The sequence below is a fragment of the Phascolarctos cinereus genome, unplaced genomic scaffold (assembly GCF_003287225.1).
Source record: "Phascolarctos cinereus isolate Bilbo 61053 unplaced genomic scaffold, phaCin_HiC Scaffold_5;HRSCAF=322, whole genome shotgun sequence".
NCBI classification, from domain to species: Eukaryota; Metazoa; Chordata; class Mammalia; order Diprotodontia; family Phascolarctidae; genus Phascolarctos; species Phascolarctos cinereus.
Window position 1 is genome coordinate 124031481 of NW_027555958.1, and position 144179 is coordinate 124175659.

At 36.7% G+C, this 144179-nt stretch overlaps 1 protein-coding gene and 1 pseudogene across 2 annotated transcripts; both read left to right on the forward strand.

The window, feature by feature from the left end:
* Window positions 1-3498: 3498 nt before the first annotated feature.
* MOXD1 (monooxygenase DBH like 1) lies at window positions 3499-118744 on the forward strand. 2 transcript variants are annotated; one of them, XM_020987076.2, is made up of 13 exons: window positions 3499-3836; window positions 4220-4509; window positions 32164-32310; window positions 35666-35833; window positions 35971-36054; window positions 72429-72608; window positions 73157-73259; window positions 84549-84715; window positions 86035-86226; window positions 87813-87872; window positions 91460-91602; window positions 113630-113798; window positions 117051-118744. In XM_020987076.2, exons 2-13 carry the CDS (start codon window positions 4246-4248, stop codon window positions 117270-117272), a joined length of 1899 nt encoding a protein of 632 aa, XP_020842735.1. In that variant the 5' UTR covers window positions 3499-3836; window positions 4220-4245; the 3' UTR covers window positions 117273-118744. The 2 variants fall into 2 exon arrangements, with proteins under 2 accessions (XP_020842735.1, XP_078011254.1); XM_078155128.1 differs by lacking the exon at window positions 3499-3836 and adding an exon at window positions 4713-5483 and having other exon boundaries at window positions 4420-4509.
* LOC110208936 (glutamyl-tRNA(Gln) amidotransferase subunit C, mitochondrial pseudogene) lies at window positions 79014-80487 on the forward strand (annotated as a pseudogene).
* Window positions 118745-144179: the final 25435 nt, after the last annotated feature.

Sequence of the window (144179 nt, forward strand, 5' to 3'; positions counted from 1 at the left end):
AATGTGGAAATATAAATAAACCTTTACAGCAGAGGGTTTGTGGGTGAGAAAGCTTGGCATGGGTGCAGGCACACTGGCTGATCTCAAGCTGTGCTTCTGAAGGGGGTGAAGGCTAAAAACTGTTTAGAGGGTGATTTTAAATTCCCCATTGAAAAACACAAGATGATTCATTGTAAAAATGAGAGATTTTGTAAGGTTTCTAGGACTTAAATTAGATAGGACTTCATTGAATCTCTGATCTTTTATGCCCACTATGTTTTTTTTTTTTAGATACACATGGAAAGAAGGGGTTGGGGCAGTACACCCTTACTGACATGGCTAGAAAACAGTAAGATTAATTTGACACATTTCAAATGAGGTATTGAAAAAGATTTCAAAATCAATTCATCTGTTTCCTTCCTATTTATTCTTCAATGAAAGCTCCATGGCCTTAGGACCTTCAGATTTTATTTTTTTCTGATATTTAGAGGTATTAATTTGACCAAGTCAGTAGCAGATAGCATTCATAAAGTTCTTTGAGGTTTTCAAAGTGCTTTAGAAATATCTCATTTTGTCCTTACAACAATCATGGGAGGCAGGTACTATTATCATCTTTACTTTACAGTAAATTGAGGTGGAGCGGTAGTGATTTGTCCATAGTCATATTTAATAAGTTTCTGAGGCAGGATTTGAGCTCAGGTCTTCTTGACTCTAGGTTCTGCTCTCTGTCCACAGGACTATCTTCCTTGATACCACCCTGCACCCTTTATTTTTTACATGACTTCAGTGCCTTCCCTCACAATTTTTGAAAATGTTAATAATTTACCTGGTAATTATCATATTAGGAAAAATTCAAGCTAGAATCAAATAAAAAAGAGAACCAGTAATTATCCCATGAATCCCAATAGTTTACCCACAGCTTTGTCATAGGATCACAGATTTAGAGATGAGAGAGACCTTAGGAGTCACTGAATTTTATATTCATTTTATATCTGAGTTACAGGTAACTGAAGTAACTGTCCTGGGGTCACACAGGTAGTGCGAGAAGTGGGATTTGAACCCAGGTATTCCTGACTCCAAGCGGAGAACTCTATGTACTATGCCAAACTGCATCTCTACAAACCTTTATTGAACACTTATGTCCTTCTGTAAATAGAGGCAGCATGGTTAGAGTGGACAGAGCACTGGCCTTGAAGGTAGGAAGACTTTAGTTCAAGTGCTGCTTTTGACCATACTGTCTACATGACATTAGGCAAATTCCTTTAACCTCTTAATGAACCAGGAAACTCTCTAAGAACAAGTGCCAATACATATTGGTTGAAGACATTTCCTCACCTAAAGTTCCTTATTACCATGAGATTCATTTCTGTTTTTTCCCACAAGAAAAATACTCAAGTCCAGAGGAATTCTGGTAGGCCTGAATAGTTTTAGAACAATTTCTTCATCTTTTTTTCTCAAATTCTGGGTCAACTCAGACCAAAACATGAAGGGCTTTTGGGCACAAATTAAGCTCATAACTGTGTCCATATGGAGTTAGTTTCAGATTGGTTTTTTATTAATTTTAATATTTGTTAAACTCTTAAATTGGATGAAATTCTGGACATGAAAAATGCAAAATCCTTATTTACTAAAAGATTTTACATTAATGGAAAAATAAGATGAAAAATTTATGACTTTCTTTTCTATTTACGCAAATATAGGCTTCAGCAAAAACTAGGTAGGGATTCAGTTATGTTATGGGTCCTAAAGATCATTCTAGTTAGGGAAGCTTTTTTGAAGATTAGGGCATCAAAATGAGTTTGGAAAGAAAAATAAAGCAAAAAAATATATAAGTTGAAGTTTGTTTAAAACACACAAATAAACAGGAATGCAAATTGGAGAAGAAAACAGGTTAGAGCAACAGGCTTCAGGTGGAAAACTTAAGACTCATGAAGCTTAAATCTTGTGGGACACTGGTATCACACATAGGGTGTTCAAATACAGAGTGAATAATTCTTATTTGATATAGTGGGTAAGTCAAGGTTATTGTGGCTTTTTTAATTTTTGAAAATGAGTGATGTGGTCAAAACAACAAACATGAAAGGTTTGATGACGTGGCTATAATAAGAGCTCAAAATAACCGAAGAGAAACGATGTGGGCTTAGAATCTTATGACAAAGTCAGGTTGTCATTCTGCTGTCAAGTTTAACTATTCAGTTCAATAAACTAAACATTTAAGTGCCTAGTATGTGAGATGCAAAGACAAAATCCCTAAACAAAAAAAGGTAAAATTCTTTCCTTCAAGGATCTTACTTTTTTTCCCTTCTGGGGTGGAGGGGAACATAAGATATATACAGACGTGTAAATAGAAAGCAATATTAGGAAGCAGAGAACACTGAGTGGAGGGGGGTAGCTCATCTTGAAAGGCTTCCTATTGAGTAGATAAGTGGTACAGTGTGGGGCCTGGAGTCAGAAAACTCATCTTCCTGAGTTCAAATCTGGCCTCAGACACTTACTAGCTATGTGATCCCGAGCAAGTCATTTAACCCCTATTTGCCTCAGTTCCTCATCTGTAAAATGAGCTGGAGAAGGAAATGACAAACCACTGCAGTATCTTTGCCAAGAAAATCCCACATGGAGTTATGAAGAGTCAGACACACTGAAAGGACTGAACAACAAGACTTGGCATCTGAGCTGAACCTTGAAGAAATTCGAGGATTCTAAAAGGTGGAGATGAAAAGGGAATACATTGGAGGGATGGTGAGGGGAGACAGCCTTTAAAGACAATGACATCAGAGATGACTTGCTAAATTAGGGGAACAACTACTAGTGTAGTTTGGCTGGAATATTGAATGCCTGAAAGAGTGAAACACGAAAATATGAATTGGCTGGAATGGAAACTGGAAGCCAGACTAATGGTTTATACATGCAAGTAGAAAGCTGAGGAAATAACAGCTTCCTTGCTTAATAAGAATGACAACTTCTCCTCAAGAGGAGCACCAACCTTTTAGCTTTCTTGGTATTCCCAGTGCTTAAAGGCACGATGCCTGGCACATAAGAAGAACTTAACAAATGTTGTCTGATCGTCAAGCTCAGGAGTTGAAAATAGGAACACATAAAAAAGGACTGACTAATCTCCAAGGATAGAGAATTAAGGGTGTTACCCCCCGATGTACAGGACCCTCCCTGAACAGAAGGACAAAGGTACTCTCTTCTGTACAGTGGGAAGACAACTGTATTTTGAGTCAGAGGACTTGGTTTGAAATGTTGGTTTTGCCACTCATAGCCTATTCCATTTTAGCTAAGTTACTTAACATCTTTGCAACCTTCTATTCAAAATGAGGGGTTTGCCTCTATGGAAGTGAGGAAGAAAAAAGTAAACAGCAAATGAAGAAAAAAGGCGAAAAACTTTCCCTGTCTTTCTTTTTCCATGTGATAATCGTTGTATTCAGCACAAGCTCCTCCCTTTGCCCCCACTTTCCCTCTTAAACTTATTCTGACCACTCATCAAATCACTAGTTCCTCCTCTTTGTGACATTCCTCAAATGCTGCTTCTTTCCTCCCAAGAGAACCTCTACCTCTTTCTCCCCTCCTCCCGAAGTCCTCTTCTCTCCTCTCACCCCCATTTCCTTTTCCGCTATCTTGCTATCTTTACACCCATCGCTTTTGCTCTCACTTCTTTTTATCTTTCCTTCTTCTTCCGGGACCCTTCTGTCCCTTTCTGAGTCACCTGCCTCTCCAGATTCTAGGACCCTGGTAAACAGCTGAAAGATCCCAAGTGGACCTCCGATTTGGTGCAGAAGGGGAAGCTGGAGGTCATCTAATTCATTTTACAAATGAGGAAACTGAGACTCCAGAAGTGATCATAAAGTTGTAAAGTAAGTAGCAGCGTCAGAATCTGAACCCAGATCCTGGAATACTAAAGCCAGCACATTTCCCACTGCACCATAAGGATGTGGCAGTACACGACTAGACGGGACTAGACGGGACGGGAGCAGACTGGTTACTGAGTCTGGGGCCGCCTAGGGCGCAGCAGCGGGGCGGGCGGGCGGGCTGAGGCAGGCCGGCCCCCTCCTGGGCGCGGCGGGCGGCAGAGTGGAGCAGCTACCATCTGCTGGTGCGGGGGTAGGGCTGGGGAGGGGGAGGAAGGTTGGGCAGGGGAGGGAGCAGGGACCGATGGGGGGAGGTCCCAGCCAGCCACCCTCCCAAGTGGCTCTTTTTCTCCCGCTCCGTTTCTCTTTCCTCTCTCGCATTTGCTCAGGTGCCCAAAGTAGGAGGAGAACCACAATGTGCCGCTGGTCCTTGCTGTTCCTCTGGGGTCTTCTCCCCAGCAGCGCACCGGGGGTAACCGGTCGCAGCTACCCACACCGCGCTCTCCTGGATTGGGAGGGCAAGTACTGGCTGCATTGGGGCCACGAGGGCAACACCCTTGCCTTTCGCCTGGAGGTGCAGACCCCTGGCTACGTAGGCTTGGGCTTCTCGCCCACCGGAGCGATGACTTCGGCGGACATCGTCTTGGGTGGGGTAGAGAACGGCAGTCCCTATCTGCAGGTAAGCACCCCTGTCCCCACGGGACTGAATGGCCCCTGCCTCACTGCTTCCCTACCTCGTGCCCTGCAGCGAGGACCAGATGCTGTGTTTGTGTATTTGTGTGGAGGTTGGGGGTCTTCAGAGATTGATGTTCAGAGCCACCCCATCAGCCTTTCCGCTGTTAGAGTGTTAGCTCTTTAAGAATAGGGATTATTTCTTTGTAGCATCTCCAGCCTGGCATATAGCGGGCAACTGCTTGCTGATGGATTGATTGGAACCCCCACTTTCCGTAAACCTCATCCGTCCCCCAAACTCCCACCGAGCTAAGAACAAATACTAAGACTGCCACAGCAGTCTCAGTCTCGTCTGGGACAATGCTCTGACTCTGTCGGAAAGCGCGAGTCCAGGACATAAATGAGGCTCTCGCGGATTCCAGACTACAGCTGCTTGCATTTCCAAGGGGCAGGCTGCGGACTACTGTAGTCAAAAGACTTCCCTTCTCTCAGTTCATTCTCCTTGATGGCTTTCTGATTGCTGTCACCTCATGCTTTCCATTACTCTCCAGCCCTCGAATTCGGGACACCACCAGCGCTCTGTGCTGGAGAATCTCGCGTCTCCTTTCTTTTAGTACCTTACTAACAATGTGCCAGAGTTTGGTACCCTGGTGCAGAAGTTCTCTGTCCTTGTCACCAAAGAGCTACTACAGCAGAAGGATCCTTTCAGAGCATTTCCTGTCTTGTGGGTCACGTTGGTCGGTACTAGCATTTACAAAGTTATCACACCTACCAATGGAGGCGGAAGATCGCATTCAAACGCGCTTTACCCACTTGACAGCTGCTGTCTTGCCACATGGCTGGTATTTCTCTTTGTGAACAGGAAAAAAAAAAGAAAAAAAAGAATGGATTCATCAGATGATTAGAGTGAATCGGGAGCCTTTTACCGTCTTCATCATCAGCAACATTACAAAAAATACTTTTACATTCCCTAATCAAAAGGTACTTTAAATTTGTTCTCTTAGTTTCTTAAGATGGTTCATTAAATTAGTCTGCTGATGGTCCATAGGACATCAGTTCAGAGCATTATCTGAATGATCTGTAAATAAGGTCAGTGAATATAAAACATAATTTACATTCACCTAAAAGATATTTCCAAGATGCTTTTGCCAGTATGGGCTTCTCAGCTCCTATCCCCACCAACACATTTAGTTTGAGATAAGAGGAGATTATGATTCAAGAACACCTGTTTTAGCAAGAAACAACAAAGTTAATAGCAAAAATTATTAACTGTTGTCCTAGGTTTAGTTTCCTGCCATTTCACAGGAGACTATTTTTTTTTCAGAATTTAATCACTCTTGAAACCTAAAATGTAGTCTTTGGAAATAAAATGATACTTGAGAATTTCATTCTGTGAAAAAGTCATTGATGACAACTTCCTCTTGCTGCTTAGATGCTAACTTTCTGAGCCACATTTTTGACCTAAAGGCATGCCTCAGCAAGGGAGATGACTTACTATCTCTTGACAAGAAGTAGATTATGTCTTATTAAAATGAAGGTTTTCATTTTGCCTTTGGTAATCTGCCTTTTAGCTATCCTCGCATCTTCCATTGGAAAGGGCAAAGCTTAGTATTTTTTCTCCAAGAAAGAAACGTTTTAAAGAATCCACACAATTTGATAGAAGAAAAGCTAATTTAGAATCTTGTTTCAACATGCATAACTGCTTTAGTACACATACAAACATAATGAATTTATATTACAATCCCATTAAACATTTATTAAACATCCCATTAAACTTTATTAAGCTAAAATGCATTTTTCACACTGCTGGTGTTAAATAAATCTTCCCTGTAGATGAATTAGTATCTTTAATTCATAATTTAATTTAATTTTGTAATTCAAACAATCCATTTACATGTAATATGAAGAGACACAACTAGAGATCCTCTTTTGAAATAGGTTTTAATTAGAAAGGAAGAGGAATTTGTTACCATCTTTTTTTCATTTCTAATATGTTCAGTTCAAATATTAGACTGCAAAAGATCATTTCTCTCCCAAGCTATAATGTCACCACTTTTCCTTCATTTCATAACATAGAGAAATACAATGAAATTACTTTAATCAGGTTTATAGGGAGATGGAGAAGCTTCTTTTAGATGGAAAAGAAACTAAAGAGCATAAACAGAAACATCTTCCATTTACGATAATGCACAGAAAATAGAATTTATGCATTTCACCTTGTTATACCAGGTTGAATTCAGTTTTCAACATATAAAACTGAATATTCTCACCAGAGTCCCTTCATCTCTAGTTTCTTACTTACTGGTTTGAACAATTATTTCAAGGCAGTATGGTGAAGTAGAAAGAGCATGGAATTTGGAATTAGCTTTCCTGAATACTACCCTATGACCTCACTTTTGTGGGCCTCAAACTACTTACATATAAAATAATAGGGTGATATAGATTATCCTTAATTCTTCTTTCAGCTCTAAATCTCATGTTAGCAAGCACCTAATGCTTGAAAGTTTGGGGCATGGTTCTATTAGCAATTTGCTTCTGGGATTAATGCTACACAGTTGTTTGCCTTAACAAACTTTCCAAAGCCTGCTGGAAGAATATCATCAAGCAGGTTAAGGAGACAAATGGAGAAAAATGTAAAACTGAAAATGATCATGAGTGTTCAGAGAGTGGAATTCAGCAACAGTTTTTAAAGATGTCAAAAACTCAAATTGACATGCCTACTTCCTTCATTGGCATGCCTTTAAAATTTTGTCTTCCCGGTATATTTCATTTAGTTCTCAAGCTTAAGTTTAACCTTAGAGTTTTAATTTCTCCCCTCCCCTTTTCATCTTTAGGAATCGTTGTTTTCTTCTAATAGGGTCCCCTCTGGCCATGGATGGTAGAACATTAGGTTGTCAGAATAAAAGAGGCAGATTTTTTTTCCCCCCTCAGGATTTAGAGCATTGTAAAAGAGGGTAGAAGACAAGTATATTTTAGATCATTTATATTAACAAATTTAGGCCCTTGAAAGAAAGACAAAGATAGCAGTTGAAACCAAAGATAAGATAGAGATAAACTTTCTAGAATTATGAAAATCAGAAAACATGTTACAGAAATGTTTTCCAAGCCAGACACTAATAACAGCTGATATTGTTACAGTTACAAAGTGCTTTCAGGGTCATTATTAATCTCCAAAACAACCCTGTGAGATAAGTATCAATTAACTAGCATTAATTAAGTGCCTACTCTGTGCCAGGAATTATCCTGGGCACTAAGAATGTAAGGACAAAATTAAGGCAGTTAAAAGTAACAAATATTTATCAAACACTTACTATGTGCCTCCTGTAGTGCTAAGAACTAGGAATACAAGGACAAAAGTCAAATAAGCTTTGCCCTCAAGGAACTTGCATTCTAGCCCAGGAGATGACAGGTTTATATATATATATATATATATATATATATATATATGCATATACAAAGGAATTTTGGGGAGGCATTTGCAGGGAGGATGTGGGGCATGGAGGGAGAGGGTAAGGTTTAAAGTGTTCATAGGGAAGATGGTGTTTGAGTTAAACTGGAAGCAAACTAAGGATTCTAAGATACATAGGTAAGGAGGATGTTCATTCTAGGTATGGGACAAGGGGCAATGAACATTTATTAAATGCTTTTTATGTGCCAGGAACTATTTTAAAGCAAAGAGGAGAGACAGTCTCTGCCTTCAAGAAGCTTGTATTTTGATGGAGGAGGATAACACAGAAAAGAGATCTGAAAAAGGAGACAGTCAGTAAAGAGTCACACAGATATATAGTCAATATCGTTTCTGCTTTAAACATAAGGAAATCAAGGTTTACAGATCAAATAAGTTACCCAGGGCCACACTATGGGGATTTAAACTCAGTTCTTCTGATTTCAAGTTCAGAGCCATTCTTCCCATACCTCACAGTCTCTGAGGCCTGGGTTCAAATCCTTGGTCTGGGGCTTTGAACAAGTCACAATTTTCTTTGGACTTTACCCACCTCATCTCTAAAATAGGCCATTTGGTTAAATGATGTCTATTGTCCCTTTTTGTTGTGAAGCGATATGGACATCCATGGCCTTCCATTTGGGCTGCTCTTCCTTAGTCTTCAGATTGCTGCTATGGTGTCATTACCCATTCACCACTTGCTACCACCTTCATGTCCTACCCTCATATTGCTCAGCAATTGCTCATTCATCTACCATCTAAATCCTCCCCTCCCCTCTACTTCTTGGGAATCAGTGGGTGGTCAACACCATGTTGGACCCTCCCCTACAGGAAAGATGTCTGAACTTTGCTTGGCCCATCACTTTTCAATGGTTGCTGACCACTCTTCTGGACAGCATGAGGCCCCCTCAAGTGTGTCATTTGCCTGACAGTTTGTTAAGTGACTTTGTGTTTTGTATTTTCACACAGTTATAGGGTTGGGAGGGGGAGCACTAAGATTTGCCATTTTATTCATTTGTCCTCATTTTGTGAAATTAGTCTGACCTAACAATTTAGAATTGTTTTTGAGTGTTGTATATTGGGCCACACAAGATGCATATGTTAAGATAAAAAAAAAACCAAAACATGAAATGAGGAAATGTTCAGTTTATATAGTGAAGAATATCTCCATCTAACATCTCAATTCTAATGTTCAATACACTGTCTTAGAGTGATTTACCTTTATTACCTACTATATGGCTGGGGTTGGTTTCTATACTGCTTAAAACCTAAGTGCCTAGAGGCAACCTTTACTTGACTTTTGTAGTTGCCCTCTAGATCTTTGGTGTCAATGAATGGGTTTAACGTGCTTCCCCAATTGATTCATGTCCTGTCCTCGTTCCCCACCCTTATGTGACACGGTGCAACCCCACCCACCCCCCAACCACATAGCAGCTGAGGAGCCCCATTTTGAAGCAAGTAATCCATGCTGATGAATGCCTGTTTTGTGTGAGTTAGAGAAGAGAGTAGCATTGTGAGGTTTGTCTGTTGCAGTTACACAAAAATTGATTCATCCTTACCGTGGGGGCCATAAATCGTTAGTGAATGGGGAATGAAACATGTATTATCATTTGTTACAGCCTGGCTTGTTAGCTGTCACTAAAACCAAAGCGTTTCTATTATCAGAAGTTGTCTTCAGTGGCAGCTTAATTGCTCCTAGGCTGCTCATTGGGAAGTGCTTGGAATGGGATTTTAAATAACAGAAAACAGGGAGCATTCTTTGTGGTTAACGATGTGCTGCTTTTAAGCGCATCCCTGCCAACGGCAACAAAGAAATGTTTGGAAAGCAAATTGGAAGGCCTGCAAAACGTGAAGATGAAAAGTGTGTGCCACATTGACCGAGCTCAGCTGGTGCTTTGTTAAGAGATATTTATAAGTCTTTGAGTAAAGCCAAAAAATTTTCAGATGACAAAAGGATCTATCCAAGCTTCATGATTTGGTATTATTAGTAATAAGTAGACACGCTATGGTGTAACACAATGCACCCTCCAGCAGTATTGTTCTCTCTGGCTCAAAGAATGACTTCAAAGAACCTGACAGAAAAAAGGCAATTTAGGGAACAATGTATCTGAATTGATACAAGTAATTAAAATCTTTTGGAAACCAGTAATTTCACCATTGAAAGTTGGAAAGACGAAATCCATATGCACTTCGGGAAATTAGAAACTGATTTTTTCCTTAGGCTAATTATCGGTAATATGGTAGGATGCCATCAGCATTTTGTTGTTCGGGAAAAGGATATAGTTTTCCATGGAATTATACAGTATTAGAGCTGGAAGAAACCTCAGAAGGGGAAAAAGTGTCAGCAGTGTAGGGCTTTAGAATGATAATAAGCATTTATGTAGCACCTACTATGTGCCAGGCACTGTGAACTAAGCCTTTTACAATATTGTCTCATTCGATCCTTACAATAACCCCATGTACTATTATTATGTTGTTATTATGACCTTGAAGGTCATCTAGTCATCTAGTCCAATCCCCTTATTTTCCAGATGAAAAAACTGAAGACAGAGAGAATAAGTGACTTATTCAAAGTCACTTAGATAATTAGTGGCAGTCCCAACTAGAATCTGGGTCTTCTGAATTACAATACTTGGCCTTTTTGTGAGATGTGCTATATATTATAAGAGCCTAAGATTTAGAGAGGGAAAAGATTTACATCTCAAAGGGACCTTAGAGATCATTGAGTCTAGTGATTCTCAAACTCTTTGGTCTTACAAACTTAAAATTATTGAGAACCCTAAAGTACTTCTGTTTATGTGAATTATATCTATCAATATTTACAGTATTAGAAATTAATCCTAATAATTTTAAAATATTTATTAATTCATTAAAATATTGACAAACACATTACATGTTGACATAAGTTAACATATGAAAAAATCTATATTTTTTAAGAAACAAGATACTGAGTGAGAAGAGTGGTGTTGCTTTATATGTTTTTGTAAATCTATTTAATGGCTGGTTTAATAGAAGACAGCTGGATTCTCATATCTGTTTCTGCATTTGTTGCATTATGTTATTTTGGATGAAATATTTTAAGAAAATCTGACCTCACACATATATGTAGTTGGAAAAGGGAGAAGTATTTTACTAGGCAAATAACTCCTTACTCTTATTGTAAAAATAGTTTTGACCTCACAGACTCTTGAAAAGGTCTCAGGGATGCTCAAGGTTTCATGTACTGTACTTTGAGGGCTGCTGATCTAGTCCAACACCCTAATTTTAGAGATGAAGAAACTGAGGCCTAGAGAATTTAAGCCACTTCCCTAAAGGGCGTACAGGTATCAGGAAAACCAAATTCAGACCAAATCCTGTGCTCTTTCTACTATAGCATGTTACCCTTACCAGACATGAATGTTTTAGAGTTGCAAATGGCTATACAAATGTGAGTTATTATAAACATTAATATGAATATAAATTAGTTATAATGAATATCTAAATGCTACACAGTAACTTGTCATCAATGGAAGAACTTTTAAACGAGAACATGTAAAGAAGAGAGCTAATAAGAGGATTTCACTCGATGACCTTTCTGTAACATCGAATATTAAATTTAGGGTTACATATCTGTAACCCTAAAGTTTATCTCCATCTTATCTTTGGTTTCAACTGCTATCTTTGTCTTTCTTTCAAGGGCCTACATTTGTTAATACAAATGATCTAAAATATACTTGTCTTCTACCCTCTTTTACAATGCTCTAAATCCTAAGGGGAAAAAAAAATCTGCCTCTTTTACTCTGACAACCTAATGTTCTACCATCAGTGACATATTCTACAAAGGAGTTAGCCAGTTTTGTATTATACCAATATATTTTAATAACAGATGATAGTTAATCTCTTCTACTATTTGGCAGTTAATTGCAATTTTCTGAAGATACCAATTCCAAGATGATTCTAATTATATTATTAACAAGAGTTATGTGGGTTCTTAGTGACTGTCTAGTTTATTCTTACCTCATTTTACAATGCCATAAGCTCCAAAAGAGCCAGGATAGTGTCTTTTCAAAATTTTGTATTTTCCCATTTTCAGGCACAAAATTTTATAGACAGCAGGTGATAAATAAATATTTGTTCAATAAATGAATGAATCTAACAGATAAGGAAACCCAGAGCAGGTGAAGTAATTTGCTCAGCAGTAAGCACATGACTAACCATAGAGTTAAGGGAAATCCTAACTCCTCAGTGCAGCCTTTCTTAAATTGTACTTGTGAGCTATAGTTTAAAGACAGACCCTCGGTTTTTCATAAATGTTCAAAGCTCAACCAACTTCTTAAGGGCTTTTTTGAAAAGTGGTAAATTTTTTTTGATGAAAATGTAAATCTTTTCCCTTATTATCATTCATCCCAAAAAAGTAGCATATATTCCTTGCTCTTCTCTTACCATTTGCCAAATATGTATTTTAGGAAAATATTTACCTGTAGACGGGGACTAAGTCAGAAAATAATAACCAGCATCGATTACAAGTTTCTGAAAGTTGTTTTTGCCAGGTTCACTACTGTATACATACTATGAAACATCAGCTGGCATGAGCTTCAAAGAATTCAAGAGATGTTGAGCATAACAAGCTGTCTGCCTTCAAGAAATATAATTAAGGCCTTCTTAAATCTATGTGTAAACTACATGTTCTTTCCTTTCTCTTACTATGTTATTGTTTACATGTATGTTTAGTAAACTACAAGAGTCTCTAACTTTGATCTAGCTTGCCAATGACTTTTATAAAAGTTTGTTTTTTATTGGTGGCTAAACTTTTTCTTTTGCCTTGTCTCATCTTCTCATCTATGATGGCAATAGGTACATAGGATTATAAGATTAGAGCTGGAAAGGATGTTAAATATCATCTAATCTGTCTTCCTCATTTTACAGATGAGAAATTAGTCTCAGAAAGGTTGTGTTTACCTATGGTCATGAGAGAAGTAAGTAGTAGAGCCAATGTGATGGACTCACTCGTGTATTCACCAGTAATCATGCCACTGTCAGTGATTTCAAGCATTCCCTGAACTCTGGGTTCACTTGTACTGGCATCCTCTTCCTCTGCTCTTTCATTCCTTCACCCTTGTGCAGGTACCTTCTATACTCCCCGTTTTCCAACACCACTATATGTCTATCTGTCTGTCTGTCTGTCTATCTATCTTTCTATTTACATATATATCTATGTTTATCTGTCTACCCTACCATTTCATATTGTTGGTGTGATAGTTCCAATGCACATTGTAACACACAACTTTTTAGTACAGACAGTTCTCATTTTTATTATATAAGTGGACCCTTCCATGGACCTCTATGTAAAGGTAATGCAAATTTGCCAGAGGATGCGGGGAAGGAAGGGAGGAAGGCAGGAAGGCAGGAAGGAACTATGAGAACAGGAGGAAGAACACTTCGGGGTAAGCCATGTGGGGCCTTGGTCAGAATTGAGAACATGAAGCAGATGTTTGGGGGGCTGGACACAGAGACAAGAGAGGACAGGCAGGCAGGCAGGGTCTAGGGACAGACACACAGTACCTGAGCACAGACAAAAGATAGACCTTCAGGGGGTGACAGGCGTCTGGTGGGCAGAGTGGGGTCAAGGTCTCCTCTTTCAGTACATGAGGTCTCAAACCAAGCTTGGTGGCCTCAGTGGCAGTCTCTCTATGCATTCCTTCTGTTTTCACTTGGAGAAGTTTATTAAGTTTTTTTGGGGGGGAGGGCGGAGGTGGTGGTGGGGGCACTGAACACAGAGCCAAGGGGGCAGAAGTACAGAGAGAAAGAAGAGCACAGTAAAATTAACATAGGTGTGTGTGGTTTTTTAAGAATGCAGATTTCTTTCAGAATTCTTTATGATTTGCATAATGCAAATTTGCATAAAGCCATAAAGAGAGAACAGTCTGTAAATGTCTTCATTATTCTTTGTGTCTGAAGAAATTTGTCCTTCGGTAAATGACTGCTAAGAAAAAGAGTCAAATATGATATCTCTTTCAGCTTAACTTCAAAACTTCTACATCTTAGTGGGAGAAATAAAGTGCTACCTCTTCATTCAGAGCTAGAGTTTCACTGTAATGGCAGCCCGAATGACCACATTATAGGTGAGACTATGTAACAAAACTCACTTCCCAAGAAGGAAGTAAGCCATCCTCAGTTGCATAGTGGTTCCCATTATAGTGAAAGTCAGGTGTTGCTAACATAGATTTCAAAACAAGAACAGTAAACGACTTTGCCTCAAAAATTACATTTGTGAGCAAGTCCTCTTTCCTCTGACCCTCTGCCAGGAATCTCTGCCTATTACCTTTATTGATTGGCACATCCTGAGAATTCTGGAATCCCAAAGTGGCAGGCATAGCTCCTAGCGTTTTGTCAATTCTCATAGTAACCAGGCACTAGGATACATTTCTCTTCCTTCAAAATTTTCACTAGATCTAAAATTTGGTAAAATAGATTCATTTCACATTTGGAAAATCCTAAAGCTTCAGATCATCCATAAAAACACATCTCTCCTTCCCCTGGAGGTGCTAATGAGCATTGAAATGACCAAAAGCCACAGAAGCATAGGAAAGCAGCAGTGGCTGGGGATTATCAGCCTGTAGATGTTGGAGTATTGACTGTCCAGGCAAGAAATGAGTCAGCACTGCCCCAGTTTCCCCCACTTTCTATTTATTTTTATGTGGCAGTGACAGAATAACTTCAGTTTAAAATGAATACATTTAGTATCAGATTTAGATCTCTGATAGATTCAGAGATAGTCTGAAATAGAGGGAAAGAATGTCTTTGTTTAGTTTATATTTGTGTTCATCTTAATGGCTAAAGTCCTTAGAGAAAACTTAGTACATGTAATACGATTCAAAACTATGATGCTTTTGACAAACTCTTCTATGATATCCATACGGGCAACATGGAAAGTTGTTGTGTAACAGTACAAGTAGACGCTGTGATCTTTGTCTGAACAATCAAATTTAAAAGGGGTTGATTCATGGATCAGTGTCAACCCCAAAAGAAGATCTTTGGTGTTAATGCCAAAGGGTTCTGACCCTTGGTCCTGTCTCGGTGTCTCAGCTAACACTTGTTATCAGTGACTTGAATAAAGACATAGAGAATATGTCAATTTTTTTTCTTGAAAAAAAGGTGAGAGGTATAACTACTGTTGGCTGCAAAAACAAGATTTGATAGGTTTAAATGGTAAGCTTATAATAAAATGATTAAATTTAATGGGAAAACATATAAATTAGTTTTAAAAAATAAACTATTCAAGTATACAGGTAAGGCCAAACCAAATGTTACTAGGGGATATTTAGCATGGGGAAAACTTGGAGGGGGAGGGGAGTAGATAATCAATCAAGTAAACATTTATTAAGTACCTAGTAGGTATGACAGTTATCTTCAAATATTTGAAAGAAAATCAATAAGGACAGTTCACGTTTACATAATACTTTAAGCTTGCAAAAGGGAGTTACAATTATTTACTCTGCGCCAGAAGAAGGGAACCTGTGGCCTCAAGCCCTCTAGGTTCTAAAGTGCAGCACTTTGACTGAATCCTAATGACACAGAACAGTGAAGTTCAGATTCAGTCAAAGGGCCACACTTGAGGACCTAGAGGGCCACATGTGGACTCAAGGCTGCAGGTTCCCTATTCCTGCTCGATGCCCCAAATGTAGAATGAGTACAAATGGGTGGAAGTTATATGGAGGTAGATTTCTACTCAGTCTAAGGCAGACTTCTCTAACAATTTGAACTATTTAGAATTCTTGCATTCTTATGACAGAGTAATCTCCTAGTCACTAAAAATCATCAAACAGAGGCTAAATATATCACCTTTCAGTGAGGTTTTAAAAAGAATTCCTGAAAGTACTGGGAAGTTGATCTAAAGTAGACTCTAGACACCCTCTAATGTCTCCTCTAACTGAAGATTTTATGATTCTGTGAATATGGAAATCAGTCTCATTATACTTTTTCCACATCTGTAGTTGTTAAGGAAATACATGATAGGGGACACTGGGATCTACTAGTAAGCTGTAGATAAGCCTATTTGAAATAAATCTTAAATATGTTACCATGGTCAGATCTTTTTAAAAATTAATCTTTTCAAACCCAAAATATAATATATGTTATATAGATATTGGGGAAGCAGGTGTATCATGTAATTAATTAGCTAAGGATAAATTGTGGTAATGAATCATGGAGAACTCACAGAAGTATACCATTTTGACAAATTATGTAAGTTTACATTCCTCTTATCTTTTACTAGTCGAAATTCCTTCCAATTGATGATTATTGGTAGATTCTGAGGAACAGATTTAAGTGGAAAAAAGTGAAAATGGAAAACATGTAAGGTTAGAAGAGAATCCATCATATGAGACAGATAAAAACTCTTGAAGCATTTTTCTTGAAAGTTTGTTATTAGAAAGGACAATATTCCAGGCTAATCCCATTTATTAATCCCATATATTAAATATCTGTGTATTACATGTATATTAAATATGTGAGCAAAATCTAATGAAAGGATGTCAAAGAAAGGAAGAGAGAAAGAAAAAAGGAAAGAAAGAACTGATATGAAATGAAAAGATAAAGTTTTAGAACTTGAATGACTCCAGAAGCAATTTTAATGGCCCACTGTTAGAATTCAGTTCAATTCAATAAATATTAAGTACCTATTCTGTGTTAAAGGTGATCCATAGACAAAAACTAAACAGTTCCTATACTCAAGGATCTTACATTCTATTGAGGGTATATAAACTATAGACAGATAATTAAGGATGAGAAAAATTGGAGGGGTCAGGAAAACCTTTTCAAGTAGGTAGTACCTGAATTGAGTCCTAAGAAAGTGAAGAGGAAATATATTCTACCTAGGCATGGGTGAAAGGCTGTGCAAAGGCATGTAGATGGGAGATTGAAAGTCAAATCTGAGAAATAAGTCAAACTAAAGTTCAATTTGAGGGAATGCAGGGAAATCATATGAAATAAATCTGGAAAGGTAAATGAGGAATGTTAAATAATAAAGTATGAAGTAAGAATGGGGTTTTTAGGGGGAACATACAGTTTTATTCTGGAAATGAAGCACTTCCAATGTCCATTGGGTGAAATGTATGCCCATCTTTGCCTCTCAAGCAAATAGTGATATGAAACTAAAGCGTAGGAGAGAGCAGGCTAGCTTTTACAGATTTGGAAATCATTTGTATAGATATGTTAATTGAGCCAATGAGGCATGTGTGTGTGTGTGTGTGTGTGTGTGTGTGTGTGTGTGTGTGTGTGTGTGTGTGATAGACAGACAGGCAGATGAAAGGGGAAGAGAGGAGGCAAGATGAGATGAAATGATCAGAAACTAGTAGAAAAAGTTCCAGGAAAGAAGGCATAGTGAAGGATACTCATATTTGAAGAAACTGAGAAGAAATAGTAAGACGAGTAGGAAAACCATTCTAGAGCAATGTTATAGAAACCAAAGGAGGAGAGATTGTTCAGAGACAAAATTTCCAGAAAGGGAGCGGAAGACAGTGACTGAGAAAAAGTTATCATCAATAAAGAGAGCACTGGTAATTTTGGAAAGAGTGGTTTCTGTCATGTGATTGGGCTAGAAGTCATATTGGAAAGGTTGGGGAAAGCAGCAGAAGTTAAAGTTTGATGATTGTTGAATTAAATTCTTCTAGTGGTTGTTTTAATATTGCCTCTGGTAGCCCTCAAATTCTGAAATTCTTTCAAAGAGTTTGGCTGTGAAAAGGAGAGCATATAGGAAGATTACATGATTGCAGAGTCACTTGAAGGCATTTTAACTATGGAGAAGACCTGAGCAGGCAGCAGAAGAATTCAGAATATAGGGAAAATTAAATAAAAGAATAGACACTTCCATATTAATTCTGTCAAGTCATGTGTGCAATGGACAAGTTTTATTTCAAAATTGTCTGAGCATAATGTCTTTTTCTCAAGATTATTTGGGCTAGGTTTGGTTATTTCTTCCTGTATTTTCTCAGGCATTTCTAATCACTCTAGATGGACTATTATGAAGTAGGGCACTTACTCTATCTATTGTGGATAGAGTGCTGGGCCAGGAATCAAGAAGACTCATCTTCCTGAATTCAAATCTGGCCTCAGATAGCTGTGTGAGCCTGGGCAAGTCACTCAATCCTGTTTGCCTTGATTTCCTCATATGAAAAATGAGCTGGAGAAGGAAATGCAAACCACTCAGCTGTCTTTGCCAAGAAAACCCCAAATAGGGTCATGAAGAGTTGAACATGACTGAAAAATGACTGAACAGCAACAAAAGTGTGATATACTGGACAGAGAGCCAACCTCAGAGCCAGGAAGACCCGAGTTTAATTCTTGCCTTACAGATCTATGGGCTTTGTAACTCTGGCCAAGTCACTTAACCTTTCAATGCTCTATTCATGTTTCTAAAAGTACAAATTGTAGAGAAAATGCCAACTGCATCATTGGATGGAGGTTCCTAAACTTGGAGCTATATATGGCATTGAAACCACAGATACAGACCCTCTCTCTAGCATGAAGTATTATGTAGCATAGTGAATAAAGTTAGGAAGACATGAGTTCACAGCTTGCCTCAAATATTTACTGGATACATGATAGTGGGAAAACAATTTTACCTAGCATCCTTAGTTTTCTCGTTTGTTAAATGGGTATAATAATAACAAGAACACCACCTAGCTCAAAGGATTATAAGGCTTAAATGAAATTTTATATAATTACATATAATATACTCATATATTATATATGTACACAAAGTACTCTGCAAATCTTAAAAGATTTATAAATGTTTGCTATTATTAAGCAGTAGTGCTTCTGTATATATTAAAAGTTCTTTCATTAAACCCAAAAAGTTTTTTTTGGGTAATCCCTCTGTTCAGCTAAGATACATCTCTACCATTGTGTCCTCTCCCAAATTTCAAAGATTTCAAATTTAAAGAGATTAATTAAAATCAGTGCACCAGGCACCTATGGACCTTTATGTAGGGATGAAAAGCTAGCTGGCCCAGCTGTAGATGTGGTGTTTATACACTTAGCCGGTAACTTTAGAATTTTTCAGTATCAAAGATTCTCTTCAGCGTGTAGTTGCTATTGCCACTGTCAATACCACCAAACTACCATAATGTACTTTATGGAAAATGGAATTCAAACCAACAATCTTTGCAGTACTAAAGCTTTTGAAATATTTGTTTTTAAAGTCCCACTACCTGCACCTGTTGAAGTATATAATGACAGACAGTAACGTTTTTTCTTAGGGTTCCTCCAGCAGCTGTGCTTACATTCTCCAAGGCCCAAACAGGGTCTCTCTGCAGCTTTTATTACCCTCATAAGAGTTTGTACTCCAATCTACTTTTCCCAACACCAGTCAGAAAATTTCTCTAGAGTTTGTATTCAGAGGAGAAAAAAAGAAGTCATGGTGTGTGAAAGATATCTTACCAAGAGTTCTCATTAGACCCATAGATAATCAAGGCTAGGATTCCTTATGTCATTTCCATTTCCATGCGATAGATGTCAACTATATGTCAACTTCTACTAATGTTGACTTGGAGAATGGACCCTAGTTTTATATTGTATATGTTTTTTAAGAGAATAATGGCCTTAAAAGTAAAACATACCATTGAAATCTGTCTTAGGAATAATACTTCTATGACATCTCAAAAATAATTTTTATTACAGAAAAGTATAGTCCTGGATGTATTGCAGTGAAAGATGCAATATACAAGCATTTAAAATACAGGATCAATGCAGTTGTATGATATATATTAATAGTGTATTATATATGTAAATTATTATAAGTAATTAATTATATTAATTAATAATATATTCTATTAAAGATACAATGAATTTTTATCTTCAAAATATTTTATTCAAATTATTTCATATTTTGGAAATGTTTTCTTATAAAACCGTGACTGTGTTAGGTTTATTTAATTAGAGATTGGTCATTTGAAGACAGAAATTGTGTGTAAATGATCTCCATCATTTGTAGTTAATTAAAATATTGGTAAGTACTAAGTAAATCTCAATGCCATTATATTAATTACTTAAAAGTTAAAGTTCCTCTCTTTTAAAGGAAGATTTTGAATTATAAATACATTGAAACCTTTCTAAAATTATATTTATTCTAGAGTAGAATTCAGTACAAGATGGGCCTTTTACCCAGTCTAAAGGGGTTTAAGGAAACCAAAACATTAATTCTAAACAAGATCAGACTAAACTCTATTAATGCGAATTTATCGATGTGGTTTTAAGATATTAAAAAAGCTCTTAATGGTAGCTATTCTGAGTGGAGAAACCTTAAACATTTTGGAGTTTTGAGGTTCTTTTGTGAATTTATGTGTTCAAAAGCAGAAGAAGGGGCAGCTAGGTTGCTCAGTGGATAGAGCACCAGACCTAGAGTCAAGAGAACCTGAGTTCAAATCCAGCCTCAGACGAATAACACTTACTAAGCTGTGTAACTCTGGGCAAGTCATTTAACCTCAATTGCCTCACCCAAAAAAAAAAAAGTAGTAGAAGAAAGTTATAAAAAGCAGAAAGAACAGGGGAGTTAATGATAGGGGTGGACTTGGTTGTAGTTTTTTTTTTAATCAAAAATATATTTATCTAATCCAAATCTTTAAATGCCCTTCTTCTGGCATGTCTCCCAGGACTTTTACTATCCTGGTCACATTCTTCTGGACATATTCCAGTTTGTCTAAATCTTTCCCAGAATGTGGTACTAATGACTGGACACAATACTACATACAGATGGAATCAGAACAGAGCAGAGTACAATGGAACTACCTTTCTTTTGTTATGGATGATATTCTTCCTTTAATGTACCTTTAAGAATCATGGTCTTTCTTTGGCTAACTGCCCTACCATACTATTGCCTCAATGAGTTTGAGGCTCATTAAACTATATACTGGTATATAGCCATACTTCCCCAATCCTAAACTTGTAAAATATGATGTCTAGGATATTTTTCTGGTTATAGCATACAGGTGGTCCAATGGTTTTAAAATTATTTTTCCTTAAATCTGCTTTACAGGTCAGTTGTTTTGGTTACTAACGGACTGATGAAAAATTGGATGCATTTTTAATAGTGTCTCAGGGATAAGGATGAGATACTTTGTATTTTCTTCTTTTTTCAGTCTTATTTTAATTTTCTTGTTGTCTCATGGGCTCATTTGCTTCATTCTAATATTCAGTGTTAACTACTTGAACAAAGTTTTGTACCTCTTGGGCCAAGCTATTAGTTCCTTTTCCGATTCTTTCTTCCATAATGCTTCTCTATTTTCTAATTTTCCTTCTGGCACTTTCATTTAATTTATAAAAACACATGAAAGCTTTTTGCCGTCAAGTTTTTGATGCTCCCAAAATGGTATGATCCAGACAAAGTCTGATTATTTCTCTCCTGGTATGAACAGCAGATACCTGTTATACTTATCCACTATCATCCCACTGGGAAGCTCTGATGGTTCAGAGTGGCAGATCTGCAAGGTCCCCTTTGATTTGGGATTCCTGTCCTGGTTATTCCTCTGCAGGCTTCAGACTGAACTAGAAGCTAGAACAGAGAGAGAACTTGTTCTGCTCCTGGGGCCTGTTATACTGTTGCTGCTTAAATTTGCTCCTCTCTTGGTATATCCACCCAGTGCTTATGCCCTTACAACATCATGCCATGCGTCAGGCACAGGTCCCCTGCTCAGTCCACCTTGGATCTGTGATCCTGCACTGGCAATAAAAAACAAAGGGGCAAGTTTTTTAATGATAAAGATCATACTATAAACAAATTAGCAGAGAAGCAGGTCATCTACCTCTTATAGCTATGGATAGGAGATGTATTCTTTAGTAAACAAGAGATAGAGGCAATTATAAAAGATAAAATAGATAACTTTGATTAAGCAAAACTGAAAAGCCTTTCCACAGACAAAATTAATGTACCTAGGATTAGAAATGAAGTGGTGAAATGGGAAAAATATTTGTATCAAATTTCTCTTATAAGGGTCTGGTATCCAAATATATAAACAATTTACATATATACATACACATATACATTTTATATATATATATATATATATATATATATATATACACACACACATATGTGTGTATATAAGCACAATGCATGTATACATATATGTGTATGTATGTATATGTGTGGATAGATAGATAGATAGATAGATAAATGTATAAATGTGTTGTGTATGTGTATATGCCATTCCCCAATAGATAAATGATCAAATGATATGGACAAACAGTTCTCAAAAGTAGAACTGCAAGGTATTCATAACAACAGGAAAGAATGTTTCAAATCACTAATAATAAGAGAAACGTAAGTCAAAACAGCCCTGGGTTTTCACTTCACATCCTGATAATTGGCAAAGATGACAGAAAATGGCAATAGTCAGTACTGTAGTGGTTGTGGAGTGATAGGCATCCACCCCATTATTGATGGATCTGTGAAATGGCACAACAATTTTGGGAAGCAATTTGGAATTATACACACAAAGTGACTAAAAATGCTCATACCCTTTGAACCAGAGATACTATTACAGAGCTTATATCCTTAGGAAATCATTGAGGAGAAAATTCCCACATAAACAAAAACAATTATCTTCTGTTTGCTCCATTGTGTCTGACTCTTTGTGACTCCATTTGGATTTTGGCAAAGATACTAGAATGGTTTGCCATTTCCTTTTCCAGATGAGGAACTAACACAAACACAGTTAAGTGACTTGCCCAGGTCACACAGCTAGTAAGTGTCTGAGGCCATATTTGAACTCAGGAAGGCAAGTCTTCCTGACTCCAGGCTGACACTCTATCCACTATGTTACCTAGCAGCAGCAACAACAATAACAACAACAAGAATTGTAAACAAAGTTGATGCTCATCAATTGGGGAATGTCTAAACAAATTGTGATATATGAATATAAAAGAATATTACTGTGCTGTAAGAAATGATGTATGTGATGCAAATAGAGAAGCATGGAGAAAACCTATGTAAACCAACACAGAGTGGAGTAAGTAGAGCCGAGAAAACTATACACACACACACACACACACATATATAATAACTATAACAATTTAAATGGAGAGAACAACCATACTCAAAAAAATCCAAAAGTGAATGCAAAGAGCAAGCATTATTAAAATGACAAGATATGAGAGGACATCCCCAACCCACCCCTTCACACAGGAGGTCCACAGGTGTTACACATTGCACATTTTTAGACTTTTTCACTGTATTGATCAGTCGTACTGTTTTTTTTTCTTTTTCTTTTGTTTGTGTTTATTTTGTCTTAAAATACTGTTTCTTATATGTTATGACTGTGGGAGTGTTAAAGGAGAGACACTAGGCATAATTATGATGATGTTTACATCATCATAAATCAGAAGACATCAATAAAAACTTATTTTTTTTTAAATTAAGCTCCTTGATGTTGTGAACCATCTTTCTTTTTGTTTGTATTTGTAATCTTGGCACTTAACACTGCGCCTGGCACATTGTAAGCACTTAATAAATGCTTAGTGACTTGATAATTTAGAGAGTAGAAACGTGGGTTGTCAGGCCTGTTATCTTCTTTTCTAGGGAAAAAAAAACTTGGACTTTGTGCATCATCATTGTTACTTTGTCCTAGCAGAAATACAAATAGTAAATTTTGCTGCAAAATTTGTTTTACCAATACTTACTTGAAGTGAGTCTATTGTCTACTTTTTGCTCTTGGCTAATTTGGCAACTCGCTGTGATTTTGTCATGCCATTTGGTTTTGCTGAGGGTTTTTGCTCCCTGAGGACTTTTGCTAGGGAGAGGGACTGGACCTCTGATGTCATTGACAGGGAACTCCTGGTAAGGTGGCTCCTACTTATGCAAGTTGTACCTCCTCTAGAACTTATAGTTTTAGAGAAACAAGGGCATAGAGAAGTTATTTTTTCCAGGGTCACATAGTCAGTACATAGCAAAAGACTAAATTTGAACACAGGAATCTTCTTGTCTCTGAGACCAGCTTTCTTTCTATCCACTATGCAGTCCTGCCTCTCATGAGGGCTTCTTGGTGGGAGGGAAGAGTTAATTTATTTAGAGACCTTTCTCAAAATAGGATAATCTACATTACTGTTCTTAATTGACTGTTAGTATATTCTTGCCAATCCTTAAAAAGAAAGAAAGAAATAGAAGTTTATAGATGATGGTGATTAAGCTGATGTTTAAGCAGAAATTTGATAATCTAATTAGATCTAGCCTCATTGTATCTCCTCTCTGATGATCTCCAAATGTCTTCTGATTTTTTTTTTCTGGCTCCTTGGATCTCTGTATTAGCTTCAGTTTTGAGTTTATTCAATCTGATTGATTCCCTTCTGACACTCAGTACAGACCAGTTACTCTCATGGAATGGAATTTAAATTGTGGGGAAAGGGACATAGGCAATTTCGGAACACGTATCAGTTGGGTGATAGGGCAGATCTGACTGAAGTTTTGAAATGGAATCTACCTGAGTGGAGAGGAGCCCCAAGTGGTTGGAAAGGAATTAAGAAAAAAAGAGATGGGTTGTCAAAGACAAATTTTACCAATTACAAAATTTTACCTTAGCTTTATCTTATGCTTGGGAAAGAGAAAAGGAACTCTTTTCCTTTTTCTTCCATCTTGCCTCTCTTTTTCTTTTCCTTGCCAACCCCCCTGCCATACACACACACACACCACACACACACACACACACACATATGCACACATACTTGTGTTGTTTAAGCCACATGATGAGCCAAGTAGCTGTCTTAAGGAATCCAAACACCTGGATTTTTGGAGTATAAGAAGCTAAAGACCAATTGTGACATTATTTATACAAGAAAATATGTTCTAGGTGACAAATAACTAACTATAAAATCAACATTTGGAGCTCAACCTAACCATTCACAGGGAATTGCATATATATTCCATCCATCTAGGAAAAATTTCTTCATTTGTTCTTGTAAAGTGGCTAGTAAGAGGTCTATTGCAGGATTTTCTTACAATGATTGCAAAGGGAAAAAAGAGAAGCTCTGTCATTGTGACATGTTAAAGTATGAAATGACTCTAAGATCTGTACTTCAATATTTCATGCTTCTTTGAAACTAGGGCATAGACTTTGGTACATTGCTGGGAAGTTGTTTTCTCCTGGGTTATTTGTATTCTAATAAAGGAGTACTTTGGAATAGAGTTGCTGGGAGAGGCGGTGTGATAAGGGAGAAGAAATACTGGATCATGGTGTCAGATGACCTAAATTTGAACCTTGACATTCTACTGTGTCTATTTGACTTTGGGCAAACCACTTAAGGATTTTTTAACAGATCAAGATATCTGTAAAAGGAAGGGGTGGGAAGAGACAATGTATACTACCTCTCAATTCTATGTGGACCAGTGCTTTAACATGACAAACCACAATTTTGGGGGTTCATTTTATGATGACAAAACAAGGCACTAAATTGGAAAATGTTAAGGAGGATCCTCTTAAGATCTAGCAAAACCAAAGTACATCAAAAAGCAAGAGAAAACTACTTTAAGAAAGGTAACCTCTGTAAGTGAACTGCTTGTTACTGAGCTCCAGGAACATGCATAAGGGAATGGATAAAACTGAATTGAATAAGATGAGTAATCTTAAGGCATATTTTTCAACTTATCCATTTAACAAAAACAACAAAATCATTCCATTTAGTTTAGGCTAAAATTTTAGCCTGAATGTGGTTTTTAAAGGTACTGACCTCTTGACCCATTTCAACAATTTTTTTCACTTTGCATCTGAATGTTTCATGTCTTGTGGAAATATCCTGGGTTCATGAGAAAAGTCTGAAGTAGTTTCTACACAATAATCCTCAACTTATTTGAAAACCAGACAAACATGGGATTTATTATTTTTTCTTGTTATGTAAAATGTTTGAATCTAACCTTAACTCATTTTTTTTACTAAATATTGAGGAATCATCTATTTTTGGTAACAATCTTTCTGCTTAGACACCATTAATCCTGATTGATGGGTAAGTAATTATAGTGCTTTTCAAATAATTGACTTCTGTCTTTTTAGATGCTGAGCTCTCAGCTGTTTGCAGAAAGTGAACTAAGGAGGACTCTTCAACCAGACCAGTCAAGCACTACCCTCCATTCTAGACAAAGAATCCTTTGTAGGTCACATTACAGAAAACTCTCTACAGTGAATATTCAAGTACAATAAATGCTTTCTTTGCTCATTATAGGTACTTAATTTCTTAGGAGCATAGACAGTGACAAGATGCTAGAAATCCTAAAAAAAAAAAACTAAGCAGAAATCATATGTTTTCTTCTTGAGAGAGAATAGTAAAGCCAATAAAATCATCATGTGACTATTTAGACCTATTGCCAGAGCATCCATATTTTGACTATTTGGATTTTATTTGGATCACTGAATGAGGAATTTAGAATTCTGAGTCCCAGCTCTGCCACTAATTCATTAGATGACATTGGATGAATCACTTTACCTCTATTGGCTTCAGATTCCTAATCTGTTAAAAAAAAAAAAGGGGGGGGAGGAGGGGGTTAGGTTGGATTATGACCTTTAGTGTCTCTTCTACTTCTAACAGTCCATGAATTATAGCCACAGTAATCTCAAAGTGCTGGGCCTTTGGGCTCTTAAAGACAAAGCATCTTAATGCATCTTAAAGTCAAAGTCATAGAAGGTGGAGTTACTGAACCAATCATTAATGATGATAGTGGCTAGATTCAGCTTAATACTTTTCAGCATCAGAGATTTGGATGCAGGCATAGATGGTCTACTTATGGCATGCTTACCATCTTTGCAGGTGACAGGCAGCTAAGAGTAAAATTAAGAACCTTTGAAGGCAAGGACTATTTGTTTTTATTTCTCCAACAACTAGCAGACTACATCATACAGTAGGCACTTAATAAATGTCCATTCAGTTGAATTGAAAAATTAGAAAATAAAATTAGAATACAAAAAGATATTGAAAGGTGGAATCTGAGGACAGAAGTTAACAAGTTTAAATTTAATAAGAGTAAATTAACTTCACAAAAGGTAGCCTGGCATAGGTAGCTGACCTCAAATTCAAAACCTGGGCTCACTCCTTCACAGAATATTAGAAGTGGAAGTATCTCTTAAATAAAGTAATCTAAAGTCTACCCATATAGAATCCCATCTAAAACATTTGAGACTATCCAGGCTGTACTTGAGAACCTCAAATAATGGTGGTAAAATGACCACTATCACCTAAATCATTCCTCTCTTAATAATCCTGTCCATTTATCTCTGAAATGTATTTCTTCCTTTTATCTTTTTTCCCTTGGAAAGATTTAATTTATTATTGTTCAGGTTTTGTTATTGCTATTATTTACTAACCAATGTATACATTCTTTTAAGGTAGTGATTTAAGGGCTTAATTTTTTTTATTGATAATCTCCACTTAAGAAAGTGATAGAGAAAATGTTATTATGCCAACTGAACTTCAAAGTTTTTCATAATTTTTTGAGAGATAGTTGTTGCCAGCACATCCATACTTATATGCCTATATATCTATTATTTACTGATTGCTAAATGAAACAAATACTATGGATTTAGACTTTAACATAATATAGAGAGACCAAAGACATTTGTGATAAACAGGCAGAATTTAACATAGAATGATAGGTTTTTTGCTGCTGGCAGATATGTAGGGATGTGAAACAAGGGTGGAGGGTGAAGGCCTTGCATTCCACCCTTAGTTTTGTTTTGTTTTCTCCTAGCTTATTTGTATTCTAATAAAGGAATACTTTGGAATAGAGGTGATTTTCCTTATTAGAGCCTCTATTTTGCTTTTGTGAATTTGGGGGAAGTAGAATCTTTGAAACAGGTTTTTGTGGATACATAATTACATGTGGGAATTAAAAAATGAATTAAAAGAAATTTTCTAAGTCAGAAAATTGCCTGGAACCAAATATCTCAAGTCGGTGTTAGAAGAAAACTAGTTAAGGTAGATTTGATCTTAGACATTCTGCTGGCATTTCTTGGCTTTTTGGTTATGGGTGATAACTTTTAGTCCTTGGCTGTGCCATATTTCTGCTACTGAGAATATTTTCTAATCACTGTGCCCTGATTGAATAGAATAGAAGATGGCCCCGAAGAGGACAGACACTTGAAGTCTAGCAGATAGTCAGGTGTCCATGGGACAAGTGGAAACATCAAACAGAGACACAATTGTAGAGTGTGGAGAGTGTTTCCTAGCAGAAACAATGTACCCCGCGAAGAGCATGTAATGGTGTCACTAGTTGACAGTGATATCTCTTCATAATTGGAGGTATGAGTTGCCCTAGTGATGTGTGTGCCTTGGTCACGTATCTCCCTCTATCTGTGCCTTCCATATATGTGACCTGACCACATACTTTCTCTATACGTGTATCCCTCTCAATGGTGGCCTGGTAAGCTGTGGTATAATATACACTATATTCACAAGAGTAAAGGGAATCTTCACTTTATTTGCTGTTTGATTAAATGTTTTTGACTCTGAACTAATGTGTCCAGTTATCTGGTAAAAGGAAACACATTGCCGGGGCTCATAAACTATTGTTCCGATTAGTTACTGAGCCACAGAACAAATAAAACCTTGTGGGTTTTGTGAGGAGGTATGGAAGGAGCAAACAAATCACACATTTTATTGCTGTTTAATTTGTCTTAATAGTTCCATACATTTATTTTTTCAATTATTTTTTGTTATTCTGAACTTATCAATAATAAACAAACATGAACATTTCCATGGAACTGTAAAAGAGAATTAATTGTATGTGAAACCACATATCTTTATTATATACAGTTTTTGTTTTTAAAAAGAATATAATAAAATTATTATAGCTATTTCAAAGCTGTGTTGCTTGTCTGACTTCTTCCAACTTCCTTCTTTTCTTTTCTGTGTTCTTAAGAATGCTAAACTGATCCTCTTTCCTTTTTTTTCTTATCACTACTCCTAGTTCTCCTTCCCAAATCCTTCCTAACCTACCCTCCCATTAAATAAATCTTCCATTATAACAAATAAGCATGGTTAAGCAAAACAAACAGACTCATTTTTTCATGCCCAAATGTGTATATCTCAATCTGCTCTTCACGGCCCCTGCTTCTCTCTTAGGTGGTGAATAGCATAACTCATCATCAGCACTCTGGAGTAGTAATTGGTCATTGCATTGAGCAGAGTTCCTAAAGTTTTCTAAGCTGTTTTTGTTTGCCAGAAAAAGCAAATGCTATACTTTTTGGACATCTTTGGGCCTTTCTATCATTCCCTCTTTCACTGGGAAGCTTATCACTAGGAAATCTCATCATTGTGTAAGACTGAATCTGCCTGATACTCACATTTCATCTGTATGCTCTGCCTCTCTGATTGAACCCTTTGCCTGGATAGCAGGGCCTTGGGCTGCAGGGCCTGTATTAAAAGAGGGAGCTCAGCACAGTTTTTCTCCTTACTGGCTATACTGCTTTTGGATTTCTCTAGAACTTTCCATTATCTGCTGGTGTCAGGTACCATGTTCCAAATTCCTGCTTTTCAGCTTCCTTTTGTGTGTTGTCTTCTCTCATTAGATCATAAATTCCTTGAGGGCAGGATCTCTCTTTGTTTTTACTTCGCATTTGTATTTCTAGCATCATGATTAGCACATAGTGGCCATGGAATATTTTTTTTCCCCCACTAACTGACTTTACCATGTTGCAATTACTGGTCCCTGGTCCTGCTCAATTCATTCTGCATCAAAAGATGCAAGTCTTCCCAAATTTCTCTTAACCCATCCCACTTGTCATTTCTTATAGCATAGTAATATTCTATTCCATTCATATACCAAAATTTGCTTAGCTATTTGATGGATATCTACTTTGTCTCCAGTGCTTTCCTATAACAAAAACACTGCTGCTATACATAATTTTGTACATATAGGTCCTTCTTCTCTTACAGTTCTTTGCAGTAGGTGCCTAGTGGTTGTTGTTGTTGTTCATCCTTCATTTTGAAAGAAGACTAATGACCTCACAATATAGAGTTAAAGTAGTGCATGATGGATAATGTCTTGATTTGTTTGTGAATTGGATTTAAGGGAGACTGAGTTGCTCAAAGTGATCAACCTCACTCTCTCTTCCAGTCACAGAAATCCAATGGCAAGACAAAAGTCAAGATGGCCGGCAATGTCTCAGTATGCAGTGGATGGCTTTGGCATCTTCAATGGCACCAAGCTCTAGCACTCCACAGCACCTGCTTCAGCCACCTTCATGGCTGTTGAAACAAATTATTCTCATCTGTACATTCCATTGGAGGAAGTCTTCACATGCTTGGGGTAGACATTACCCTAACTACCCCCCCCAAGCATGTGAAGAATTGTAGCAGTATCATTGGGTCAAATAGTATGCATGATTAAGTAAATTTGGGAGTAAATTTCCAAATTGCTTTCCATAATGTCAGGGCCAAGACACTACTCTATCAATAATACATTAATGTGTCTGTTAACTGGCAGCACCTCAAACAATTGTCATTGTCCTTTTTGTCAACTTTTGTCTACCTGGTGAGTAGAAGGTAGGGGCTCAGAGATGTCTTAATTTGATTGTTCCACATACATCTCTAAACATGCCCACAGGTAGGGTTGATTGATGCTTTATATAGGTTCTGTGTAGGATAAGCAATGTATGTTCTCAGTAAAATAAAGAGGAAATGTAGTATAATGTAATGATTACTAAATTTTGGGTCAAAGCCTCTGGGTCAGGAAGACCTGAGTTCAAATCTCACTTTTGCAGTGTAATCCTAAACAAGTCTCTTAACTGTCTCAGCCTCAGTTCCTCATCTATAGAATGAAGTGGTTAGGCTAGCCCAGGGGTGGAGAACCTGTGACCTTAAGGCTACATGTGGCCTTCTAGATCCTTAAGTGTGGCCCTTTGACACTTCAGAAGCAGTATATTGAAGAGGACAGAGTAGTAAATAAAAGTATTGTCTTCTTGAGAAGTATATTGAAGAAGAGAGAAAAATAAATAAAAATATTATATGACCATTTTGTTTCAAAATTCAGGAATGATTGCTAGATATCTTAACATGATTGCCATAGATGGATTCAAGTCTTTTCCTCATATCTGCATCTATTTTGCAGAGCACCAAGATTATTTAGTGAAGTGCTTCTTAAAAAGCAATTTACATGTTAGTAGAAATGATTGCAATTGTCATCACTTACTACTTAACTCCCTTTTCTACTATCCAAATTACACACACATACACATATAATTTTTCTAAGTGAAAATGTTATTTTTTTTGCCACAAATCCAAATTATTAGTGCATTTAATAGATTTTGTTGTATTCCATAAATCACTAAAATGGTCAGTGAATACTGGTTTTAGATCTTTTATATCTGTTAGCACTGTTAATCAGAGGCAAAAGGAAAAAAGAATATTTTGCAGAAGTGTTAAGCCTGTAGTTTTAATAATTTAGGATATTTTGTATGGTAAATGTTTTGTGAATCTTAAAGACCTGTATAAATAAATGGTAGTTATTGTGATGATTTTTATTGTTGTTGGAATTATTGCTGCTATTAGACTATTATGAAGCACGCTAAAATCTAGTATTCTGAGATGGTAGTTCCTGTGCCCTGGCTTATTTCTCATGATATTTCTACCCTCAACTTGCATAACTCCAGCAACTGTGTACAGTGACAACTCATAATAACAAATCTCAGAGTACAAAGAAACAGTTAGTTCTTTGATCCCAGGATCATAGGGTATGTTGTTGTAAACCTGCAGAGGCAAAGACTCTGTCTTTAGATAGGGTTGTACCTTCTGTGGGAGTGCTGCATGGATGATTTGCTTTACAATTCTGTTCCTCAGTGGTATACTGAAGAGGACTGTTCCAAAATAATGAGATTTTGGTTTTGATACTGGCTTTACTATGTACTATTGTAGCTATTTGACCTTAAAACTTCTTTTTGACTTAGTTTCCTTTTCTGCATGAAGATGATCTCTAAAGTCATATTCTCTAACCAGACCATTGGAAGGAGCCAGAAGAGAAGGCTCATTCGAAGATTTGTTTGTTTGTTTGCGGTTTCACTTATTTATTTGTTTGTTTGTCCATTTATTTATTTGTTTATCTAGTTATTCATTCATTCATTTATTTGTTTGGTTTTTTATTAATTAATTAATTCATTTATGCTAATAACCATTGTTAGATTAAATCCTGCAAACTTTCTTGAGTTCAGTTCATTTCTCAGGTCATAGCAATCAGATTTTAATTTTTTTTCTTTTCTGTATTTTCTGCAGGATTATTTTACAGATATAAATAGAGAATTGAAGAAGGATCTCCAACAGGATTACCATCTAGAGTATGCCATGCAAAATAGTACACACACCATAATTGAATTTACCAGGGAGCTACATACTTGTGACATAAATGATAAAACCATAACGGTAAGAAGGTTTAAATCTGAATTTATCTATAAGTATGTGCATCATTGCAATGAATGTTATGTTATAGCACAAAGTCCCTACGTATGAATTTTGAAGACAAAGTCACACTCAGTTCATATTTTAAAAAAGTGAATATTTTATGGAATTTGGTATTTCCACTTGATTTAATATATTTCAGTTGATAGTGTTATAGGAATGACATGAGCAATAATTAAGAAAAATAGTGGCAATACATTTATTTGTTAAATTAACACAAAATTAATTTTATCTTTTCTTTTATTTTTTAAGTGAATTATAAAATTGGCTTCAAATAATAAAATCTCAGAGAACAGTTATTCCTCTATGCAATTTCTAAAGAATTATAAAACTATGAGTCAACTTTCTCTGTGGAACATTTGTATTTTCAGCTTTCTTTTAATGGATAAAAGAACACTATACAAATTTAGAAATCAACTTGGAAACACTTGAAATTCTTTCAGCTACAGTACAGGCATTTCTTAAGACAAAATATTAAAATATGTATTGTACTTCAAAACTGTTATTATACAGTCTGTGAAAGCTGAAATTTTAGTATACCTTTCTATGGTATAAAAATAGATGAAGAATTAGCGTTTTAGAGGCAATGAAATTGGTAAGATAAAATAATTTAATACTTAATATATTTATTATTATTATTACATTGATATTTATTTCATCAAATAAATCAAAGCCCCTCCAAGTCTCAGTAGAAAGCTTCATGAGTTGTTGCAGAGAAAACATCATTATCACCTGGTGGACAAATTTCTGGTTATAACTCTCTGCATTTAGCTAGGTTAGTCATGGACACATAATTCATTGAAAGGTTATTAGTGGAAATTTTCTTAGCTTGATGAGACCTGAAATAGATCAGTTTATTCCAGCATATCCTTCAAGAATCAATAGTGACCTGCATGCATATAAAAGGCATAGAAATAGGACTTCTGTAGGGAAATATGCAATTATCAACTTATTAAATATGGGGTACTCAAAAAGAGTTATTCATACTTAAATTCATAGTTCAAATTCATAATTAAATTCATAGTTCAAATTCATAGTTAAATTGATTTGTAACTACTTTTTCTCTTAGTCTTATGATAATGAAACACTAATTTTTTTTTTGAAATTGGGTTCCATATCGTTAAAATGAATGAGATAATTTAAACCCTGTAAAGATGTGCCATTGAGATTCTTAGATTCTTAAACTTTTTGTGAGTGTATTGAAATACAATTATCAGAATATTAAACAAAAAACAAAGTCACAGTCCAAAGTTTAAGAAACTTTGACTTAGAAGATAAACTATGTGATACCTTAGAAAATGCCACATGTTTGTTATATTGGAATTAATTCCAATCCTGTATGTTTTTTTAGAGATCATTGATTTCATTGGTTTAGGTACTCCCTCTACCAGCATTGATAACAATCCATCTATACGTTTTTAAGAGTTGCTTATATACCCCCCATATTCATCAACATGAGGCCATTCTGGTGATGAATCTCTAACTCCTATAAAAGAACAAAATATTTCTTTCTTTCATTTATCAAATTAAAATATTAAAATGATAATTATGTTTTGAAATGATTCTGATTACAGACATAATTAAGAATAGATCAAAATAGAACAAAAATACATGCATGGTCAAGATTGCTTTCATGAACTACAGAGTGCAATCATCAACTAACATTGAAATAATGGTTGCAATAATTCTATTTGTTAGGAAAGGAATACAGTTAAGATTTTTAAAGAAAAAAAAAGCTTTATTTTTGTATTTCCTTTCAAAGCTGTTATGACAAAGCAGCTGTCAGTAGTAATATAACTGTGTGTGGGTGGTCTGAGCACTTGCTTTTTTCCTTTGGCCAGCCTTGCTGGTTCAAAACAGGAAACTTATTTGACCTTACAGGACTGTCTCAAGTCACACATGTTCAAACTGGTAGAATTTCCTTTATTACAAAAATGATTATACATATTTGTTATTGTTGTCTAGTCATTTTTCAGTAATGTCCTACTCTTAATGACCCATTTGGGGTTTTCTTTGCAAAGATATTGGAGTGGTTTGCCCTTTCCTTCTCTAGCTTATTTCATAGACGAAGCAAACAGGATTAAGTGACTTGCACAGGCTCACACAGCTATGAGTATCTGAAGCCAGATTTGAACTCAGGAAGATGAGTCTTCCTGACTCTAAGCCTAGCACTCTATCCATCTAGCTGTCCCTGATTATACACATACACCAACAAATCAATATCTCATTCATGGCTCCATTTGTATTCTGTCAATAAGTACTTCGTACATTTAGAAACCTATCTGGAACTTCAATGATGAGTGGTATACTAACTACATGATCTTTTTATTGTGAGAACTGACAGAAATCCTGAAATGAAATGTGATTTTGGTGTTTTTCTCCCCAAAATGATCAGTTACACATGATATTGGGCAAAAATGTGGTCTGTGTACTTCTCAACTCGAATATTTGTATGCATTGTGATAGTTATGCCAAAATTATCTAGTATTGTCTTTTTCATCAAACCAATGACATGGGTAATTGCTCTAGCACTCTATTTTGGGATTAGTTGCATTATCTTCTAAGAAGCTATAAACAGAGAGCTTGTCTGTGAGTCAGGAAGTTCAATTTCTACCTTTAATATATATTGGTAATATGACCCTGGACAAGTTACTTGACCATTCACTGTCATATGCAACTCTCTAAGACAAAGGTTTTATTAAAACAAGCATTTTATTTTTTAAAGAACAGAAATATGTTTTCTTTCTATCCCACCTCTCCCTCATTCAAAAAAGAAAAGAAAAAGAAATTCCGTGACACAAATGTGCAGAGCCAAATAAAACAAATTCTCTCATTGGCCATGGTCAAAAAATATGTATATATGTATACACACACACGCACACACACACACACACGTACACATACATATACACACACACGCGTGCGCACACACACATACATACACATATATACATACACACATACATATACACATATACACGCATACATACATACATGTATGTATGTATGTACATGTGTGTGTATGCATGTATATGTGTATTTCGTTTTGCACCTTGAATCCATCACTTACCTGTCAGGAGATGGATAGTGTGCTTCATAATTAGACCTCTGAAATCATAGTTTGTTACAGTATCGATTAGAGTTCCTATAGCCTTCCAAGTTTTTCATCTTTATAATGTTGTTGCTATTGTGCAAATTATTTTCCTGGTTCTGCTTATTTCATTCATAATCAGTTTATAAAGATATTCAAAGTTTTTTGTAGGCTGTAAGGAAAGGATTTGTCTGAAACTCATTTTCATAAGGTGATATTTTCTTTTAGGAAAGCACAGTGAGAGTGATATGGGCCTATCACCATGAAGACATTGGTGAATCAGGACCTAAATACCATGGGTCTAATCGGGGAACCAAGAGTCTGAAATTGTTGAATCCAGAGAAAACCAACATTTTGTCCACAGCCTTACCGTACTTTGACTTGAGAAATAAAAACGTAAGTGTCTTTAGGGTTATATATTACTTTGAGACGAAAGCTTTGATGGAATGGAGTGCATTTCCTAAACCAATTGCTTTTGTTTACACAGGAAAGTTGTCTGACTTTCATATTTCCCTTCCCTTCTATTAAGACAGGTGCCAATTCCAAATAAAGGTACGACATATTGGTGCCAAATGTTTAAGATACCCGTGTTCCAGGAAAAGCATCATGTGATAAAGGTAGGGAACTTATTCACAGATTAAATTTGGCCTGCTGACATGTGCCAATTTTCTGTCTTTAAGCAAGTATCATGGACTCATGTATTTTGAATTAGAAGAGACCTTAGAGGTCATCTGGTCTAACTAACTTGTTTTCTAGTTGAGTAAACTGAGGCCTAGGTAGTTTCAATTACTTGTCTGAGGTTGCTAGGTGATAGGTGGCAAAGCCATGAATCTAAGTCCTCTGACTCTATATCTAATGTCCTTTTCAGTATACCAAATAAATAGAAAAGATATTTTAATTTGTCAAACGTGGGTGAAATCATTGAATCGTGGATCAGTGTAAAAAATAGAACTAGTTTGGCCAAATAATGACTGGCCTACATTTTACCAAGTTTTGTAAATCTCAGAAAATACTATCACTTTAAATGTTATATTTTTATCTCTATAAGATCTTGCTCTTACATACCAGACATAGAAAGTTCCTAAGGAAGAAGTGTAGCAGTTACAGTATCTGTGTGTTTGTGTGCATATGTGCATGGTTTTTTTTTTTTAATAACGGGAAGTAAACCATTTTATCAAGCGAGGTAACAATAACGTCGACTTGTAGGAGAGCATCGATATTTCCTAGTACGTTCCACCCAAGAGGGTAGCAGCTAAGTAAATGTTCATTCAACAAATACTGCTTAAGTACCCGCTGTGTCCAGCATGGTGCTAGCCACAAAGGAGCATGAAGAACCACAATTATCAAATTTTATATATATATATATATATGTATATATACACAAATATATATACATATATATATATACATATTCGAGAGAGCTTTGCAAAGCTTAAAAAGTTATATAGAGGCTTGCTATTATTTATCATCTTCATCATTATTATTATTGAAATGACTTCTCAAAGATTTCATAATATAATTGGGAAACAAAATTAATATCTGTGAAATAACAGCAAAGCAAGATAGAATATAATTAAGTGGAAAACTTTGTGTCATCCTTAACTCCTCTATCACCACGCCCCCATACTCAACCAATTGTCAAGTTCTATCTTTTCCACCTTTATAACATTACTTACTTCCTATCCACTTCCTTCTCTCCTCTGATACTACAACCATGCTGGTACAGACTCTCATCCCATGCCTGGATTATTGCAACAGCTTGCTATTTGGCCTCCCAGCCTCATTTCTTCCCACTACAATTTATTTTCCACTCAGCTATCAAATTGATCTTCCTAAACCACAGGCCTGAGCATGTTTCTCCTCTATTCGATAAACGTCACTGGCTCCCTATTCCTTCTAGGGCTAAATAGAAAATCCTCTGATTTTTAAAGTCCTTTATAACCTGGACTCTTCCTAAATTTCTCATCTTTTTACATTGTACTCCCTTCCACCTACTCTGTGATCCAGTGACCCTTAAACATTCTGTTCCTTAACTTTCCCAGCTCTGAACAGAAGGATTAAGCATTTGCTTAAAGCTTGATTTGAAAGGGATCAGAGAAATCATTTAGTTAAAACCAATCAGTTTACAGATGAAAAAACTGAAGCACTGAAATGTTAAGTGTCCCAAGGTTATATAGCTAGTAAATAGTGGGACCTTTATTCTGTCTGATCCTTTTTACACCTCAGTTGATTTGTCTATCTTTGGAAATGACACTCTCTTTTTCAATAGGGCAGATAATTAGTAAATACCATATGGGAGCACTGAAAATACAAAAGAGTATATGATTTAGTTCTTGCCCTCAGGAAGCTTAAGAATCCTTTTCAGGAAACCATTTATTTTACTCAGTTCAACACAAAAAATACTTTTATTGCATCTACTATGTATAATGCATGGCTATGTGATGGAGTTTTTCCCTCTATCTGGTCTCTCTATAACTACTAAGTTACTTTCTCTTCACTAGAGAAAGAAAAAATAAAGATTTTATCCAGTTTGCTAGTTCTTTATTTTGGGAAGGGCACTTGCAGAATTGAGTCCTGCTTTTGGAAAGGAAACATGAGAGGTTTGAGATGGTGTATCAGGGAAGGTGTTATATGTCATTATAATTGCATACCATAGTCATATTGTCATATGATTAAAACCAACTCTAGTTATACTCAGAAGACTTGAATATGATTCCTGGTTTTACCACTTACTACTTGGGTGACTATGAAAAAAGTGACAACCTCTATTAGTCTCAGTTTCCTCATCTGTAAATTAAGGATAAGAAAATTTTGCACTACTTACCTTAAAGAGTTGTTGTAATAAAAGTGATTTATAATTTGTAAGGTGCTATGTAGAAATGTAATACCATCATCACCATCATCATGACAATCATGATCGACAACTGAGATCTTGAGAGATTCATTGTACTGTTTACATTGCAATAGAGCAGAGTACATTACTTACCACCAAGTTAGATTTTATTGTGTCTTTATATTTCCCTGAGTTACACAAATGCAGACTGTTTAACTTGGCAGAATGTCTCTCAGAACAAGAAAATCTAAGCATATTTATTAGTTATATCATCAAAATCGGATATCCATGAAATGTCAACAAAGCCAGAGAATTGAATAACCATGAAATAGCCACTCATGTAGATCTGTTTTCATGTACTATACTGATCTCATTTTTAATATCTACATGTCAAAGAGAAATTCTAGCCTGGTTTTCCCATTGCATGAGTCACTTTCATTTTTAAACAGGATACTATCTAGTGAATTCTCCAACATTAACACACTTTTGTGTTTCTGAAATGTCAGCTAGGTTAGTGTATTTCTGTTTCAAGCAATGCATAAACTGTCAGTGTTCAAGTTTATGAATTGTGAGAGATTTTGCTTTCCCAGTGTTAGACAAAGGATGTAATTCTTGATAGTTGGCAGAATCATCTCTTTGTAAATCTCTTTACTTTTTTGGGCATAAGTTTTTTTTTCTCCCAAGGTATTTTACTTTTTTCCTTATGGATATAGCATTTATATTCTGAGCATTGAGAGGCAGCATGGAATAGTGGCTAATGAGCTGGTCTTGAAGCTGAGATGGGCTAGAGTCAAGTCTTGCCTCTGATATATACCAATTGTGTGATTCTGGGCAGGGTGTCTGGCTTCTTGGTTTTCTAGTCAGCTCTCTAAAACACTATGTTGCAGTGATCTATCTGCATTGATACAGGGAGTTTCATCACTCTAGAGTTCTTTTTACTGATGAAATTACAAATCCAGTCCTTATCCATATTATGTGCGTTAAGTTGAATTCCTATAGCCATGAATTTTTTGTTTCCTGTTATTTTCTATTAAATTTGAGGTAACCTGGAAGAGCAATAAAAGCTCTTGACTGAAAGTCAGGAGAACTAAGTTTCCAGTCTCCTCCCTCCTCCTCCCCATGCTGTTGCTAATTAGCTGTAAGAAAGTCATTTATCTTTTCTAATCCAGAGGTTTCTCATCTGTTGGCTTAAATTAACTTTAAGGTCCCTTCAATCTCCAGTGTCCTTTGAGTCTATTTTTTTTTTTGCATTTGTATGTTTTGTCTCTTCCAATATCCAATAAATTTATAAACAGTCTGAAGCTCAGTCTATTTGTCAGGACCTCATGAATGGTAACAGCCAGTGTCATGAAACTTCTGACACAGGAATATGTATCATGACAGACTAGGGAGAGGCTCAGGTGTTGTTAAGGATGTACCTGTCATTGGCCTTATCATATGTAGCCATCATTGCTCAGCCCATGTGTACTCTGAGCCTAAGACTTAGGGCAACTTACAGCACAGCCTAATGTGAAAGATTTTTTTTAAGGAAACTCAAAATCCAGGGAAATGCTTTTACCTGTTTTCATTCACTCTGCAGAAATGAAGTTTTCTTACATCTTCGCATTTCTAATTGCATTGCTTTGCACTTTAACTGTGATTTATAAAGATATTCTATTTACTACTTCTATTTCATAGGTTGGATCATTACTCCAATGTTCAAAATCTCTTACATCAAGGTATTTCACACCACGATTGAAATTCTTCATATTGAAGTATTTTTAATAGTACTTCTAACACCTGTGCTGTTGTTGTTGTTGTTGTTTTGTAAACTGAATTTAGTAAACTGAATAACTTTGGACATATTAGAGAGGGAAATCAATGTTTTATAGAAACAGAACCTCTCAATCCTCTCCCTTGAAGGTTTCCCATAGTTAAACTATATCTTGACTACAATTATTTTGATCCTTGCTCTAGAAAGTTCTTCTTCTCCTTCTTTTCCTTCTTTTCCTTCTTCTTCTTCTTCTTCTTCTCCTTCTTCTTCTTCTTCTTCTTCTTCTCCTTCTTCTTCTTCTCTTCCTCCTCTCCTCCTCCTCCTCCTCCTTTTCTCTTTTCTTCTTCTTCTTCTTCTTCTTCTTCTTCTTCTTCTTCTTCTTCTCCTCCTCCTCCTCCTTCTCCCTTCTCCTTCTCCTTCTCCTCCTCCTTCTCCTCCTCTTCCTCCTCTCCTCCTCCTCTCCTCCTCCTCTCTTCTTCTCTTCTTCTTCTTCTTCTTCTTCTTCTCTTCTTCTTCTTCTTCTTCTTTTCTTCTTCTCTTCCTCCTCTTCCTCCTCCTCCTTCTTCTCCTTCTCCTTCTCCTTCTCCTCCTCCTCCTACTCCTCCTCCTTCTTCCTTCTTCTTCTTTCTCTTCCTCCTCCTTGTCATCATTGTCACCCTCCTCCTTCTCTTCTTCCTACTTCTTCCTAAGGCAGCATATCCCACTGTTGGGCAGCTTTAATTGTTAGTTTTCTATTTCTTTACATTAACCCTAAATTTGCCTCTCCCTTTACTATTAATTCTGCCTACTGGGGCCAAGCAGAATATGAGATCCTTCTTCCACATTGCAGTCTTTAAAATACTTAAAGGCTGCCACCAAATCCCTACTAAGCCTTCTTTTCTTTAAGACAAACACCACAGATTTCTAAGCTAATCCTTATATGGCAAGTGCTCAAGGCCCTTCAACATTCTGCTTGCCCTCCTCTGGATACTCTCCAGTTTACCAACATTATTCCTAAACTATGGTCCCTCAAACTGCATACACTAATCCAGATGCAGCTCTGGTATGATGGGACTATTATCTTCATATATGGTGTGATGCTCAATATGCCTTTTTTAATGCAGATAAAAGTTGAATTAACTGTATCACATACTTTGTAGAGCCATAGACCTAGAGCTGAAAGGGACCTCAGAGACCATCTTGTCCAACTCCTTCATTTTATAAGTGGGGAAACTGAGGCTCAGAGAGTTTAAATGACTTACCCAAGAGCACATCGGTAGTGTCAGAAGTGATGTGTATTATAGAATCAGCATTCTTTCTGCTGTCCCATTTTGCTTCCATATCAATCATATTGAGTGTGAAGTACACTAAAATCACCTTTTTTTTCTGTCTTGCTATAGCCTTCACTATCTTGTACCTATGAAAGCATTGGGTTTCTTTTAGTCCAAATATGACTTTGCATTTATTTCATAACTTTCATGTCATTCAATTTGGCCCAATATTCTCTAGATTGTTAAGACCTTTATGAATCCTGACTAATTGGTCCCATATGCTAACTCTTCTTCCACCTGTCATCTGCCAGTTGACAATTTCATGAGCTTGCCATCTCTCCTTTTATCTGAGTCACTGACTTTCCAATCTGTATTTCAAGTACTACTCTCTCTTTAGCACCCTGACTCTGCCTTGGACATTTCCAGTTGAGAGTCCCATAAGTATCTCAAACTTAAAATGTCCCAGTCAGAACTCATTATTTCTTTTAAAGATACCACCATCTTTTCAGGCATATAGTTTCAAAACCTTGAAATCATCCTCAATTCTTCAGCATCCCTCACCCCAATTAATTGCTTTTCAGTTGCCAAGTTTTATCATTTCTACCTCCACAACATTGCTCCTATCTGTCCTCTTCTCTTCACTCAAATGGCTGTCACATTGATTCAGGATTTTATCATCTCTTCCCTGGACTATTGTAATCAATTCCATAATTGGTTTTCCTTCTTTATCTCTCCCCTCTCCAATGAATCCTCCACAGAAAAAAAAAAAGCAATAATCTTAAATCACATGTCTAGCCATGTCATCTCACTAATTCAAAAAAGCTCCATTGACTTCCTCTTTCCTCTGTTAAGATACAAATGGCACTGTTTAACATTTAGAGCTCTTCATAATATGATTCCATCCTCCTTTTCTAGAATTATTATACATTTCTTCCTGTCACACACTTCACATGTCTGATAAAACCATCTTACTCAATGTTCCTCATATACAACATCCCATCACAAAACATCTATACTTTTACATGAACTATCTGTACTCCATGGTTGGAATGTACTCTTGCCCTAGCTCTGTACCTCGAAATCCCCAGCTTTCTTCCCACGTAATCTCTTTGAGTATGGCTACTGTTTTGTTTTTGCCTTTATACTGCTAGCACCAAGCATAGGACATGGCACATCTACTTTTGAAGAATTGTGTATAACAATTTTTTTTGAGAGAGAAGCATGTTTTTTGGTTGTTGTTAAATTGTTTTGCAGTCATGTCTGACTCTTTATGACCCCGTTTGGGGTTTTCTTGGCAAAGATATTGGAGTGGTTTGCCATTTCCTTCTCCAGATCATTTTACAGATAAGGAAACTGAGGCAAACAGAGTTATAGCTTGCCCTGGGTCACACAGCTAGTATCTGAGGCCAGATTTGAACTCAGGTCTTCCTGATTCCAGGCCCAGTACTCTATCCACTGTGTCAGCTAGCTGCACCAGTAAGCATTTAATAAATGCTTATTAATTGATAATAGTACTAATAGCTAATATTTATACAGCACTTTAAGGTTTGTGAAGTACTTTATATGCATTATCTCATTTGATCCTTACAACAACCCTATGAAGTACATGTTATCATGGTCCTCATTTTGTAAATGAGGAATTTAAGAGACAACCATGTGGTGAAATGGATAGAGTACTAGGCCTGGCATCAAAAAGCCCTGAATTAAAATCCAGCCTCAAAGACTTACTGAATGTAAGTGTCTTAGCTGTATGATCTTCAACAGGTCAGCTCTGCATGCCTCGGTTAGTGAACTGTAAGTGCTTAGCACAATGCCTGGCATATAGTAGGTTCTAAGTAAGTATTTATTCCCTCCCTCTCCTATTTGCTTAGGGCCTAATAGCCAATGAGTAGTGTCTGTTGTTGTTTGTCCTTCATTCTGGAAGAATACCATGACATCAGGAAGGTGATGCCATGACTTAGAAGTGCATTGAATATAAGTGAGGGGGGGCTGTGCAAAGTCACCAGCCTCACTTTCTCCTCTGGAGCCATCTGGGTCCAGTGACAAGACATAGATCGGGATGACTAGAAATGACTCCCTCCCCCCCCCCAGTATTGTCTGAGGTGAGACTCAAAAAGCACTTTACAAGTGTTATTTCATTTGATTTTTTTCCACACTTTGGGTGTGGAACATGGCAAATATTGTTAAGCTGAATAGCAGCTAATTTTGCTAAACTTAAACTCATTTTTTTTCTCTTTTCATCCTTCATTACAAGTGATGGCTTTCTAGGTAGGGCAGAGGAAGACATATTTTGAACTGAAAGTAATATAAAGACAAAATATAGGATAAAAATTAATTTATGAGTACTAAACTGCATGTGAGAAGACCTGGCTCCAGGATTGACTCTACCACTAACTTCCTGAATGGCCTTGATGCACTCTTTTTGCCTCTGGACATTAATTTCCTAATCTATGAAATGAGACATTGGATTCTATAACCTCTATAACCTCTACAGCTTAAAATTATTCTGGGTTAATTTGAATATTTACAAGTTGTTAAAAATATTGAAATTTTTATGTTTAGAAAAAATGGTCTAAGATGAGTCTATAACAAAATCTTCAAACAGCTGAAGATAATGTCCCTGTGAATGCTGCTTTGTAATCCTTTCCATAGGTCATACTTTGCCAAATATTATTTTAAATAGATGCCTGTTTTCATCATTTTGTACATTGATTCAAGTCATTTAGCAGTAGAAGATGTTTTACTGATAAATCACTAACATGATTTGTATTTTTTTATTAAGGGATTCTTTTTCTAGATTTTATGACATATGACTTTGAACCAGTGGTATATCTTTAGTTGTAAAACAGCACAATTATAGAAACATTCTTCACTTTAAAAAGAAAAAGTTTTGCCCTCTAGGAGTCTAAAAATGGGGAATTTCTTTGGAGTATTACAAAACATATTTCTCAAAAAATGTCTGAGTCACATACAACTCTTCGAGAGCACATCTATTGCATAAAATATTTCATTCTTACATTGACATAGGGGCTCCAGAATGGATGCGTCTTTCATTCAGTGCCTGATTGTTCTTATTTTAAGCTCCCAGAGACCAGAATACTGCTTTTGTTAACCTAACTCACATCCTAATGCACAGTGCTCCGTGAAGAGACAGGCACTTAGGCAGTATATTTGATGTTGATCTGAACTTGAAAAATATAAAACTCTAAGATATAGAGACCCAGAGCACATTTGGTATTTCTTTTTGGAATAAGAATGGCTAAAATTCCAGCTGTTCTCTGGACTCACAGCTGAATTTCCTCACAAAGCTATAATCTAGCTGGATTTAGCCAAAAAGGATGATTCTTCTAGGAAGGGGAAGGATTTAGCCCTAATAAAAGTAAGTAATAAAAAGTTAACCCTTTATGTTGCTTGTCAGGACCCAAAGGATAAGTATTAGTAACTGCATAGTAAAGAATCTGCAAACTTAGAAGATAAGGGAAATTTGTTTCATTACGAAAGATAAGATAAAAAAAGTTTCTAACACTAAAATCTCAATAAATAGCACCAAATCTACTTTCAAATATTAATCATAGATGAAAGATATTATGAATAGCCATTAAAATTCTACAAACTTATGCAGAAATTTTAATAGAAATTATATTCTGCCCTGGCTTGATGTAAAAAGCATTGAAACAATATGTGAGAAGCTGTCTTTATGCAGTTTTGAGTCTGATGTTTGGATTGTTGGAGAATCTGTAACAATAATAATAACAATAATGATAATAATAATAATAAAAGCAGTAGGTTTGGGCCATTCAAGTAAGATTTGGATAAATATGTAGCATGAGAACTCAGTTACTAAACACTTACTATGTGCTGTGCTCTGGGGATACAAATAAAAAGTATGAAAAAATTCCTGTAACAAAGTACTTTATTCTAGGGGTTTTTTTTTTAGGCAATTGGGGTTAAGTAACTTGCCTTCAGTCACACAGCTAGTAAGTGTCAAGTGTTTGGTCTGAGGCTGGACTTGAACTCGGGTCCTCCTGACTTCAGGGCCAGTGCTCTATCCACTGTGCCATCTAGCTGCCCCAAAGTACTTTTATTCTAATGAAGGGGACAATAGGAACACACTTTCATCATGGTCACTCTCCAAGTTGGCTTTCAGTGTGACCAGTCGCTGGAACCTATTTATCCATTCATCCATTCATTCACTCATTCAAAAATATTTATTGAGAATCTACTATGTGGAGAACTTTCAAATCAATTCTACATGCATTTGTCAGGTATTATGGGACAAAAAAAAAATAAAGATGTATAAGACATGATGCAGCTTCCAAGGATTTTAAAGTCTAGTAGGGAGATAAGACATAAATGTGAATAAAAAACAATTCAATATAGAACCTCACAAGTGAATGAAAAAGAAACAAAGTACTATTTAAATTTGGAGGAGAAAGAGATACTTTCTAGCTGAGAGCTAGGAAGTCAGGATCAGGAAAGGTTGGAATTTAGAGCATTTTAGCTTGCTTTAAAACCTGGGTAGGATTTTAATGGACAGAAGTGGAATAGAGTGAGGAAAAGCATATGAATGGGAAAGCATGAGAAATGTTTAGAGAATAGTGTGCAGTTCAGTTGGTTTAGAACTTGTAAAAGGTAGTAGTGTGAGATTAGACCAAAAATGAAGCTTCGAGTTAAGTTACCAATGGCATTGATATCAGGCTAGAATTTAGAGAATTATAGAGCTAGAGGAAATCTTAAAGATCATCTAACTCAACTCATTGATTTCATAAAGAACCTGAAACCCATAGAAGTTTTTGCTTAATTTGGTAGGCAATGGAAAACTACTTAACGAGAGCAGTGTATTATTGGTATAATTAATCATTACTGAAGGGATGAGGGTGTTGGGTGGAGAAGAGATTGATTTAAGAGTTTATTGCAACTTTCCCCATAAAACACACCCTTAAAATTGTGAAGAAGGATGGTGGCAATAGGAATAGGAAAAAGAAGGCTATTTAAGATATAAAATGCACTAAACTCCTAAACCTAATGAGTTTTCTCTGAGACTTTATTTAGGACTTTCCTGCAAGGTCACAGGGGGATAGACAAAAGGCTAAGAGGACCAATTTAGATGCTGAGTGTGCATAGCAGACAAATTTGGAAAGATCACTCTACTTCTATCAGTTATCATCATACCAGGTAGGAATGATGTTTTTCAGTTAAGAAAAAAAAATTCCCTGGCATAGTCATTAAAAATATGTCTTTGTGAAAATAAATAAGTAATGAAATGGAAGAAACAATCATTTTATAAATATAGTCTCTTTTGATCTTCACAACAACCCTACAAGGAAGGTAGTATTATTATCCTTATTTTACAGTTGAGGAAATTGGGACAGAAAGAGGTTAAATGACTTGCCCAGGGTTATACAGCTAGTAAGTTACTAACACAGGATCTGAGTTCAAGTCTTCCTGACTCCATTCTCAACACTCTACACTGTACCATCTTGTGGCCTAGCTAGAGATATGATATATCCTGTCTCATCTATTCACCTGGAAATTGCCTGATAAAAACGCAATTCGAAACCACATAGAGCATTGCTTCATTGGAGAGTATCTTTGAGCAACTATTCTGTGTGGCTAACAGCTGTGCCAGGTACCCAAGGAGAGGGAGATTTGACTGGGTTCACAGCTTAGTTGGAGAGGCAAGATATATAGGCATGAAGCAATAAAATATGATAGCACAGAATAGAAAATAATTCATTGATAAACTATTTGGCATAGATTATCAAGGCAGGAATTCAGAAAAGGCACACAACAATATGGCTTGGAGGAGGTAGACCTCGGAAACTGAGCAGAAGGTGATTATATGGAAAGACAAGTGTAACTTTATGGTACTGCTTGGTTAGTCTGCATTGATGATGTCACTGCCAAATGACTTTAGTTGGGGCTACCTATGGTGGGGTATACCAATCCTGCTGGTTGATAAGCTTTGAGGCACTCTAAGCACAGAGCATTAATATTAGCTATGTTTTATGAAATAAATGTTCTCAAGACATCGGGGGTAATCACATTCTCACAGTTGCTTTTTGCCCTGAGGAAAGTTTGGGTTGTTAAAAAATAATATAAACACTTTGGCTGTTTATCACCAAAGCATGACTATGAGATCAGTGACAAACAGGATGTGTGTGTATGAAGCAAAAAAGATGCCTACAGCTTTAGTGGGAAAAAAAAAAGTGCTTCAATGACACCCATTGGTCTATGAGGAAGCCCCATGTTGGCCTCATTGGATGCAAAGAATGCTTTCTGCTTCACCAAACATCTGGCAATGCTGGAGCTACTTAGCAGCTGTTTCTTAGCCTTCAAATTCAAATCTATAGCATAGAAATGTCAGATTATGAAGTAGGAATCCTGCAAAAAAATAAAAATTGTTGTCAGGGTAACTGAGTATTTTTGCCTGGAGAATGCTTTAGCAATACCAAAGACTCCAGTGTGGAAAATACAAAGGAACTCCAGTCTCTGCCATTAGACCTAAATAAGGGCACTGATTTTTATCTTGAATGATACCAGTCAATAGCTGCCTTTATTCTGAGAGTTCAACTGGCCAGTTTTACTTAATGTTAAAACTCTGTCCAATTACATCATGAGGTTTTAAAAAAAAGAAAAGCTCTACATCTTAATTGCCCACATATGTGTATAGCAATTTAGTTCCTTAAAATAAGACTTGAGGCAGAGGGTTGATCAAGGTTCACAGAGCTCACAGATTGCTATTCAATTCAACAGGAGAACTGAGAGCCTCAAGATACTAAAAACATGCTATTGACTATAGAGTTTTGAGTTATGCTTGTAATTGTCATCACCAGTATTTATATAATCCTTCTAATGTCTTTGGGCTGCTTTATGACAATTTTTTGTGATCATTCAACAACATCTGATTAAATCATAGGCCCAATACAGACCTCCAGAAATTATACAGTAATTCATTCTCCTACTTTCAATGAGGAAAGGACTGAAACCATTTCCCAGAAACATAGTCCTCTTGTCTAATCCTAAAATCTCCAAGGAAAGAGATTTTTGAAATCTCCAAGATATGTTGATATTTATTTTCTCTGTATTCCTCCACCCTTGATAAGCTGTATCAAATAGTAAGCATTGGATATTGAATATTTTATAATGTTGTTTTACTGGTTGATGTATGCATTGCTTGCCTCCCTAACCAGGCCATGAACTGTGGCCCACCCACCCCCTCCCCATCTCTTGCCAGTGTTCAGCCATTCACTGCAGTTGCTCACTAAGAACTTATTGATGAATCAACGCTCTATGTAGTTTAGAGCTGTAGTATGAACGAGGGCAGTTTCAGGGAGAGGTGGAATCAGCAAAGGCTTCATGTAGGAAGGGAGGCTTGAACCAAACCTTGAATATAGCTAGGGATTCTCAGAGGTAGAGGTGAGGTAGGAGTTCAGTCCAGGCATCAAGAACAACCTGTGCAAAGAAACAGATGAGAGATGAACTGTTGTTTACCAGGGACTGCAACGGAGCCAATGTGGCTGTAATGCAGGGTTAGAGTAAGGTGAAATTAGTAAGTAAAAATAGATTGGAGAGTAGTGGAGCTGAGATGGTAGAGTAACAGGAGTAAGTCTATCCCAGCTCTTCCAACACACCTCCCCAAAAGAAAATGGACCAGACCAAGTCCTTATTTGGGAATCTAAGAAGAAATAACGATGAGTGACTACAACATATCACTAGATTTGTATCAGGAATGTAGGGCAAGTTCAATATTAGAATTAATATAGAAAATATAAATATGTACTTGGGAGTCTACCTGCTAAGACACAAGAAATCATGTAAACACAGTTACAAAATACTCCTTACACAAGTAAAGGAAGCTCTTCAGGGGTGGGGAACCTGTGGCCTTGAGGCCACACGTGGTCCTCTAGGTCCTTAAGTTTGGCCCTTTCAATGAATCCAAACTTCGCAGAATGAATCCTTTTATTAGGGCTGGCAAAAATGGGGCCGCAGCAAACCCTAAGCAGGATTCAGGGGACTGAATCACAGGGAGCTCTGGCTGTTCCTAGACTTCTCAACCCACAAACACCAAAGACGACTTAGAAATTCAGGTCTGTAATTTCAAAAGTGTGAGGAACTCCCAGGTCCTAATGGTATGACAGCTCAACTTGGACAGTTGCCTTTAGCATTGAAATATTAAATAGCATTCTTGCAAACAAAGAAAAAAAAAAGAAAAAACTCAAGAACTCTGATCAATACAATGACCAGTCACAACTTGTTTTTAATAATCCTAAGAGGAAATCACTATACTTCAGTATTCGTAATATACAATTTTAAAGATTTAAGAAATACATGTATGCATGCATATATATACGAATATATATATATATATATATCATCTTTAAGAGTCTAAAAAAAGGATATTTCACATAGACTGTGAACGTAGACCATAACATATAAACATAGAATATAGCAGCTTTTTATATAGAATAAAAAACTTTAAAGTCAAAACTACACAGCTGGTATGGAGAATACTTGAATACCTTTGATTTTTCTAAGAAGTTAAGAAACTTAATTTAAGTCAAGCTTAACTTCTTGAGAGTCAGCCTGGTTAGAGCATTGATGGTGGATTTGTATTAAAGAGATTGTGGTTATTCAGTTTTTTCAGTTGTGTCTGGCTCTTTGTGACCCCATTTGTGGTTTTCCTGGTAGAGATGCTGAAGTGGTTTGCCATTTCCTTCTCCAGCTCATTTTAGAGATGAGGAAACTGAGACAAACAGATTTAAGTGATTTGCCCAGAATCATATGTCTAGTAAGTGGCTAAGGACAGATTTGAACTCAGGAAGATGAGTCTTCCTGACTTCGGGGTGGCACTCTATCTACTGCACCACCTAGCTGCCCCATATTAGAAAGGAGCTTCAACTATGTACTAACTTTATGATTCTGGGCAAGTCACAACTTTTCTGAGCCTCCTTTTTAAAATGAAGGGTTTGGACTCAAAGATCTCTAAGCTCCAAAAACTTACTCTCATTTAAAGTCATATGGGGTTTTTCATACTTTAAGTAGTTTTGTATTTATGTTCTTCTCACAGTGCTTGTGACATGTTAAATGTTTAATAGATAGCTGTTGACTGACTGATATGGGATCTCACTGATTTTTAACTCTTTGAGTTTCATCATATAAGAAAAAAACACATAGCCATTTTTAGAACTATTTTATTATGTTCTTTTGCTTTACAGCTTGGCAGGATATGCCAGAGTTTATGCCCCATTGCCTTTAAGAACCCAATACCACCTCTACTCCACAATGAAATATCAGGGGAGGACAATAGTAGAGAATTTTAAATAATAAGTCCATCAAATTCCTGGGAATGTGGGTGACAGAATGGTATTAAACCATATTAATCATTGCTATTCAATCTGTATAATGAATCATTTGTAAAGTCGTTATTGTTGTTTTCAATGTAGTATTCTTTAAAGGAAAGTTTTTTTGGGAAAAAAACCTCATATTTCATATGAATATGTAGCTAAACAAGTTGGACAATTGATAATGAATTATTTGGTGATACCAACCTGTGGGAAACATAAATATTTGCCATGAGGATTATAGATTGGCAGAAGGTACCATAGGGATAGCCTAGGTGGCAAAGTAGATAGAACACTAGGTTTGGAAATAGTAAGACTCATCTTCCTGAGTTCAAATCTGGCCTCAGATACTTACTAGATGTGTGACCCTGAGTAAATCACTTAACCCTGTCTGCCTCAGTTTCCTCATCTGTAAAATGAGCTGGAGAAGGAAAATGGCAGACCACTCCAGTGTCTTTGCCAAGAAAACCCCAAAGTAGGATCATAAAGAGTTGGAGATGAATGAAATGACTGAACAAAAAGAGGGTGCACATGTCACAACTTGATTAAAAAAAAAAGACCTCCAAATTAAATATTTTGGAAAACGTAGTTCAAAAGTAAGAAAGGTCAGAGGTTGTGACTGCTTTTGATAGTATTTATATATAGCATTTTAAGGTTTACAATATTATCTTATTTTATCCTCATAACAACCTAGTGAAGCAGGTACTGTTATCATTCCCTTTTACAAGTGAGGAAACTGAGGCTGAGAGAGGTGCCCTGGTACATATAGCTTGTCTCAGACACATTAAGTGTCTGAAACAAGATTTGAACTCAAGATGTGCTTTCTGTGCATTGTGCCCCTAACAGCCTAACCTTTCTGAACTTTAGTTTCTTCATCTGTAAAATGAACTTAAGTTTATTTGTAGGATATTTGTATTTCCTCCTCCCCTCCTTCTTTTTTTCCTCTCCTCTTCTCCCCCTCTCTCTCTCTTTCTTCTTCCACTTCCCACCTCCTTCTCCTTTGTCCCCTTCCCCTCACCTTTATCCTCTTCTTCACTATCTCTCTTGTCTCTTTTCTCTGTTTCTGTGTGTCTCTGTCTCTGTCCATCTGTGTCTGTCTGCCTGTCTCTCCAAACTATGTTATTTTCAAGATAAACCAGGGCACAGTGATTTGCTCACCTACAGCAAGAGCTAAGTTCTTTCATGCTAGCTTTTTCCCCTCTAGATGTGGAAGGAGAAAAAATGAAAGTTATAAAGTGTGAGTGCCTCATATTTGGTAACTTACAACTAACTACTAACTTTGTCCTTGGGCACGTCATGAACCCTCTATGAGCCTGGTTTCCTCTGGAAAATAAGGAATGTGTATAAATGACTTTTAAGGTCCCTTTTAGCTCAGAATTTCTTGGTTCATTGAAATATTCAAACTCTATAGTTCAGTTATATACTTGTAGACTTAAGCCCTTCTAAAGAGGCAAGTGGAAAGAGTCTTTGATTTGGCATCAGGAAGACCTGGTTTTAAGTCCTTTCTAAGAACTTATTTGCTGTGTAAACTTGTGTACATCACTTAATCTCTATGGCCTCATTTGCTTATCTGTAAAATGAGGAGGGGCTGGATTTAATGATTTTTAAGGTCTATCTCTTCCAGTTTTAAATTAAAATCCTTTAGCCTGGCACTCAAATGTTAGGGATTTGGGTGCAGCAGATAATAATCTGGGGATCTATATTCTATAGACCAATTTTAATTTAATTTAATTTAAACTAATCTTCTTTTGAGAATTTAAGCAATACAACAAGCATCATTCTCTCCCATTATGGGATAAAGCCCAGATCCATTTTACTGGCATTTCTAGGGTTAAAGAAATGATCATCCATGATAAAAGTCATTTGAATTCTCTATGAAGCAATGTTGCTAATTTGTTTTGTCTATTATGAGATGCATTCTTGAGGTTATTGTTCTTAAGGAATGAAAAATGCCATCATCATTCTTCCTCTTTTCAAACTGAAAGAGATGCCTTATTTATTAAGTTGCCCAAGGAAAGGGAATATTTAAATAAATATAAATAAGTTCTAAGTTAATATAGCATATATAAATATGCCACAGATTTTCATACTACTGAATACATATGCATTCAGGCATTAGTGACACCATTAAAAGAAATGAAAGAGGGTTTTTGAAAACACACAAAAATGAATTACTTTTACACAAAAATGTTCTCCTGGAACAAACAAAAAAAAAACAAAACTCAGACTGGTTTCTCAAGTTACAGCCGCCAAATTTTATTGAGATGATCATTTATTAATAATTTGGGTTTTCTGCCCTCTCATGGATAGAATCATTAAGACATAAAGTTGTAAAGAACAGGCTATGACTGTAACTTCAAAGAAAGCAAGGAAAACAAAGTAATGGAAAATACTTGGTGGGAAAGCAGCTAAAGACTTTCAATCTCTCTGTCAGGTCCCTCCCAGCAGGAAGCCTGTCTGCTCAGGAATTAGGCAATGTAACTGCCCTGATATATGCCATCTGTGCTTTTGTGGCAAGCTTGGATCTGCCATTCACTCTTTTTATTCATGTATCTGTGGATGAATAGGAGAAATCCTGTAGGGACCAAGTTTCTTAACCTAACCTGGGCAGCAGTTAATAAGCACAGTAGTCCACAAATACAGGGGAGTGGAGTGCATTAGTTAATGTGAAACTAAATGTATCCTGGGAATCCAACTATTTTTTTTTAATTTTTTTTTTAATTTTTAGGCAGTTGGGGTTAAGTGACTTGCCCAGGGTCACACAGCTACTAAGTGTCAAGTGTTTGGTCTGAGGCTGGATTTGAACTCAGGTCCTCCTGACTTCAGGGCCGGTGCTCTATCCACTGCATCACCTCGCTGCCTCCAATCCAACTATTTTTAAAGGTCTTCAGGGATTGCAGTATGTAGCTGTGTATAACAGAATTTAGATAATCTGTGTCATTATCAAGAGTGAAATTATATTTTATTTCTGAAGAGCAGCTACATCTATGTACTTGATGGCCAGATGGTTTGGAGAACTAATTTAATGGTAACTTTCAGTCCCATGAGTCGTGTGGTCTGTTGGAAAGGATGAGTGGGAGAGCTGTGGCCACTCCCACTGATTGGTTTGATCAAAACCCTTATTTGTAAAAATTACCTCTGAATTGAATTACCAAGTCCATACACATAAACTTTGAATCCTTGAAAAGCATTCATAAAGCTTGGCTTCATTGTCTTTGAGTTTAGGGCAGGAGTTTTTAACCTGGGATCTGTGAACAAATATAATTAGTTTCCTTTGTAATCTTATGCATTTAAAAAACAATATTCTGAAAAGGTATTCATGGCACACACACACATACACCCAAAAAGATTAAGAATGTCTAGCTTGGAATTGGTTACAGAAGAGATAAGTAGTTTTATATATCAAATAAGAGCAGTAAATCCATGAGCCAGCTGTAGCAGGAGATACAAAAGAAGTATAAGATCTGACCTATGTTTCAGAGCCAAAGCTAGGGCTTGATAAGAGGAGCAGCAGGTTAAGGTATAATACATAGGGCTAGTGGAGGTTATAAAGGACCCTTTATAATATTACTTTTTATAAATATCCAAAATTTTAATGTTAGAAAAATCCACTCCACCTGATACATAGGTACTCTGTGCTAAATTGTTATGTGCCTCCATGAAGGCTCAAGTCGTGGAGTGAACAGTAAAACACAGGGGACTTAGTATTCAAAGCTTCCCTGGGGCTGCCCAGTGCCCTGCCTCTGCTCTCTTTTCAGTTAAGACCCAGAGCAGTGCAGTAGAATGATGTGAAATCAAATTATCAAAAGCATCATTTAAGCAGTTATGAAATGCCAGGGACTGTGTTGAGCAATGGAGATACAAAGAAAGGCAAAAACAAGCTGTGCCCTCAAGGAGCTCACATTCCAATGGGAAAGGCAGAATGCAAACAACTAGGTACAAACGAGATATATACAGGACAAATTGGAGATGATCAACAGAGGCAAGGAACTAGCATTAAGGGGGTTGGGGAACAGTGAAAGGTTCTTGCAGAAGGCAGGATTTTAGCTTGGACTTTAAAGAAACCAAGAAAGTCAGGGTGTAAAGATGAAGAAGGAAAGAATCCAAGACACGGAAACAGCCAGTGAAAATGCTTGGATGATAACCTTATTATACATTTAGAAGTTGTACATAGTAGATTTGCAGGTTTATGTGCAATATCTTTTTTTTATTATACTATCTTATGGAAATGCTTGTTTTATTCCATAAATTAAAATAAAATGAATATTTAAAAAAAAAAGAAAATGCATGAGGTTGGGAGATGCAGTGTTTTGTTCAAAGCACATCAAAGAGGCCAAATTCACCAAATCAGAAAGGAGTAAGGTTTGAGAAGACTGGAAAGGTAGGAAGCAGCCAGGTTATGAAGGGTTTTAAAAGCCAAACAGAGGATTTTGTATTTGATCCTTGAAGTGATAGGTGGCCTCTGAAGTTTATTGAATGTGGTGGAGTGGAGAATGACATAATCAGACTTTAGAAAGATCATTTTGTTAGCTGAATGGAGGATAGATGAGTGGAGAGAGTCCAGGCAAGGAGACCAACCAGCAGGTTATCATAATAGTCCAGGTAAGAGATAATGGGTTAGTGCCAGGGCGGTGGCATTGTCAGAGGAGAGAAGAGGGTAAAGTGTAGGAGAGTCCTTTCAAAAGTAGAATTGATAGGGCCTCTTAACTAACTGGATATAGGAAGTGAGACTTAGGAGTTGACCATGATACCTAGCCTGTGAGTTGGGGTGTCTGGGAGGATGAAAGTTTCAGCTAGGTTTTTTTTGTATCCCTGATGTTTAGCACATAGCAAGTACTCAATGAATGTTCATTGAGCTGAATTTAATTCTGGGGCTGAGCATACCAATTTTGTGAGATTTGTAGTATATAGGAGCTGAGCCCTGCTTCTTTCCCAAAGCACATCAAACTACAATTGGGTCTGCTCATGCCCTAAAAGCATGAGACTGCCATTCCTGGGTCATAATAATCACAGCTCAAATTTAGACTAAGCTTTAAGAATACATTGAAAAATTTGGCAAATTTGGAAAACAGAATGTACTGCATTATAAAGAGTGCAAACAAATCATCTCTTTATGGAAATAATTAGTGGAACTTTTTTAAGTATACAAAATAAATAAAAAGATTTTGAAGTGTAGGAAATTAGAAACTAGGGATTTGGGTTAGGCTCTGACAAAACCAAACATATAAAGACATACAGTAAAACAAATCATGAATATATTGAAGCATAACCAAGCAACTATTAGAATCTTGCTGGTGTATTTTTTCTTTAAAAAAAGTTTTTATGGACATCTTTTGTTTTTATATCAGTCATTTCCCCATAAACTGTTCCCTCCTCCTTAGAGCCATCCATTTCACAAAGAATTTTTTTTTAAAAACCCATTTCTTACTGCTACAATTGCAACCAAAATGGAGAACGTGGAAACTCCACGTTACTACCAGCTGCTGCAATTTTGTTTGTTTTAGTGCCAGAAAATCCCTTCTCTATAATGATTCTGTTATGAGTAAAGTAAATGTCTCAGGATGAAGATAAATCTTATGGCCTCATATGTCAGTGTAAGAAATCATGTGTCTCAACATAAAATACCTGTGGGTTGGCAAGAGAAATCATTCAAGTAGGAAAAGGTAGTCTGTTCCTATTAGCCAGTGAGCAAAAAAAAAACCATGTGAAAAGAATAGCTGAAAACATAGCATGTGAATATTTTTTTCTATTTGCTACACAGGATTGTTGTGAGTAAAAGGCCTTGTAAACCTTAAAATATATGTTCATCTATGTATGTATACATATATATATATATATATATTATGTATATACGTATATGTATGTGTGCACATATATAGTATATTTCTATATTTTAAGTGCTAAACTATGCGGTGCTGATTAAAAGTGTAGTAGGAATATACAGAAAAGATAATCAATATGGGCTGAGATATTCAGAAAAGACATCATGGAATAAGTGACCTTGAAGGACAAATAGGTCTTAAATGATCAGAAAAGAAAGATATAGTAGAGGTAGGGGGTGGGGAAATACCAGAATGATGGCATAAATGTACAAATAAGCAAGATGTGCATGAGGAACAGTTAGGTGATCTGTTCAGTATTCTGAGGGTATATACTGGGAGGACTGAAAAAATTTGGAACCAGACTGTGAAGGGCGTTGGGTACTATGCAAAGGAGTTTGGCTTGTGTACCCACTGCTGGTTTCAGTTAAGGGAGTGACATGGTGAAAACAATTACATATTAAAATGGAGGGAACCTGGAATAGGGTAATGAATGAGGTAACTAGTCAATAATCCAGTTATAAGATTGAACTAGAGAAGGATGGAGAAAAGGCTGATGATAGCTAAATAGTACAGTGGAATGGATTTAGAACTGGTTAATTGTCCTGATCCAGCGTTGTCAATTATAGTTGACATCACCTTTGAAGTATGTTTCTAGTACCTCAATTCTACAGGCATCTTTGCTTGGCCTTGTCATGTTTTTGTCAATAAATTGGATGAAGGAATAGATAGTGTATTAATCTTTACATGTGACATAAAATTGAGAGGGATAGTTAACATATTAGATGCCAGTGAGGATTTCAAAATATCTTAACGTGCTAGAATATTGAGCCAAATCTATTAGATGGAATTGAATAGAGATAAATGTGAAGTCACATTTGGATAAAAAAAAATCAGCTTCAGAAGTATGCAGTGGGAAAGTCATGATTAGGCAAGGGTTTGTCTGAAAAAGATCTGGGGACCTTACTGTACTGCCATTTCAATATGGGTCAGCAGTATAAGATGGTAGACAAGAAAGCCAATGCAAACTTTGATTTCATCATAAAGAGGTCTAAATTAGGCCTAATAGGCCTAATTTCTAACAGGAATATAGAGATTTAAGTACTGATGCACTCTATCCATGGGTTCAAATATCTGGAACATTGTGTTTTCTTCTGGAAACAGAAAAAAGCACATTGATAAGCTGGGGAATATTCAGATGAGAGTATGTTAAATGTTGAAAGGCCATATATTCATGCTACATTGAGACTGATTGAAGGAACTAAAGTTATTTAGCCTGAAGAAGAGAAGACATAAGAAGAATATGATAGCAACATCCAAGTATGTGAAAGGCTATCATATGGAAGGGACTTGTTCTTGATTCTGGAGAACAGAACTAAGGGTGGAGAGTTGAAGTTGAAAAGAGGAGACTTTAGGCTTAAGGAAACATTTCGTGATTGTTAGAGTGATTTGAAAATACAACATAGCCTTGGAAGTGGAGAGTTCCTCATTATTTGAGGTCTTCAAGCACAGACTGATGATCACTTGAACACATTTTATAGGGTCTTCTTTCTCAACTACACATTGGACCAAATAGATGGCTTTTCTGCCTTCTAGACTTCAAAACTCACCTTCTATAGTTCTCCCTGCTCAATCCTCTTTCTGTCACTTCCTTCTAAAATTACCTTCCATCTACATTGTACTTACCTTGTCTCTACATTTATTTGCATGTTGTTCCCAGCTTCTCATTAAAATGTGAGTTCTTTGAGGTCAGAGACATCTTCTCCCACCTCCAGTCCTCCCACCACTTTAAAAAGATTTATCCTCAGCACTTAGCACAGTGGTTGGCACATTTAATGCTTATTGACTAACTGAGGTTCTTTCCAATCTTAAAATTCTGTTTCTATAAATAGAAGAAATATTTTTAAGATAAGAAATAAGATCAATTATGGTTTTGAGGCTCCATTGAAAAAGTTTAGGTTTTTTTCCAATTGGAAGATGAATTTTCCAATTGCACTAAGAATTATTAATAATTATTTTTTGGGTCAGACATTTCAATTAGTTCCAAATTGACCCAGTTCTCATAATTCTCTTTCCCACTCTAGTCTAGTACTTATCATCTCAAGCAATTTCAGCCTAAAATTATTACATGACTCACCTCATTGATCTTTCTAACACCAATCTTTCTCCGCAGAAATCCATACCGAATACCAAGACTAGTCTCATCTCTTTAAAACACTACTGGTCATACTCTTAACTACACATACCAGCGGGACCAACTTGTAGAGGAAAATCAAGCACAAACAAGAGATAATAAAGTTATCAACAATTACTAAAATATATAACTTCATATTGGCTTCAAATTTACATATATAGAGTGACCTTTTGGGGCACATGGGGTGAGGTTCAGGAATTTCTTGGCTTGCTCTAGGAAAGTCACTTTGTAAAACAAGGGGCATGGGGTGTGTGTGTGTGTGTGTGTGTGTGTGTGTGTGTGTGTGTGTACTTCACTTCAGAAAACTGAGTCAAATCTGGTTAAATGTAGAATTATTATGAAGAGATTTTTTATGAAGAGATTCACTGCAGATTTTTTTAAAGTAGTAAATTCTTGGTACATTTTAAACACAATTTAATTTACAAAAATTCAGTTCACATATAAATTTTCTATATATTTGTCTTTTGAATAAAGGAATGTTCATTTTCTGTGCTTCCCAACATTTCTGTTTGTCAAATTATATTGCTAGACATGAGTACTAGATGCTTATTAGTCATTAGATAGAAAATTCCAACCAGGCTAGAAGAGAAAGTTCCTCTTTCATAAGACTCAGCCCAGTAAACTGAATTTCCATCTGTGAACTTTGGTTCTTGTTTAAAAGAATGCCCAAAGCATTCTATGTCTACTGTTGCTAAAATGTGCTGTAAAGTGAGCTATTTGCCAAATTATTATGTACATTTTAGTGTTTGTATATAAAAATTGAAATATCATGTAACACTCTTGGGAAATGCATGAATTTCATTCTAAACTCACTGAAACCACATAAAGAGCTCTATGTTTGGGCATATCAAGCAAGTTTTCAATTATTCAGTTGTGAGAACAAGAGCCTAGATATTTCATTGCTATCAATGAAAATATCTATCAAGTCAAATTTCAGGTTAATTAATTATACATTATAATCATATCCTGAATAGCTGGGTTGGTTACACAGGCATGTACCTGTTAAATATGCATGCTTACAGTAAAAATTTTTTTAATTGAAAAATAGATTCTACCTGGGAATTTAATATATGGAAAGGGTACTGAGTTCTATGAAATATCTTTAAAATCATGAGATTTTTTTATAAGTAGGATAAATATAAATTAGGTCTATTCTGTGTAGGGAAACTAAATCCTTAGCTGTAAAAAAAGTTGTCTAAAAACCAATCAGACATCTAAATTCCTTATTCTTCTATTTTATAACAAAGTCTCACTTGTCTAAAATGGTTATGAATGAAGATATTCTGGAGATTTGAAGAGGAATACCATGAATACCATGCTTTAGGAAATCATATAGAAAATTTTTTTTTACAAACATACTACAAGCAGATATTAGAGAACAGATTGAGAATACCGTAGAATACCAATAGAAAGAAACTCCAAATTTAATTCACCAAGCAATGTGGTAAAAATTCAGAACTACACTATGAAATAACATGTTTTAGGTCACCAACAGAAAATTATTTCCCTTGGAAAAGTAGTTCCGTGTTCTAAGAAAGTAATTAGAACATTTCAGAATTATTACTAATTTATAAGAAATTCAGCCATTCTTCTAATTTTTCCCCATTTGGGGAATTGAATCCATTCACATTTATAGTTATAATTGTTATGTTTGTGTTTTCTTCCATTTAACTTTTTATATTAATTTTTTTTCTTTCAAGTTTGCACAAAATCTCTGTGGTTTGTTTTTCTTATGCTATACTCCATAACTTTGCCTAACTCCTCTATGTAGTAGAATAGTTCATAGGAATTCCTCTTAGATAAGGAGAAAAGAGAGTCTTAGAGAAAATCAGTAAAGACTTGAAAGGATACGTGGATGAGAGTTTAGATTTCTGCCTCTCCCTTGGAAACTGTGGGAGAGTAGGGATACACTATCAGGAGGCAAGTCACAGAATGGGTAGTGGAGTGTGCAAGATGAAATAATTCCAGGGATGCGCATTTGGGGAAAGGAGGTGTAGTGATAGGATCCTGAAAGGGACATCAACGGAATGGGGGTGAACAGTTCAGAACAACTTCTTCAAGTAGATTATAACTCTCAGTACCGTTATCCACAAGTGGGGAGGGATTGCTAGGGTGCACAGCTTTGAGAGCAATGAAAAGGGAGATAAGATGTTTTGATACCCCAAGGACAGGTGATGAGAGAGAAAAAAAAGGAACAGGATTGGGACCTGCAAATTGAGGTTACAAAGCAACCTTCTTCAATCATTATTATTCGTGTGGATATGATTCTTCAGAAGAAAACACTTTTTTTTTAAGGAGAGAAATGAAAAAGTGGTAGAAGAAAATATTTAGTAGCCTTAATAGGTGGTCTGGTTAGAAACAACAGCAAATCTCTTACCTTCAGAGGCTCTAAGTAATATGAGGACCAGAGAAAGAACAGGAAGGAAGGTAATTGCTAATTCCACAAATGGGACATTAATTTTAGCATATGTAGAGTATCCTAAAAGGAGAAAGAGTAAGTGGAGAGAACTATAACAACTTTTCTTGTAAAGTGAAATTACAAATTCTTGTAACTGAAATTAAGGAAATGATGGGTTGGGTAAGGGAATGGAGATGATTCAGTACATTACTTTTGTCTGAACTTGGAAGGGGAAGAACTCAAAGTAAGAATGATAAAGAGAATATCAATAAGAGCAACCCCAAGTAAATTGGAGTTGGGCAGGGTTATGAAGTATAGCATAAGAAAAACAAATCACAGAGACTTTGTGCAAACTTAAAAGAGAGGAAAACAAAGATTAAAAAGTTCAATGAAAGAAAACACAGACATAGCAATTATAACTATAAATGTGAACGGATTCAACTCCCCAGTGGAAAAAAAAGAATACAGAAGAATTGACAACCCCTCAACAATTTTCACATACATGAAAACATACATATGCCTGTGTTGTAGAAATGAATGGACAAAACAAGATTTATTATATTTTAGGTGACTTCAAAAAAGCAAGATTTTCAGATAAAATGACAATAAAATGACAATTTTGAAAGTAAAATAGGTTATAAAGACACCCTAAACAACATGTAGCATATGATACACAATGCACATATGTATGTATAATACACACACAAATATGTACATTTGTATATGTAAAAAAAACACATATATGGTCACACATACCTAGCAAATGGCATAACATGTAAATTCTAAAAAGATAAACTTAGAACTTCAAATAGACACAGATTATAATATATTAATTGCAGGAGTCCCTAATATTATTATCTCAGAGCTGTGAAAATCCAAAAGAAAGATTAAAAAATGAAAATAATGCTGAATAGATTGTTCAGAAACTATAATCTAAAAGAACTATGGTGATTTCTTGATGAGAATATTAATAAAAATATACATTTTTCAGCATCCCTCATAATCTAAGAAAATTGAACATGTGCTAAGTCATAAAGGAATCTCAGGCAAAAGTAAAAACAAAAAATCATATCTCTTATAGATCATAATGCAATAAAATTTGTAAATGAAACAAACATTGGCAAAAGATCAGTCCATAATGAATGTTAAATAAAAATATCATGAATAATGCATGGATCAAAAGACATATCATAGAAACAATAAATTATTTCATTAATGGTAATGTTAACAATAAGAAAACATCAGAACTTATGTGATACTGATAAAATAGTTGTTAGAGGAAAATTTATATATCTGAAAACCTATGTTAACAAAGTAGAAAGGAAGATTAAAGAACTAAATCTATAATTAAAGATACCTAAAAATAAATTACCAATTCTGAAACAAAACAATAAAATTGTCAATTTATTTCAACAAACATCAATAGAAATCAGAGAACTAGATAACCTTGAAAAAAAAAATTAAAATCCCTATAACCTAGTAAACACAGCTAAGAACATCTTTGTTTATTTCTTTGTTTTTGTTTGTTTTTTATAAAAGCTAGCTTCTAGGTTAAGGCTCCACAGGCTCCAGTGGCAAGCCTTCAGGGCAGCAAGTAGCTCATTCCAGGAACTGGTAGGGGGTTGTTTTTCTTATAAGACAAAATTGTGAGACTTTTGATCCTTTGAGGGGAGAGCAGATCAACATTACTGTGCCCAGAGTTCAAGAGCATAAACTTAGAGCATTTCTGAAGTCAAAGTTAGAAATACAAAAAGAAGACATCTAGGGAAATGAGCAAGGGAATGTTGTCTAAATCCAAAAACAACAGGTCCTAAGCCAAGGATATTCATATAGAGCTAGGTCAGGAAAACAGGGGATAGTGCAGGGATCCAGTGTGTCTGAAATCTGTCTCAACAAATTGTTCTTAGCCTCAGGAACAACTTGTTATGGCTTGCTTGCTACACCTTCTCTCTTCTCTTAGCTGAAGGCAACAACTGATGTGGGTTCACAAAGGACATAGGACATTTCCCAGGATATATGAATATAATGGGACAACTCAGACAGTTTGAGATTAAACCAAAGGAACAATGTTTAATTTTAATTTTAGACATCAGAAGTTGTTCAATTGTAGACATCAAAAAATTGGTGGAGAGATATTTTTTGAAATTCCATGAACTGATATACCCACTCATGTACAAATAAGTACAAAGAATACAAATGAGATCAGAGACTATACATATATACATATATATATATATGCATATATATACATATACATATATGTATAAAGAAGTTTGAATTGAGATGAAAACTATATGCTAATTGAATATTGAATTAAAATAATTTCAACTAAGTTCAACAAACATTTTGTAAGCTTTTACTACGTATAAAACATTGTGCTAAGTGCTTAAGATACAAAAACAAACAAGAAAACAGTTCCTTCTCTCAAATTGTTCATACTCTACTGGGGGATAGGTGGTATGGCTATAATAAATACAAGTTATATACAAATACAAAGTAGTCCAAGATAGAGAGAAATAATAGTAACCACTGGAATTAGGAAAGACCAGTATAGGAGAAGGCACCTGAACTATGCTTTGAGGGAAACTCAAGATTCTACAAGTTAGAGGTGACGAAGGAGTGTGTTGCTGATATCAGGGACAAAGGCAAGGGGTGAAATGTCATTTATGAGGAAGAGCTAGCAGTCAAGTTTGTCTGGAATAAAAAGTTCAGGGAGGGAGGTAATATAAAATAATACTGAAAAAGTAAAAAATATTCAGATTATGGAGGACTTTAAATGTCATGACAAAGATTTATATTCTGTCCTAGACACCATAGAAAACCATTGAAAATTTTTGAGAAGAAATGTGACATGGATAAATCTGTTTTAGGAATATAAATTTGACAGTTGTACAGAAGTTAGAGGTGGAAGAGGAAGAAATTAGGGAAACTGATTAAGAACTATTGCCATAGTCCTGGTCCATTAGATTGTGAGCTCCTTGAAGACAAGGGCTGTTGTTTGCCTCTTTTTTTATCTTCAGAGCTTAGCACAGTGCCTGGCACATAATAAGTGCTTAATAAATGTTTATTTATTAGGTCCTGAACTAAGGTAGAGTCTATGTCAATGAAGACAAATAAATAGATTAAAAAGGTGTTGTGAAAGTTGAATTGATGAGATTGACAACTGATCATTTTGATGGAGAGGAAAGAGTAGAAAATAGTTGGGAACTTGAGTGAGTGGAAAGAAGGTCATTTTGTCAGTGAAAATGGGGAGGTTTGGCAGAGGGTTGAGGACATGAAAAGGAAATAAAAAACAAAGTTTGAACTAAAAAATTCGATCAATTGACAACTATTTATTAAGCTATTACTATACCAGGTTATTTTCCTGACACTGAGAATATAAGTACAAAAAAGTGAAATAATCCCTATTCCAAAGGAGTTTATATTCATCAGGGCTGAGGTGGTGTAGAGGTGGGAGACACAAGTAAATAAACATGTGCATATATAGCATACATCATAAAGTGATTAAATATCAACAAATACAAAGTAGTTAAGTACAAGGTAGTTTGCGATGGAGGGTACTAGGAATTGGGAGAATCAGAAATATGCTTGTGCTGCAGATGGTGGTTGGGTTGCATTTTCAAGGAAGAGAGGGACTCAGTGAAATGAAGTTAGAGGCAGTGCATTTCAGAAATGTGGGATTGCTAATGCAAAAGCACAGAGAAGAAGAAAGTGTTATGTGTGATGAACAGAGAGATGGCCAGTTCGGCTGGATTGAAGAACATATTTGGGGAAGCAATGAAGCTAGAAAGATAGGTTGGAGCCAGTTTGTGAATAGCTTTGAAAGCTAAACAGAAAAATGTATATTTTATTCTAGGGGCAAGAGAAAGTCACTAGAATTAAGAGAGTCACATGGTCTGATGAGCTTTTAAGGAAAATTACTTTGGCAGCACGGTATAGGATGGATTAGAGTGGTGAGACTGGAGGCAAGGAGACCAGGTAGGAGGCTCTTCCAATAATCTAGATGACAGGTAATGAGGGTTTGAATTTAGGTCACAGCCTTGTGAGTGGGAAGGAGAAGGTAAAACAAGTTGTGAAGAGAAGAATAGCAAGATTTGGCAGTTGGTTAAATATACAGTGAACTTGGAAAAGGGGGTACTAATAAAAGAAGGAGGGAAGGAATAAGAATAAAGGGGGGAAATTATGCCTAATTGCAGATTCCACCCAGTACCACCCAACTTTCACTTTAAATGTTAATTTATTGAATTGGAAGTTGATTTAGGAGAGCTGTGTTCTGTTCAAGTTTCAACAAGCAAGGGTTACATCTTACATGGGCTGGCTGGGAAAAATAATTGGAAAGGAAGTTGCACAGAAGGGTTATAAGTGCCTCTGTATTTTTCCTAGTGCTTGCTATACAAGGGCAAGTCAAGGAGGCTAGTTTTTCTTTCATCTAAAATTTGGAAACTAAATAAAATGCACGTTAACAGTTTTGTGTTTTTTTTAAGAAGCAAAATCTTTTTAACTTAATTAAGTTTAAGCAAGCCTTTATTATGCAAGAAAATGACACTTTCTTTTTGCATAAATCTCTGTTTTCACGTAAAAATTGTTTCAGAAAAATTCATGGCCCAGTTGCAAGTTTGCACATTTTAAAACCGTTTGTGAAAGTAGAAGCAGGGGGTGGGAGGGATGAACAAAACATGCTTGTATCAGTAAGTGTTCTTGTTTAGGTAACTGATGACTTGAAGTCTACAAAAGGATGTGGATTCCTAACTTTGGTGATGTCCCATGGTTTTCAAGAGGAGTTCTTTTTGAAGTAATGACCGTGCACACAGCAGGTGCCGAGGCACTGAACAGCAGGCAGGCACTTTCCATGTTTTGACAAGGGTGCCCTTCATTCAGAAGCAGAAACAGAAGAAACATTTCCCATAACCCTTTCTACAGTGTGCATTCTGAAAATACTTATTGGTTCTAAGTCTGAAGGAATTTTCAGGGCCCTTTGGTGTTTCGAGTTTGTCCTAGGGTTTAGAAATTTGGTTCTGAACACCTTAGCCAATTGTGCATAGTTCAAGCTGAAGAGTCAGCATGGCATTGTTTTAGGCTTAAGTGCTATTTGGTAGTTTAGTTTATGATCAATATTAACCTTATTAAATGACTGGATAGCTGTTTTTGTTAATGTTGTGGTGGTATTAGAGTTTATGATGAGACTAGGTAGTGCAAGTACTCTAGCCATATTCTATTGAGCTGAGTGTGGGGACAGGGAGGAGAAACTCAGTTTCTTTTTCTTATGCAACTGCATATTGGGTAGATGGCCCTTATAACCAAAACAGCTTGTTCCCTGACAGCACACTTAGTACAGTATAGTGGAAAGAGCATTAACATGCTGGTCAGTACATTAATAAGTATTTATTAAACTCCTACTATGTGCTAGGCACTGGGAATACAGAGAAAGGAATCCAAATGCCGTGTGCCATTGGACAAACCTTTTTACCTAGCTGGTTTCATCCAAGAAATGAACAGGTTGTATTACTTGACCTATCAAGGCCCTTCCAGGTTTCATGACATGTGATCTAGCTGGCTGCCAACCTCTTCCCAGGACTTGGTGTGTATTATATTCCCTGTTTCTTCTTTTTCACTCTGGAATACCTGCCACTTCCCTTGTCTTCTGCTGGTCATTCAGTTACCACATAGTGAGTGTCCTGAGGTAGATAAGACAGCTAGGAAACATACTCCAGTTTCTCTCCTATCCCCATATCTTTGAATTGTGTGTCATCTGGGCATGAAAGGTACTTCCTCCTCACTTCTCCCTCTTAGAAACCCTTGTTTCTTTGAAAGCTCAGCTCAAACATCACTTTCTTCATGAAACCTTTCCTAGTCTTCCCAGCTACTAATGCCCCTCTTGCCTGAAATAACTTTGAATTTATGTATATATTGTTTCTTCCTATTGCTATTTGAAGGCAAGGACTGTTTCATTTTTATCTTTGTAGCCCTGCCATCTGGCCTGGGCACAAAGAGTGATAAATGCTTGTTGGTTGACTAATAGATATTAAAGAACACTGATTGAGTTTAAAAAAAAAGTCCTGCCAAAATGGTCTTATCAGCCGTCTTAGAGGAAGGACACTTAGTGAAAGGAGACAGATGGGAAAGATGCGGATGAAGAGAATATCTTATCTTTTGTTGGTCGTGTTTACTCTATGTCCTCTTTCTTCTCTCTCATTCCTCTCATCTCTGCTAGTTTTCAGCCTTAGCTTCTTGGCTATCGGTATTTTTTAAACTTTACCTTGTGCTCTCTGGGGTGTTTTTCTTGTATAATACCTTCTGAAGCCTTGCTTCTAGCATTAATTTCTTCTTTGCCTTTCCTGAGATCTTTAATATCATTTTACCACCAGGCAGAAACTAAACAGCTTTTATCTACTCCCTTAACAGAGAGTAATCTGAAGTGACTAAAACTTAAACTACGCAAACTCTCCCAAAAAGAATGGTCTCACGCTTCTTTAGAAGATCCTGACTTATTTTTAAAATTTTCTCTTTTGTTTTTCCTCTGGGCTACTTTTGTCAGACTGAAGGTTTTTTCTGTTTTTGTTACTAACAAGTAGCCAACAACTCAGTTAGACAAGACTTCTTGTAGCCTCTAATCACCCTGAAGGCATACATGAAGATTGGGGTAGGAGCCAACACCTAATATTATACCCCGTACCTCCCTGCCCGGGATTAAGTAACTAATTCAATAACAATTCTTTCCTTTTTTCCTCTCTCCTCTCTCTTTCCTCTCTCCTTTCCCTCCTTTTTTTCCTTCTGTCCTTTCCTCCCTCTCCCCTTCCTTCCTTCCTTCCTTCCTTCCTTCCTTCCTCTTCCTTCCTTCCTTCCTTCCTTCCTTCCTTTTTTCCTCTTTTCCTTCCTTCCTTCCTTCCTTCCTTCCTTCCTTCCTTCCTTCCTTCCTTCCTTCCGTCCTTCCTTCCGTCCTTCCTTCCTTCCTTCCTTCCTTCCTTCCTTCCTTTCCTCCTATTTCTCCCTCCTTTACTCCCATTTTCTTCCTCCTTTCCTCCCTTCCTTTCCTTCTTTCCTCCGTCATGTGGTTATGTCAAAGTAAAATGGAATAGTCCTTTCTAGTATCCGAATACCAATTCACTTTAAGTTGTATGTTTTTTTCTTGCCTTAGTTTTCATTATTCTTTGCAAGATTTTGAATAATTTGGCTCATTCAACCAACTTTGAGTATTCCTTTTTTATAGTGATGGCTTATTCAGCATAATATCATGAATCAATGGACTTTAAATAAGGAAAATAGGTTTGAAATGTACCCTAACCACTTACTAGTTATGTGACTCCAGGTGAGTCACTTAGTTTTTCCAAGCCTCAATTTCCTCATCTTTAAATAATAATGTTCATAAGACCTACCTCCAAAAGTTGTTGTGAGAAGCAAATGAGTTAGTGCTATATAAATGTCACGTATTATTATATCTTTCTTCCCATCTTATTTGATGAAATTAAGAAAAAATGGCCCTGAAAAAGTTGATAATCTACTATTATGCTTTTGTGCTTAATGATCTTTGGGTTATTTTACAAGTAGTTTCAATGACTACTTTTTGTAACCAAGTAAAGGTATTCAGAAGAAAGCATCTTTGAGATCCAGTAGCAAACAAGGTGGTGGGGATGGCAATGATGATCAAATGAGGTAATAAATGTAAAATTGCTATAGACATAGGGAATAATCTTAGTTATTATAACTTAATATCCATAATTAATATGTCCTCACACTCTAGGAGTCTAACTACTGGGTACTTTATTTTCCCTTTTTTACTCTACAGTGGGATCATCTCTTAATAACTGTCTTTGTATATAGTTATTAACCATAAAAAAATTCTTACTCATTGCCCTGAAGAGAGTCCAATTTCTTTCTCCCAATGCCTTTTCTTTTCCTACATTTTGGTCTCCTACAAAACGTTTTGCCTGTTCTCTTTTAAATTAGTATTAAGCTCCCACGGATTTGTTTATAAATTGGGGCATTTTCCTTCATGGTTTCTATTCTATGAATTATGAGCACTCAGGAATTATGATTCTTCCCTCTTCTACCCCAAATTTGTTCCAGACTTGACATTTTTATATAAGGACTTATGCTGTCAAAACCCTCTCCACCAATGCATGTTAACATTATATCTATAACCATTCTGTCTTTTAGAGCTGCGCAGAGAATTGAAGAGGCAACTAGGTGGTGCAGTGGATAGAGTGCTGGGCCTAGAGTCAGGGAGACTCATCTTCCTTAGTTCAAATCTGGCCTTTAGATACTTCCTAGCTGTGAGACCGTGGGCAAGTCACTTAACTCTGCCTCAGTTTCCTCATCTATAAAATAAGCTGGAGAAGGAATGACAAACCACCCTAGTATCTTTTCCAAGATAACCTGAAATGGTGATGAGTCAGATATGACCAAAAATTACTGAAAAATAACAAGAGTATGGAAAGATTAAGTAACTTGCTGTGGTCAAAGAGGTATTTTGTGTCAGCGGCAATACTTGAACCCAAGTCTTTCTAAACCCTAGTTCTTTTATCTACTTCACTATGCTGCCTCTTAGGAGTTATGATAAAAAATGACCTTTGGCTTCAGGGTTCCAAACACAAATGATAACATGTGTAAAAAAGTGTGTGTGTGTGTGTGTGTGTGTGTGTGTGTATGTGTTGATGACTCTGGAAGAGAGTGAGGTCAATGACTTCATATAACTGCCTCACTCAATTTATGCACTAATCAAAACATCACCCATACCATTTTGCCATTTTCACCTATCTCAAAGTCCCATGGCAACAGGCAAGTGATAAAGCAGCAGGTCAACCCTGCTGCATACAAGCATCCCAGGCCATAGAACCATCTTCTCACTGGAAGCAACAGTGCAATTCGGCAGCCCACTGAGTATTTGGACAGCCTTTTAAGGACTGCACTATTCACTTCCTGGTGTGAGGAAGGGGCTAGAAAAGGTGCCCTAAAAATTGTCTGTTTCACCCAACTCTAACCTGCTTACCACGGCAAGCAGGGATCCCATCCTGTGGTCAAAATGCAAGCAAAAAAATGTACAAAAACTTCTGCAAAGATGATTTCACTATTGGTACATGGAATATATGCATGCTTATGGACAAAATGAAATCCAGTAAACCTGAAAAACAGGTCGGCTCTTGTTGCAAGAGAACTTAGCAGGTATCGCATGCAAATAGGAGCCCTGAGTGAAAAAAAAAAAGCCTGTCAAATGAAGGCCAACTACTGAAGTTGAAGCTAGATACTAGTTTTTCTGGAGTGACTGCAGTAAAAGGGAGCATTGTAAAGCTGGCATGGGTTTTGCAATCAAAAACTAATCTAATCAACATGCTTGTGTGCCTACAAAAAGGAGTAAATGTTAGGTTTATCACAATGCTATTGCTACTTGCAGGAAAGCACCATGACACCACCATCAGTGCATATTCTGCCACCATGATGAACACTGATGAAGTCAAAGAAAAAATTTATGAATTTTATGACCTGGAGACATCAATGTGCTGAAAGAGGACAAGCTCACAATTCTTATAATTCTTTAATTCAAGAGAAGGCATGGACTACCAGACATGGCAAGGAGTCCTTGGGAAGAATGGGAAACAGCAACAGTAATAATCACTTACTGTTGAAGACTTGTGCATCTTATACCCTGCTCATCACCAACGTTGTCTTCCATTTACCTAAATGCAGTAAAACTTTGTGGATCCATATTTGCAGCAAATGTTGGCATTTTATAGATGATATCATTATGAGGAGAAGAAACAAATATGAGATGTGACAAAGGCAATGTGTGACACAGACTGCTGGACTGATCACAGACTTATCCTTTCCAAGCTAAATATTCGCATTCAACAAAAGCAGTGGCCCCAAGGCAAGATGAATGCCAGAAGACTTAATGATAACAGATTAGAGCACTTCTCCATGCAGGAAAAGTTTGTTGCTAACTTGGTGTGCCTGAATCAAAGAAGGCACTGTGCTCTACTGAGAATTTCAGTAGCTCAAAAGAAACATGAGATGCACATATTTAGAGACATTATTAGTCCAAATGTTCATGTGGACTATTTGTGCCCGACCTGCGGTAGAACATTCCAAGCTTGTATTGGTCTTATCAGCCACAGTTAGACACACTGTACCTTGACTCCAACAAAGTGATGTCATTTTTCTCTTCTTTAAGAACAAAGGATAACAACCAACCAACAATATATACATGAATGAAAGCCTTTGGGCAAATGTCATTTTATAATGTTATCTATCAAAATGTTTATTTGTGGGCAAGCTAGAGAGTAATTTGGAGAATAACAACTGGTTAAACAATTTAAAGTAAAACTCAGTCTCCTGACTCAAGTCAGAGATATAACCACATTTGTATTTTGTTCTCCATCTTCTTTTTGTCCTTGTTGAGTCTTATGTAAAAAAGAATCCTTTAGAAACTGGGAAACCCTGTTGGCTTACTTCTAAGCATCTTTTATATGTTAAAACTCCACTTATATGCATGCATCTGTTTTTGTTAGCATAAGTACCAGAATCTAATACAGGTACACAATGGATCAATTATGGTGGTCTGCAGCATTCTTTTCCCCCCTTTATGCTTCTTATGTATTTTCCTCATTGCAGAGACCTGGAAAAGTAAGTATGGTGTGTCAGTGTTTCCCATAGGTATCTAAATGTGATTCACAAGTCAGACCTTATCATGATCTGAGGCCAGACATAGAGTACATGAGGTGAAGGGTCTGAGTAGTAATGACGTGTTCGCAGATTTGAACTAAAAGCTACATATTTAATTCTCTGGCATACAGATCAATCCCTTAATACTTGACAATAATAGCCCATAGTGGGCATGTTAAATGGCATTTAAGACCATTTTTTTCCACCTGATTCTTCCTTTCTGGATTTTATTCAAATGCTACTAATCTTAGAACTGTGACTTGTTAAGTCATAGAGATACTTGAGAAAAACAAACAAACAAAAGAGTTAAGTCTATATTCTAGCATGAACAGTTATCATCATTGTGTCATTATCATCATCATCATACCCCATATCAAATTCCTTGTAAAGCAAATAGTAAGCCACATTTCTATAGCATTTCAAAGTTTAAAAGGTACTCTTCTTATAACAAACCTGTGGGGATCAGGGTTATAAATGTCATTATCTTTATTTTACAAATGAAGATGCTGGATCTCAGATTTCCCATTGTCACACAATGGAAACATACTAGACATGAACCCAGGTCTCTTCAATCTAAATCCAATGCTCATTTCACTATCCCACATATACAAATAACCACATTATAGTTCAATATAATATTGCTTAAAACAAGTTAGTCACAATGTCTATATACTTTGAATATACCCTTTGCTTGTGTTTTATTAAAATGATTCCATTTCACAGCCCCATTTTCCATTCCTACAGGTTGAACCAGTAATACAGAAAGGCCATGAGAGCCTAGTACACCACATTCTCCTCTACCACTGCAGTAACAATTTTAATGAGAGTGTTTTGGATTATGGCCATGAATGCTATCACCCCAACATGCCAGATGCTTTCCTGACCTGTGAGACTGTGGTCTTTGCTTGGGCCATTGGTGGTGAGGTAGGATTAATAGTTAAAAAGCCTACAATTTGTCATCAATGTGTAATCACTTTCTGCATCTCTAAGGAATGCTGTCTCTAACATGCTTGGCCCATTTGGCTTTCAGAATCAATGCACAAAGTTGAAAGAGAGCTGGGTCTTGGTGTCAGGAAGACCAGGGTATATATATCTTACCCTTTCCTCATAGAAGCTGTCTTATATTGGGCAAGTTATTTAACCTCTCATTTCTCTCAGGTAATTCTCTAAGGTTTCAAGTAGTGGAATAGTTGCTGATCTGACTTGGTAGGAGTTTCCTCATTCAGAATTGCCTGAATACATGAAATAATGGTCCCTGACCTTCACCCCTAAAGCAAACAAATAAAGAAAAATGGCTTTCTTCTCTCCTTTCCTCATAGGAAATAATTTTACCAAGCCATCTAATTTTGTTTTTATGGTATTAAATATTTGGTAATTCTGGAATTTCTTTGAAATCTGAAAGTTTGTAGATTAAAATTAAAGCTTTCAGTAGGGAACATGTTATAGTGATTTACATAAATCTCGATTCTTAGGGATTTTCATATCCTCCTCATGTTGGCTTGTCCCTGGGTACACCATTAGACCCTAACTACGTTCTTCTGGAAGTTCATTATGATAACCCAACATATCAGGAAGGTGAGTTTCCTTTTTTATATATATCTTTTTTACTTCATATTTATAAAAATGATATTTTATGAATCTTCCAAAGGCACTCACTAGGAACTCAGACAAAAGAATACTGCTTTGCTTACAGGAGAATTTTGTGGAATTGATTTGAATCGCTACATGCATGTGCCCTTCAGTTCAATTATGGTATAGAATATCACAAGTAATGCTTTGTGGCTTACTGTATAAGTCTTTGAGGCACCTTTGTTCTAGAAAAGTTCTCCAAATGAGGTAAATATACAAATTACCATTTACTTAACATTGTAAAGTGGAAGTATTTGTATCATCTAGCATGTTATTTTGTCACACGTGGGGCAAAAATCATAAAGATTGCCTTTAAGATCTAGTAAGACTATCTTTGGGGCAGCTAGGTGGCGCAGCAGATAGAATACAGGGTGTAGAGTCAGGAAGAGTCATCTTCCTGATTTCAAATCTGGCTTCAGATACTTTACTAGCTGTGTGACCCTGGGTAAGTCACTTAACCCTGTTTATCTCAGTTCCTTATCTGTAAAATAAGAAAGAGAAGGAAATGACAAACCACTCCAGTATCTTTGCCAAGAAACCCCCAAATGGGATCATGAAGAGTTGACATGACTGAACAACAAAAGACTATCTTTAATCACTAAGTTTACTTATGAAATCCATCAAGGATAACCAGGTACAAAGAGAGTTTTGTTTTTTAGTCAAAATAAGCAATACCTTAAGTCTAACTAAAAAAAAAAAGAAAACACATTATATTGCCTTCAACCTTAAACAAAAAAGGTATAAAGATGTAGTGCCCTGAAAAGAATGCCAATTAAAAATCTGCTATAGCTATTTGTTCTGCTGGCTTTTTCATACTGAATCTATTCTCCATCTTCCCTAGGTTCTCTCCCAAAATTAACCTGAGAAATTTAAAATCAAAACTTCCCTAAAATAGCAAAAACTGTTTTAAAAATCATACTGTTAATCTGTTATAGGAATAATGTTTCCCTTTAAGGAAAATACAATAGTGGGAGGAACAACAATATTAATTTTACTACTTAACATTGGCACACATCACATATTACATTTATATAGGACTTTTAACTTTCCAAAGGACTTTCATAGCTATCATCTTTTGCTCATTTGAACATTCTTCAGAAACGGTATAAGTACTTTGCAAATTAGCAATTTGATATAAATGAATTCTTCCTCTATTACCTGATAGAATGTTTTGAATCTAGGGGTTTATGCTACTTTGTTTTCTTTGCTATATCCATTTACCATTAAGAGTCAATGAAGGTACCACACCACATATGTCAGACTAGCTAACATGATAAAACAGGAAAATGATAAATGTTGGAGAAGATGTGAGAAAATTGAAACATTATTGCATTATTGATGAAGTTGTGAACTGATCCAACCATTTTGGAGAGCGATTTGGAAATGTGCCCAAAGGGCTATAAAAATGTGCATACCCTTTGACCCAGCAATAGCACTTCTAGGGCTATATCCCGAAGAGATCATAAAAATGAGAAAAGTACTCACATGTACGAAAATATTTATAGCAGCTCTTTCTATGGTGGTAAAGAATTAGAAATTGAGGGGATGCCCATAAGTTGGGGAATGGCTGAGCAAATTGTGGTATATGAATGTAATGGAATTCTATTGTGCTATAAGAAATGATGAGCAAGTAGACTTCAGAAAAACCTGGAAAGACTTATACGGACTGATGCTGAGAGGAGTGAGCAGAACCAGGAGAACATTGTACATATTAACAGCCACATTGTGCAATGACTAACTTTGATAGACGTAGCTCTTCTCAGCAATCCATGGGTCTAAGACATCTCCAAAAGTCTAATGGTGGAAAATGCTATCCACATCCAGAGAAAGAACTATGGAGTTTGAACGCAGATCGAAGCATACTATTTGCTCTTTTTTCCCATTTGTTTTGTTTTGTTTATTCTTTCTTGTGGTTCCTCCTATTGGTCCTAATTCTTCTTTACAACATGACTAATGTGAAAATGTTTAACAGGAATGTATATGTAGAGCCTATATCAGGTTGCATACTGTCTTGGAAAGGGAGGTAGGGAAGGAGGGGGAGAAAATTTAAAACTCAAAAGCTTATGGAAGTGATTGTTGAAAACTAAAAATAATTTTTTTAAAAAAAGATTCAATGAAAAAATTGAACATGAGCTCTTTTTATCAGTTTAGGGGAAGAAAGAACTAAGATTTGTTTAGTTTTGTTAATTTTTAGACATTCATCATTTTACTAATATTTGGGGAGATTGCCATTTTATCTTTTTAAATGCATTTTTCTAGGGATTTGGACTGTCTGTGGCTTGGAGCCTTCACAGCTGCTGTGTATCTGCAAATAGGGGGCTCTGAGTTCTGGGGATGCAGCTGTGGAAAGCTGGAAGCAACCTCCATTATAGCACAGCTGTAACTGTGCCCTCTGATTAGCCACATTTCTTGCCCTAAACCTGATACCAAATAACTCAGCATTAGTGTTCCATTGTTGCAGTAATTCTGACTAACTGACCTCTTACCTTTTTTCCCCCTAAGAATTTTATATAGAGTGGTGGCTCTGTACATGAATAAGGTCAAGGAGTTTGTGCAAAAAGTAGTATACTTTGGAATTCTACCCCTGTAATGGCTGGTGGTGTGCCTAAACTATTTGTTTCTCAGGGAAATGTTGTGAAAACTGGTTCAGGAGAGATGTTTTTTTTCTTCTTCTCTGTCTTCAGAAGAATGTGGATCTCTGATGGTATTCATCTTTGACTGTATATAACAGAAAGGAGTGAAGGGAAGGTCTAGAGTGGTCAATTACCAGAACCACAGCTGATAAGAACTGGTTGCAAACTAAACTGACTGATTTTGCCAATAAGATTCCACCGCCCCATCTATCTCTATGTACATATAATCTAATGGAGAGGGGACATGCAAACTATATACAAACAAAATATATACAGGACAAATTAAAGATAATCTCATAGGGAACGCACTAGCATTAAAGAGGATAGGGAAATGTTTATTGAAAGTGGGATAATAGCTAAGACTTAAGACTTGTAATAAGAATCAAATGAGATAGCATATTAAAGAGTTTTACAAAACTGAAAGCGTGATATTAATGTACATCTATTGTTGGCTAACTGTTGAGTCTATCATCTTTCTGTCAGAACATGGGTAACATGCTTCATCACTGGTCCTCTAGAAAGCTCAAAAATTTAACCTTCATTTAAAGAATAAGAAGATATGCCAGTCCAGCACAGATAAAGGGAAAAGATGGGTTGGGGGTATTTTCTTCCTCTTTGGAATTTAGTTAACCTTTCCAGTCAGTTGCTCTGGAGCAGTTCAGGTTTTCCTTGATAACTATCTTATCTTCTACTGCTGATGCAGATTATAAAACTCTCCTTGTAATCAATTATCAGGAGGGCTGTCTTAAATGATAGGGAAGGAGATCCCTTAGAGGTGAGATAATAAAGCTCAAATAAAGGGTGTATTTATTTAAAATTCACAAACTGAAGAAATTTTAATTAGAAATCAATGAGCCAAATTTACTCTGTGGGAAGGTGTAGCCTACAAAGGAAAGCTATTGCATTGACCAGAGTTCTTGAATCTTTCCAGTTTATTTGTCTTTGCAATATAGTTGTTATTCAATGAATTGTTCTCTAGGTTCTATTCACTTCAGTCTGTATCAGTTCATACAAGTATTCCCACCTTGTTCTGAAATCATGACTTTTTGTCATTTCTTATAGCCCAATAGTATCATCACTACATTCATATAATACCAGAATTTTTTCAAACATCCCTCAATTGACACCCCTCCCCTTAGTTTCCAGTCATTGCCACCACAAACAAAAAAAGAACTGTCATAGATAGTTTTGTACATATGGACCCTTATCCTCTTTCTTGGATCTCTTTGGGATATAAGCCTAGTACTACTATTGCTAGGTTGAAGGGTATGCACGGGTTAGGAAGTCTAGGGGCATAGTTCCAAACTGTTTTCCAGAATGGCTAGAATAATTCATAGTTCTAACTGAGCATTAGTGTGTCTATTTTCCTGCACACCCATTAACATTTGTCATTTTCTTTTCTGCGTCTTTACAAATCTGATAGGGGTGAGATAGAACCTGAGTCACTTTGATTTTCCTTTCTTGAATTGTTAGTGATTTGGAGCAGTTTTTCATATAGCTGTTGAGAACTTGGATTTCTTCCTTTGAAAATTGATCACTGACACTTTCCATTAAATTTCTCCCCATCCCCACCTCCACCTCTATCTTCACCACTACCCTATAGTGCTACCTTTATAAGAAATATCATAGTCAAGCAAAACTAACCAGCATATTGGCCATGTCTGAAAATACATACTCATTCTGTACCACATCTCTTCTAAGAGGCAAGAAATATACTTCACTATCAGTCTTCTGAAGTTATTATAGGTCACTGTGTTGATCAAAGTTTTAAAGTCTTTTACCATTGTTTTCCATTACATTTTTGCGATAAATACCTATTATATTCTTAGTTATTTCACTCTATATCCTGTATACTTTCTTGGCACTGTTCTCTTGGTTTGTCTCCTATGAGTATAACCATTTTTCTCACCTTCTCAGTGTTTGTAGAATCAACATCCATATCATGAGCCCTAATTGTGAGTATAACTCAAAGATTTGCCTTGGGCCTTCTGCTTCTCTCTCTCTCTCTCTCTCTCTCTCTCTCTCTCTCTCTCTCTCTCTCTCTCTCTCTCTCTCTCTCATCTCATCAGTTCCCTTGGTATGCAGATGACTCCCAGATTTATATACCCTGCCATCATCATTCTCCTGAGTTCCAGTACTGCATGACTATTAAACATTTCAGATTGGATGTCCCATAAATGCCTTAAACACAACATGTTCAAAATAGACCTCTTTATCTTTTCCCTTAAACCCATTCTCCTTTGAATTTTCCTATTTTTATCCCTAGCACTTAGAATCATATAAAGCAATAAGTACTTAATAAACAGTTATTTGATTGATTTATTCATTAGTTCACATAAAGTTTACAAAGTTTCTCAGAATTCTTCCCATTAGCCATTTATTATAGTGTAATAATATTCTATTAGATTCATTCATCAAATTTTTATCCAATTCAATATTGATGGGTATCTACTTTGCCACAATAAAAGTTATGTGTGTATATATGTATATGTATGTATGTATGTATGTATGTATGTATGTCTTTGTGTCTGTGTGTATATACCCATTCTTTCTGTGTTTGATCTCCTTGGGAGCATATGCCTAGTAATGGTATTGCTGCATCAAAAGCCATGTACAATTAGTAGGGGCTTTTTAGTCACTAAATTGTTTTCAAGAATAATGAGATTGCAAGATTGTGGATTAAGGGCAGTCACCCAGCTGAACTCTCCCAACATTCCCCTCCAAACAACTTTAAAATGTCACTGTAAATCAAATTTTGGAGTGGCAGAGCCAACAAAAAGTCAGGGTGAGATTTTTTTCCAGCCTAAGAAAACTAAAGAGGTAGGCAGAAGAAGTCTCTAACACTGACGTAAAGGTCAGTACAGGTCCAGACCTCATACATGTGGTGGGGCAGCAGTGGTCACAGAAGCTCTAGCAGCAGCTTTGGGAGCTCTCAGGCCAGAGATGGTGAGGGCATTGGACAACTGCTCAGAAAGAGATTATAGAGGACCCTTCACTGTCATTGGATATGGCTGACTCTGATTGGCAGCTCTATTGTTCATATGCAGTTCTAGGTCATGGTTCCAGGATGAAGAGGGGCATTAGTGAGGTTAGTCACAAGTAAGCAGGGACCTTGGTCATTGTACCAAAGGAGAGAGGAGCACTAGTGTGTGCAGCTGCAGAGGACTAGGGATACTTTCTTAGTAAAGACCAGAGCACAGACCAGGAGAGCAGTGACCATACCCCTCCCAGGATCACACCACCTTGGAAGCACCAAAAACTACCAGATCTCCAGAACTATCTATGAAATTAGTGGTACAAAAAGCTTGAAATTGGGGAAGGTGCCTTCCCACCCTCAGGTGAGCAGAGCCCAACTTTACGATGAAGTTCAAAGTCAATAATAAATAGGCTGGAAAAATGAGCAAACAACAACAAATAATTTTAATATAAAAAAACTACTACCATGGCAAGAAAGATCAAAACATTAACTCAGAAGACAACAATGTGAAAACAGCTACAAAAAAGCCTCAAAGAAAAATGCTAATTGGACTCAAGCCCAGTAATAATTCCTGGAAGAGTTAATGAAAGAGATGGATGATACAGGAAAAATTCAGAAAAGAAATGAGTGTGAGTCAAGAAAATTATGAAAGGAGAATTAACAGCTTGGTAAAAGAGACACAAAAAATACTGATGAAAATAACACCTTAAAAAAAATAAACAGGTTTCTCGCTCGCAGTGAAGCCTGTGGCCCGTGGCGTCGGACGCTCCGAGCGGCGCTCCGGGCAGGGCGGGGCCCCGGCGCGACGGGTGCGGTAGCGGGGGCGCCGGGAGCACGAGTCGGGAGCTGCCGTTTGCAGGGAGTGACTCGGAGAAGGCCTCGGGCCCCAGCCCAGAGAGGATCGAGCACCTGGAGCGCCTGGCCCTGGTGGATTTCCGAAACCGCGAGGGCGTGGCGCGGCTGCAGGCGGCCATCGAGTTTGCGGGGCAGCTCCGCGCCGTGGACACGGACGGCGTGGCGCCCATGGCGTCGGTGCTGGAAGACCGGTGCCTGTACCTGAGAGCAGATGACGTGGTAGAAGGCAGCTGTGCGGAAGCCCTGCTACAGAACTCTCAGCAGACTGTCGAGGAGTATTTTGTGCCCCCCCCCCAGGTAACATCACTCTGCCAAAACAAAGTGAACAAGGTCCAGTCCCGAAGAGTTAAACGACGCTCTGAGGAATGGTGCTCACAACAGGAAACAGTGTGGAGGACACTTGGGAAAGACAAAGCTGAAAAAGTTCCTGTGAACTTCCTCCACGTAATTGGGCCCTGACCCTTTTCTCCTCTCCCCGCTCTCTCCAGAAGACTGGGTGAGGATGGAGAGCTCTCAAGTGAGCTCCTGTTGCCTCTAACAGAAGTCAAGGAAGGATACTTGTGGACTTGGAGAAAAGCTTCCCAGGAAATGAATGGAGTATTCACTTAATACCTGAGTCACATGCTGGAAGTGTCCTGTGGTTAACTTGTAAAATCACCTTTGGTTCAGTTTCTGGCACACGATTAAATAGAGTAAGTTTCTAACCAAAGTGCACTTTTGCCCAATAATTTATTTCTTCCTGATCACAGACTAGATGCAATCTGAATTATTCCTATTTCCTCCCTCACTATTCCTAGTCTCTTCTTTTATCAATGATTTCCTCTACAGCCAAAGCCTCCGTTCAAAGAAAAACTGAGACTGAAAAGGGTAGCACAGGGTTTCATCTAAGGCTAAACCCTCATCAACTCAACTTTCTTTTCCTTTCTTCCAGTATAGTGCTCCATTCAAGCCCCTTCTGGCCACTGAGAAGCTTTGTCCATGTAACTTCTCATTCTTTTAATCCTACATCTGCCTGGCACAGAAAAATGAACTTACATAATTAAAATAACAACAACTTGTAAATTATTAAACTTTAGAAATATATTTCTAAAAAATAAAAATAAAAAAATAAACAGAATTGGCCTAATGTTAAAAGAGGCACAAAAATTCACTGAAGAAAAGAATCTCTAATAAGCAGAATAGGCCAAATGGAAAAAAAAGTCACTGAATACAAAATCTCACTGAAGAAAATAATTCCTCAAAAATTAGAATTGGGCAAGTATGATCTAATGGCTCCACAAGACATCAAGAAACAATAAAAAAACAAAGTCACAAAAATGAAAAATAAATATAGAAGAAAATGTGAGATATCTCATTGGAAGGCAACTGATCTGGAAAATAGATCAAAGAGAGATAATTTAAGAATTATTGAACTGCCTGAAAACCATTATAAAGAACCTAGACTTTATATTTCAAAAAAAAAAATTGAAGAAAACTGTCCCAATACCTTAGATCCACAGAGTAAAATAGGCATTGGAAGATTCCACTGGATCACCTCCTGAAAGAGATTTCAAAATGAAAATTCCCAGGAATATTATAGCCGAATTTCAGAGCTCCCACATCAGTGAAAAAAATACTTCAAGCATCTAGAAAGAAACAATTCAAATACTGTGGAGGCACAATCAGGATCATACAAGATTTAGATGCTTCCACATTAAAGAAGTGGAGGACTTGGAATATCACATTCCAGAAGGCAAAATAGCTATAATTAAAACCAAGAATCACTTACCCAGCAAAACTGAGTTTTTTCTTTCCTTCAGGGAAAATGAATATTTAATGAAATAGAGGGCTTTCAAGTATTTCTGATAAAAAGACCAAAGCTAAATAGAAAATTTGACATTTGAACACAAGACTCAAGAGAGAGACATAAAAAAAGGTAAACATGGAGTAGTCATAAAGGACTCAATAAACTATTTACATTCCTATATGGGAAGATGATACGTGTAACTCTTACGAACTTTATCATTATTAGGGAAATTATAGGAGTTTACATAGGCGGAGGGCATAGGTGGGAGATAATTATATTGGAATGATTCCCCCGCAAAAAAAATTAAGGGGAAAGAAACAGGGATGCACTGAGAGAAGGGGGAAAGGAGAAGTAGAATACAAAAAAGATGTACAAGGAACTGTGCAGGCTGTGCTTAAACCTCACTCTCAGAATTATTTCAAAAAAAAGAATATGTATACACACACAATTGTGTATAGAAATGTAACTTATCCAATCCAGTAAATAGGAGGGGAAGGGGATAAGAGAAAAGGGGGGTAATGATCAAAGGTAGGGCAGATTAAGGGAGGCAGTGGTTAAAAGCAAAATAGACTTTTGAGAAGGGGCAAAATGAAATGAGAAAAAAGAAGAAACAAGATAATGAGATGGAGAGAAATGCACAGTTATTAATCAAAACTGTGAATGTGAATGTGGATAAGTTAAGCCACAAATGGTTGCAGATAGCAGACTGATTAGAAACCAGAATCCGACAATAAGCTGAGAACAAGAGACACACGCAGGGTTAAAATAAAGGGCTGGAGCAGAATCTATTATACTTCAGATGAAATCAAAAAGGTTGGAATAGCAATTATGATTTCAGATAAAGCAAAAGCAAAAAAAGACCTAATTAAAAGAGATGATCAGCAAGACTGCATTTTGCTGTAAGGCACCATAGACAGTAATATTGTACTGAGTCAAATTTATAAAAGTAAGAGCCATTTCCCAGCTGATAAATCATCGAAGGATATGAATAGGCAATTTTCCTAAGTAGAAATCCAAAGTATTTATACTCATATAAAAGTGCTCCAAATCACCATTGATTAGAGAAATTCAAATTAAAACAACTCTGAGTTCTGCCTCACACCTTCAGAAATGACAAATGCTGAAGGGAATGGGGAAAATAGGTTCATTAATGAACTGTTGGTGGAGTTGTGAACTGGTCCATTCTGAAAAACAATTTGAAACTATGCCCAAAGCTCCAGAAAACTGTACATAGCCTTTGACCCAGAAATAACACTACTAGGTCTATATCCTAAAGAGATCAAAGAAAAAGGAAAAGAAACTATATATATACAAAAATAGTTATAACAGCTGTTTTTGTGGTGGCAAATAATTGGAAATGGAGGGAAGGTTCATCAGTTGGAGAATGTCTGAACAAGTTGTGCCATATAAATGTGATGAAGCACTATTATTCTATAAGAAAGGACAAGGTGGGGTGGTTTCAAAAAAATGGCAAGATCTATATGAATTGATACAAAATAGTCTAAGCCAAATTGGTAAATCATTGTGCACAGTGCCAGCAATGTTGTTATGATGATCAACTGTGAAGGACATGGCTACTCTGATTAACACAGTGATCCAAGACAATTCCGAAAGACTCCTGTTGAAAAATGCTATCCACCTCTAGAGAGAGAACTGATGAACTCTGAGTGTAAATTGAAGTATTATTTTCTTCCTTTTTCTTGTTTTTTTTTTGAAATATGGCTAACATGGAAATATGTTTTGCATGATTTCACATGTGTAACTGATATATTATTTGGTTTCTCAGTGGCAATGAGAGGGGATGGGAGGGAGATAATTTGGAACTCAAAATTCAGAAATAAAAGAATGTTAAAAATAAGTCATACATTTGGGGGAGAAGCAAAATTGGATTAATGGATAAAGAGAAAGAAACAAAGTACAAATATGTAAGCTCATACCATGATTTATTTAAATAAATTTGAAAACACTAGTAGATAATTCCAAAGTAACTATAGTGTAAGTATATTCAAGAGTTAGTACAGAAAGCTCTATACTTTTCCCTCTGGAATTGATTTTCATAATGATTAGGCACTAAAAATCCTGTCATAAAAGAGAAAGAGTATATTGTATCCAGTACACTATTCTCACCAAAACAAGAAAGAAGACTAACATTTAGGAAGGATTTTCAACAACTAATGAAAGTCAGAATTTTTTTTTTGTTAAACCACAATTAACCAGAAAATTTAATTAAACAGAACACCCCATTGCTCATTTTTAAATCATTCCTGTTATACTATTTTTATTGAATTAGACAAAATACATATTATTTTAAAATGTTAAATAGAGTCCTTTGGGCACTATTTACAATCACTTTGAACTTTAGACAATTTCATAAACAGCCACATGGAGATACTTTATGAGGTCAGCCTCCACACCTGAAGAATCAATGGATTTCATGATGATAGCTTTGTGTGAGATGTCAGAGGGTCATAGATTGACAATGAGCCAAAAAGGGAGTTGGAGTTAAAACCACATTGGATAGGGTTTTTTTTTCTTTTTATAATTAGCAAATCAGTCGCAGATCAAGAGTTATTCATTTTTATTTTGAAACTATTGTGTCTCAGTTCAAAATTAAACAGTTACTTCTTTGAATTATTCTTGGTACAGATGAATGACCTTTAATTTAATATTTGGTCTTCATATTAGAGGAATGTGGCATACCAGGTAGGTGACTCAGATTTCTGTAATTTACTGTGAAATTTGACAGTGGTTGAGGTAGTGTGAGGAGCAGAATAGTTTGTCTAGCTCTCCACTAATGACTGGCCTTTTAATTAGGGCTTTTCAATTCTTACAATGCTTTCATGTATTGCCAGCTTTATTCCTTCATTGCAGAGTTTTCATTGCAGAAAACTAATGAACCCAGCTTAATAGACTAGAGAGTAATGGTATTTTATTTTTTCTTTTACAGGGTCAAACTCACTTTCCATCATGTGCTTTTATTACAGGCTTGATAGATAGCTCTGGACTGAGGTTCTTTCATACCACCATTTTAAGGAAATATGATGCTGGGATAATTGAAGCAGGTCTCTGGGTCAGTCTCTTCCATAACATCCCTCCAGGAATGCCTGAGTTTAGATCAGAGGGTCATTGCACTCTGGAATGCCTTGAAGAGGTAAGTATCTTGTCTGACTTCATTGGTTAACATAATTTATGCATTACTAACATTCTCAGAAAAACGTGTGGTAAAACTTTCAAGAAACAAACATTAAAGTAAAGGCTCTGAATTTAGCTATTATTGAAGATGTTTGCTATGTAGTATTAAGAATACACCTATTATTAAGGACATGTACATATTATTAAGTGCAATTTATTTACAAATTAAGGGTTCATTTCTAAGGGACATACTGCAAAGACAAGTCATCACTTTTTAATATTGGTTTGGCATTTAAGAAACACATTGGGCTCCTTTCTCTGTCTTTAAAATCCTAAAGCATGTTTCCTCATTCTATCTTGGATGACTGAGAGATCAGACATTATGAAAGGAAGCTCTGGGTTGAATGAGTAATTGAGAGTCCCGCGTTTTCCCCCTTATTTTCTTAACATCAATGACAGATTGCTATTCTATCTTTCCTTGTAATTCTGTTTCTGTTTGCAAGTATGGGGAACCTGCAGCCTTGAGGCCACCTATGGCCCTCTAGGTCCTCAGGTATGGCTTCTTGACTGAATCCAAACTTCACAGAACAAATGCCCTTAATGAAAGGATTTGTTCTGTAAATTTTGGACTTGGTCCAAAGGCCACACCCGAGGACCTAGAAGGCTACATGAGGCCTTGAGGCCACAGGTTCCCCATCCCTGGCACAGTACCTTGCCTGAACCTCTATTCTCTTTTTCTTTCCCTTTTTCCATTTCCTCTGTTTCTCAATTGTCCTATTTCTCTCTATTGCCTTCTTCTCTTCTTCCTTCCTCACCAGAAGGAAAGGATAATGTTGACAAAAGTGTACATAAGATAAAAACTGTTGTTTCCCCAGAATTCAGCAATCTGAAGAGATGTTTCTGAATGAAAGTTCTATAAACTTAGGCCATATTTTTAAATGGAATATGGACAATATTGAACTGAATAAACATTGTGACTTAGAATTTACTTGTGCGGAAAAAAGCGAAGAATAGCCTTGAATAATCTCAATTAAGAATGGCATTGTGGTTGTTCAAACATTTATTCATTTTTGCCTTAGTTTTTCTTTTTCTGCTAACTGTTTGTTCAAGCTTCCATTACTACAAACTGTTTCAACCTGCCACTTGTTCTTGTCCAAAAGAATGTATGCTCCCTGAGGGCATGAGCTTTCTTATTTTTGTCATCTAGCACCTAGAATGATGAACATAGAAGGCACTGAATAAATATTTTCTCAATAAATGTTTTGATTTATTTGTTCATTTTGCTCTCAAAAATGTTGATGAGGGTTTGTTTTTTTTTTTGGGGGGGGTCTTCCTCAGGCCCTAGAGGCTGAAAAACCAAGTGGAATTCATGTATTTGCTGTTCTTCTCCACGCACATCTTGCTGGCAGAGGTATCAGGATGCGCCATTTCCGTAAAGGGGAGGAACTGAAGCTACTTGCCTATGATGATAACTTTGACTTCAATTTCCAGGAGTTTCAGTATCTAAAGGAAGAAAGAACCATTTTGCCGGTATGAATATCTTTATCCTTTTCCTTACAAGAGTATGGAAATCACAGTGACTTATTCTTATGAAGGATTCTACCAGTCAAATGAGTTTGGCAGAAAAATACATGAATTACAAAAGAATAAGATGCCATCATCATTGTTCACCAGCCCGGATAGGATACATTCAATTTGTCTTCTGAAATCTACTGATTTCCCTATTACTTCTGGCAATTGTTTAGTCTTCATGTCCCCATTTTCACTTTTCTTGGCAAAGATACTGGAGTGATTTGCCGTTTCCTTCTCCAGCTCATTTAAAGGTGAGGAAACTGAAGCAAACAGGTGTAAGTGACTTGCCCAGGGTCATGCAGCAAGTGTCTGAGGCTGGTTTTGAACTCCTGACTCCAGGCCCAGTGCTGTATCTATTGTACCATCCTACTTCTGGCAGTGGCAGGTAGTAATTATAAGTGCAGGTTTTAAAAGTAGGCTTAGGTTCTACATACCTAAAGACTGCTTTCCTCTTTATTTGATTTAAAGTTTAGAAATCCTTGGGTTTGATATCCTGTATGATAAGCAATCAGGCATCTTCTTAAGAGAGGGTGACATGGATTCCACTTGCACGAGATAGACAAAAATGGTGAAAAAATAATAATTACATTTGAAGCAGGATGGAAATGTTGCCATCTAAGAATGATTGTTATGGTGATGCCATAGGCTGCTAGGTGATGTAGTAGATTGAGTACTGGACTTGGGGTTAGGAAGACCTAAGTTCAAATCTTTCCTTAGATTTGTATTATCTGTATGACTGGGTAAGTCATTTCATTTCTCTGAGCCTGTTTTCTCCTCTATAAATTGAGGATGGCCTCTAAGGTCCCTTCCAGCTTTACACCTATGATCTCATGATATAATGACTTTGTGCTTAATGATTTAAAGACATGGTGGGAGTCGTGTGTGTCACACATGTGTATGAGTGCATATATGTTTGTGTGCATGTATGTATATGTGTAATTGGTGATAGAGCTGGGCATGTGCATTGATCTTTTACTGAGGGGCATCCCCAGTTTAATCTATCCCAATATTTGCATATGCAAATATTATACGCTGAATATATATTCATATACTCAAGTACATCTTTTCACACACAACATATATATGAGTATACCCATCATATGAATAAATAGTCCAATTCATAGCAACACTGAAAGTCATAGAGAAATTTTAGAAAGGAATGCATTCTATCCTTTTGTGTTAGTTGCTTTCATGGAAATATTTTAATCACTTTGATAGCATGATATATCCCATATAAATATCCACGGTCTGCTCTGCTAACCCAAGTAGGATTTTCATGCTGTTTAGCAGTGCATTTGAGTTCTACCCATAGAAGTTGTGACCCAAAGCATGAGAACATTTGAAATAAGTTTGGTCTTTATATTATACCTATACTACATTTTGTAGCACAACACCTGGACTTTTGAAAGATTAATATTAAATATAGAGAAAGTTATAGCATCTGCAGCTAACTCTCTTGAAGTCTCTCTGTCCTTATTAGTAACATATCTGATAAATGAAGCAATGCAAAACTCCAATTCTGAGCACTTCTAATTCTATTTTAGGGGGACAGCTTAATCACAGAATGCTGCTATAACACTAGAGATCGAGTACGCATGACATGGGTAAGCAATTCTTTCAATCATGTTGAGCTGGTTGGAAAAGAAGGTATGAACCTTCCTTTATTTTTCTAAGAAATGAGGGGACAAAATATTCTCACTTAGAAAGAGGGAAGGTAAGAACTTGTGTACTACTACAAGAAAATGAAGTAAAATGCTTTAGATTTTATTAAAATTCAAACCAATAAGTGCAATTGTTATGTGGATGAAATTCTTTGATAGTATAACTTTTTATATAAAGCTATTGCAAATATGTTTCATATCAAGTTTTATTACTAAAATCTCCTTGGTCACTAGCTCAGTGTATTAGAGTACCTGGATGTTAATGAGAATAAGTTCAAACCTTGTATGGAGCTGTGGCCTTTTTTCTATTCCGTGGCTCCAGAATCCTAAGCCTAGCAGGAGAGCTGCTAAAGGGGACCAATTCTGAGAGTCCAGGGATTGGCACAAATGTTTGTAGGGAAAATGATTTCACATGTAGGCCTCATACACTCAGTGTAACAATGGCAGTGTATTTATTCATAGCACTTTTTTTATGTAAGAGAGGGGGAATGTAAACCCTTTACACCTTCTGATCTCTTTATAGATGTGAATACCTTTTTGATTGAGTCAAGGAAAGTAATAATGATTGTCTGAGAAAGCAAATTAACTATACCTGGGGGGGGCTAAACTGCATGGATTCTGGGAGGTCTAGAGTTGGAGACATTAAAAGCTGGGAACTAACTTAATAAGAGTAAACCTGTACAGGTTTGGGGGGTTTTTTTTGGGGGAAGACAGAGAGACAGAGGCAGAGACACAGAGAGACAGACAGAGATTAACTGAGACAGGCAGACAGATGGAGACACAGAGAAACAGAAAGATGTATGTGTATATATGTATATATATGTGTGTGTATATATATATATATATTATATATATATATATATATATATATATATATATATATATAGAGAGAGAGAGAGAGAGAGAGAGAGAGAGAGAGAGAGAGAGAGAGAGATTATCTATGAATAGTTTAGTCCATTCTTCACAATGGAAAATAAAACATCTTTTTCTTCATTTAAAATATATGTGATTTCTCATTTCCAGTCTTTTTAGCAAAACCTCATATAATTTGATCACTGAATTCTTGAATAGGAGGTAGTATGGATCAATGGAAAGCATGTTAGACCTGGAGTCTAGAGACCTGAGTTCAAATTGTGGCTGCCACACTTAACTAGTTGTATGAAGTTAGATAAGTCACTTAGCCTTTCTTGGTCTCAGTGGCTTCATCTATAAAATGAGGACAATCATAATACCTGCCTCACTGAGTTATCATGAGAATAATGTTTTGTAAACCTTAATGTACTATGCAGGTTTGTGCTGTTTGTACTGTTATTCTTGTGAAATGTTTTTGGCAGCACTACCACCACCCTACTATTTGTGGCTGTTGTTCAGTAGTGTCTGACTTTTCATGACTCCATTTGGAGTTTCCTTGGCAAAGATACTGGAGTGGTTTGCCATTTCATTTTCCAGCTCATTTTATAGATGAGGAAACTGAGGCAAACAGGGTTGAGTGACTTGCCCAGAGTCATACAGCTAATAATTGTCTGAGGCTGGACTTGAACTTTGGTCTTCCTGACTCCAGGCCCTTCATTCTATCCGTTGAGTCACCCAGCTGACCTATATCCTACTAATATGTAACAGAAATATAATTAACATAAGAAAGTTCTTCCTTATTGAGGACAAATCTTATAATGGCAAATGGACTTTTAGAATGAGTGTTGTCTTTCCATTCACTGCCGCCTCCCAAAGTACCTTCCTTATTTCCAGGTACACTTTTAGCACTAACATTGTTTTAGACATAAAATATAAGTCTTTTTGAAAGCCTCAGAGCTCTCCATGTTCCCCTACCTCACTTGAGCCAAACCCAACCTAGCTACCTTAATGCATACTTGAAGAAACCCAATCTCTTCCTTTGGCAGGTGGGAATCATTCTTACCACTTCCAGGTCAGACACTTCAGCAAATGTCAAAGATATCCTTTAAGAAATCTAACCTACTAATATATGCCCTATGCTGATGATGCATATTGACCTTGGGTTTTTGAAGGCAGGTCAGCACACTAGTAGGCTTTTGAGCATGGGATTAGCCACAAACTCTGTCTTGCACTTTAAGAATCCACTTCACTAACATGGTGAGTCTCATCAGGGGAAGGCTGATTAAGTGATGACTCACTATTTACCATGAATATCTAGGAAATAGATAGAAGTGCAAATGGTCCTTGGAACGATGTAGCACCATTGTGTATAAGGAATGATGATAGTGGGGTGGCAGAAAAGGGGAACTAATGGGTAAACATCCATGTTCAGACCTACAAACATTAATATAATTTCATATTTGTGTATGTTATTTTTTAATCAACCAATGTGCTCACTCACTGCTGTAGGAAATTAGCAATATACGTGTCAAAAACCAGCAGCAATAATAACTAATTTTAAATAGGGATTGTAGACTTAGGGCTGGAAGGGATTGATCTCATTTTATCCTCACACCAGCTTTGGGGGGTAGGTACAGTTATCATCCATATTTTGCAGAAATATGGAAGTGGAAACTGAGGCTGAGACATTGTGACATCACCAGGCTTATTCACAAATGCTTAAGATGAAATTTAAATTCATGTCTTTCTAAGTCAAATTCTAGTGTCCTATTCATTTTACCACCCTGCCTCACATGAAGTGAGTGACATGTAATACTAGAAGTATGCAAATTAGAGAACTTTGTGTGCACGATTGAATGAAGAAGTTCTGTCTTTTCTAATTGAAATTCTGAACAAATCTGAGTAAATTGGGTAGAAATTTTATTTCATTTATTTTAGTAAACATGTAAAGAAATTTGAAAGAAGGAATATATCATTCATTCATTTAACAAATAATGAGCTCCTAGTATATGCTTGTGTATTTTATAAAAGCTGTAGTACATTATCCCACATTTGTTTGTGACTGAATAGCATTAATACTTGGAAGTTATTTAGATAGATTTACAGGTAGCTCTATCATATTTTTTCTCCTTTCTTCCTAGATAAATTTAGCTTAGACTTGGTGATGTGATTCCCAGTCCTGAGATCAGAGCTAGAGTTAGGATGAGCTACTTGGATGAGGTGAGGTGAACTATTCTCCCATGCCCTCTCTGAGCTTAACTGAGTTCAAACTTTGTGTTGTTGCCCAAAGATGCAAAAAACCCCTCAATTTTCAGAGTTATAAAATAAAAAAAAAATTCAGCCTCATTGGTTATCTGCTAAATTAGAGATAGGTTCATCTAGGTGATTGGTGTAATTATTTACAAAACTTATCAGGTTGGCCAAACAGGTTAGAAAAGTTACTATGTTCATTAATACAAGTTGACCTTGTAATAGACTTAGCCACTATTCCTGATAATTATGAATGGTAATTCAGAAAACCAAAATCATGCTCAGGTTATTATCTTTTGGCTTCAAGGTTCCTTTTACCTCAATGTTAGCAGGAACTCCAGGATATTGCTTCGTGTGTTACCATCTCTCCACCATAGGTAATAATGGCTGTATTAATGCTATTTTGATTGAAATCACTCCATTTTTAGGGTGGACTAAGCACTAGAAGTGAAATGTGCCTCTCGTATCTACTCTACTACCCACGAATCAATCTTACTCGATGTGCAAGTATTCCAGACATTATGGAACAACTTCAGTTCATTGGTGTTAAGGAGATCTACAGGCCAGTCACGTAAGTAGTCCACGGCCCCATGGCATGGGTCATCTATCTTAGTAGGCTCCAAGTGAACTTAACTTTTGTATTGACTTCATTATCCTGCCATGGTTCTCTTGGCTTTGATGTTCCATCATTTTTATACGACTGGGAGGAACAACTGGAAGGGTGACCTCACATCTGATCTCTTTTGCCATATAAAACAGAAAAAGAAAAACTGGATTACTGCTTTTGGCTAGCCATAAGGAGTTCTTCAAAGTGAGAGTCATTAAGTCCTGGAACATAATAGCAAGGGAAGTGGTCTCCTTTGGAGATTTAGATCCAGATTATATTGTACTCTGCCTTGAGTATGAAAATAGGTCTGCCAACATACTTGATGACTTTAAGGTCATGTTCTTTCTTATAGTGGTATTATTTTTTGAGGTGAGAAGCACTTAGGTACCATTAATATTATGCTCTATAAGAGCTAGCTTGATAGCTATCAGCAATGACAGCAAAAACATATAATCATATAAACGTACTAAATTAATCAGCAAACATTAATTCACCACCTATCATGTGTCAGACACTGCTAATACTGGGACAACATACACAAACGGCATTGAAGAAGTCCACCCTCAAGTTGCTTACAGTCTTTTGGGAGAAAGAACATATATGCATTTAAGCATATACAAAGTTCAAAGTAAGGCAATTTAGGGAGACAGGCACTAGTATCTGGGGTGTGGGGTGATCAGGAAAAGCCTCACATTGGAAACTGTGCTTGATTTAAAATAAGGGTGAGTAGTGATGAAGAAATGTGTTCAAATCCTGACCAGGTGATTCAGTCACATCAATTCTTTAAGACTATTTCCTCATATTATAGCTGGGATGAAAGATCAGATTAAATAACAGCCTGTATCTTAGCATCCTGAGCCACTTCCCCTTGTGGAGTCCCAGTTTCCAAAGCTGTAAAACAAACGAGTTGAACTAAGTGGTCTCTAAGAACTTTTCCTGCTATAAAATCCTGTAATTTTAAATGGGATATATAAGACATAAGGGAAGAAAGCAATGTAGTACTGTGGAAATTTTAAAAAATGAACATTTTTAAAGATAGTTCTCAACTGAGTTCACAGTATTTCTACAGAATGAAATTCGTTCATTGTGATTGGCAGAATGAACAATCAAATCACAAGATTCAGAGTTCATGAAGTCTTGACTGAGATACGGGTTCTTGTTATCTTGGCAGAGGCAAGGCTTCACAAAAGGGGATCCTGAAAAGGGATTATGATTTTTGCCTGATGTGAGTCCATAAAAGCAAAAGTCACTCCTGAACAGCATCATAACTTGTGGATTGGAATAACAATATTTCACAGAATCTCAGATGTGTAGGGACCTTGGAGATCATCTAGTTCTAGTCCAATCTATACCTGAACAGGAATCCTCACCACCACTATCAAAAGAAAGTGTTTCTGGCAAGTAGTGACCTATATACCACTTATAGACCTTCAGGGATGGGAAATTTACCACTTTTAGTAACAGTGCATTCCTCTTTTGGACAGCTGTACTGATTAGAAAGTTTTTCTTAAGAGCCAGCTGAAATCTATCTCTCTATAACTTCCATCCATTCCTCCTAGTTCTGCCCTCTGGCCCAAAATAAAATAAACAAAATCTTTTTTTCTGTGTGATAGCCCTTCAAGTGCTTAGGATCATAGGACCAGAGATTTAAAGTCAGAAGGGACTTAAAGATAGTAGCCATATTGCCTTGTTACCTCTTGATTGTTGTACTTCATAATTGAAGACCAAAATGACATCACTAAGTCAGGGTCAATGTACTGTGTCCGGCTGTGGCTGATCAGACCAAAATGAACTTGGAAGGCTGTGCCACAGGTTGTAAACAATTAGTCAGTGTGAACATTTGGTATGGAATTTGAATGGAGCTTACAGTACACTAAAACTCCCCAGTCTTTTTCACATGAACTTTTGTTAAACTATGACTTCCTTTTCCTGAGCTTGTAAAGTTTAACTCATATTTAGAGTTAAAATGTTTATGTATTAAATTTCATCTGATTCCATTGAGCTGATTTTTCTAGGCAACACATATTGTCCTAAATTCTGATTCTATTATCAGTATTATAGCTATCCCTCTCAGCTTCATGTCTTTTTCAGATTTGATAACCATGCCATCTATGTTTCTTTCAGGATATTGATAGCAGTGTTGAACAGAGCAGGGCCAATAACACATACCATGGGACATTCTACTAGAGACCTCTCTGAATATAATGATACTATTATACCTCCATCATATACCCAAGGGTATCACATGAAAGAAATTAATTAAAATATCTTCCTAATATTATACCATGTTTATGATATTCTCTTGATTCACTACTCTAGTGACTGTTCCGAGAAGGAAATTAGTTTAACTCAATTGTTCTATTCTTGATGAAATCATGCTAGCTCTAAGTGGTCAATTAATCACTGCTTCAATTTTTAAGGGATCACAAACCATCCTTTAAATGATGTTCTATAATTTTTTTTACCAGGAATTAATGTTAAACTCAGCGAACAGTTTTAAAATACAGCTTCTTTCCTTTTTTTGCTTTAAATAATATTTTATTTTTTTCTTCCATTACATATCAAGAAAATTTTTAGCATTCATTTTTGTAAGATTTTGAGTTCCATATTTTTCTCTTTCCATTCCTCCCCTGACTCTTTGAAAATGGTAGGCAGTTTGATATAGTTTATACATGTGCTATCATGTAAAACATATTTCCAAATTCATCGCAGTTGTGGAAGAAAAAATATCAAAAGGAAAAAAAAACAAAAGAAAGAATAAAGTAAAAAAATATACTTCGGTCTTCATTCAAAGTTCATCAGTTTCTTTATCTGGATATGATTAGCATTTTCCTTCATGAATCCTTTGTACTTCTTTGGATCAATGTATTGCTGAAGAAAGCTAAGTCATTCATAGTTGGTCATACATGATGTTGCTGATAACGGTATACAATGTTTTCCTGGTTCTGATCATTTCACTTTGCATCAGTTTGCACAAGTCTTTCCAGGTTTTTTTCTGAAATCTGCCTGTTCATCATTTCTTATTGCATAATAATATTCCGTTATATTCATATACCACAGCTTGTTCAAGTATTCCCCAAATGATGGCCATCCTCTCAATTTCCAATATATTGCCACCACAAATAAGGCTGCTATAAATATGTTTGCATATGTAGGTCTTTTTCTCTTTTTTTGTGATCTCTTTGGGATACAAGTCTATTAATGGTATTACTGGATCAAAGGGTATGCACAGTTTTATAGTCTTTGGGCATAGTTCTAAATTGCTCTCCAGAATGGTTGGATCAATTCACAACTCCACCAACAATGCATCAGTGTCCAAATTTTTCCGCATTTTCTCCAATATTTATCATTTTTTTTTACATTTAACCAATCTGATTGGCATGAGGTGGTATTTCAGAATTGTTTTAATTTGCATTTATATAATCAAAAGTGATTTACAGCACTTCTTCATATGCCTATAGATATCTTTGATTTCTTCATCTGAAAACTGCCTGTTTATATCCTTTGACCATTTATCAGTTGGGGAATGGCTTCTATTCTTATAAATCTGACTCAGTTCTCTATATATTTGAGAAATGAGGCCTTTATCAGAGACACTTGCTGTAAAGATTGTTTCCCAACTTTCTATTTTCCTTCTAATCTTGGTTGCATTAGTTTCATTTGTACAAAAGCTTTTCAACTTCATACTATATTTTGTAATGTTCTCTGTCTTTTGTTTGGTCATGCGTTCTTCTCCTGTCCATAGATCTTACAGGCAGACTATTCCTTGCTCTTCTAATGTGATTACTTCATTGTCTATGATACCCTTTAGCAAAATGTAGCTTCCTTCCTTATCTCTTTTAATTAGGTCTATTTTTGCTTTTACTTTGTCCAAGATCAAGATTATTACTCCTGCTTTTTTTTTTTTATACTTCAGCTGAAGCATAATAGATTCTGCTCCAGCCTATCACCTTAACTATGTGTGTGTGTCTCTCTGCTTCAAGTATGTTTCATATAAGCAACATATTGAAGGATTGTTTTTTTATCCACTCTGCTAGCCCCTTCCATTTCATAGGAGAGTTCATCCCATCCTCATTCACAGTTATGATTACCACCTGTGTATTGCCCTCCATCCTATTCTTGCTTCAGTTCGTCCTCTCTCAGCAAACCTTTCCCACCTCACCAATGTTTGGCTTCTGTCTACCACCTCCCCTGAGCTGCCCTCCCTACTATTATCTACCCCCTTTTACTTAATCTCCTTCCCTCCTACTTCCCTGTTGGGTAAGATATATTTCTATATTCAACTGATTGTGTACATCATTTCCTCTTTGAGCCAATGCTGATGAAAGTAAGGTTCAAGTGATATCTATCACCTACTCTACAATGTTCCCCTCCACTGTAATAGGTCTTTCTCACCTCTTTATGTGAGATAATTAGCCCCATTCTACCTCTCTCTTCCTTCTGCTCCCATTAAACTCCTCTTTCTCATCCATTAATTTTTTAAGTTATTCCCTCCAATTCACCTTAGACCTGTACCCTCTGTCTATGTATATTCCTTCTATCTGTACTGTTGGTAATAAAATTTTCAAGATTTATAAGTATCATCTTCCTGTGTAGGGATGTAAACAGTTTAGCTCCATTGAACCCTTATGTTTTCTTTTCCCTTTTTACCTATTTATGCTTCTCTTGGATATTGATAGTGGAGGTCAAATTTTTGGTTTAGTTTGGTTTTCTCCTTATTAAGACTTGAAATCCTTCTATTTTGTTGAATGACCATTTTTCCCTTGATGTATTATGTTTAATTTTGCCAGGTAAGTGATTCTAAGTTGTAGTCCTAGCTCCTTTGCTCTCCGCAATATCAGGTTCCACGACTTCCAATCCTGTAACATTGCAGCTGCCAAGTCCTATGTGATCCTGATTGTGACTCCCTGATATTTGATTTTTTCTGGTCACTTGTAGTATTTTTTCCTTTACCTGATAGTTCTAAAATTTGGCGGTAATGTTCCTTGGGGTTTTTATTTTGGGATGTCTTTCCTGAGGTGATTAGTGGAATCTTTCAATTATGATGTTGCCTCTGGTTCCAAGACATCACGGTAGTTTTCTTGATAATTTCTTGAAAGATGCTATCCAAGGCCTCCTTTGGTTTATGGTTTTCAGATAGTCCAACAATTCTCATATTGTCTCTCCTGGATCTATTTTCCAGGTCAGGTGTTTTTTTGTATTCTTTAAGGAGTTGTTTTCTTTGGTGGATTTTTGTATCTCCTTTTCCATTTGGCCAATTTTACTTTTTAAGCAGTTCTCCATGCTGTTGACTCGTTTTTCATAATCTTCTTTCATCACTCACATTTCTTTTCCCAGTTTTTCTTCTACCTCTCTTACATGATTTTTAAGCTTCTTTTTGAGCTCTTCCATGAGGTCTTTCTGGGATTGAGATCACTTCCCATTTTCCTTTGGGGTTTTGCCCATAGGTGCTTTGACACAGTTCACTTCTTCTGAGTTTGTGTCATGGGCTTCCCTATTGTCACAATACCTTTCTATGGCCAGATTCTTTTTTTGTTGTTTTTTTCTAATTTTTTTTTTGGGGGTGGCTTTTTCCCTTTCTTTTAAATTTGAACTCTGCTCCCAGGGTTGGAAGGGGCTTCTTGTGCTAGTGGCTGTAGGCCCTGGCTGTTTACCTGGTGCTGTGCTGATGTTGCTCAAGGCCCACAGGGGATCCTGGCGCTGTGCTGAGGGTGTGGGGTGGTGGTTAGCTGGCATTGCTGGAGGTCCTAGGGGTCTGGCAGTTTATCTAGTGCTGAGCTGGGGTTCTAGCATGTGTCTGGCATGTGCTGAGGCCCATTGGGGTATTTCTGCATTTCCCCATGGCTACACTGAAGCAGGTGGTGGTCTGGCCTCTGGAAGATGTCTGTTTGCTTTGGCACCTGTAGAATTGGCATCTGCCTGTTTGCTTGGGGTAATGCTGAAGCATATGGTGGTTCTTGGAGCTGGAGTCTGCCGGTTTTCCTGGCTATGCTAAGGCACTCGGGGGAGCCTGATGTTGGCATTTTCTTGCTCCACCAGGACTCAGGCTCTCCCTCTAGTTTGCTGACATAGGGCTTGCTGCTGGCTTTCTGGGACGCTTCCTGTTCTGGACTGCACTCGTCTTTCACCCAAGTGAGACAGACCTTTCTTGCTAATCCTTTAACTTTCAGAGGCTAAAAGATTGTTTCACCCTGTATTTTTGCTGGTTCTGTTGTTCCAGTATTTGTTTTGTGGTTCTATTTCATGATTGTTTGGAGGTGAGTATGGGAGAGTTACAGCAATTTACTGCTTACTCCACCATCTTGGCTTCCAGAAGTCTGGATCTTCTTTGCCTTGAAAAAATCAGGATAACAGGTAAACAGGACATTTCATGTTCTCCACATGGATCATTATAAGCAGCTCAGCAATCACATCTGTGAATTCTTTCTCCATGCTGTTTATATGGGCTGTGGTTACTTTCTCTCATTAATGGCTGTTAGGTCTTTTACTATCTCCTATCTTACTTTCAATAATTTTTTTATCCATTTCTCAGTCTAAAGATTATTATTCTTGTTAGAGAAAACAAAAATGAAATATAAGTTGAATAGCTCCTTTTGGTATCTGGAATCCATAATCATTGTCCCATCTACTCTAAGCAGCTGTTCTATCCCTTCTTTATCTTCCTCTTGTCACCAAGTTTGCTTAAACAAATAAACAAAAAAAACCACTTCACCTTTTAAAAAAAATCATAGCATTCATGGGCAGTTTTAGCTCAGCCTGACCCAATGTCACTCTTTCATTATTTTTAATTTTATTTTTGAATCACAAAGTATTTATTTTCCCCCTCCCATCTTTTATCTCCATTGACTAAAAAAGAAAAATGAGCTACTTGTAACAAAATAGTCAAGAAAACTCTTACATTGGCCATGTTCAAAAATATGTTGTATTCTGCATATTGAGTCCATTTCCTCTCTTTCAGCAATTTGGTAGTATGATTCATCATTCAACAGAAATAGTGATTAGTCATTGCATTGGCCAGAGTTTTTCAGTCTTTCAAAGTTGCTATTGTAAAAATTGTTCTTGTGGTTTTGCTTTGCTCTATATCTGTGTATAAAAGTCTTCCCAGGTTTTTCTGAAACTATATAGTACAACAATATTCCATCACATTCACATATAATAACTTGTTCAACCATTCCTTAACTGAGTAGCATTACTTCAGTTTACAATTCTTTACCATTATGAAAAGAGCTGCTATAAATATTTTTGTACAATAAATTTTCTGTTTCTTTGAGTATCAGATTTTTTAAAAGACATTTGGGGGGAGGGGGGTAGAGCCAAGATGGTGGAATAAAAGCACAGATTTGCTTGAGCTCTCCCCCAAACCCCTCCAAATACCTGTAAAAATGACTCTAAACCAATTCTACAGAAACAGAACCCACAAAATGACAGACTGAAACAAATGTCCAGCCCAATACAGGTTGACAGGAAGGGTCTGTTGCACGAGTCTGAGAAAGGAGCACAGTCCAATGAAAAATGCACCAGCACAGACCCCAGCAAACCCAAAATAGGTCTCAGGAGACTGAATCACTAGCAGTTGTGGTGATTTCCAGAATTCTCAACCCACAGACACCAAAGACAACTTAGAAAAGGTCTGTCAGACCTGGGTGAGAGAGGAGCATGGTCTAGCCCTGGGGTAGATGCAGAAGCTGCAGCAGTGGCTACCTCCAACCACAGGGATTTCTTTGCTGATGCTGAGGCAGGATTCTCTTGCTTTGCCTGTGTTTGTATCTGGGTCACAGTCCTGGGTGGTGGTCCTGAGGCGAGGAAAAGCACTAGTGTGGTCGAGCTTGTGGTGGTGGTGGGAAGAGACTCCTCCTCACAGTTCCAAGGCAGAAAAGAGTGCTTGTGGTCACTCACAGACTACAGGAGAAGAGTAAACACCTCTCCTTTGATCATACCACCTTGGAAGTACTGAAAATGTACAGGTCCCTAGAAGTATCTGTAAAAACAGCTGCACAAAACCCCTAAAACTTGAGATAGTACACCCTCCACACTGGAAGCAGAGCCCTACTTTAACAAAGAGTTTAAAAGTCAAGTAATTGGCTGAGAAAATGAGCAAACAGCAGAAAAATAGACTATAGAATCTTACTTTGGTGACAAAGAATATCAAAACATGCAACCAGAAGAAGCTCCTACATCCAAAGCCTCCAAAAAAAAATATGAATTGGTCTCAGGCCATGGAAGGGCTCAAAAAGGATTTTGAAAAGCAAGTGAGAGATGTAGAGGAAAAATTGGGAAGAGAAATTAGAGTGATGCAAGAAAATAGTGAAAAACAAGTCAACAGCTTGCTAAAGGAGACTTGAAAAAAATTGAAGAAAATAACACCTTAAAAAAATAGACTAATCCAAATGGCAAAAGAGGTGTAAAAAACCAATGAGGAGAAGAATGCTTTATAAAGCAAAATAGGCCAAATGGAAAAGGAGGTCCAAAAGCTCACTGAAGAAAATACTTCCTTAAAAATTAGAATGGAGCAACTGGAAACTAGTGACTTTATGAGAAATCAAGACATTGTAAAACAAAGCCAAAAGAATGAAAAAAAAAATAGAAGAGAATGTGAAATATCTCATTGAAAAAAAAAACTGACCTGGAAAACAGATCCAGGAAAGATAATTTAAAAATTATTGGACTACCTGAAAGCCATGATCAAAAAAAGAGTGTCGACATCATCTTTCAAGAAATTATCAAGGAAAACTGCTCTGATAGTCTAGAACCAAAAGGTTAAAATAGAAATTGAAAGATTCCATGATCACTTCCTGAAAGAAATCCCAAAAGCAAAACTCCTAGGAATAGTGTAGCCAAATTCAATAGTTGCCAGGTCAAGGAGAAGATATTGCAAGCATCCAGAAAGAAACAATTTGAGTATTGTGGAAACACAATCTGGATAACACAAAATTTAGCAGCTTCTACATTAAGGGATCAGAGGGCTTGGAATATGATATTCCAGAGGTCAAAGGAGCTAGGATTAAAACCAAGAATCACCCACCCAGCAAAACTGAACATAATCCTTTAGGAGGAAAAATGGGCATTCAATTAAATAGAGGACTTTCAAGCATTCTTGATGAAAAGACCAGAGCTGAATAGAAAGTTTGACTTTCAAATATAAGACTCAAGAGAAGCATGAAAAGGTAAACAGGAAAGAGAAATTATAAGGGACTTATTAAAATTGAACTGTTTACATTCCTACATGGAAAGATGATATTTGTAACTCATGAGACCTTTTTCAGTATTAGGATAGTTGGAGGATATAGTGACTTGAATACGATGGGATGATATCTAAAAAATAAAATTAAGAGGTAAGAGAGGAACATACTGGGAGAAAGAGAAAGAGAGAGGTAAAATGGGGTAAATTACCTCACATAAAAGAGGCAAGAAAAAGCTTTTACAGTGGAGGGGAAGAAAGGGGAAGTGAGAAGGAATGAGTGAACTTTATTCTCATTGGATTTGGCTTAAGGAGGGAATAATATACACACTCAATTGAGTATGGAAATCTATCTTACCCTACAGGAAAGTAGGGTGAAAGGGATAAGAGAGGGGGGTATGATAGAAGGAAAGGCAAATTAGGGGAAAAAGAGTAAAAAAAATAAAAACATATAAAGAAGATGGAAAAATGGAAGCTACCATTAATATTATGCTCATTGGGAGTTAGCTTGATAGCTATCAGCAATGCTAGCAAATATACATAGAAACCATCAGGGAGAGGAAGACCGAGTTAATCAACAAGCATTAATTAACGATCTACAATGTGTCAGATACTGTGCTAGGTACTGGTGATACAAAGACAACACTGAAAAGCCTGACTTCAAGATGCTTACCTTCTGTTGGGAGAAAAAACATGTACACATGTAAGCATATATAAAGTATATCCAAGGATTAATAATAATAGCTAGCATTTATGTAGCTCTACTGTGCATCAAGTATTATCCTAAGTACTTTACAAATATTATTTGTTTTGATCCTTACCAGTATATTGGGAGGTAGGTGTTATCATCCCCATTTTACAGTAAAGGAAACAGGTTAAATGACTTGCCCAGGGTCAGATAGTTAATCAATATCTGAGGCTAGATTTGAATATATGTCTTCCTGACTCCAGGCCCAACACTCTATCCACTGTACCACCTTACTGCCTGTAGTAGTGAGGAATTGCTGGGTCAAAGGGTATGAAAAGTTTAGTCACTTTCCTTGCATCGGTCCAAATTAAAAGTGAGAACGTTCAGATTTCACAGTTCCGTTAATGTGCTTGTCATCGTACACCCTTTCAAATATCATTAACTATACCTATATCATATATCACATGATCATATGTCATATAATCATGTATCATACCTATCATTTTTCATTATTATTAATTATTATTATTAATTTGCATGGAGATGAAAACTCAAAATTGTTTTAATTTGCAATTCTTTTTTTCTATCAGCAACTTGGAGCTTGTTTTCTTGTGCTCATTTATTTGTAAATCTTTTTTTTTGAAGACTGTATATATTCTGTGATTGAAGAATCACTCTTAGTGTTACATATTCACATCAAATCCATCTGTATTTTGGATATCCAACTATTATCATTAATGTTTGATGTAAATATTTTCCCACTTTACATTTTCCTTTCTAATTTGGTCTTTATTACATAAAAGCTTTTAAATTTTATCCATTTGGTGGCAGCTAGATGATGCAGTGGATAGAGCACTGGCCCTGGAGTCAGGAGGATCTGAGTTCAAATGTGACCTCAGATACATAATACCTACAAGCTGTGTGACTCTGGGCAAGTCACTTAACCCTAATTGTCTCACCAAAAAAAATGTATATATCTATTTGAAATTTTTTTCTTTTTAATTTCTTTTATCCTTTGTTTCATTAAGATTTTTCTGATATCTCCCAGCCATATTTGTGAAAAATACTTGATCTCATCTTCTTTTAAATTGTGTTTTTTATATTCATGATACATGTGTATCCATCTTGAACATAAACTAATTTTCTCCCCTGAGAGCTTGGCTTCATCATATATGGGAAGATCTTCAAACCTATTATATCATTCAATAAGCATTTATTAAGCACTTACAATGTGCCTGGCATTGTGCTAAGCCCTATGTATACAAAAAAAAGGTCAAAAGGGAGCTTTCAAGGAGCTCACAATCTAATCAACCTCCCACAGTGCAGTGGTCCTTTTCTCTACCTTCCATCTCTGTAGCACATTCTCCATCCCTCAAACTCCCAACGGTCAGTCTCCTGTAAGAATTCATTTTCCTCTTTGAAAACTCCTTGAATCACTTCTTCCCTCCATATAACCAGTTACTTGTTTATTCCTAATAGGCTGGAGAGCAAAGTTAGCCCATTCACCCTATCAGGGAACCATCCTGCACTTTGTATTTAATGACTGTCACTTGTCACTTGCAATGCCTGCAGGTCACTACATCATTCCTGTCTCCTTTCCATACTTGCTGAAACTGAGATTCTCAGTTCTCTGTCACTCTTGTTAGCTCCCATAGCCAGTGGCTTTGGCAAGCTGCTTGTATGCTGGGGCTTTTCACTGCATGAGGCTCTTTTGCTGAGGGTTCCTGAGCAAAGCTTTCTTGTTATTATGATTTCCTGTTTTGTTTTTTTTTCTGGGACTTTCCCTGAGATCTGAAGCTTCTTGCTTTGATTTCAGGTGTGTTTGATCTGCAATTAGCAGATTCCTACTCCCCCTAATGCAGACATTAACTGCCCTCAGTTGTTATCTTCCTTTCTTTCCTCTCCTTTCACCTCTCAACAGACTTCAGAGACTGTCTACAGGAGCTTGACTGTCCTCTGTTTCTCTTTGATGAACTTATCATCAGTAAATGATGTACTCCACTGGTAAGTGAACAAGGATGTCTGATGTGCAAAGTCTTTGTAATTACACAGTGATCCCATGATCAGCAGCATGGAGCTATTAAACAAAGTGAAAACAGTAGCTCATGTTTATGTTTCCATGGATGCAGACTGACAATTCTTCTGTAACTCGTGGTCTCAGAGAGTTTCTTAGAGCACTACCGAGAAAGAGGTTAAGTGATTTGCCAATAATTGCAATAGATTTTCCTAACTCCAACACCAACCATCTCTTTACTGGGCCTTACTTGTGTAAATATCATTATATCCACTTTAAAACTTATACTCATGATTTGCCAAAGGTTCTATAACTGGTAAGTGGCAGAGCTAGGATTCAAACCCAGACCTTCTGACTTTCCAATTACAGCAGTTTTTCTTAATCTGGGCCCCATGAACTTTCTTTTTTTTCCTTTTTTACATTTTTATAACTACTTAATGTAATTGGTTTCCTTTGTAATCCTATGCATTTTATTTTGTATATTTAAATATATCATTCTGAGAAGGGGTCCATTGGTTTAGCCAGATTGTCAAAAGGGTCCAGGACAGAAAAAAATTTAAGAACTCCCAGTGTCCCTCTGGTCCCTCTCCAGGACCAGCTCATGGTCTTGTATTTAGATCATTGATAGTTTTCACTATCATCAAATATCTACATTTACTGAATTTTTTAGGGGGAATGGGTATCCAAACTTCTCCAAAGCAATAAGGAAAAGACAAAGCTGTATGATAAAAGATGGTTCTCTTTTGTCATGCTCTATGGCACCACAATTTTCTTCTGGATACTGACCCATCTGGGACCTCTAGATATATTTGGTTCCCATTCCCCAGAAGAGCCACGTTCATGTCCAAATGTCCCAAAGTAGCGATAATTCTCAGATTACTCCTCTTGAGAAATATGATACTTAGGTAGCATTGAGTAAACTGGTCTTTGGATGACTTTGGAAGAAAGTGGGAAGGGCCTCACAGTACAAGGCCAGTCTTGAAATGACATTGCCCACATCAAGCCATTCATCATCATGGCTAAATTTATTTAGTCCTCCCAAGCATGAATAAAAAAGAACCTCTCTTTTGAAAAACACATTAGGACTCTAAATCAGAGATTGGGTTTTACTTCATCATCACAGTGACATAATTGATGGTAAAGTCCAAACCAATATGGTGCTGGCTGAGAGATCTAAAGGAAAGAAAATAGATGGGCCATTTTTTTCTTCATTTTCTAACTCAAAGGAACACTGCTAGTGTGGTTTAGGGCCCTCCCTATTTAAAAAAAATAAGCTATTATAAAGGAATGTTGTCTAACCTAATGTGGCAAAAAAAATGCCGTTCTATGTTTTTAGTTTCATTTAAAACTAGTTGCTCTGTTTTGGAACATTTCCCACTCACCTAGGATCAGCTAGAGGGGGACTAAAAAAAAAAACAAAAAACTGACAACCAGCTCCTATCTCAATTGCATTATCTATTTAAGTGGGAGGGAAGGAGGGGAACATAACTTCTTTCTTATGAAAATATGGCAAGACTCCACTGCACACCAAAAACTTGCAGTGATCACATGATGTAACAGATGGTGGGCTTAGAAAAATATTTTTATTTTATGTGCTCACATAATCCTTCCCTCCCTTTCCCCACTATAGATTATCTATGTCTAGAGAACTCCAGGGAGAAATCTCCTCTTGTCTGTTTGTTTGGGGGGGATTAGGCAAATGGGGTGAAGTGACTTGCCCAGGGTCACACAGCGAGTGTTATGTGTCTGAGGCTGGATTTGAACTCAGGTCCTCTTGAATCCAGGGCCAGTGCTCTATCCACTGCGCGACCTAGCTGCCCCCGAAATCTCCTCTTATGAAGGCGTTTTGATAGAGGGAAAAGAACAATGAGTTTGGAGTCAAAAGATCTGGGTCTGAATCCTTGACACTGACATAATCATAGATTTAGAGTTGGAACAGACCTTAGAGACCATCTAGTCCAACCCCTTAATTTTACAAATGAGGAAACTGAGGGCAAATGAGGCTGAGTTTTGCTCAAAGTCATAGAAATAAATGGCAAAACAGAAACTTCAATACAAGTTCTATGACTTTCTATCAATTTTTTTCCATGAACCTCATTACCTCCCCTAGTTGTATGACTCTTGGCAACTTGTCTGTGCTTCAACCTGTTCAATTGTCAAATGAGGATGATAATATATGCATTGCCCCCTTATAGGGTTGTTGTAAGAAAATTGCTTTGTAAACATTAAAACACTATAGAAATGTGAGTCATTATAACCAAAGTCAGTGATAATGTTTAAAAGTAGAGTCTACTAGAAATCATGTCATGATGGCCTATGATTAGGCTTGCCTTAAACTTGAGTGAATCAGGCGGCTACCTGTTAAGCTAGCTAGGAAGGATTCCTCTTCTTCCTCTAAAAAGTAACCCCTTCTTATCCTATATACTTTTTCATTCCTGAAATTACTTTCAGGAGGAACAAAGTCTTGTCGTTTGTAACAAATCCTCTGGATCTATGCTGCTAACCCCAACTCCACTGAAAGGTCAGATCTCCAGAGTATTCTAGGCTCAACCTTGAAAGTCAAGTTCTACTGGTACCTTCCAAATATTATAGGTCATGAGGTCCCACTAGAGTGATTCCCCACATTGATTATCAGTCAGTATCAATTAGCCAAGCATAATTAGCTTTTAGAAAGAGTTATTTTACTAAGGTGCTTTAATAAGAACAGTTGGTACACCCCCCCCCAAAAAAAGAAAAGGTCATGACATACTCTCTGATCAATAGATACTGAGTCTAGGGCAAAGTTGGCTTAAGCTTGGATATCACATTGACAAAGGGGTAACTCAGCTCCTGGAAGTCCTTTGGCTGGAGTCCTCAAGATGTTCCCCTTAGATGCAATGCACCTTTTCTTCTGGGTTCCTTGTAGAGCCTTCAGTTTGCCTTTCCTTGTCACTTCCAGCCTATCCTTGGCTCCTGGTGCAGGTATTGCTGCCAGTCACTGCTCTCCCAGGGACACTGCTAGGATCCTAATAAAAAAAAATTCATATTCTCTGTCCTTTCATATTCTCAAGCTCCTCTTCAGAACTAAAGGGGAAGGGGAAGGAGAAGGAGGCTAAGGATCTATTTCTTCCCCCTCCCCGAAGCTGTTCTTTTAGAAGGACTTGGCTGCAATAATTCACTGTCTAATACTTGAATCTCAATTCCAAATAATCTTGTTGGGTTTATACATGCCCTTCAGGGTATGAATAAGTCCCTCAAGCAATCTGAGTATACATTCTTGAGTGGTATCATTTCATTTCATCCAGCAGCTTCAAAAGACTTCTAAAATGATTCAGGACTTTTCACTTAAAGTCTATGATTGACCAAGATACCTCTGATTGATTGTTCTCATCAGACAAAGGTATATGAGCATGACTTACTTAAAGAAGGGTGGAATGATTTGATTGATTACACACTTATAAATAAAAATAAGACTTAAGATTAATAGGTACTAAGGAAGAGGTAGCATTCGGACAAATCCAGCAAATGATTATGAGATCATTTCCTGCAACAGGTGATTTCTCCCTCAGGCCCCCAGACTGGAGCTATTTAGTCTCCTTACCCAATGTTTTACCCAATAATTGCTGACAATTTAAGGTTTTAAAATGTTTTAATGATATTATTTGTTTCTATATATGTATATTTCTCAACATATTCATCTTTCTCTTCCCCAAAAGCTATCTCTATAACAACTAAAGAAAAAGAAGAAAAAAAAACATTCAACAAAATAACCAGCACATTGAATATGTGACATTATATGTGGCTATTGTCCTTCCACTTCTATAATGAAGCAGGGGAGGTGCCTCTTATCTTTAGGACCATCTTAATTTAGGATCATCTTAATTTCTCTGTCTTTAGTTTTGGTTGTTTTGTTGTTCTTCCTTCCATTTACATCATTATAACCACTGTATACATTGCTTTACTGGTTCTACTCACTTCACTTTGCATCTATTGATACAAGTTTCTAATTCATTTCTACATCATCATATTCATCATTTCTTACAAGACAGTAATATTGCATAACATTCCTGTACCTCATCTTGTTTAGCTATTCTCTAATCAGTGGGCATCTACTTTGTTTCCACTTCTTTACTACTATGGCAAAAGATGCTAAGTTTAATCGCACCCTTCTATGTCATATCACTTCAAATATGAGCTGCTATTATAAATACTTCTGGACTGACTGATTTCCCCTAAGCCCTTTACATGCAAAAGATGATTCAAAAATGGAATCGTTTTGAGCAATTAAAAAAAAAGATGACATTGTATTGGATTTTGCTGGCAAACAAAACAAAGTAAAATGAACAAAAACTCAGGAATAGGAATCATGCTCCAGGTCTGTTGGTAGCAATGCCAGTGCCCTCTTGTGGTTTTTAAAAAGTTTGCAGTTTGATTTTGTGACACTTGTACTATTTTCCTGTGCATGTGGGCTAGATTATCTTTTCCAAAATATATACTACCTTAGCTTGTTGAAAGAGAGTTATAATTTTAAAAATTGCTCTTTTAAAAAATAGATGCCCCAAATTTGCTTGTGAAACTTTTGAAATAGAGAAGTGTATGCAATAGAAATTGTCCTTTTTAAAGCCAATATTAATTTTAAATAAATTTTAAAATTATGGAATCAGCAATAGATTACATATATATATTCCATTATGAAATTTTTTATTCAATCATGATGTAGGTTTTGGGTCATTACTCTGTATTTTGATTTGATTTCCTTGAAGATGAGTTTTTTAGTATTTTTATTTTTATTAAATTTATTATATCATAACAATATATTAACCACATAACTCAATTATATCATGTAATAATTAATTATATCAATATAATAACTTATTAAATTTATTATATTGTTAATATAATAATATTAATTATATTGATTATACAATAATTAGTTATGTTAACATAATATAGTAGTATATATTATATTTTTTTTTATTACATTATTTTTATGCTACCTTATCCTAAAGTTTTCAACAGCCAAGGATGTCATTCTAGTAACTCAACAAATGGAAATGGCATTAAAGAGGATGGATTACCATTTGCTTTACTGGTGTACCTTGAGGGCCACTAGGTCTTTCCATATAATTTGAAGCTAAAACTTCCTAATGTGTTTTCTATCTCTATTAATATACAAGTGCCTTAAAAACAGTGACTCTTGCCTTTCTTCCAGTATTCCAAGGACTTAGCACAGTACTTTGTGCGTATTAAAGGCTTAATAAATGCTTTCTTCCACTTCATACGTTTATCAAATATGCACGAGGAACTAAGGGAGGACTTTCATTAAACAAAAATAAACCTGAAGCAAAAATTATAAAATCATAAATTACTTACCACTTTTCCCTTTCTGTGTCTCCCCAAAGAAATAATGCTATTTTAATGGATTAAATTACATAGATGAAGAGTGACACACTGGACAGAAGTCTGGATTTGGATTCAGTACTTGTTTTAGATGGTTCCATTGACAAAGACAAACTTATAATGCTTTGCAAATCACTTAAACTCTCAATGTCTCAGACAATTCTAAGAGTATAAGTTGCTTATGGGTTGCTAATCTATATCACTGGAGGGAATTTCTACACTGGAAGTTCCCTATGCTAATAAAATCACTGGTCTGGACCAAAAATAAACAGATGGAAAAATAATCTTCAGACTCGTAGAAAAGATACGTGAATAAATGAAGTGTAAGGTGATGATTCAAAGAAGACATCGAAATTGCCTCTGATGACTGTTATACATATTTAATGAGTGAGTAAAGAAAGATCTTATTTATAAGTAGATTTTTTTACCTGAGGACAAATAGATATATGAAAATACATCATTAGAATTTCTTGCATTTACAGATTTAATTCACATATCATATTGTAAATCGCTATCATCCCAAAAAATCTAGCGTTTCCCATCGATATCCTGCCTGTTTGTTAATTTGAAAGAAGACTTTCTTTGAATTTGATTTGAGTAAACCAAAAAACTAATTAGACTCAACAATGGGATATATATGATAGGTAATAGTTTATGACTAGCATAATCACATACACATTATTGACTTCATGCTTTCTAGAATACAGTGACATTTTCTTGGAGTCTGGGAACATGTTCAAACATACCAGAAAATTTCAAACTTGACTGTGTTTGAGATTCCATTGTGATTGTATATGTGGGACATGCCCTTTGCTGTGAATGGTCAAGAAAAGTACTTTTTTCATGTTCAAGAGGCATTTTTGAAAGTAACAATATTGAACATTTGGTGATCTCATCAACTTCCATGGAATCAATAGTAATGTCTCTGTTAATGATTCTCAAATTGAATTATTCAGCCCAAACCTCTCTCCTGACCGCTGGTCTTGCATTTCAAACTGCCCTGTAGGTACCTTAAACTCAACTTGTCCAAAAATGAACTTAATTATCTTTTCCCTAAAACCTTCCTCTCTTTCTAACTTCACTTCATGCCTGGACTACTGCAATAGCTTTCTGGTTGGTCTCTCCCTTCTAGTCCACCTTCTATTGTGTCTTAAGAAATTTTCCTGAAGTACAGGTCCAGTCATACCTTATTCTACCCTTCTCAATGAACTCTAGTGGCTCCCTATCATTTTAGGATACGATATAAAATTCCTGGCATTCAAAGCCTTTCAGGACCTGTCCCTCTCCAATTTTCCAGTCTTCTTACTCCTTATATCCCTACCCTATGTACACAATTTAATGACACTGATCTCTTAGCTGTTCTTGAACAACACTTGACTCTGGGTATTTTCACTAGCTATTCCCTGTACATGGACACTCTCCCTCCTGATATGGTGCATCTTATCTTCCTGCAAGTTGCAGCTAACATCTCACTTTTGACAGTAAGCCTTCCCCAGGCTTCCTTATTTCTAATAATTATTTCTTCCCTCTATTGATTATCTCTAATTTATCATATATATATACATATATATGTATATATATGTATCTATATATATAACTTTTTATACATAGTTGAATACATGTTATCTTCTCCAATAGACTATGAGCTCCTCTAAAGCAGGGACTGTCTTCGTATTTCTAGATCTTACCACAGTGTCTGGATATAGAAGGTACTTAATAAATGTTTTTGACTGACTTGTCATTATTATTGTTGTTGTCTGAGGTCAGATTTGAACTCAGGTTTTCCTGATTCCAGGCGTAACATTCTATCTACTACACCACCTAGCTGCCCACTGACATTTATTAGGAGTTTATGTATGAGACATCTATTAGACTTTGGGAATGCAATGTCAAAAACAAAACAGCCCCTGCCCTCGAGGAGCTTAACATTCTACTGGAAGGATAGAGCATGTGTTTTAGTTTATTTGGCAGTTTCAATCTTGATCTCATTTGGGGTTTTCTTGGCAAAGATGCTGGAGTGGTTTGCCATTTCCTTCTCCAGCTCATTTTACAGGTGAGTGGATAGAGTGTTGGTATTGCAGTCAGAAAGACTCATCTTCATGAGTTCAAATCTAGCCTCAGACACTTTCTAGTTGTGTGACCCTGGGCAAGTCACTTAACCCGTTTGCCTTAGTTGCCTTATCTGTAAAATGAGCTGGGAAAGGAAATGGCAAACCACTCTAGTATCTTTGCCAAGAAAACCCCAAATGGGGTCACAGAGAATCAGACACAACTGAAAAAAATGACTGAACAAGAACAACAACAACCATGAATAAGAGAAAAATTTATGATAAAAGAGAAAGAGAGCATTACAAGATGTAAAATGGATAACTTTGATTATATTAAATTGGAAAATTCTTGCACAAACAAAACCAATGTAGACAAGATTAGAAGGAAAACAAAAAGCTGTCTCTGATAAAGGCCTCATTTCTCCAATACAGAGAGAAATGAATTAAATTTATAACAACGCAAATTATTCCCCAATTGACAAATGTTCAAAGGACATGAACAGGCAGTTTTCAGATGAAAAAAATCAAAGCTAGCTATAGTCATATGAAAAAAAAGCTTTAAATCACCATGGATTAGAGAAATGCAAATTAAAATAACTCTGAGGTACCTAATGCCTCCTAGATTGGTTAATATGAGAGAAAAGGAAAATGATAAATGTTTGAAGGTACTTGGGAAAATTAGGACACTAATACTATTTGATGGAATTGTAAACTTATCCAACCATTCTGGAGAGCAATTTGGAACTATGCCCAAAGGCATAAAATTGTGCATTTCCTTTGATTCAGAAATGCCACTACTAAATATGTATAGCATATAGATTTAAAAAAAGGAAAAAAGGATCTATTTGTACAAAAATATTTATAGCAGCTTTTTGTGGTGACAAATAATAGAAAATTGAAGGAATGTCCATTAGTTGGGGAATGGATGAATAAGTTTTGGTATACAACTTTGAATACTATAATATTATAAGAAATGATGAACAGGCTGATTTCAGAAAAACCTGGCAAAACTTACATGAACTGATGCACAGTGAAGTGAGCAGAACCAGGAGAAAATTGTATACAGCAAAAGCAATATTACATGATGACTAATTGTGAATGACTTAGCTATTCTCAGCAATACAATGATCCAATACAATTCCAAAGAACTCATGATAAAAAATACTATCCACTTCCAGAGAAAAAATTAATGGAGTCAATACAGATGAAGCATACTATTTTTTTACTTTATTTTTTGTATGTTTTGTGTTTTGTTTCATAACATGACTAATATGGAAATAATATTTTGCATGATTGCACATGTATAAGCTATGTCAAATTGCTTACCATCTCAGAAAGGGAGGAGGGAAGAGGAGGAGAGAACTTGAAACTCAATTTTTTAAAAAAAAGTTACAAATATTTTTACATGTAATTGAAAATGACCACCACAGTATAAAGCTGGTGGATTAAAACTGTGACTCACGTTCCTAAGATATACAGAGAGACCTGAGGATCTACATCATAGATGAGAGAGAAAGACAGAGAGACAGAGAGAAATAGATACAGAGAGACATAAATATAGAGACAAAGACAGAGGGAGAGAGATGAGAGATGGAGATAGATGACAGACAGACAGATAGATAGATAGATTATTTAGTGTTTAATATATGCCAGGCACTGTGCTAAGCACTAAGAACACAAATATAAGCTAACACTAAGTTCCTGTAGTGAAGGAGTTTGCATAAAGCAAGACAAGACATAAAGGGAAACTGGAAGAGGGGTGCTATCTTCAAGTGGCCAAAAAAGCTGGTGAAAAGGAGGAGAAGTCAAGAGAGTGGTTTGAAGCATGAGTGAGGTGAAGCACGCTGAAGGTCATTCCTGAAACAGTAATACCCAATGAGATAGCTGCCAATAAGGAGAGGAAGACCTCAGAATGAAGTTTTATCTAGGGTGGACAGCTGGTGAGAAGAAAAAAGTCCAAAGAGTGATTCAAGGTGTGACTTGTGAATCTCAAATATAGAACAGGAGTGCCTAACACTTTAACAGCAAGAACTTTACCCCCTTATTGGCCTTCTGGTTGTGAACATCTCTAAGTTTAGCTGGAGCTTGCACAGCAGATGTGAATTCCATCATTAGGTCCATACTCAAAGCTTTTTTCTGTTTAGGACAAGGGTGGGAAACCTGTGGCCTCAAGGCCACGTGTGGCCCCTCTAGGTCCTGAAGTGTGGCCCTTTGACTGAATCCAAACTTCACAGTGGCACTTTGATTTTAAATTTGAATGCAATCAAAGGATCAGATTTAGCTGAACCCAAAAGAGTTTAGACTGTTCCATTGTGGTTTTTTGAGAACCAAGGCTCACTTAGATGCAATTTGCCATGAAGTATCAGAGTAGAATTTTAGGGAAGATTATTTACTATTAAAGGAAGGAAACAAGGGAAGGAAAAAGATGCTCCTTTGCAAAGTATTCCTTCTGAGGAATCTGAGGCAAAATTTTGTCTATTTTGTCCATTTTTTTGTTCGTCCATATTTGTTTTCTGTTTAGATTCCTGTTTGTTCACAGATCATCTGAGTCCAGGTCCAGGAACCTGATCAGGGAATTCTGTTTTTCAAACAGTTGAGAATGAGCATGAGCTTTGGTTAAAGGGAAATATTTATTGTTTTTGTTCAGAACATGGTGCTAATTTGTGTGTCTGTTTTAAATTCAGGACTTGGCCTTTCATTATCAAGAGTCCTAAGCAATATAAAAACTTATCTTTCATGGACGCGATGAACAAGTTTAAATGGTCCAAAAAAGATGGCATCTCCTTCAATAAACTTGTCCTTGGGCTGCCTGTGAATGTGAGATGTTCCAAGACAGACAATGCAGAGTGGTCGGTAAGCCTTTCCCTATTTTCATTAAATGAAGCATAAACAAGGTATCTATAAATGAAGTGTCTAATGAGAAGCAAAGATATTACTTTATTGGGGAGAGGGGGTGCTCAGTGATAAAGGAAGAAACATTTCCAAATGCTGACCTCTACTTTGAGCTCCAATCCAAAGTCTATAATTCCCTCCTGGGTAGTAGATATCCCAATATCCACTTAAATGTAGCATATTAATCCATTAGAATATAAACTACGTCAGGGTGGAGACTATCTTTTACTTATTTTTGTATCTCCCATTTTTTAGCCAATGTGCCTGGCACATAGTAAGCAGTTAATAAATGTTTATTGATTGTTTAACTGCTGTTAAGAAACATTCATTATTATTCCCTATCAAAAAGAACCCTTCCTGATTTCTCTATTTCTGTCAGTGCTATTTTCATTTTACTAGTTACCTAGGTGCAAAGTCTAAGTTGGAAATGAATCTTCCTTCTCCCTCCCAACATACCAAAATTATCACCAAATCTTCACTGATGCAGTACTAACTCACGTTTATATAGCACTTTGTACAAAGCACTTTTCTGATAACTTCCCTGTGATCTAAGTAATGGATCACACTTACTGTAAAGGTGAGAAAACTGATGAGTCAAAAGTCAGACAATAAGTATCTGAGCCCACAGTTGCACTCAGGTTATCTGACTCTAAATCTAGTGCTCTTTCACTACACCATGATGGATGAATACAAGTCCAGAAACAAATGGCAAGATTATTTATTAATTCCTTTTTCATTTATATTTCATCTTTTGGAAACTGTTTGTATCTTTTGTCTGCTTATTTAATGGGAATGACACATATTTGTATCAATTTCCTATGTATCTTTTATATCAGACCTTTAACAGAAATATTTTGTGTGAAGGTTTTTCCCAGTCAGTAATTTCTCTTCTATACTCTGTTTGGTTATGAATTCTTCAAGCAACAGGTAAAAGTAGCACTTCACCTTTACCAGTATCCTAGTTGTTTTTTAAATGATGTAACCATTTAGATTAAAGATACATCCATTTGTAACTTGTTTTGGTATATGGCATAGGATATTGGTCTAAACATAATTTCTGACAAATTGCTTTCTAGTTTCCTACACATTCTAAAAGATAAGGTACCCTTTCTTCAGTGGTTTATGTACTCTATCAGTCTCTGGGTTGTTATGTTTAATTGCTTCTAGATCTTGTGATTGAATCTTTTCCATTTATCTACCTTTTATTTTTTTAAAGTACAAGATAAAAATAGTTTTGGTAATTACTGATTTATGATCTAGTCTGAAATCCGGTAATGCTAGGCTCCCTTCATTTCTGCTTTGTTGTAGTATTTCCTTTCAGATTTTTGAACTTTTATTCCTCTAAATAAAATTTTAATTATTTTATTTAGTACCTCTTGGCAGTTTGATAAAGCACTAAACCTATATATTAATTTAGATAATTTCATCTTTTTCATTGCTACAACCTGACTATGAACAATATCTCTCCAATATTCTCTAAGAAGTATCTTCCTTTTTTTTTTTTTTTTGCAAAGGCAGTTAGGTGACACAGTGGATAGACTCATCTTCCTGAGTCCAAATCTGGCCTCAGTTACTAGATGTGTGACTTTGGGCAAGTCACTTAACCCTGTGTGCCTCAGTTTCCTCATTGGTAAAAATAGCTGGCAAAGGAAATGGGAAACCATTCTAGTATCCTTGCCAAGAAAACTCCAAATGGAGCCACAAAGAGTTGGACATGACTGAATGACTAAACAATAATTTATGCAAACCCCAAATGTTAACTGATAGGATAATTCCTAGCTGTTTTATGGATTTTAAAATTATTTTGAATAGTTCACTTTTTATTTTCTCTTTTACCTAGATTATTATAATAACTTCCTGATTATTCTCCTTTCCTCTAGGTCTCTTTCTTCATCATTCCATACTGTACACAATCATTAAATTACTCTCTCTAAAATATTGTTTTACACAACCTTCAATAACTCCCTATTATCTAAAGACAACATTCCTGAATCTGGTAATTAAGTTTTACATAATCTGACTCACATCTGTTTCTATTGCTTTATTGCCTATCCTTAACCAAACCCTACACTAATGCCAAACTTGTTCATTTATTATCCCCTGAGAATGCCATGTGCAATATCACCTTTACTTATGCTTATGCTATTCACTTGCCTGGAATGTCCTCCCTCTTCCTCTCCACTTAGCTCAATCCTACCTTTCTTTTTCACCACCTTCCCTCACTCCCTTCAAGTTCAACCTTCTTTATGAATAATAGAATCTTGTAGACTTACAGATGTTAAAGTTGGAAAGACCTTCAGAGGTCAATTAGTTCTACCCCTACCTGAAGCATGAATTCTATCACATTATCTTCAACAAAGAGTTACCCAAACTCTACTTGATCATCTCAATCATGATTAATTTGCTGTCTCCCAAGTAGCCCATTGCATTTGGGGACTACTGTCATCCTTAAGTTCTCTTTTTAATATTGAGCTTAAAACTACCAACTCCTTTCTGGGCAACTATGGTGCTTATTGTCTATATCACACACGCACACACACACACACACACACACATATCTTTAAATTGAAGATCTTATAACATTAGCTATCATTGTATGTGAATGTTCTCTTTCCCACTTATTTCCTAATCTACTTGAGTGTGAGTTGCACAAGGAAATGGCAAACCACTCCAGTACCTTTGCCATGAAAATCCCAGATGGAGGCATGGAGTGTCAGACATGGCTGAAACAACTCAACAGCAGCAACAACTTGAGGGTAGAGACAGAGGACTGATAGTACCTTACGCCTAGTTGATGCTCAATACATGTTTTCTGATTGGTTAGAAACTTTAATTCTTGGACTTGATGGAGAAAGTGGAAACAAGGAGTGAAGAAATTCTAAGACTAGAGTTGACATCTGTGTTTATCCAAAGCTGTAGTTAACACCCTTCTTGGCTTTTTATCTCCATGGCCATCTAGAAGTTTAGTTGCTCTCTTCTAGCTAGTCGCTAGCCAGCATGTAAGACTGGAAAGAACTCTTGCTAGAAAGTCACAGGATCTAGGTTCAAACTCTTCCTCTACTACTCCCTTGGGTAAGTCATTTAACTACCTGGGCCTTAATTTTTTCATCAGTAAAATGAAGGGGTTGGATTAGAATCTTATGAGTTTGAAAAAATATGACCATTAATCATATTTCATGAAAGACATGCTCATTTTTATTTGTTTAATTTCAGATTCAAGGAATGACAGCATTACCTCCAGAAGTTGAAAGACCATATAAACCAGAGCCAGTTGTGTGTGGATCTTCCTCCTCCTCCTCCTCCTCCTCCTCTTCTTCATCCTCCTCCTCCTCCTCTTCCTCTTCTTCCTCCTCTTTATACCCAAATTTTGTTCTCCAGGTGACTGTTTCCTTTCTTATCTTCAGTAACACAGTGAGCATCAGGCATTTTGCATAATAATTTGATCATATTTGGTGATGTTCTCTATGCCAGGCAAGCTCAGAATATGTTTGCACTCTTGTTTCCCGTGGTCAAAATGAGCAATTAAGATGAAGGCACAGGCCATAGATTATTTGCAAGTCATCTCTCTCTCTCTCCCCTCCCCAAGTTGCTTTTCTTAGGATACATACTTCTCCTCCTACCTTCACCTAGCTCATTTAGAACACTAATTAGCCAACTTCTACTTTTCCAGAGATACCAAATTCTGTATAAGGATGTTCAGTGAAATGAACACTCCATGAAATAAAATCTTTCTTTGGGGATAAGGAAAAGATGGGACAATTGTGCATTTTGATTTCCCTTCTTTAAAAAAAATATTGACTATTTTGCTTAATTTCTGCTTTTTAATATACTTTGGGTTTTCTCTTCTGTATTTTGAAAAGAAATCTTTTATCTAAAAAATGAGGAAAACTCCATTCCACTCTTCGTCCTTTTTCTTGTTCTTTGAATTTACCTTATTATTATTATTATCCTATCTTTCTCTTTCAACTGTTATGTTTGTCCTTTTCTCTAAGCATTTTTATGTTCAATTCTTCATTTTTTTTTCATTACTACCAACTGTTGTAAAGCTACCACTACATTAAGTCCCCTTCCTTTAAGGGCCTGACTGCACCCTTCACTTTTCTTTCAGTTCTCCTTTAAGATCTCACAATCCCCAACCCCACAGCTCTGCTTTTGCCTTCCTCAGTCACCTGTTGCTGAGTTTTGCCTTGAGTGCTCTGATCACCTATACAGACTCTGGAGTCTTAAGGATACGGAATAAATGATTGGTTGTAGAGCCATAGAGGAAAAGGTTTTCTCAGCTTACTGATGGCCAGTGGTTGAAGCCCTTTACACTGGTTCCTTATCAGAGGCTGAGAGTTTTGACCTGCACAGATAAGAGGCAAGTAAGAGCGGGAAACCTGTATAGCCTGCTGCCAAAACAGTGCTAGTATGTCATACTTACTGAATACTGGCTGAATTTGAGCCCTTGTTGCTCTTGTAGATTTATTTTTATATGCATAATTAATAAACTAATTTTCCTTAATAAAACCAGTTATCACTTTAAAAAAGGTCCCTCGGTCCCTCTGTTTCTAGCATATCCCAATCATAGCACTCATGTTACATGATTAAGGTTGCTTTCTGTACAGTTCAGATACATTTCCACATTTTCAAAATAGTTTTATGTTAGGATTACATTAATAAACTAAATGGAATTAAATCTGCCTGTGGTATCTTGTTCTCTCCTTGAGATGTGCAAGTGATTCAAGCACTCCTGTTACTAGCCTAGTCAATTGCATAAGTTGCTTTTGTTGATGCCATTTTAAAGCTGTTTTTCTTCTGGAAAACAATGTCATATAAAGTCATTAATATAGATAACATTTTGAAATATTTCCTTCATCCACTTGCAATAAATCATTTGATTAAAATGCTGTAATGTTTGTAAAATATATTGTTACTGGTATTTGACTTTTTCCTTTTATAATCTATCTGATACTACAACTTTCCATGAGAATTTTCTTTATAGGAAACATGCTATTGCCTATACAATTTCATAAAACACTTAATTTGATTCTACAAACCTATGGGAACTCTTCTTAGCTTAACCTCACTCAGTCCCCACTTCCTGACAGGGGGTCTGCTAGAGCCAGCTCCTACCTGGATCACCAATTGTTAATTTTTTTTGATGTGAGAGATCAGCAAATGCTACAAATCCGGGCTTGGCTTATTATTTTCTTCATTGTCTAGACTTGAGAAAGTATTGGAGAAAATGTTAATGATGAAGATAAAATACAAAAATATATTGGGGATATATTTTTTGGGAAAACCAATTGTGGACCATTTACCAAGATACCCCTGCCTCATGGTTCCTCAGAGACACCATCAGTAAAGGCCACTGATTCATTTGTCCTCGTTTTGGAAATAGACTCTGTTAGTCTGGCATGTGTCAAGGTATGTCCAGCAAGAAGTTATTGGGCTCATTTGCTGCAATAAGAACCAGATGAGGGCAGTCAAACCTAAAACATTAGTCCTTTTTATTTGCCAATTTTAAAGGAAAATCACTTGACACCTTATACCCCCATTCTCAGAGAGTACAAAGGAAGAATCAGACTGCAACAAAGGAAGAGTCTCCATGCCCTTTCCTGAACAGGCTCAGAAGTTGACATAATAAGGGGAGCCCACAAACCTCTATACTGGGACTAGGATCAACCCCTTTAAAATGGGATGAGGAAAGGCAAGGAAGGGATAAAATCAGGGATGATGCCAGAGCCTTGACTCAACGATCTTTTAAAGAGGAGGGAGTCCACCACAATGGTCTCACTAAAAGTTTTGTGTTCCCCCCCACCAGGATTTAGCAGCTCATTATGCTAAACTCTTGACATTCAGGGGTTGAATTACTGGGTCTGTCTCTACTCCATGTGTCAGGACAGCTCAAGAGGGCCAGGTGTTTTATAGGGAGGGGCAGGATCCTACTTAGGCCTATTTGGCCTCTTATCCCTGAAGCTAATAGAAGGGAGGTACCTACCATTTTTTTCAGGAAACTGGAAGTTTCTAGCCTATGAGGTTCCAGAAATAGAAGATTCCAGATATGAGTTTTAGAAAAGGGCTATGGCAGCACCAGGCAGAAGAAAGGTAGCATCTGATGACAGACTGTCATCAGAAAGGTTAGTCATATTCTCCTCCCTCCAACTAGCCATTTTTCCACTCTAAAACGGAAATTTCCCTCAGAAAATACTTGAAAGGCTTATTTTTATGGAGGCCAGGTGTTTTTATTTTCATCTGAATGGGTTCTACTTTGCTCACATATCAGTGCAGAATAAACTATGCTACCAAAAAGAATTTACATTGGTATATGTGTTTCCTTACAATGAAAGAGTTCTTTCGTCGGGATTGAGGTAAATTGTTTTTGCTTAATTCAAAATACTCCATTTACATAAGTAAGATGATGTCTCCAAAGACTGAAGCGTGGAATGTCAGAACAAGAAGGGATCTTCTAAAAAAACAGCATCAGGTAGGAGAGAGAACACTGCACTTGGAGTTGGCAGGACCTGGGTTTGAATCCTCACTGTGACTCTTACTGTGTGACCATGGGAAAGTAACAGACTCCTTGAGCTCAGCTTCTGCATTTTGGGGTAAATACTTTAAAAATCTTATAGTGCTTTAGAAAAGTGAGTTATTATTGTCATGGAGTTTTTTTGTCAACTGTTAAGATTGTGTAGTCATCCTTATGATATAGTCAGAGTTCATTTAAGGCTCTCAGCTTCACTCCGAGCATCCACGCTTGTTTGGCAGGTGCCTTACCTCCCAGTTATATCAAGGATGTGAGAATGTTAACTTCTCTATATACTGCCATAAGAAAGCAGAGGTAAGAACATGCCTCAGAGCCACATTCTCAGAAAAGGGGAAAGTTGATTTGTTGTTTTCTGTCATTCAGTCATTTCAATTGAGTTCAACTTTTTGTGACCCCATTTGGGGTTTTCTTGGCAAAGATACTAGAGTAATTTGTCTTTTCCTTCTCCAGCTCATTTTACAGATGAGAAAACTAAGACAAACAAGGTTAAATGACTTGCCCAGGATCGCACAGCTAGTAAGTGTCTGAGGCTAGATTTGAACTCAAGTCTTCCTGATTCCAAGTCTAGCACTTGTACCACCTGGCTGGGGTCACAAAGAGTTGGATATGACTGAACAAAAATTGGTTTAGCCCAGAATTAATTCACAACATTGGTGCCTTCTTCTCCTAATTTTACCCATAAATTCAATTAAACAAACATTTAAGCTCCTACTCAGTGCCAAGTAACTATGTAAGGAGTCATCCTGAAGGAACTCCCAGAATGATTCTTTGGGGAAGGCAAACCAGGCCATCTTTTGTCTTAATTCTTATCTAGCCTTTAATTATTGAATGGGCATTTTCTCAGCAAACTGAGACCTGGGAAAGACCTTAGTTTTAAAAAGCCACAGTCTCCTACTGTATCCAGGGCCATTGCTGGTCATCCTGACCTACATCTTGCCACTGGACTCCATGGCTCTGGAGGAGAGAGGGAGGCTGATGACTTCACACAGCTTTGCCTCATTTAAATCCAGTTCACTTGCAAGTCAAGACATCACCCTCCTGATGTCATTGGTCTCTTTTAAGAACAAAGGATGCACAACAAGATATAGATAACTGGCCTCAGAATCAGGAAAAAAAAAGTATTTGATAGAGACACATTTGGAGAAAAATACTGAAAGTTCTCTTTTAGACAAGTTGAATTTGAAATGCTGATGGAACATCTCGGTGATCGGCAGGTGATTGATTTTAAAGGAATGGGAATCAGAAAGAAAATTATAGCTATATGTAAATTTTGGAGTCATCTACATAAAGATGATAACTGAACTCATGGGAGCTGATAAAAAACACTGAAGATAGGAGTGTAAAGAAAGAAAAGAGAGTCCACAACAGACCCTTAGGGGATGTCCACATTTAGTGGGAAGGAGAAGAATAATGATCTGGCAAAAAAAAAAAAAAGACCAAGAAGAGGTCAGACAGGCAGGAAGAGAATCAAGAGATGACAACTGGAGGATTGCTCTGGGAAAAAGGTGTGGACCTCTTAGGCTAGATGAATATAAAAAGTAGCTTTTAGGAGCTTCTCAGGGAGGCAAGAGCATTGCGTTCATGTCTCTGTCTCTTGGACAAATGGTGTCCTTAAGTTATACCAGGTGCCCCCCAGGGAATAGGAAGGATCAATAAAGAATAAGGCCACTGTAATCAACCCATTTAACTACTGGTGAGGCTGCTTAATTTCTTATAAGTAATTGTTCTGATAAGCGCATTTGTAAGTTTACATATAACAAGCCATTGTTATGGGAACTACTACTCCTTTCCCAGTATTCCAGGCCCACAACTCTATCTGCTATACCACCTATCTGCCTCCCAATATAGGGGTAGTAAAGGGTACAATCAGTGACAGAAAAATTCCTACCATGGGAGAAATGCTTCTACTGTCTCCATCTCTTTAAATTGGTATTTGTAAACAGATAAAAGGGGGACAGGGGCAAGATCTACAAGCCAATAATATAGAAACTGTTTAGAAGAGGGAACTCAAAATAGGAACCTTAGAAGCTTCAATTCCATGAGGAACACAGAGATGAAAGAGAGAATATTAACTATAACTAGCATTAATCAAAGAATGAAAGACTAGAATAAACAGGGACGAGACCGAGTAGAAAAGTTGTGCCATGAATTCAGCTCATCATTTCTTATCCTGCTACTTTCATGAACTTCATGATTTCCAGAAACTCTTCATTCTGTGTAAGATGAGATCAACTCTGAAACCCCATTTCCTTAGATCATTTCCCACCCTATTTATAGGACTTCATTATGTGTTCTTCCCACTTATCCATCCTTTTTCAGCTTCATTTTTTATGTGTTGTCTTCCCCCATTAGATTGTGAGCTCCTTGAGGGCAAGGACTGTCTTTAGCTTTTCTTTGTATCCCAAGGCTTAACACAGAACCTGGTACATAGTAGGTGCTTAATAAATGTCGTTGAGTCTGAGTTTTTATTGACTTTAATAAAACTGCTAGGGACAACCAGAAAATAACATGGCAGGAATTAGGCACAGATCAACACTTTACATCATATTCCACAAACACTGTAAGTAGAAACATGACCTTAATATTAAAGATCATACCATTAAAAAATTAGAGAAGTACATTTCACTGTGATAGGTAGGAGATGTATTGTTGACCAAAGATGAGATTGAGGCAAAGACAAAAGGTAAAATAGATAACTTTGATTGCATGAAACTAAAAATCTTCTGTATAGCTCTCTATGTGCAAAATTAATATATCTAGGATAAGAAGAGAAGTGATTAAATGTGAAAAATATTTGTTTCAAATTTCTCTTTATGTCTATACACACATGTACTTATATGTGTATACAATCATATATATGTGTATATATAAATATACATGTGTATATATACACATATATAAATACACATGTATGTATGTATACATGCATACATGTATATATACACATATAAATACACATATATGTATGTATACACAGTCTCAAAAGCCATTCCCCAATAATCAGAGAATTGCAAATAAAAACAACCCAGAGGTTTTACTTCACAACCTGAAAACTGGTAGAAATGAGAAAAAAATGGGAATAGTAATTGAAGGAGACGTTGTTAGAAGATAGACTCACAAATGGATTATCAGTGAGCTATGCATCAATACAGCAGTTTTGGAAAGCAATTTGAAATCACGTAAATAAATGACTAAAATGTCACCTTGAGATTCCACTACCGGGCTTATACTCCAGGCATTCAATTAGCATTTATAAAGTGTCTACTATATGCCAGGCACTGTGTTAAGCATTGAGCACACAAACATAGGCAAAGGAAATAGTCCCTGCCCTCAAGGAGCTCATAATCTAATAAGGCCATTAATAAGAAATTACTAAGATGATGAATAAAGAAAAGCATGAAAATTTTTTCATGAACTAATGGTAGAATGAAATAAGTAGAGCCAAGAAAACAGTATACACGATGACCATAACAATGTAATTGGAATCACAAAACAGTAAAACTTGAATTTTAGAAAATTACAAAGAGTAAGAATGGCTCCAAAGAAGAGAAGTGAAGACACTTCCATTCTATCCCTTTGTTGAGGTGGGAGGTCCATGGATGTGATATATTACATATATTTTCAGATTCTTTTTCAAAATATTTATCAGTTTGGCTATTTTTTTCTTTTCTTTAAAATACGATTTATTATATGTGATGGCTTTCTGGGAGATGAAGGATAATGGACAATTTTTGTGATGTCCAAAAACAAAAGATATAAGTAAAAACGTATTTTTAAAAAGGAAGACCTATTATTCACATGGCAGTGGTAATGGTGGGACCCCTCTAGTGCCAGGAACATAGCTGAATCCAAATACCTGAAGCTGACAGAATATCACGACCCATGTTTAAGCAGAAGTGGGAGGAGATACACGCTAGTGTGAGAATTAAGATTCGGCTTTAATCTTTTGTGCTAAATGAAGTAAGGTTGACTTTAGTCAGTCAATTAATGAATAAGCATTTATTCAATGCCTCTCATGTATCAGCCACTGCGCCTGTACAAAGAAAGGCAAAAGATAATCCCTATTTTCAAGGACATCACAGTCCAATGGGGATAGATAACAAACAAACTATGCATAAACAAGATATATACAGGATAAATTGGAGCTAATCCATAGTGAAGGAATTATAATTCAGGGGGATTGGGAAAGGCTACCTGTGGGAGGTGGGATTTTTAGCTGGAACTTGAAGGAAAGGAAACCAGGAAAACCAGGAGAAGAAGATGAGGAGAAAGAGAGAGGGAAAGCCCATGAAAACATCTAGAGTTCGGAGATGGAGTTTCTTGAGCAAGGAACAGCAAGGAGGTTAGGTCACAGAATTTCACTGTGTTTGAGGCGAGTAAAGTATAAGAAGGCTGAAAGGTAAGAGGCAGCCATGTTGTAAAAGGCTTTGAATGACAGAGAATTTTTTATTTGATCTTGGAGGTGATAGGGAGCCGTTGGAGTTTATTGAATAGGGGTGACATGGTCAGGTCTTCACTTTAGGAAGATTAATTTGATGGTTCACGGAGTGGACTTAAGGTTCAGAGTGGATGGTCTTGAACCAAGGGTTTCTCTGTTGGAGAAGAATTTTCAGTAGTTTAAGGTGGAGTTCCCAGTCATTTGCGAATAGTCCCATGGCAAGTAGGATGAGATAATAGCAGTGTGGGGTTTCGGATGGGAAAGATGATACTCTATATGTGAATTGCAAAAGTGAAAGTCATGGATTTAATGGCTGAAAGTCAATTCAGTAGTTGCTTTATGTTGCTTTGTGTATGCTTCCAGTATATTTAATAAGGCAGATGTTCCCTCGCTCCCGCCCCAAAGTAGGCTTTAGGCGTCTTTAAGGAAGGGACTTTTTTCTTTGTGTCTTCCTAGTAGGAGATGAATGAATGAATGTGGCTCTGGACTTGCCACAGGGCTAGGGATTCTGCATGGGAGTTCTTAAGAAGACAGAGGAGCTTTGAGGTTCAAGTGCTGGTCAAATACTCCAGCTGGTGTTGGGGAAGGGGAGGGGTAATTTACACCTCTTCTTATCCAATGACATCCTAGGCAGATTTGGCTAAGACAATACTCAGGCAAAATTCCAGGGCTTCAGAAGGGTGTTGCTGCATAGTTTTGATCTCCTGGGGGCATTTCACTGTGAAATTCACCGACCCAGGTGTTATGAGCCAGGATACTGTTAGATCAGAGGAGGTATAAATTACCCCTCCCCTCACCCAACACCCACTAAAATCGTTCTCAGTAAGAAAGCAGTGCTGTTGGAGAGTGCTAGTTGAGATTAACCTTGTGACCTGTGGACCACCCTGGACAACACAGAGGCAGGAGAACCATTCACTGGAATCAAGATGTGTCCTCACTGAATATCCTTGTTGTATATCCTTCTGCCCTATGACTAAGCAAACCTCCTTTAATAACTGTCAGATCCTTAATAAATGTTTCATTTTATTCTTAGATCAAATCTGAGGTCCCAGACTGGCCTGGTCAGGAGCTTATCCTAGGACAACACATAATCATTAAATTTACCTGTCAGGTGGGGTGAAGTCATTCAGATCATAGCTTTAGAGGTGGCAACCATTGTCTGGAGACTAGCAACCCACAGAAACACAGGAGGTAAAACTCTTGCTTTGATAGCATTTTGTGTAGCTTCTCTATTCTCCTTGAGCTTTGTTCATAGGGATGAGGCTTCAACTCTACCCCAAAAAACTCAAATATAATAGCCAGAGCCTTAAATTATGGTCTGAAAATGAAATGGGTAGACCAGTAGTCTCCTTGTCATCTGCTCTCCAGCCAGAGACCTTGATTACAAGGATGAGGAGAAGCTCCTAGCCCATAAAGTTCTCATTTCAATTTTCTGCTCTAGCTGGGGAAGCTACAGGAAGGAAGGAGTACGCAGGACAGTGTTCTGGATAGAGTGTGGAGGGGACTTAGAACCAGGAAGCCATAGATTTCAATCCTCCCTCTGACATTTATTACCTATGTGACCATGGAAAATTCACTTAACCTCAATTTCCACCTTGTAAAGTACCTGTGGTACTCAGAACAGGGTTGTTGTGGGGCTGAAATGAGATAATGGGATAAGAGATTTAAAACTGGAAGGGCTTTCAAAGTCCATCTAGAATAAACCAATCATATAACAAGTGAAGAAATTTAGGCACAGAGGAGTTGAGTGTTTTACCTAGGGTAACACAGACAGTATATGTCACATGGATTGGACTCCAGGTTCTCTGACACTATACTTTCTCCTATAGTCAAGTTCTTTGGGAATTTTGGCATATAAATGATATTACTAGAAGAATCCTGGAAGTACAAAGTATCATGGGATTCAAGTTGAAAGGGATTTTAAATATGCATTCCAAGCAGCTCCTTACTTGGCAGATAGGGAAACTGAGGCCCAAGGAAGTTAAGTGATTTATCCTAATTCCAAAAGATAGTAAATCGAAGTGGGATCCAACTCAATTCAACAATCATTTAAACAATTTAAATTTTTTGTTCTGTATTTGACAAACATAATGAAACAGAAGAATTTACTTATACATAGAACACAAACATAATTTTACAGGATATCATGACTTTATCATGTTTACAATTTACATTAAAAAAGATATAACAAATTTAACATATGAGTTTCAAAACTTTCATTCTATTTTGTGTATCCTTCTGTTCTCTTCTGTATACTTAAAAATATTATGACCCCCCTTTTTCCCCTTTTTTGTCATCCCTATTAGTCCCCTTCTCCCTCCCAAATCTCTGTTAAATGAAAACAAAACAAAGAAAAAAACCTTCCTAGTGTGATAGATATCCAGCACACACAGAGAGTACCTTAGATGGACAAACACCATCTGCTTCCTGTTGTCCTCCATGTGGAGGTGCCAGCCATCTAAGGCATTCTGTGCATGTGTCAGACCCCTCATTACATTTGTAAAACATAAGAATACCTATACAAAATCAATCTGTACATTGGCCATGTATATCTTAACATGCTTCTGTCAACTTCAGACAGATTTGGCTATCATTAGTGAGAAAGGATCAGAGCAAGAAAGGTTCCAGAGCTTGGAAAGGGCAAAAATAGAGCATAAGGACGTTCTAGGAAATATGAGAGATGAAATGAGATATCAGACTTGGAATCAGGAGAACTTGGGTTCAAATCTTGCCTTAAGCACTTATTGGTGGCATTACTTGAGGTACCTAATTTATCCTATCTGTGACTTAGTTACCTCATCTGTAAAATGGTGGAGGTGAAAGGGGTGAAGTTGGACTTGGTAACCCCTAGGGTCTTTTCCACATTGGAGCCTATAAACTTCCCTTTATACAAGCTTTTCTCTGATCCATAATAAGGCTACGGGAGAAGTAGGTGTGCTATGTGTCTCCCTTTTCTGAATGACTCGTGTCTATATTTTGGACTCTTCCTGGATCAGGAGGTCAATTTACCTGAGGGATAAATTTGTGAATAGGGGAAAAAAAAGACAAACTACCCAGATACAGTCAGGCTGCCATCCAGATTCAACAATTAGCATTATAAGATTTGGAGCTGGAAGATACCTTAGAAATTAACTTGTCCAGTTTCCTCATTTTACAGACTGAAAAAACAAAAGCTAAAGCCAAAAAGGGGCTAAGTGATGTAATTAGTAGATCCAAGAGTTGAACAATCCAGTGCTCTTCCTCCTAAAACACACTGCCTCTACTCAGAAGCTCTAACCTTTAGTATTCCAAGCTAGATTTCAAAAGGTGCTTAGCCTTGGTCTTACTATTATGATATAGAGAAATGTAATGCTTACCAGGGGCAATATATTTGAAAATGGGGGGTGGGGTTGGAGAATGTGCATGCATATGCATAAAGCTGCATAAAGGATATATTCAGGATATATTCAGAAAACGTGGCCATTTTACTTTGGCTGCAGCATAGAGAAGGTGAAGGACTGTGGAGAATCTTTTGGAAGAGAGAGAGACTGAAAGAAGAAAGAACAATCAGGAGGCTATTGTGATAGTTTTGGACAATACAGACAAGAATCTGAACTACAGTGGTGGCAGTAGAAGTGGAGAGGAGGGGCCAGAAACAAGAGAATATGGGGCCAAGTAGATACTCTGAAGTACTCAAGAAAGAGAGAATATTTAAATGTAATTATGGTTGTTTTGTTTCTGATTGATTCTGCCCAAAAAAAGAGTGGGGTGGCACAGAGAAGTAGTCCAACCTCGTCATGGTAACAGGACATTCAGTTTTACAGAAGACCTCTTAGAAATATGTTGGTCCATAGGATTTGTGACTTTAAGATCTAGTGACATTTTCTGTAGTCCTTTATTCTCTCTCATTGAAAATGTAAAGAAACTTCTTTGTATTTAGGATGTGAAGGAAAGTCTCCTTGAGAAATTAAGCAACTTGACCAAAGTTATATTGTCATGAAATCACTTCAGCAAGACTAGAACTCAGATCACCGCCTTCTTAGTCCACTGCTTACTTAACTACCACTTGCAGCTACCCACAAATTGTATTAATTGATGTGAGAGCTCTTTGGGAATGCCTCGGGGATAAAGCTGTGGAGTTGCTCAAGAAAAGCATTATCCTTTGATTTCCACAAATTAGAGAAGTAGCATTAGACCCTGGAGTTCGGCAGCCATTATAATGAATGTTATCCTTACCATAAAAAGGATGTAAGTGGGGTGGGGTGGGGAAGGGCTATGTTAATTACATAATAGGTAGGTGAGAGAGTAGGGGTCTGCTAGAAGGTTTTAGTTTGAATAGCTAACTCAAAATGTGAGCAAATTCAAAGGGGAAAACTTATGACCTTCCCTATCTAGGAAAAATGGAAGTTTGACATATGTTGTCAAATCCTTTCGATTTATTGAGTACTTGAGGCCAGGTGGTCCAATGATCAAGGAACTCAAAGGCATTAGGAATTTAAGAAACCTTTTAGGGTCAATGTGTCAAAATCAATAACATACCACATACTCTCTTTTTTTCTAGCTAACGTATTAGTCAGAAAGACATTGTGATTTGATGTAGAGAGATTCCCACTCCCTCCATCTCCACAGATCTCACTTATGCTTGATTACCTCAAAAGCCAGACTGTCTAGGAGAGATTCTTCAGTTATGATTGAGCTTGTGAAAAGCTATAAGATAGTCTAAAAGTACAAAGAATGTTGGGGTCCAAGTCTTCTCAAACCTGATAAAGTTTGGAGGTGATTTCCCCCCAAAAGGACACATTTGAAGGAAAGCTATGATAAATCTGGACAGCATGCTGAAAAGCAGGCATCGCCTTGCCAACAAAGGTCCATATAGTCAAAGCTATGTTTTTTTCCAGTAGCAATGTATGGCTGTGAGAACTGGACTATAAGGAAAGTTGAGCACCACAGAACTGATGCTTTCAAATTGTAGTGCTGGAGGAGACTTTTGAGAGCAAGGAGAGCAAATCAGTCAATACTTCAATACTTAGCTCAGACTATTCACTGGAAGGTCAAATACTGAAGCTGAAACTTAAATACATTGGCCACATAATGAAAAGACAAGACTCATTGGAAAAGACTCTGATGTTGGGAGAGATTGAAGACAGAAGGATGAGATGGATAGACAGTGTCATGGAAACAATGAACATGATCTTGGACTGACTTTGGAAGTTAGTAGAGGATAGAAGGGCCTGGTGTGCTCTGGCCCATGGGTCACAAAGCATCAAACACAACTAAATGACTGAACAACAACAAGAAGATTCAGGCAGCAGAACCAGAAGCAGAAAAAAATCCATCTCTGATAGCTTTAATTTCTGCTTGATGTTATCTACTACCCTCTGGTTAAGGAACCAAGGATATTTGCTTCTTTATAAGGGCCTCCCTCTCTTTAAGGTCTACTATCCCTTTGCTTGTACTTTCTGAGACCCTTTGAATTCTAAATAGACCTATGATCTTGTGAGCTGGATGAAAAGGAAGTGAATGTATATTTATTTGTTAGAGTGTCAAATTCTCTTCTGGTGATAAGAACTGCTTTTGATGATCAAGTACTTTTTTGGGGGCGGCAAGTTGGGCCAAAGGGACAACTCCAAGCATTGGGGAACATTATGCTTTTTGTGGCATCTTTTCAGCTTCATGCAAAAAAAAATGTGTTTGTTAACTCTGCTTTTTATTGAGATATGCTCATAGTGAAGGAATTTAGAAGGGATTATTTTAGGAGAAGAATTAGGGGGAAATGAATGAGCCAGTGATTCAAATGGTGCTGACATGCTTCATCATTTTTCCCTATGGGAAGCAGCTGTGTTGTAGCCAAAGGCAGGCTGCTCTCTCCATTGGCCATTACTGATGAATCATTTCCTCTCATAGTTTGTCCTTTGCCCATCATTTTTTAAGTACTGATATGATTATGCCCTTAATTAATATATAAGCCATTCCTCCAAATATGTTCCTTATCCTTCACACAAAGTTACCTTAGTCTTAAGACATGATGATGTGAATAAGGCGAAGCAAAGAAGTTTTTGGGTTTTTTTGTGGGACATCAGTAGTCTAATCTCATTTAAAAATTGTTGTTCTTTTTTTTAGAATATCTATTTTTAGTTGTGGTGTTATTATTTGTTGATTTCCTAGGTTGGCTTTTTTTTTAGTTACATGCTCAATTCATTGACCTCTTTTTTTCTTTCCTTTGAGTACATAAGAATTTAGAGAGATATTTTCCCTAAAGATCACTTTGGCTATATCTCATGAGTTTTGGTATGTTTACTTTGTATTATTATCTTCTCTTACATAATTATTCACTGTTTCTCTCCTTTTTTTTAATTTACGTACTCTATTGTTCAGTATTATATTGTCAATCCTTTCTTTTAGATTCCTTATTGATTAAATTTTTTGTTGTATATTAGACAGGATGTATGTAATATTACTGACATTCTGCATTTGTTTATGTTTATTTTTAATGCCCTAAGAGAAGCAGTATGGCAGAGTAGATAGATATCTGGCCTCAGAATCTGGAAGACTAGGATCAAATTCTATATATGACTCATCCTGTGTCACCCTGGGAAAGTCATTTGATGTCTTAGTACCCTAGGCAACTGTCTAAGACTTTAAGTTGTAAAAATAAATGCTGCTTGCATTTGTAAAGGGAGTGTACAATGGAAATATAGATAGAACACTTATCCTATTAGTTATGCCCTATCATGTAGTTAGTTTTTATAAGCATACCATACAAAGCCCAAAATATGTTTACTTTTCATTCAATATTCTGTGAAACTCTGCCGTATCTCATTTTTCTAATATTCCATTTACATATTTAACTTCTTTATTGTTCATTTTTGTTTTTAATTTGTCTAGGTCTGAAAGAAAACATTGAAATCCACAACCACTCTAATAATTGCCTAGATCTCCCCATACTTTATTTTGTTTTCCTTTTAAGTCCTTAGATTCTATGATATTCAATATATATTATATAAGCATATACATACATTGCATAAACATTTATATGTGGTATATATGTATGTATATGTGTGTATACATATATATACATATATATATATATACATGTACAATGCTATTATAGTTCCATTAATTATAGTGCCTTCAAAAATATAGTTTACTTAGTTATCTCTCATGTCTCTATTTTTGTTGTTTCCTTGTCTGACATCATATTTGCCAACTCTGTTTTTTTTTAATTCAACAGAAGTAGGATTAAATTCTATTCCAAGCTTATATTTCACCTGTGTTTCTTAAGCAATAAATTGTTGGATGTTTTTCCTGATCTATTCTGTTACCTTTCTCCGTTTTGTAGGTGAGTTCATTCTGTTCACATATACAATTCTGATTGTTAAGATATCCCCCCCCATAATATTATAACATTTGCCCTCTCTCCGTTCTCTTTAAAAGAGAAAAAAGTAAGAAAAGGGAATGAAATAAAACATAGCCATCCATAGTTAGAATAGTCTAATCCTAGACACTTACTCCTTAGTCCAATCTTGATTTTCTTTTTTTATAATCAGCTTGCTCATTTGTTTCTATTCTGTCCCTATCTTTATCCTTTCTTCAACCCTTTCCCTGTACTAGATAACACTAAATTTATTCTTTGCATTCTGTATTCTTTGTTGTATTTTAATTCTAATCTCCTTTGCTCCAATTTTCCCTTGACCTATTTAGTAAATAGTGAGATTCAGGTGATCCCTACTCCCTCACACTCCATCTCTCTGCCTGTATAATATTTTCCTATGGTGTGCCAACTCTGAGAACTCATAAATTCCTTCCTTTTTCTCTCCCATTCCATCCTTAATGAATTCCCTTTCTACTCTTCTTTTTGTTTTTCTCTATTCTCACACTGATACTTAAAGATTGTAGGATTCTGAAAGCATAATAGACTCTTTTCCCATTTTCAGGATGTAAAATTCAATCATTTAGCCCTTTGAAGTTGACCAAACATGTTTGTCTTTCTATGTTTCTCTTGTCTTTTACATTTTCAATTCAAGGTTCTTACTTACTAAACAAGGATGCTTGATAGTGATCAATTCTATTAAAGATCCATTATTTCCACCTTGAAGTTATTGTCACACCACTTCCTCAGAACAGGGGCTTGGGTTGTAGTAGAAGGCTACCAAAAGTCACACAGAATTCTATGTCACAGGCCTGAAATAGGGAAGTGGGCAAATGATATTTATTGTAGCTTCTGGGCTCCTTTCCTTTACTGTGGTCACACTGAATCAAAGTTAATATCTGGTCCCTTTTCTCCCTCCACCTTAGCCCTAGTTTTCTAGAAACTAAGAGAAAGCAAAATGGCCCATTATAGCCTTGGGTGGGATTGAAATGAACCCACGAAAGTGGTTTTATAGCCCTTTCCCTTACTTCAGTCCTGAATGTAGAAGGGCTCTCAGCATAAAAGTGTCTTCAATACCCTTCCCTTGATCATAATTTCTTTCTTTTTTTTTTTAGGCAATTGGGCTTAAGTGACTTGCCCAGGGTCACACAGCTAGTAAGTGTCAAGTGTTTGGTCTGAGGCTAGATTTGAACTCAGGTCCTCCTGCCTTCAGGGCCGGTGCTCTATCCACTGCGCCACCTAGCTGCCACCTACCTGCCCCCTTGATCATAACTTCTAAGCAGGGTTTCTACCCTGCAAAATGTAGTCTGATTTCCTACTCCTTTCACAACCATTCCTACTCTAGGCCTAAATGGGGTTGAAATGAGGCTGGAATTGGATTTTATTCAGGGACAAAGTCCATCTAGGACAAAAGTATTCCATGGACCATTTACTTTCCCCTTCATCATGAATAGGTATAAATTGAGTAGCAAAAGCAGACATTTCTAAATCTTTTCATTTTCCCTACAGACAGTTTTTACCCATGATTCTAAACTGGTGGAAACCAGGTAAATGGTAAATTCTGAGCCTACAGATAATAAAGTCTCTTTCTTTCTTTCTTTCTTTCTTTCTTTCTTTCTTTCTTTCTTTCTTTCTTTCTTTCTTCTTTCTTTCTTTCTTTCTTTCTTTCTTTCTTTCTTTCTTTCTTTCTTTCTTCTTTCTTCTCTTTCCTTCCTTCCTCTCTCCCTTTCTTTCTTTTTCTTTTCTTCCTTCCTTTCTTTCTCCCTTCCTTTTTCCTTCCTTCTTTCTGCCCTTCACTCTTTCTTTCTTTCTGTCTGTCTTTCTTTCTTCCTTTTTTCTCTCTTTCTTTCTTTTGAATTTGTGTATGGGGTTCCCTTACAAGCTTCATTTGGTTCACTTCTTTTATTTGATGATCTCTTCCCATGAGACATTCCTTTTCATGAAGTACTTTTTAAAAGTAGAAGCTAAATGTATCTGGACCCTTTCAGATCATCATCTTTGCTCAGAAATTCACTCTCAATCTTCTCAGTTAAATAGAAAACTAGACCATCTATTGTTAATACTGTGTAGTTGTGGGAACTATTGAGGGGAATGAAGAATGGGATGGGTTATCTTGGTAATAGTGAATTCCCTCTCACTAGAGCTGACCAAACAGAGACTGGATGGCCAGTTGTTATAGGTGGTGTTGATGGGGCGAGGTAAGGGAATAAATATTTGTATGTTGCCTACTATGTGTCAGAAACTATGCTAAATAATCCACAAACTCATTTGATTTGTTGAGAGATATCATGCTTCAATTAAGAGTTGCATTGTTGAACTGCTAAAGCCACTTGCAGCTCCATGATTCTGTGGTTCTAATGATGATTTTTTTCTTCTTACACCTGATATGGATTTCAGTTGACCTTATAATCTCCAGCAAGTATTTTCCCTTTGTCATAGAATATGAAATAAGAATATGTTGAAATAAGAATGATATAATTAAAAATGCCATTTTGATGTGCTTCTCTTAAAAGTTAACACATTTTATTTTAAAAGTCAGTTATAGATGAAGCAGTATGGCATTATGGGTTTAGGTAGCAGAATAGCCTTGGATATAGGCAGACCTGGGCTCAAATCTTGGTTCTGAGAAATTTTGGCTGGGAAAATCACTTAAACTTTCAGTTTTCACAGGTAACTCTCAAAGAAAAATGAGGTACAGAAAACTGCTTATCTTCACTGGTGGAGGGAATTTCCATTCTAAAAGTTCCCCATACCAGTGAAATCATAAGTCTACCTCCCAGATCCAAATTACAGATGGTTTATATCATGCCTACCACCCAAATTATAAGTTCATAAGAACCTTACAAAGACCCTTTATATATCTTTGGATACAAACCAACCACATAAATAAATACCACAAATGCACGCATGTACATGAAGTTCTCCAATTAGAATACCTTTTGCCTTTGTCTCACTTTTGGGAAAATTCATCCCAGGACAGACTATTTTATCAAACACATATAAGTTATAAATTACATTTTAGTGTATTCCCTGTTTTCACCTGGAGGCTTGGCAGAACATCAGGATGTTGGTTTCTATAATTACATGAGTTGTTGCAAAACTGAAGAAAAATAATTTTACTTAGAATTTTAGAACAAAGATTGGTCTATAGGAAATATGGCCTTTGGATAATGCTGAAATCCCCCATTTCTCAGATCTCTGTCCTCTGAATTTAAACTAGCATAAGTGACTCCACTTCCTTTCCTCTCATTCTCTTAACTTTCTTTATGGTCTCATCATTCCACTGAAACTGCTCTCTTCAAAATTATCAATAATCTATTTGCTAAATCTAATGGTCTTTTCTCAGTCCTCATCTGCAGGATAAGGATTGACCTCCCTATAGCCTAAATACTCCTTCTCCTTGATTTTCTATTCTCCTGAGGGTTTCCTGACACTCTCTTCTGGTTCTACTCCTACCTATCAGACCAATCCTCAGTCTCCTTTGCTGGATCTTCACATCCAGGTCATGACTGCTAACTATAGATGTCCTGAAAAGCTCTGTTCTGGGCTCTCTTTTCTTCTTCTTCCATACTATTTCGCTTGGTGATCTTTTCAGCTCCCATGAATTCAATTATCACCTCTATGGAGATGATTCTTAAATCTATTTACCTAGCCCTAACCTCTCTGCTGACATCTAGATATCTTCAATTGGATATGTCATGGATACCTTAAACTCAACATGTCCAAAATTTAACTTATTATCTGTTCTACAAAAACTTCCTCTCTTTCTTATTTCTCTGTTACTGTTGAGGGAACCGCCATCCTCCTAGTCACTCAGGTTCACAACTCCTCATTCTTTCTCATTCCCCATATCCACTCTTGTCAAGGTTTGTCAATTTCATCTTTATAACATCACTCATATTCAATCCCTTCTCTCTGCTGACACTGCCACTACCCTGGTACAGGCTCTCATCACTTCATGCCTGGACTATTGAAGTAGCTTGCTGGTTGATGTGCCTGCCACAAGTCTCTCTCCACTCTAGTCTATCCTCCACTCAGACATCAAAGTGATCTTCCTAAAGCATAGATCTGACCATATTACACCCCCACACCAATAAATTCAGTAACTTCCTTTTACCTCCAGGATAAAATATAAAAATCTTTGCTGTACATTCAAAAATCCTTCACAACCTGGTCTCCAACTTTTTCTTATACTGCCCCTACTTCCAAATACTTTGTAATCCAGTGTTACTGGCCTCCTGCTCTTCCTCATATAAGTCACTCCATCTCCCGACTCTTGGTATTTTCACTGGCTGTCTTTCATGCCTAGAATACTTACCCTCCTAATCTCTCCTGGCTTTCTTCAAGTCCCAGCTAAAATCTCTTCTTCTATAGAAACCTTTTTTGATCCCTCTTCATTTCAGTGCCTTCCCTCTGTTGATTATTTCCAGTTTCTCCTGCCCCCAATGAGTTATGACAAAGGAATGGCTGTATCTGTTGCTACATCTCCAGGGGGAGCCCAGTTGATTCACTGAGCCATCATTTGCTATGTCTTTAGCTAAATGAACATGATAATGTGCTATTTGGGGAAGATATAGATCTTTCTCCAAATCTTCTCCAAGCATGAGGCACTGGAGGAATGCAATGTCAGCCCATGTCCTTTTTCTACCAATTGTTATAGATGTCTAACAGATTTGAAGAAAAGTGTTCTTGGAGGTTTGAAGCTCCCTAAAGGCAGTGAGGTAGCATAATTGATATAGCACTAGGACTAGAATCAGGAAGACCTGAGTTCAAATCTAGCCTCAGACACTTCCTAGTGATGTGACCCTGGGCAAGTCACTTAGCTTTTGTTTACCTCATCTTCCTCAACTGCAAAGTGGGGATAATAATAACACTTACCTCCTAGAGTTGTTGCAAGGGTATTCGTGTTTACAAATAATATTTGTAAAGTACTTACCACAGTGCCTGGCAATAGTAGGTGCTTCATAAATGCCCATTCCCTTCCCATTAATTATTTTACTTGATCAAGTTAAATATCCAACTCTCTCTAGTTGATACTGACTATTAGGATTCCAGTTTCACATGTGGATGTTCTATAATGACAACATATTAGATGTATCAAAACCAGATTATAGACAGACCCGTACTTTTCTTTGATAACTTATTTCTAGAGTGGCTTAACTTTGTGGATCACAATTTAGACTTACTGTGGTTTCTCAGTTCTGGCTTTCCCCATTCATCTGTCTAGTCTGATTTGTTTTTCTCCTTCTAGTTTTCTTCTCAGGTAGATTTAGCTCATATTAATAATAGCTAGCATTTATACGGAGTGTTAAGGTTTACAAAACTTGATTTTAAATATATATATGTGTATATATGTGGATCTATGTATGTGTGTGTCTATATATATACACATATATATACATGTACACACACACACACACACACACACACACACATATATATATATATATATATATACATATATATTTTTTAAATCCTACTTTATTTTAATATATTCAAAACCATTATTATAAGATGTGGACCAGTGGCTTCATCAGATTGCCAAAGGGGTCCATGACACAAAAAAGGTTAAGAACCCATGGGCTAGGTGGACTCTGAAGACCCTGCCAGCTTCAGCATTCTCTGATTTTCTGATTGGGGTCAGCCTGAAGCTTTTGTTTAGTGGGCACCCTTCCCATTCTTTGTTTCAGTGTACCAGGCTTCTCTCCCTACCACTATTGAGTGCTTTCTAGAAGTCTCCATCAATACAGGTATATGCTACAAGATATTCTTCAATGCATCCCTAAAGCAATTCTCTGCTGTCCCTAATTGAAGTTCTGTTTCAGATCATCATACAAATAGCCACTTGAGTTTATCTAATTCCCTTTGGCTATCAAGCACATTAACACTGGTTCTATCCATTGCTATTCAGTCATAGGAAAAGATTCACTTGGAAAATAATTATTTATTAATTATCCTTAGTATTAGCTTGTAAATCTAGCAACCAGAGAGTAGCGTTCATTGAATGAAGGAAATGAGATCCTACCTCCATTTTCTAGTTCTTATATGACTGATGACATCAGAAGGGTTTTGAATGAATAAAAATATCTTATTCCTGTGCCTATTCATACAAAGGGATTTGGAGGGAGGCAGTTACTTGGATAATTAAACCCCAAAGAATTTGCCCTAATTATCTGAACATTTCAGGCAAATGTCATTTGGTTTATTTTTTTTGTTTTGCCCAAATTATTTTTAAAAAATCGCTTTAATTCCTTGCTTTGCTTTGCCCCTCCAGGCATATTCTTAATGTTTAGGGAGCTTATAATAGAGCAAATATTCCACTCCTTCATGATGTTGTGACAATTTCCTGTCAATATGCTTTTCCATCTGCTATGTCTTCTTGTTGCTTCAGATGTCAAGGTAGGAGGGAAGGTGGAGGTGCACACACCTCTCCTACTGAGCAAACAAACCATTCTTCCTGGCAATTGCCTTTGGACATTCTCCCTAACCTCTTGCTCCAAAGGTTCCTTATCCTTCTGCTCCAAAGGTTTGAAGCTTCTCAGTGAGTTCCTAAGTCATTACTGAGTTCCAGTTCACAGGTGGCTTCATTTCAAGCCTAGGTGTTCCTTTTCTACCAAGGGTGTTGTTGGGAGGAACCGGTTAGAATGAGCTCCATTGTAAAGAACTTGCAACATTCTGTGACTTTTCAAAAAGCATTCAAACACCCACACAGCCTGTTGGGCAATCTTTACAAGGGGCTGTTAACAAGTTCACCCACCCCAGGTTTCCACTTCTAAGCAGTCAGACTCTTCACTTTCCCTGCTTGGCCTGATAAACCTGGAAGCCTGTGAACTAGAGAGCTGAAGCAGCAATACTTTTGCCAGGTGTAAACTCCCTTTGCTGAAAATCTCTAAAAAGCTCAGAGCTTACAACATGGATATGGCTTAGGTAGAAAAACCCAGGATGGTTTTAGTAGAATACCTTCAAATAAACTTGGGAATAGTTGAAAAGGAAAAGTAAACAGCACCTGTGGGAGGAAATGCTGTTTCTGTGAAATCTTAAGGGGACACTGGAGAGTCACTTCACTTCTCCAGCCTCGACTTCCTAATCTGTAAAATGAGAGTATTGACCTAGATGACTTCTAAGATCTTTTCTAACATATCATGAGCAAAAACAAATGCTTTTAGACTAGTTCTAACTCTGGGGTAGGTCTATGAGTGACTGAAGTAGGCTTCAACTTTTGAAACATGCTTTTAATGGGTACCGATTTTTTTTTGCCTGAAATTTTTGTTTGCCTCAAATGTATCGTTCCCACCAGGTTGTTCTGGTGCCTAAAAGTTTTACCTAAAAGTTTGATAGTGGATTATGACATTGTGTCTCCAAAGGCCTGTCTGACTTGGTAAAGGTACCACATGAGCCTAGGATCAATATTAGCATGGTTTTGTTTATTCATTCTCTAACAAAAACTGACTCACAAACTCCTGAAATTACAGAATTTTAGAACTGGAAGGGACCACAGAGGTCTTGTCAAGGAATTTGGGGATAGGTGTTCCCTGTCTAAAGAGCATGTTATTATTACAAAATATGTCAGACTCAGCTCTATTCTAAAAATCTTACAATGTTTTGAGACTTTTCAAAAACAGTCAAAAACTCCCTCACTGTGTGGGTAATATTTTTAAAAAGGTTTGTCAAAGTTTCCTTTTCTAGACCGTACCATTCATTCTAACATGACTTTCTATGACTGGCAAGAGAAACCTAGTGATTTGAATTCATCATCTTTACCAGAAGTATGGACCCCTCTATCCTCTGTCTGAACCCCTTCTGGATCAGAGAACTCATTGTTGCAAGAGACAGCCCCGTACCCTGTTGGGAGAGCTCAGAATATTAGGAAGTTCTGCCTTCTATTATACCTTGAATCTATCTCCCCATAGTTTCCACTTATTAGGTCTAGTTCATCCCTCCAGCACCAACCAGAACTATTATAATCCACTTCCAACCTGGCAGCTCCTTCAAATGCTGAAAGACAAGTATCATGTCAACCCTGACTCTTCTCCAGGCTGAATATTACCAAATAATTTATACATTGTTCATAGGACCTGGTTTCAATTTTTCCCCCCATCTGGGTCACTCTTATCTGCACAAGCTAACTCTCTTAGTGTCTTTTTTTTAAAAGAAATATTTAAATTAATGAAATAAAATAAACATTTCCATAAGTCAATAAAAAGGTAACTCTGCACAACTTGTCATTCCTTTCAAACATACAACAAAAGTATCATGTAAGTTTCTTTTTTTCTTCCCCTCCTCCTGCCTGAGAGATGGCTGTTAGATCCAAATAGATTTATATGCATGTATGTATATGTGTATGCATGTGTATATGTAAATATATATATATATATATATATATTCTATATATATTTCTATTTATCAGTTCTTTCTTTGGGTACAGATAGCATCTTTCTTCATATGTACTTTATAGTTAAATTGGGTATTTATAATATTCAAAATAATTTATTCTCTCAAAGTCATTCTTAAAACACTGCTGCTATTAATTGTATACAATGGTCCTGCTCATTTTGCTCTTTCATTAATTCTTGCAGGTCACTGAGCTCAAAACTACAAATGTGGTCTATTCATCTTCCTCTTTCCAAATACTATGCCTCTTTTAAAGCACCTTAAGATCAAATTAGCTTTCTTTTTGGCAAGCATATCACCCTGTTAACTCATATTTAGCTTAAAATCAATGAAAATCCCCAAGCACCCCGAGGGAGAGAGACACAGAACACACAAATTGAGATGAACGAAAAGGTTGGGAAAGGTGAGGCTGTCTGTATTGTCAGGGGATCATGCCTGGGTGGGCTCTCCCAGCATGAGGCCCAGTCAGCCACAGGGAGGTATGAGAACACTGGGTGCTGTTAAGAAGTAAGGACGGGAAGGAAAGTGGACTGGAGTGCCAAAAGTGGGGCTGAGGAAGACTTAAAAACAAACTTCTTTCTGTTTTGCCTGGGGCTGGCCCTACTGCTTCAATCAACTACTAAACACTCAGGTTGAGCAAAAGTTACCAACATTCCAAGCAATTTCCTGGTATTGTAGGATTATAGATTTAGAACTTGAGTGTCATCTAGTCCAACTCCCATGGCTGACAGAGAAGGAAACTGAGGCCCAGAGAAGTGCTGACTTGTCCAAGGTCTCATGGTAAACGGAAAAACTGAGATGTGAACCAAGGTCTTTTTGCCTTCAAAACCCATACTCTCTTTACTGTGTCCAGATCAAACTAGCTATTTTAGGTGCTATAAAAATGCCTTCCCTCCCCTTTTACCTGTCCTGTCTGTATAATCTCTCCTGGCTATCTAATCTACTATTTTGAGTTGTACTGTTTCTATTTTAGAAGGCATAGTGTAACATTTATAGTGTTATGATTGTCATTTTTTTATTCCCAGCTCTTATGATAGCTCTTTGCTCATATGCATTTAGTAATTTTTTAATAAATTGAACTTAGGTCCATCACCTTAATTCAAGTTCCTCAGAGGTCTTATAGATTCAGTTCAATAAACATTTGTTAAGAGCTCACTACATGGTCAGTGCTTAAGATAGAAATGAAAAAGGAAAGAGCAAGCTTGCCCTCCTGGAGCTTAAATCTAACCAGAAAAGACAATACACAAAGGGAAGTTGAAAAAGGGAGGGGAATTCCTGAAGGTTAGGGGGATTAAATTCCTTGGAGTTCAAACCAAGGAGAGCTGCAGATGAAAAGTGGACAAAAGATGGGAATTCCATAGATGGAGACATTTTGTACAGGAAAAGTGAAGACTTCAGCAAGAGCATTCTACAGCCCCCTGTAGCACGCTACATTTACATCCATTTCTCTTTATTCGTATTCTTATAAAGGCCTCCACTTCTGCTTTCTTTCCTTGCTATGCATCTCTTGTTGTTACCTCTTTACATTTTTCTAAAACTCCTCTGTCACAGCTTTATGAATTAATTAACAAAGCATTTATTAAATTCCTACTATGTGTCATGTCTCATGCTAGCTGCTGGAGATACAAAGATAAAAATGAAACAGTGTCTGCCTTAAGAAGCTTATGTTCTGTCAAGGGAAATAGCATGCATAGGTATTAGTAGACAAATTATGTATAACGTCAGCATTGGGGTTTTTTTGGGGGGGTGTAACATATGATGCATATCTGATGTACTGTTACATATGCTAAGAACCTCAATGGAAACACTAAATAGACTTACACTTCTTGATACACTCAATCACACTTTGTTAATCAAAGTATGCAAATAATACTTTCAAAAAACAGACCACCACCACGTTAATATTTTATAATAATAGTTAGCAATTTGTATGATGCCTACTAAGTGCCAGGCAGCATGCTAAACACTCCAAAAATATCATCTCATTTGACCCTTACAACCCTGAAAGGTGGGTCCTATTATTACCCCCACTTTATAACTGAGAAAAGTGAAGTAAACAAAGGTTAAGTGACTTCCCCAAGGTTCTATAACTAATAAGTGTCTGAGACTGTATTTGAACTCAAGTCTTCCTGACTCCAGGCCTATTGTTCTATCCTTTGCACCCACCTACCATTTAAAAGGTTCCCATAGGCTTCTTTCAGATGGGACTCAAGATAGAATCTTCTATGCCCAGCCCAGGCCTTGTGTCTCCTTTGGTGTGGTCATCTGGCAAGACTCCAAAGTCTCTGTCACCCAGTCAGCACCGCTCTTGAGCCACATGGACTTGTTCAAGTCTCAGGTGCTGGGAAAATGAGCCAGGCCTAATAAAGATTTAGGAACAGGTGGATGACTTAGGTCTCAGGTGGTTTTTATTCTTTCAGCTAACCAGCCTCGAATCCCATCCTCATTGGTAGAAGTGAATGTCCTGCCCTTTGTGAAGAGTAGGGGAATTCTGGCAAGAGATGAGAGAGCTCCAACCTCCCCCAGTCTTCTTTGAGCACCCCTTAAACAGTACTTAAGCTTTGGGTCTTCTTTGGATACTTATGGCTTCCATCTTCAAGAGAGAAGATGGAAGAGGCCAACCCCACTTCAAGTTGCTGGGAAGATATGAATGGATCTGGTAGTCTCCATCATGTCCCTATCCTAGCTTGCTCCTCTAAAGACTTTGGGGAGTTTACTCTTGGGTGAAATCCCAATCTCTCTAGATTGAGTTGAGTTTTATCTCTCCCTATGGGAGAACTCTTCCATTCTGTAGACTGGCATATAGTCTCTTATATCTTCTCTGATTTCTGTTTTGCTATGATTTGAATAAGTGGGTTTCTTTGCTATTCTCTATGTGTGTTCATTGTGGAACTGGTAGCTGGTTGGACCGGAGTCAAGCCTTGGATACAAACTTGGGGTTCTCTTCCTTCCCCCTCAAAATGACAAAACAATCAAAAGTTGGATGGTACCTGATCATATTCCCTAGACTAACTATATTTAAGGGAATATGTATACTTCTAACCCAGTTCAGGATGACCCCCTCTTTTTGAGGAGAGCAGAGTGACCTCTTGCCCCAACCTCCTGCTTTCCCACCTGGCAGGAATTAAATATCTCCCTTGGAGAAGGGTGGGGAAAGAAGATGCTATAGATGTCTACTCTGCCTCCCTTCAAGCTATACAGCAATAGCCCTTGCCACAGGTGGGCCTCTCTACACATGTGAGATCCACTCTCTCTCTACATGGCTCTTTGATACAGTTATTTACCACACAATTTGTCTGGAATTTTACTTCAGAATTATTAAAACAGTTCATAATATTTTTGTCATGGGTAGTCCGTCTTATCAGAAGGACTATGCATGTTTTTCAATTGTTTTTGAGAAAGCATTTTTTTTTACTCTGTCATATTACATGAGTACTTATCTTATTGTTGAAAAACAACTTGTAGGAAAAAAAAAACCATAACTTACTCAATATAGCTCAATCACAAAATGGAGATTTGAAACAAAATCCATTCAGTTAGGCTAAATTGACAAACTATCTTATTAAGATAATGTAATTTGTCATCATATCAATTACACTAAATTGATAGACTTATTCCTACTATCTTGATGGGGTA

Bases quoted from the DNA above. Each gene is read 5' to 3' on its own strand.
- MOXD1 (XM_020987076.2), top strand. From the start codon at position 4,246: ATGTGCCGCTGGTCCTTGCTGTTCCTCTGGGGTCTTCTCCCCAGCAGC. The intron at 87,873-91,459 runs GTAAGCAATTCT...CTCCATTTTTAG, and splicing joins ATCGAGTACGCATGACATGG to GGTGGACTAAGCACTAGAAG. The intron at 113,799-117,050 runs GTAAGCCTTTCC...GTTTAATTTCAG, and splicing joins CAGACAATGCAGAGTGGTCG to ATTCAAGGAATGACAGCATT.